The 144,179-nt window shown below is 39.9% G+C and overlaps 2 protein-coding genes and 1 pseudogene across 2 annotated transcripts in view; 2 read left to right on the top strand and 1 right to left on the bottom strand.

The window, feature by feature from the left end:
- The window catches only part of LOC137287745 (uncharacterized), an 8,465-nt gene extending 4,028 nt beyond the window's left edge, over positions 1–4,437 (top strand). The window contains exons 4-5 of the mRNA XM_067820165.1: positions 2,588–2,900; positions 3,921–4,437. Of these exons, the coding sequence (XP_067676266.1) occupies positions 2,588–2,900; positions 3,921–4,437 (830 nt within the window). The remainder of the gene's footprint in view (positions 1–2,587; positions 2,901–3,920) is intronic.
- A 27,455-nt stretch (positions 4,438–31,892) lies between these two features.
- Positions 31,893–140,845, top strand: LOC137287647 (uncharacterized). The gene is made up of 5 exons (XM_067820067.1): positions 31,893–31,950; positions 32,115–32,399; positions 54,000–54,296; positions 56,050–56,358; positions 140,406–140,845. Exons 1-5 carry the CDS (start codon positions 31,893–31,895, stop codon positions 140,843–140,845), a joined length of 1,389 nt encoding a protein of 462 aa, XP_067676168.1.
- Positions 64,145–105,485, bottom strand: LOC137257930 (uncharacterized; annotated as a pseudogene).
- Positions 140,846–144,179: the final 3,334 nt, after the last annotated feature.

Genomic DNA, 144,179 nt, shown 5'->3' with positions numbered 1-144,179 from the left:
AATTTGCTTGATAATCTTTCCATGACCATTGCTTTTAATCAACATGCCCTCTGATAGTTTATCTTTTAAAATGTCGATTTTTTGTACGGGCAGGCGAGGTTCACAAACGTTGGTAAATAGTTAAGGATTTCGAGGGTTTAAGGTGTATACAATTGGAAGGACAATTCATGATTCCTTAATGTTTAGCAGTTCACTTCTGTTCAGTTGTTTTGCTTTAGCAAGAGAATAGTTAACTACTTGCCTCGTTGTTTCTGTGTTAAATAAAACTTTTAATTCATTTAGCCTGAAGTCTACACGGTCTGGATTTGAAACCATGCTGCATTTTCTTCGCGCTAAAGAGTAAAGGACATTGTCTGTTGTGTGGCGTGGGTGACATCAGTTGTAGTCTAGATACTGTTTTGAATCTGATACTATATAATGTATATCCTTTTACAATGTTGTTTGATATTGAACCGTGCACATGTGAAGATGTCTCTCGTATAAGACAAACTTGGGTGTAAATTTTGTAGCATGTTGGAAATCAAATTCCAAATCTAAGTCATCTAAGAATCTCTTCATTGATGTTGAAATTAAATAGTTCGCCAAACGTCTCTTCTATTTTAGAATATAGTTCCTCCAAGTATCCTAGAACAAGGGTTGCATAGGTAGGAGCCATATTTGTGCATTACCATTAACTTGTGTATAATGGGAACCATCAAAACGAAAAGTGCTATTGCTCAGGATGAGCTTTATTCTTTCGGTAATGAATTGCTTAGGTATTCGATTTTGAATCACAGACAGACCTTTTTGTAGCCAGTAGCTCATAGCTTTTATTCCTAGATCATGTGGACTATTGGTGTAGAGATTAACAACAAAACGTACCAAGTTTGTACCCTCCTCTACTGATTTGGGGAGACTATTGAGGAAATCAGTATTACCCTGTAAATGGGTTTTGACGTGTTGGGTGAAAAAAGAAACGCACGGGTAATTTTTCAACCCACTTTAATCCCAGTCAGACTATAAAAATATTATGACACCAAATTATATTGAATACTAGTACATGTTTAAATGAGCAATCAGTCACCGAAACATATCACCTGGTAAAAACAGTAATCATAAACACGTAGGTTGACAGATTTGGATGGGGAAGTGCAACGGTGTAGGCGAATTTTTTTTCTTAAAACCGAAAGAACTGACTAAATGCTTATAGAGGGAAATCTTACCGCCATTCATTAAAGAGGTAAAATCTTTCCCGTTTACGAACAGATACAAAATTTTCAGCAGGATAACGGCACACCTCATACAGTACGCATCACAATGAACTTCTTCACCAGCCAGAATATAACCGTGCTTCCATGGCTCTCTGTATCCCCAGATTTTAAACCACTTGAACACCTTTGGGATTATCTTGATCGACGGCTTTAACGACGTCAGACGCTTCACAAACTACGGCAAGCATTGTAGGATGACTGGACTAGAAAACCCTGGATGCGGATCCGAACACTTATTCCGTCTATGCCCAGGAGATCCCAATCAGTGCTCCAAGCAAACGGAGGTCACAACCGGCACTGGCATTAAAGCCGGTTCCGGTGCAGCGCTGGGGTTGTCGTGACATAAACGTACCTTCATTTGGGGAAGCTTCCCATTGATCCTCATCATACAAAGCTTGATATCTGTGAGGGGTTTATTTACTGTGCTATTGTCATTCAAAATACAGATATTTTGTTCCCAGATGAACCTCTCGGAGAGGTTTTTGAGAGAGTGTATATCTTCAAAATTGCTTAACCTATGTGGTGGACATTGTGGCCCCGCAATAATAGGTCGTAATTTTAAATCATTCGCAGATTGGGTGATAGACTTTTACTGAACTTAATAACCGCACTTTTGTGAATTTGAGGAAGTCTGTAGAAGATAATTTCATTCGATTCGAAATTAATCAAGTAATCTTTTTCTTTTTACTGAAATAGGAGTCAAGTATATATTTTTTTAAGATTGAAGATTACTGTTTTTTCCGAGCTTTCTGGAAGCTTAATATATACCATGTGTAAGAATGTCTAGTGACAGCTGCAGATGATAGTTGGTGTCCATGAAAACTGTCACAGGCTCCGTCTTTATCGGACTTTTGATTCACAATGAATTCATTTTGGAGAACGAGTTTAAGGCTTTCTGTTTTTACCTGAAATGTTAGATTTATACCTTTATAAGAATGTTCTGTGAAAGCGAATTCCTTATATTGCTCAAGGACTTTATCAGGGGCTTTATTTTTACCAGCTTTAGGTGTGAAGTTACTTTCGTTTTTAGCGAGCATCACATCTTCAGTACCTATGTCATATTCATATATATATGTTGTGTTTTGGTACACACACACACACACACACACATACACACGCGCGCGCGCGCGCATGCATTACATGCATTACATACATACATACATACATAAATACATACTATATATGCATGCGTACATATATACATCTTGAATCTTTCAATTTATGGGTAGTAAATATCCATAAATATATGATTTTATGTTTCCATCCTTATAGCAACATGTACTGAACGTCAGTATTATACTATCGTGGCTTCTTAGTTTAGCCATTTCATTTATCAGCCCCAAAGAAACCGGAATGTAACATCACCAGTGACAACGACACAGACGCTCTAACCCTGCACGAGGAAGTGACATTGACCGTGGATGTTACTGCGTATTACGATATACGGGGCTCCTACTGTTCTGAAGATTCAAACTTCACACTGCAGACAGGTGACGTCTCGCAATTACTACATGCTGGTGACCAGGGTCTTTCACCAATAACATTCAATGTGACTGAAACACACTTGGGTGGGGTAAGGCTGGTATTCAACTGTCAAGTGCAGCACTGGAATCTCAGCTGCGGCGTTGTGACCCGACTCAACAACAATGAGTAATGTGTGTTTCTTAAGTGAGAGATCCTAAAATCACAAACATATGTCCCGTGCCAAAACACAATAATGCTTATATGTACCGATATCCTGCCATGGGTTACCATTATCCTGTCACTATTTGGTTTGTTCTTAATTGTATTCCATCTGAAGTGTATCCTTACATCATGCCCAGAATCTAAATGCTGAGTTTGCCATTCATGAATAATAAACTGGAGCTATCGATAGAACAACCTCTTGTAAAAATGTCATTCCGTAAAAAATAATTACGTAAATTTATTGTTTATCCAATAAACACTACTGTGTAAGTGTATTGGCATATTGTGAGTGGGCGAGTCTGAGCTTTACGTCGCGTGTAGCAAAATCACGGCGGAGGGCACCGGAGATGGGCTTCACACATTGTGTCCATTGTGCACCATGAACGTAATTGCATGATATTGAAAAATAATTTATTTATTCAAACCTACATGTCAATATTATCTTTGTGTGAATGATATAAACTATTTTCAATATCAAACGATGATTTTTACCTTGCACATACCAGAAGTATTTTAGGCTCAGAACTGTACGATGCCCACGTACTATAACTGTACTCATTGTGCATGAGTAACACAGTAATCTGATTCAACTTATCCTCGCAACCCTTGGACACGACGCTGCGTGTATTAATTAAAAAATCGTATTTCCATGGCGTGACTTTACTTACAACAATTCACTGTCACGTTTCATATCAGTCCTTGCCAATTTCCAAAACAATTCATATTTAATACGTTGCCCTCATCACAATTTCTTGCCTTCTTTCGATCGACTACACGGTCGCGTGTCCCAATTTCTGCATATGGCGGCGGCGGGTGGTTGTCGGGTGACAGCTGAGTGTAGCAGATGTTTATAATCCTTAACATTGCCACGGGTTGCTCTCGTCGTGTTGATCATATTTTCCACATTTCATCTCATATCACTTTTGGGTCTAACTGAAATTATATATCATGCTGTTGCTTAAACTTCCCCTATGTTACAGAAAGAAAACCACTGGACCAAGTAGCGACATCCTCAGTGCTAATCATTTCTGCTTCTGTAGTTGGCAGCCTGGTTCTAATCGTCGTCGTCGCCATCGTCATCGTGTTTGTCGTGAAGAGAAAGGTAAATCGAATAAAACAACGCTCGTCAGTTCAATCTTGTTCGCCTCCATACATAACTGTGGGGCAACCCACAAGTGCTGCTTATGCTGCCGTGGAAGTGAATAACTCCATACGACTACCATCTGGTCCAGGTCGATCCCACAAGGTAGATGTGATCGATGCAGGAGGTTATGCTAGTGTCGCAGATGTCGTCACTAACGGTGAACACACATCTCCTTGGCCACCAAGGGATGAATCTGATGAATTATCTGCACCATCTGCAGATAGGCCTAAAAAGGAGATAGGTGTCAATGTACAGAAGATTGTCCCAGAAGATGATCAAGCATGTGTTAATGAACTGTATGCCTCTGTAAACAAGCTGGATTATACGACAACAAAGAGTGATACTACATCAGTATGATAAGTCATCATTTTATTGCATCAACAGTATGATTTGTTCTGTTTCAAGTTTCGGAATTCAATTAAATTTCACTCTAGTTCATCTTTTTGCTACTGAATTGACGGGCGGTGAGATAGCCTAGTGGTTATAAGTTTTCTCGTCACGCCGAAGACCAGGGTTCGATTCCCCAAAATCTGAGAAGCCCATTTCTGATGTCGCCCGCCGTGGTATTGCTGGAATATTGCGAGGTTAGATAGGGACATGGTTTCATTACTCTGTAGGTATAGTCATGGAATGAAAAGCCACACCGTGTAAGATTGTAGGTACAGTGAAATACGTTGGGAATTCCTTATCATGTAAATAATGTCAGTTATTCTGGTTACCAATACTTGGCCATATACATGGGTCAGATTGTTTCTTCATTGTGCAGGTGTACATATGTAGGTGTAGATATATGTCATGTGTTGTCAGTATAGACTACACACTAACCAGAGACCCCAATGCTGTGATCAGGGGTGACGTCATGAATCGTGTGGTTAGGTTCGTTGATTGCCAGCCAAAGTAGCGGACAGCTGTTGAAATTACGAAAGTTGTTTTCGTAATATCAGTTAACTGGATAGATAACCGGTATCAGGGTCAAAAATGAACGAACGACCTGCTCTTTTGTAGTTTTATAGTCTGTGATTGTCCGTCACAGCACCTTGCACAACACCTGATATGGTAGTGAACACCAGTGAAGAAGATATAAGTGTCTGAAGTGGGATGGTCCTTAGCAATACATACAAACGTAAGAGTTGGGGATGCATCTGTGTAGGGTGTATAGTGGGGTGGGGGTGGATAGTGAGTCCTCACGCAAGACAGGACACGTTCTTGGAAGGAAACAATTTACGTTGTTTAAACAGTATACGTTTTGAGTCACTCGCGTCATACTTAGGGAATAGCTATTTCGTTACGAACTAAGAAAATATACTGACCCGTAAAAGAAACGCAAGTTCATTTTATTGCAAACATTCAGTTCAATACTTTTCTCGCAGTAAAGCATATTAACCTATTATCAAACCACGGTCACCACGATGACTTTAATGTTGTTTCCGTTTTTTCTTGGTGAAATTGCGCAAACGCGACCTTAGTGATGCAATTTTGCTTTTTGCATGACATTTTCGTGCTGCTCACAAAACATATGCTTTTCGTGCTTGATGGGCCCTTTATAAGGTACGCCATTCAGAAACATCGCACATTACCAAATGTAACGGGAGATAGCTGAGAAAAGATGCGAAGTCTAACTCAATAGCAAAGAGGGGTCGCCATTGGGATGTTGCAGGCCGGATCCACAGCAACTGCGGTCGCCAGGCACTTCCAATGTCACATTGCGACAATCACAAGGCTCTTGGCAAGGAATCAACAGACGGGAAATATTCAGGATCGACCAAGATCTGGACGGCCGAGAGTAACAACGCCAACTCAAGATGGCCACATCCGGGTTACTCACCTTCGTAACCGACAACAAAGAGCGACGCAGACGGCTTTAACCATCCAAGGACCACGTCACCACATCTCTGCAGACACCGTTCGTCGTCGACTGAGGGCAGCAGGCATCAGATGTCGACGTCCTTATGTAAGGCCGATTTTAGCGTCACCGCCAACAACGCTTGCAGTGGGCCAGACAACATCAACGATGGCGGCGTCAACAATTGCAGTGTCAACAATTGAGGAATCCAGGTTCAACATGTCTCACGCCGACGGCCGAGTACGTGTATGGAGACGACGCCAACGTAGCGTTGTGGAGGCTGACCGCTGGGCAGGAGGAAGTCTGATGGTCTGGGGAGGCTTCAGCTACCACCACAGAACACCACCTGTGTTTCGTCAACGTGTGACTGCTGTCGTTTACAGAGATCAAGTTCCCAACAACACGTTGTACCCCTTTTCCAAGCACAGCGTCCTCCCCAAATCTTCCAGCAAGACAATGCTCGTCCCCACACGGCACGGGTCTCCATGGACTTTCTGAGAGCTAACAGCATTCCTGTGCTGCCCTGACCCTCTCTGTCCCCCGATATGGCACCGATAGAACACGTGCGGGAAGAAATTGGAAGAAGAATGCACACAGCTGGTCCACCTCAAAACCTGAGGGATTCGGAAGCACGGTTGACAAGGGAATGGAATCAACTGCCACAAGCCTTCTTCCAGAGACTTGTTGACTCGATTAGACGTCGCTGTACTGCCTGTGTCGACAGCAGTGGCGGTCACACACGTTACTGATTACGAGACTCTGTTTTGTCATTTTTACTGTTTATGGGTGCTTATTTTTTTGTTACCAGAGATGAATTTTCCATCAGAAATCATGCACCATTTCATCAACAATCATGTGTCTGTTGTTTTTTCAATTAATTAAGGTTATGAGTACCCAAGATAGCAGTGTAAGATTTTTGAAAACCGACTTGTGTTTCTTTTGCGGTTCAGTATAGTTCCTATAAAGTGCCTGCAAGAATTACTAGAGCTTGTAGTATTCAACGACTAAAAGGATGGGGTGGCAGCCGTGACGGTTTTGCTGAGCGTGTATCTCAATGATATACATTAAGCGATGTCTACTTTTTCTCTTACGGACTGGGCAGACCAATACTTGAATATTGTGTTTTGGGGAGATTCCTGCAGTACTGCTTAACACTTTCCACTGTAAACGATTCTAGAAAGAGACGAAACCTCCAGAACAATGGATCTGGATGTCAAACACCTGCTCCTAACATCCTAACATAAGTATCACTCTTTCGTAATTACTGTCTTGCCTGTGCTTGAAAATCAACTTATTATATATTTGCAGAAATGCACAAGAGATGGGACATGATACTGCAATATGAAGCAATTTGGTAAAGCTCCACGTGTGTTTTTTAGCTCGGCATGTCATCTCTTTGTATGTATTGGAAGTATATGTAGTAGGTTTACATTTAGTGGTATATATACTGAGTTGATTAAGACGAAGGTTACTATGGGTGTCCATGCACGAAGCTTTAGACGTAACGTACTGTAGTGCTGACTCCTCTCTCCACACTTTACGAAACCCTTATCAACCTCTATATGTTTACTGTCGTCCATAAGGCAACTATACCCGGAACAGAATGGACCATGGCCCTCATAAATCTGGAGATTCGAAAAGACTTCATCAGTGTTGAACTTGTGAGCCAACCCACCCGACTAAATATATCCAGTGAATTATATCCGTTGAAGGTGTAAATTACTAAATGAATGACATTCTGTCATTATGTAATCCGAGTAGGAAACTTACGTATTTGTTTTGCAATGTACATAAATCATCATCAGTGGAACATGTTTGGATTTTTCTCCTCATGTTGGATTCCCTTCCTTTTAAGTGGCAGTCAAATGGATCCAGCGCTTTACCTGTTCGAGTAGATTGATATGTCTGTTATGAGAATAGCTGTACCTCTTCGTAATGATCAAAGTCTGTCTGCTTTGACATCACTAAACCCTTCAGGCGTGCTCTGTTTGTTTGGGTTAGGGTAGGTTTGCTTTTGTTGGTATTGTTGATGTTTGGTATTTTAGATGTTGTATTATGACCGTGTCTTAATACGTGCTTTAGCCGAGTAACCAGTAATGAGTCAAATGTATTGTTATAGATATAACACACGTGATTATGCGAGGCATAACATTATTTAACGGGGGAATGTACATGTGGGGAGGTCTGATGAATGAACATGTGCAATAATTTCCATTAAGAGAGGCTGGCATGGAACGAACATGATAATATGTAGCTAAAGTAATATGGTCACTAAAATATTATTTGGATTCTGGATTAGAGTTTTCGGTATCGCGGGGTTTAGCGGATCTATGCTGGTTGTTACATGCGTCGTAATGCAACTTTTGCCTGAAGCCATGAAATCCTTATAATAAAATCAATAACTGAATTACTTCGAGACTCAATTATCTGTTAACATGTTTTAACGTGAAGGGTCAAACGAAAACTCTGTATAAATAAAATCGAACGTTTCATGGAAACTAGTACACTGCACCTCACGTTTTCTGTTTTGGTAGAGTTTTCTTTTTCATTAATTTTTAACCCCTTATCATACTGCACTATATACTAAACCACATGAGACTGTCTTCGAACTCAATACATGACATTCTCTGCACATACCAAAGAAAGCATTGTGCAATGATTGCACAATTGGTTCTCTCCCAGAGTGCACAAATGAAAACGTCCATTAGGGTTATTGCTTCTTATTACCTTGCACTGTACTGAGTTGATGAAACGAGTACTTGTTGTTTTTGATACTGCTGAATTGTAGGTACATAAGTAGAAGAGGAAGAGTGTTTAGCGAGGATTTCACACAGTTTATTCGCAATATCTGATTTATTAGTAAGTAACTGATCGCCATGTTTAAGATGATGGACAGCAGATTTAGTACCCTTACCTTTAATTTTCTGGACCATGTCCCATACCTTGGACATGGGTGTCCGAGAATTTATTTAGGATACATAATTTTGCCAAGATTGGCGTTTGTTCTGTTTAAAAGTACGCCATGCTTTAGCATTTAAAATTTTAAATTTATTTAAATTATGCACCATAGGATGGCGACGGAAATAATGTTCTGCTTTTTTCCTTGCCTTCCTAGCTTGTTTGCACTCGTCGTTGAACCATGGTTTTCGAATATGTGGAACTGCAGAGGACTTTGGTATACACTCATCAGCTATGGAATTCAGTTCCTCAGAAAAAACATTTAATAGCATCAGGAACGGCAATAAAACGCTCGGGTTTAAGTTTTTTCAGCACACAGTGTTCATATAAAGCCCAGTTAGCCTTTGTAAAATTCCGCCTTGATGATGGTTGAACATCAGATGGAGTTACAGCTTTTAATATAGTAGGAAAATGGTCACTTCCACAGAGGTCATCGTGGACTGACCAATCGAATTCATTTAATAGTTCTGAATTTGTAAGTGACAAGTAGAGAGCAGAATAAGTCCCTGTCCCAGGGTGTGAATATGTGTTGGAACCATATATTTATATTTACACTACCCTAGAGTGGGTTGTGCCCATTTAAAACTCCCATTATAATACAGGGCTTCGGGAGTTGGTCATATAGAGCTTGAAGATCAGTTTTGACAAACGTTGAAGATGGCAAAATATAGAGGGAACATAGCGTAGCGTAGTTCTCACTGCAACAGCTTGCATATTAGTATTAAGTGAAACGGGGCTTTGAATAACGTTTTGTCTGACTAGAATGGATGATCCGCCAGTGGCCCTATCACCCGGAGGTGAAAAACAATGATACGCATTAAATTGACGAAGGTCAAATGTATCTGTTTGTTTTAAATATGTCTCTTGGAGACATAACGCTGAAGGTGTAAAATCTTGGACTAATAGCTGTAATTCATGTAAATTAGTCCTCAATCCTCTGCAGTTCCACTGTACAATATTATTGGAATAAACTATCTTTTTGGGGGGATTTATTGGGGATCTACCCCGCACCCTTTTGGAGGGCGACAAGCTATGTGCCCTAGAATGGACGTTTTCAGAAACGTCCATGTCTTCAAGAGATCCGTATTTATTGAACAATTGAATTTTGTTCTGTGATCCTTTAGGAGCTCTGCCACTTTGTTGTTTTGAAGCATCAGGCTTCGGCTTTGGTTTACTTTTCACCGTTTGTTGACTATCAGATGTCGATTGAGACTTTGAGTGTGACTGAGATGATGATTTGTGATCAGAAGACCTTGAGGTACTAGGAAGTGATTCCTCAGTCTGTGATGATATAGCAGTGTACAAATGCTGTGGAGAATCGCAATTTACCCAATTCAAGGTAGTTTGGCAGCCTGTGGTTGATGTTGTTTTAGAGCTAGAAGCTGATGATGTTTTTGCTACTGATGCATAACTTTCTATAAGATCAGATCTCTTTACCAGTTTTTTGGCCTCAGAAAAAGAGATATTTTGAGTACATTTTATTTTATTGATCTCCGTTTGCTCTTTCCAAATAGGACACTGTTTAGAAAATGATGAATGGTCGCCTGAGCAATTGGTGCATTTTTTTATAATCGCTGTCACGATCTTCTGTTGTGTGTGTCTTCTCACCACAGTGAGCACACACAACAGACAATGTGCAAGTATTTACACCGTGTCCATATTTCTGGCATTTAAAACTCCTTAGCGGGTTGGGGATGTACGTATCAACTTGTATGTTGCAGTAGCCTGCCTTCACTGATTTCGGAGCATTTGGACATGAGAAAGTAAACAGATACGTATTTGTTTTGACGGTTTCGTTGTTTCTGCGAGTTGAAAAGCGCTTGACATATAGTACACCTTGATCCTTCATTTCAGATCCTATATCAAGTTCCGACATGTCATCAAACAATCGATCTCTATCTCTCACGATACCTTCACTTGTATTCAAGATTTTGTGTGCAGAAACCGTGACGGGAATACCCACGAAAGATTTAATATTCATCAGATTTGTTGCTTGCTGCTTTTTCCCGCACTCGACTAGCAGAGCACCCGAACGTAAGCGTCTTATGTTCTTCACGTCCCCAGCAATGCCTTGAATACCTTTGGATACAGCAAAGGGGTTCAACTTCAAAGGTGTCTTCTCAGGAGTCTCAATCACAATTAAACGTGGCCAATACTCAATCGATGTAGACGGTCTATGGTCAGTATCAACAGGGTCAATATCAAGTGGACGTTTTGTTTTTTTGTTGGAGTTTCATAAGCCATGGTTAGTGTAATACGGTTCATCATCCGAGCTCCCCACCCACCACGGAGTATCACAAGGACAATGCTAAAGCAAGCGGGCCTCCAGCTTACAGCCCCAAGGATACCCGGATGATATACTCCAGCAGAAGAATTAGAAATAATTAATCTACCAGATTGGCCCATGAGCCACCGCCTTCTGGGCATAAGACTCTAGGCAAAAGTTCAGAACTTCAAAAATGCATCTTAAATTTCGAAAAGCTGAATGAACAAATAGGCCAAGACCGAAAGTAAAAATCCAAATAAAATTTGTGCAATGATATATATACTTCATGCACAGAGCTTGGCATGACCAGCCGATTGGTCGAACCGGGCCCATTCAACCACCCGTCTAGGTGAAGTCAGGGCCAAAGTGGTGTGTTGGGCAATGGAACACAGTTAAAAGCCCCAGTGCCCTCAACCACCAGGATCCCGTCCTCCACCGACACTGGACGCAACCCACGGCAAACGGGTTGGTGGACCAAATATCCCCCCGGGTCCACTACGGGGGTGTCGGCGAGCTCTTGGCGTTACCCAGCACCCACCACGAGGAGGTGGCTCGCCACGGGTGCCTAAACTGATTTGAACACGAGTCACTCTTCTTACCATCCTAATATGCTTTTGAGAGTGTGGGGTATGTCACAACACATGTGTGACTATGCATGCGAATGAGCGGTCACATGTTGTAAACCGGTAACATTTAATGAGGAAGGATATATCTCAAAATACCTAATGTTAACATGTCACTATGAGATATGAAACTAACTTTCCTCAGAAATATTGATCCTAATTTGAATGATAACGACTCTTTAGGATTGCTTTGTAATTACACGCTGAATATGTGACATGGGAATATATTCATAACCTGCACTTGCATGTGCTTACACTAAAATTGGCGCAAACCACAATTTTCGGTGCAGGTGTTAGGTGTGGGTGTATAAATTACTTGCCTTTTTGTAAATGACAACTGACGCTCACTGTTTATCCATATAATGGTATCACTTCATAAATGGGCATAAATTAGCAACCTCAGGAAGCTGAATGTTTCTATGTTTGTTTCTTGTTGGGTTAACAGGTATCTGAATTAACAGTACGCCCCCCCTTCTGGAGGAAGTGAGCAGCAACCTGTGCACAATGTTGCAGTCAACTCGGAAGGATCTGCCTCTGGTAATAGCCAATACGTCCATGCACTGCGTGTTCATTTTGGGTGCAAATCAGGTATTGTAGGTGTCACCTTGGAATCATATAACAGAATCATCACACGCGATAGGTCACAGAAATATATATGTTCAATCGGTCTGCAGACAAATCCCCTGTTGACAAAATCCCCCCAGGGAAAAACAACAACCTTGGACCCCCTTAGGACAAAAAACAACAACACGTAGAACAACCAAATCGAATTAATAATGAAGGAAAAAAACTATTTAGCCGGCATCACACTTACAATGAAAAATAGCAAAAATTGGATTTTTAATTCAATACGTATAGGAGACAGACAGACAGATGACAACCTTTACGTTATGGTATCAAGGAGTATGCCTCTCTAGTTCCAGGAATATCACAAAAGCCAGCTGTATTGTCACTAATAAAGGTGTATATCACACTGTAGTGTTCACATCACACTTGTTTCTACAAGTTTTTTTATCTGGCCTCATTGACTGATTATATACATACAGGGTTTCCAGTACATCTAATTATCACTTCACATGCTGTATATCACTCTTCTGTGTTCATATCTCAGTGTTTGGGGATTTTGCCCAAAGGTTCTTATTTATTTTAGGGGGATTTGTTTCCTATTTGGTTTTGCCTTGAGGGTTTTTTGTCCAAAATGGTTTTGTTCTACAATCGCTCCGTCGTTCTAGTACACCACACAATTCACATCAGCCATTTCGTTCTAGCTGAAATACATCGTAGATGGAAATATGAATCACATAATTTCAGCTTGGTTTTATCACTTCATTCATTTGTCTTGTCAAGTCACGATATGGCTGAAATATAGCCAATGTGGCCATATATTTTAACTCAGTCAGTCGTTCGTCTTGAGTCTATGTGCTAATATTAGATTTTCAGAAACAAATAGACTTTGCTAATTTCATCTAACTGTTTCAGGTGGTGATCACCTGCATCCTGAAGCTGGAGGAGAATATACGGCTCTGGATAGAAGTGCTGTCCAACCTTCAAACATATACGAACCTCTGGCAACATACGAACAGATATCCAATATGTGAAGCGTTAAAAGTCTACGAAGACACCATATACCGCAATTGGACTTTGCATATGAACACATTCTCACCTTTGTACGAAAAACATTACAAACATCTTGAAAAACATTGCGATTTAGACTTATTACCAAAATCAATAATAATTACAATGTTATATGTAAAACAAAGACCACACTGAAACCATATAATGTGCAGTAGAGAAGGGTGAAAACCTCCAGTATGTTACAACAGTACTTTGTTAGACAAATGTATATGAGATCACGTGACCACGTTATATTGTTGGAGAAGCATGCGTATTTGTATGGATCCCATTCAATACAGAAGTAAATACACATGAGTAATATACTCAGAGCGTTTCCCTGAAAAATTAAACGTGCGAAAAGTCGATATCTTAAGCTTTCCCTTGCTAGGTGTGTCGTGACATCGGTTTATTCCCAATATGACTAGTCCTAGTTTGACTACCCGGCCAATACACAGAGCCTCTTCAGTTTCTCTCCTTTGCTTGATATCATTCTTACATTCCAGTAGCAGGAAGAGCTGTGTCCATGCCCTAAAATACTGCATATTGACTGTGTATTTTCAAAATAGTCAAAATACGTTGTATAATGATAGTAGATGCACTGTGACGTTGTGACTGCTTTGAAATACCTATATTTAGAATATAGTTGATATTTTCTTGGAAATTTTGACCGACTTCTATCAACATGGTGGTTACCCAGCATTTCCTACATAAAACGGCGAAAATAAAACCTTCCCTTTGAAAACAACGCCTCACTTTTAAATCAGGTGTTTTTTAATAGTTAACATTCAAATTTGCAGCGCTTTATGAAGTAAGCAGTATATAATCTGACATTGCCAACTTCAGTAAGTGCCCGTGTGCTGGTATCTAACCATACCTGATAAAGATAAGTGTCCTACTACTGCCACTTTTATTTGCCATTATACACGCACAACAGAATTTCCAGTTTGGACCTACAGTGTGCATGATCTATACCGTGTGCCATTTGCCAACAGACATGCCATTTACAAGGCATCTTTAATATTAGATACTTGCCCTATATCCTATGTCTCTAGGTACCTTAGACCAACAAACAAAATATTACAATAATCTATTCGAAACAGAAATAGCACATGGAACATAGAGAGACCATGCAATTTTCTAAGGTGTGCATTAACTACTGAGGAACCGAATACCTCCGTGATTATGTATTTAAACAACGACAGTTTAAAGCACGAGTGGGCTTCATCCCACTGTTGTGAACACTTGGATCATTCTTTGATCACAATTCCAATGCCACGTACAAGAATATGCATACGTTATAAAAAGGAGACACAAAATTTTAAAATCGACCAACGACAATCGCGTCAAGTTAGCGAAATCCAAAGCAAACTGTGATGCTATTCATCACGTAAGCGCAAACCACAGTAGGGTCCTGAATTATCAAAATCAAGGTAGTTGAGAGCGCCAGATTCTCGTGTCTCATACACTACATGCAGTCCACTGGTAAAAGACGTTTCGAGTTCTAAGTGGGGAGTAATGATGACACAAAGGTTGATGATCACTTACTTGATAATATCATACGAGGCATATTTAAGTATCGTTTGCATAGGTGTAAGAATTATCCACGTGGTGTTACAAATATGTCAGGCTTTGGCACTAATTATACTAACACGATATTCCTGTAAAAGACGTATTTAGAAATCTGCAAAGCCTGATTCAGAATTTTTTGGAATATTAATATTTAACAACACATACAGTATGGTTCAAAATTATTGAGAATAGCTAAAGCATTTCATATTATTAAACGAGAACAAATCAGATAAAATTGAATGTATTGTGAAAGTGAACTGACCTTTTCATGTTGTGTAGGTAACAATTTAATATTTTATCAAGTCTCCTTGAGCTTCACGGCACAGTCTAAGACGGGTAGGCATACTTCCTATCAGAGAGGTTAGTGTCTCGTGAGTTATGCTGTCCCAGTATCGGACCACTTCTCTCTTCATGTCTTCAATTTTTGTCAACCCCTTTTGATTCACACATTCCTTCATCATCCCCCAAATGTTCTCAATGGGATTTAAGTCAGGACTATATGCAGGAAATGGTAATGCAGTCACATTTTTCTCCTGAAACCACTGCTTGGCATGTTTTGCGGTGTGTTTAGGATCATTATCTTGCTGCAAAATCCAGTCATTTCCATAAAACACATGTGCACTTGGAAGCAGAAAATTATCTAATATGTTAGTGTAGCGTTGACTTGTCAGATTTCCCTCAAACACACACAGTGGGGTCGTTCCTAATAAGGATATCCCTCCCCATACATGAAACTTTGGGCTGTATTTAGGTCGTCGATACAACGGTGCTGACGCAGACTTTGTCCATATTTTCACATTATTGGGATATACCCATATTGAGCTTTCATCAGTAAAAATCACATTTTCCCAGTCAAAGTTTTCATGTGCCAAACACCACTCAACACGCCTGTCTTTATGTTCTTGTTTCATGAGAGGAGAAGGAATTCCAGTCTTTTTCTCCCATCCAAGATCAATCAAATTTCTTCTAACTGTAGATTTTGATACAACTGTTAATCCCCTTTCTATCATTTCATACCTGATGTTGGAGATGCTTGCCCTTTGCTTTTTAGACGCTAAAATTCCCAGCCGGACGCGATCTGAGAAGTCCAATTTTCTGGGTCTCCCTGCTCCTTTCTGGTGCCCAAAATCCTTTCCCTCTTTAAAATTCTTCCTAATCCTATACACAGTAGAAAGAGGAGTTCCTGTTCTCTCTGCCAATGTATTTACATCATCAATTCCTTGATTACACAACTCAAAAATCAACCTTCTTTTATCTTCAGCAGACATTGTTGACAGTGCTGAGGAAAATGACGTCTGCTACAAATTCAGGGGAGGTAACTCTAATTGTACTATACTCAGTAGGCCAAGATGAGTTACCTCCCTTATACCATTACTTAGTTTTAAGTATCAGTGAATCAGTTGAGGTGTTAGGATAGCTCAAAGTAAGAAGAAAAATTCTCAATAATTATGAACCAGACTATATCTGCAGCTGAACTTGATCTCACTCTCAAGTGTCCTCAGACAACTCCTGTCTTCTCTAACTTCACTTTGAAACCCATCCTTTGGTATCCTAACAGGATTACGACTAATTGCGCTCAATCTATACTCAGAATTAAACGTTGATACACCTTAACGTATATTCATGGATATTCTTGTGAATAATTTTTCCCAACCAGAGCAAAAGTGTGTTAAGAAGCATTTGTGGTGGTGTATTGCAAACAATAAGGCCCTTGTTCATGGCTGACAAATTTAAACCATGGACATCTCTCCAGCCGTATCGACAGAACTTGAATTTATGTTAGGTGATGTTTCACCTTTGAAACACGCCGGGGATAATCGACAGTTCTGACGTTATCCAAATCCTGCAACAATGCCACAGGAATTCCACCAAATCCTTCCTCGGATATAGTGAGTGAGTGAGTGAGTTTAGTTTTACGTCGCACTTAGCAATATTCCAGCTATATGGCGACGGTCTGTAAATAATCGAGTCTGGAACAGACAATCCAGTGATCAACAACATGAGCATCGATCTGCGCAATTGGGAACCGATGACATGTGTCAACCAAGTCAGCTAGTCTGACCACCCGATCCCGTTAGTCGCCTCTTACGACAAGCATAGTCACCTTTTATGGCAAGCATGGGTTGCTGAAGGCCTATTCTACCCCGGGACCTTCACGGGTCTCCTTGGATATAGACTGATCTTAACGGGGCGAAGTGGTCTGGTCTGTTTCTATGCGCACGGTGCGCACACTGGCTGCTACCTACAATTATACTTTGTGTATAGGTTCTTCTTATGTATTAAGTTGTGTGTCACTTGCTTAATAACATTTTGCACCTACATCGGAATGTAGCATCTATTAAACACATGGATTATCGATAACAAGCAAAGTGGAAAACGACTAAAACCTAACCTGACATCAATGGCTTTCGTGAGATTTTGCCTAGGAATTATTAGCCTTCAATCAACACATAAACAGACTCATCATGTTCACAAAGGTCATATTTTAGTCATCAGTTAAAACACTGTGATATTGTGTTCCTAATGCTATTTGTCTTTCCGTGTCGGCTGCATTCAAAGTACCCCTTAATATTTCAGGAAATTTTTCTCCCCCAATATGATTGTTTTTTGTCATCGAAATGATTGCATGAGTTTCCTTATGTACGATAGTCACGCTTAGTTATATAACATAACTTTCGAATAACACAAGCCGCCTTTTCCCTAGTTTTAATGCCACTAAATCTCTCTCTCTCTCTCGCTCTTTTGTCAAACATCCTCTCTCTCTCTTCTCTTTGTCGTTGTCTCTCTCGTGGTCTCAACAAAGGTCATGCATAAATATGTATGTAAGAACATCTGGTATTGCGGAGTGCTATACACATCATGTTGACTTTAGTAAGGGAAGAAAAAACAATGTCATATCTCGTGTACAAATACACGTCAATATTGACTCATACCGGACAAGGAAATATGATATGGATACTAAGCGTGTTACTACTGTATAACACATCTGAGAATGATGAATGCATCTGCTCTGTGTCGATGCTTGCTGATACCCACTACATTTTCCCGAACACTGTGTCTCATTAAAGCGATTCATGAACACATACACTTTCATCGTATGACATGGTCACAATCCCATGCAAGTACAGGTGTTTAAGTGTTGTATGGAATAATACTTCACGGCATTCACTGAGAGAAACAACATCCAATGGTGGTATTAATTCATAGTCACTAAACGCCAAGAAGAAACGTTACCCTGAAAATAGGACAATTTAACACTTCTGAAAAAGGTGTACGTCACCATAATATGAATGTTTTTGAAATTGTTTTTTGATTTGCATAAAGCTGTATTGTTCAACTTATAACGTCTAAGATATATTTGATAGTTTTCAGAAATTCAATAGGGTAGGAGGCTAACGTTTCAGTTGACGTTTGGTATACATATGCATTAACACAGCAGATGTGGCGTGTTGCAGTCGGTTGCCGGATTTCTGTTGCCTTGACGGAAATCGCGCAATTACTTATTTGCGCATTCTGTAATCATGCAGCATTTACATGCCTCTTGTCAGCCAATGATGATGTTTTTGTATCACAATATAAACTTTTATTCTGGATACGTTTTTGTCACATTATGAGGATCGGTGTAACCAGATAAGTAATTTTATTTTGAAATCGAAAACTGAGAGTGCATCACGTTTTGCTCATAACGGATGCTGAAGCCTGTCAATAATTATACGTCTCCCATTATTGGTGTTAGTAGTTTCAGCTTGTGTTAGATTTTCTTAGTCCAGTGATATCTTCGTGGATAGCGTTTCCGGTAGTTAATTGCGCGTTTCTGGAAACTTCGCATGACTGTGAAGGGGGCAAGATGCCTCTGTGATCCACATTACACTACGGGCACCCGTGAACGGCTACCTCCTCGTGGTGGGTGCTGGGTCACGCCAAGAGCCGTTCAAAGCCCCGTGTGGACCCGGGTCAACTAGGTCCATAGCACCCCATTGCTGGTTGCAAGAAGCAACCGAATTGGGCAACCTGTTTGCCGTGGGTTGCGTCCCGTGTCGGTGGAGGACGGTAGTCTGGTGGTTGAGGGCAGCAGGAGCCTGAACCGTGTTCCTGTTGCCCAACACACCACTTCGGCCTTACTTCACCTAGACGGGTGGTAGAATCGGCCCGATTCTATCAATCGGCTGGTCACGCCAAGCCCTGTGTGTATGGACTAGACTTATTTGTCATCACACAATTTGGATTTGTTCATGTTAACCATTGGGTCTTGCTGAAATTGTTCATAACAGATGTTTAAACTTTTGAACAATGATGTTTTGCACTTTGCCTAGAGTCCTAAGCCAGAAGGCGGTGGCTCATGGGCCAATCTGGTGGATTTGTTATTTGTAACTCTTCTGCTGGAGTATATCATCCGAGTATCCTTGGTGCTGCAGGCTGGAGATCCGCTTGCTCTAGCATTGTCCCTGTGATACTCCATGGTGGGTGGGGAGCTCGGATGATGAAATGAAAAAACAATAACCATGGCGTATGAAACGCCCTACAAAAAAACAAAACGTCTCCTTGAAGATCATACTGATACTGACCTTAGACTGTCCAATCCTACTGAATACTGGCCACGTTTTCTAGTTGTTGAGACTGAAGATAGAACACCCTTGAAATTAAACCCTTTTGCTGTGTCGAAGGGTATCCAAGGCATTGCTGGGGACGTAAAAAATATCAGAAGATTACGTTCTGGTGCACTCTTGATTCAGTGTACCAAAAAGCAACAGTCAACAAACCTGTTGAACACTAAGACATATGTCGGCATTCCCGTCACAATCACGGCACACAAAACGCTCAACACGAGTAAGGGAATTGTACGGGACCGCGATAGATTACTCGCTGACATGTCAGAATTAGATATTGCCTCTGAAATGAAAGATCAGGGTGTTCTTTATGTGAAACGATTCTCAACTCGTAAAAATAATGAAACTGTCACAACCAACACTTATCTGTTTTCCTTTTCCCTACCTTCTGCTCCAAGATCACTCAAGGCCGGCTATTGCAATCTAAATTTTGACACGTACATTCCGAATCCTCTCAGATGCTTCAAATGCCAAAAATTCGGACATGGTGTAAATTCTTGTACATTATCCGTTGTGTGTGCTCGCTGTGGTGAAAAGACACACACAACAGAGGATTGTGACAGTTCTGTTACAAAATGCACCAACTGCTCAGGGAATCATCCGTTTTATTCTAAAGAGTGTCCTGTTTGGAAACAGCAAATGGCAATAAATAAATTAAAGTTTACACAAAACATCAGCTTTGCTGAAGCAAAGAGACAAGTATTAAGCTTAGAACAAACAGAGAGCTATGCTTCCATTGCCAGAAGAGCGCCAGAAACAGCAACTAGAGTACCTACAGTATCCACTAGCTGTCAGACAAACTTGACTTGGGTCAAAACGGATTCCCCAAACCTTTTCTCACCCGCTACATCTACTCAAACACGAGAATCACTTACTGGTACGTCCCAAATACAATTAGAAACATCCCCTGATCTAGAACCATCTTCTCTGTCATCGACAAAGTCTCAGCAAAGTCTCAGTAAAATTAAAGGTAAACAGCAAGATTCTTCAAAGAAACTGAGTGGGAGAGCCCCGAAAGGGTCACAAAATAAAATTCAGCTATTCAATAAATACGGATCGCTTATGGATATGGACGTGTGTGAAAACGTCCATTCTAGGGCTCACAGCTTGTCGCCCACCAAAAAAGTGCGGGGTAGATCCCCAATAAACCCCCCAAAAAGATAGGTTATCAGAATAATCTTTTACAGTGGAATTGTAGAGGTCTAAGGACTAATTTTAATGAGTTGCAGCTCTTAGTCCAGGATTTAACACCATCAGCTTTCTGTCTGCAGGAGACCTATTTAAAACAGACAGATACTTTTGACCTGCGTCATTACAAGGCATATCATTGTTTTTCACCTCCGGGTGACAGGGCCACGGGAGGGTCTTCCATCCTAGTCAAACAGAATATTATCCATAGCCCTGTTTCACTTACTACTGATCTTCAGGCCGTCGCAGTGCGACTAACTTTGCATGTTGCATTTACATTATGCTCTCTCTATATTTCTCCGTCATCAACGTTTCACAAAAACGATCTTCAAGTGCTGTATGATCAACTCCCGAAGCCCTGTATCATAATGGGAGATCTGAATGGACACAACCCACTCTGGGGTAGTGTAACTACAAACACTATAGGTAAATTGTTGGAGGACATTTGTTCTGACAATGATTTATGCATTTATAATGATGGTTCCAACACATATTTACACCCTGGGACAGGGACTTATTCTGCTCTCGATTTGTCACTTACAAATTCAGAACTACGAAATGAATTTGAATGGTCAGTCCACGATGACCTCTGTGGAAGTGACCATTTTCCTACTATATTAAAAGCTGTAACTCCATCTGATGTACCTCCATCATCAAGGAGGAATTTTAAAAAGGCTAACTGGACTTTATATGAAACACTGTGTGCTGAAAAACTTCAACCCGAACGTTTTATTGACGCTCCTGATGCTATTCAATGTTTTTCTGAGGAACTGAATTCCATAGCTGATGAGTGTATACCAAAGTCCTCTGCAGCTCCACATATTCGAAAACCATGGTTCAGCGATGACTGCAAACAAGCTAGGAAGGCAAGGAAAAAAGCAGAACATTATTTCCGTCGCCATCCTATGGTACATAATTTAAATAAATTTAAAATTTTAAATGCTAAAGCACGGCGTACTTTTAAACAGAACAAACGCCAATCTTGGCAAAATTATGTATCCAAAATAAATTCTCGGACACCCATGTCCAAGGTATGGAACATGGTCCAGAAAATTAAAGGTAAGGGTACTAAATCTACTGTCCATCATCTTAAACATGGATATCAATTACTTACTGATAAATCAGATATTGCTAATAAACTAGGTGAAACCCTCGCAAAACATTCTTCCTCTTCTAATTATGTACCAAAATTCCAGCAATATCAGAAGCAACAAGAAAAGAAAACTATTACTTTCAATTTAGATAATGGGGAAGATTATAATGAAACATTTTCTATTCATGAACTCCATACTGCTCTTGATCAAGCTCATGACACTGCTACAGGAGCTGATAACATACATTATCAACTCCTGAAGCACTTACCGGAATCCTGTTTAGAGACGCTCTTATATATTTTTGATGATATTTGGACTTCAGGTAAATTTCCTTCTTCATGGCGTGACGCTATAGTAGTGCCAATACCTAAACCTGGACGTGATCATACGGATCCATCTAATTATCGTCCGATTTCTTTAACTAGCTGTGTTTGCAAGACCATGGAACGCATGATAAATAATCGACTTGTTTGGTACTTGGAAACAAATAACCTTATAACTGATATACAGTGTGGTTTCCGGAAAAACAGAAGTACTGTCGATCACTTAGTGCGTTTAGAATCATTTGTTAAAAACGCAGTAATTAATAAACAACATGCTGTGTCTATCTTTTTTGATCTCGAAAAAGCATATGACACAACCTGGAAATATGGTATTTTACGAGACTTACATGACTTCGGCTTGCGAGGTCGTTTACCTCAATTTATAGCCAACTTTTTAAATGACAGACAGTTTCAAGTTCGAGTGGGTTCTACCCTGTCTGATCATTACAATCAGGATCAGGGTGTTCCACAAGGCAGTATTCTGTCTGTCACACTTTTTAGCATCAAGATAAATAGTTTATCAAAAGTTTTAAACGATTCAATTGATGGATCGTTATTTGTGGATGATTTTAATATTTCTTGTCGTGGTAAAAATATGCATACCATTGAACGGCAACTGCAGCTTTGTTTAAACAAAATAAATAAATGGTGTCTTGAAAACGGCTTTAAATTTTCTAAATCCAAAACAAGTTGTATACATTTTTGCAGAAAATATAAACCACATAAGGACCCTGAACTATCTCTAGATGGCACTCCCATCAAAGTTGTAAAGGAGGCCAAGTTCTTGGGACTTGTTTTTGATTCACATTTGACCTTTTTGCCACATATTAAATCCCTTAAAACCAAATGCTTGAAGGCACTCGATTTATTAAAGGTTGTTTCTAATTCAAAGTGGGGAGGGGATCAGACTACCCTCCTTCACTTGTATAGATCACTCATCCGCTCAAAACTTGATTATGGCTCAATCGTATATGGTGGAGCCTGTAAAAGCAACCTGAAACTATTAGATTCTGTCCATCACCAAGGTCTAAGACTTTGTCTTGGTTCCTTCAGAACTTCACCTATTGACAGTCTCTACGTTGAGGCTGATGAACCATCTCTTGAGCAGCGACGTATTAAGTTAGCTTTACAATACATTACTAAATTATACTCTAATGAATCTAACCCTGCCTATAACTGTGTTTTCAATCCCCTTTACGAGGATGTATACAATAAAAAATCTTCTGTTGTTCCACCTCTAGGACACAGAATTAAACCATTTTTTGCTGCTGCCGGCAATGAGCTGGAAAATATAGCTCCTTCCCGTCTTCTCTCTTCTCCTCCTTGGCAGTTGGTTAGGTCCCAAGTGGACCTAACACTGACCACATTTAAAAAATCAGAAACCAATGAATTACAATATAAACAAGAATATAATGAATTGAAACATAAATATAGCAGTTATAAATCCTTATTTACAGATGGGTCCAAGGACGGTGGCGCAGTAGCTTGTGCCACTGTCATTGGATCCAGAACAATATCTTCTAGATTACCAGACAACAGTTCTATTTTTACCGCTGAGGCTAACGCCATATTAACAGCTCTTAAATATATTCAAAGACGCCATAAACATAAACAATATATAATCTATTCCGACTCTCTTTCTTGCCTTCAGGCTATTAAAAATCTTTCTTGTAAACATCCACTTTTAATAGAAATTATTGAATTATATAATGATCTTGCTACTGGCCAATACGACATCGTCTTCTGTTGGTTACCCAGCCACGTAGGCATTTCCGGTAACGCAATGGCCGATCTTGCTGCTAAGGCAGCACTCAACAAATCTGTGACACCACTTCTTATTCCTTATTCTGACTACAAAGCTACCATTAGAGCTTACACTCGTGATCTGATGCAGAAGAAGTGGGACACCCAAGTAGGTATAAATAAACTACATGAAATAAAACCCTACATTGGTTATACATACTTGGGTTGTCAGTCCAGATTTGAAGAAGTCATTTTGCGACGATGTCGTATTGGCCATACAAGATACACTCATGTATACCTTTTAAAAGGTGAGGATCCTCCGTTTTGTATCCCTTGTGATGAGAGAGTCACGGTCAAGCATATTCTGCTTGACTGTGTTGAATTCTCCATCACAAGGGATAAATTTTTCAATGTCAAAACTATCAAGGACCTTTTTAGCACTGTTAGTTGTCATTTAATCATTGGTTTTTTAAAAGAAATTGATTTTTTGGTGGAATTTTGAAAATTATGTTGTGTAAATAGATGCATTTTAATGATTGGTAGTTTGAATTAGTAACTTGAATCGTTGGTGGCAGTACCCTCAAAGGGGGTTGAAGTATTGTAAAATTATTGTCCTCCTGAGAGGGTACGTAAGTCCACAAACATTCACAGTAAATTTAAGTCTACCAGGATTTTAATCGTAGCATTCATGTTCTTTTAATTTCGGCTAACTTTTCATACAATTGCCAGCAGCTGAGGGATGATGTAAATCCAGCTAGGGACCATGCAGGTAGCAGAGGTACTGTAAGTCCCCATGGCCCCTAGTATGGTGATCTACCCTCTGTTGTTGGCGATCTATGGCCTGTTTTTATATTGTACTGTCCAAATAGTGATACTATTATTTTTTAAGTTTCCACACTAGTTGTAATAATAACTGTGATAGTCTAGTGGTTTTACTGTCCTTCGTCGACAGGTCCTTCATAATATGGATATATATTCTTTTTGTCACGTATGTTCTCGTCACGATATGGCTGCAATATTGCCGATGTGACGTTAAATATTAACTCACTCACTCATTACACTACGACTGTATGCTACAAACGTGGCCACAGTAGCCATTTTCATTTGGGGCAAAGTAATCCGTAAGCATTATGTAATGTTATTGAAACGTTTCTTCTCAAGGGTGTTGTCAAGCAAGCCACAGAGACTATTTGTAAGGCTATGCGAAGAAATTCTAACTCATGCTATAGTAATAAATTCTGCATTGATTATAGGAGCAGATATCCACACTGTATTGCGTAGCGCCGGTTTTGGAGTGAAACGGTATTGTGTTTGGGCGTTTCATCGAGTGATACTTTGCAAACGAGTCGATCTTTCTCTGTTGTGTCCAATCCACCAATCTGGCTATTCATTTAGGTGAAGATTTGTTGGCAAGTTTAAGGGTGTACTTTGCACATGAGTCGACCGCAGGTGCACACACTCGCAACATTTGCTCTTCGTGCAAGGCATAAAATTGTATTGATACGTGAGACAAATCATGAGCATTACTGATTGATTCAGTTGATTGTATTCTGTACTTTAGAATCCGGTACCCCTTCAAAAAAATTTAAAAGTTGCTGTATTTCTGTAGCATGCTTTATTCTGAAGAGTTACCTCCCTTGGGCCATTATAAAATTCATGTTTGTGGCAACTCAGATGTGAGCATGACTTGAACAGGGAAGCAGTTGAATGTCTCTCGTCAATTGGGGACTCTGAGTAGACATCACGTGAGTCAAACCGAGAATTTCACCGTTTCACTGTTGTATTCAAAAGGGACTCGTCAGAATATGAGGCAAATTGTGAGGATGGCCACAAAACGAATAGTAATAGGAGAGGGTAAATAGGATGCAAGTTCCTTGGAAGTCATGACTCAGGTAAGCATATTATGTCAAATATCGTCTCCACCCATGGACGAATATCATGATCCTCATTTCTGAGTGAATATTGTATAACTCTCCAGTCAGCATTGATTAAGCACCTGTATGAAATAGAAGCGTGACCTTCTAAACATATGTTTGGCAACACGTAGACAATCTTCAATTCAGAAATGAAGTAACTATTTGGACAATTTTAGTCATATGATATAAGTGAAGTACAAGTACATTCATATTACCTTCAAAATGTTCTACTACTGTAATTGTGCACAGTGTAAAAATGTATATTTGAACAACGTCAAGAGTCATTAATTGTGGTTCAGTTGTGCACTTTGCATAAGATGTATGGCACCCGTGTATGGCACCCGTGGCGAGCCACCTCCTCTTGGTGGGTGCTGGGTAACGCCAAGAGCTCGCCGACACCCCCGTAGTGGACCCGGGGGGATATTTGGTACACCAACCCGTTTGCCGTGGGTTGCGTCCCGTGTCGATGAAGGACGGTAGTCTGGTGGTCGAGGGCAGCAGGAGCCTGGAACCGTGCTCCTATTGCTCAACACACCACTTCGCCCTTACTTCACCTAGACGGGTGGTAGAATCGGCCCGATTCTATCAATGGTCACGCCAAGCCCTGTGCATGGTGACTGTATTTTGCACATTTTAACTATTATTGGGTATTGGCCGTTTCTACTGTGTTGAGTATTCCATCACAAGGGATGAGTTTTTTAATTCACGAACTCTGAAGGGTCTTTTTAATAACACAAGCTCTCATTTAATCATTGCATTTTTAAAAGAATTAGATTTATTGACTGAATTGTAAATAAATATTTTATTATTGGAAGTTTAAATTCATAACTGTGCTTGTTAGTGGCTGTATCCTCAAAGAGGGTTGAAGTACTGTAAAACTATTGTCCCCCGAGAGGGTACGTAAGTCCACAAACATTCAAAGTAAATTCAAAGTTTCCACGTTTTTAATCGTAGCATAAGTGTCTTTTTATTTGCATGGCTAGATTTCCCAAATTGCTGACGGCTGAGGGTATGGTGTAAATCCAGCTAGGGTCCATGCAGGTAGCAAAAGTGTTGTAAGTCCCCATGGTCCCTAGTATGGTGATCTACCTTCAGTTGTGAGCAATCTATAACCCATTGTTATATTGTATTGTCCTCTATAGATAAATTATTTTAGGTGTAGTTACTAGTTTTACATTCATTTCTGTGATATTCTACTGTCCTTTGTTGACAGGTTTTTATAATGTATATATGATCTTTTTCATTGTTGAATGTTCTCGTCACGATATGGCTGAGATATTGCCGATGTGACGTTAAATATGAACTCACTCACTCACTCATTGGCCGTTTCTATGTCAAATATATACACTATTTATTTATTGAACTGCCTAGAGTCTTATGCCAGAAGGCGGTGGCTCATGGGCCAATCTGGCACTATTGACCTCCAGGTTCAAATTGTCATCAAATAAATGTAGGGTCTGAACCAAACTGACTTTTATTTTGTTTGGCAATATTTGCTACCTGTGTTCATATTGCATGAGTATAACATCCTTGTAGCCCTAGTGTTTGTCGTTGGGTTCCACTACAGCACTGTCCTCGTTGACACTCGATGGCGGGTGGGGAGCAGGGATGTCGAATGTTTTACCTTTCAACATGGCTTCCCCTCAAATCACTGGTTTTCGGTACACACCTAAGAGACGGCATATTGATATAGATACTATTTCGTCTTCTGACGATGAAAGCTTGGTCTTAAATGTAGAGTCATGGCCACGATTTCTGATTGTGGAAGTAATTCACAGTCCAGTTGCTCTAAACGCCCCTCTCCAAGCTGTTTCAGTACGTTTGACTCATAATATTGTTTTCACCTTGTGTTCTTTGTATATCCCACAGTCCTATTCTCTTCACCAGTCTGATCTTCAGGCTCTTTATGACCAACTTCCCAATCCCTGTGTAATAATGGATGATTTGAACGGTCATAACCCACTTTGGGGCGGTAATGACACTAATGGAAAAGGAAAATTACTTGAAGGTTTCTTCTCAAATAACAATTTATGCCTTTTTAACGATGGTACTAAAACCTATCTACACCCTGGAACTGGCTCGTATTCCTGCTTGGACCTATCAGCTGTTGATTCCAATTTACTAAATGAATTCGAATGGTCAGTTCATGATGACCTTTGTGGTAGCGATCCTACTGTATTCAAGTCAGTTACACCATCTGATGTTCCTCCGTCTTCGAGATGGAATTTTGCTAAAGCAGACTGGGCTCGCTATGAAACTCTTTGTGCAGAAAAGCTAACACCAGATGTTTTCATTGATGTTCCCGGCTCTATACAGCTCTTTTCCGATAGGCTTCACAAAATAGCTGATGAATCTATTCCGAAATCCTGTATTATTCCCCACATATGTAAACCTTGGTTTACTGCAGACTGCAAACAAGCTAGGAAGGCACGCAAAAAGGCTGAGCAATATTTCCGTCGTCATCCAATTTTCCATAATTTAAATAAATTTAAAATACTCAATGCAAAAACCCGGCGTACTTTCAAGCAAAACAAGCGTCAATCGTGGCGAAATTATGTTTCGAAGAAAAATTCACGAACGCCAGTGTGAAAGGTATGGAACATTATCCAGAAAATTAAAGGTAAGGGTAGCAAACCAAGCATACACCATCTCAAATGCGGAGATGAACTGCTGACGGATAAATCTGATATCGCAAATAAACTGGGTGAAACACTTGCGAAACATTCTTCCTCAGCTAACTACATTCCTCAATTTCAAACATACCAAAAACAGCAGGAAAAGACAATTCTCAATTTTCATTCAGATAATGGGGAAGATTGTAACGAAATCTTTTCTATTCATGAGCTTCATACTGCTCTTGAACAATCCCATAATACTGCAACAGGAACTGATGGTATACATTATTAGCTCCTAAAACACTTACCAGAGTCCTGTTTAGAGACACTATTGAATATTTTCGATGAAATTTGGACATCAGGTAAATTTCCTCCATCCTGGCGTGATGCCATAGTTATACCTATTCCCAAACCTGGACGTGACCATACCGATCCATCAAATTATAGGCCCATTTCATTGACTAGCTGTGTTTGCAAAACCATGGAACGCATGGTCAATAACAGATTAACTTGGTACCTGGAATCTAATAATTTCATCACAAATATCCAATGTCGTTTTCGTAAAACTCGCAGTACCGTTGACCATTTAGTTCGACTGGAGTCATTTGTCAAGAATGCCTTTATCAGCAAGCAACATGCAGTGTCGATCTTTTTCGATTTAGAAAACGCTTATGATACCACCTGGAAGCACGGCATCTTAATAGACTTACATGACTTTGGTTTACAGGGCCGTATGCCTCAGTTTATATCACACTTTTTAACTGACAGGCAGTTTCAAGTCCGAGTGGATTCTACCCTATCTGATCATTACCATCAGGATCAGGGTGTCCCACAAGGCAGTATTTTGTCAGTCACTTTATTTAGTATCAAGATCAATAGCTTAGCTAAAGTTTTAAATGATTCAGTTCATGGTTCACTTTTTGTGGATGATTTTAATATTTCTTGTCGTGGGAAAAATATGCATTGACCTCATTTAAAAAATCAGACACTAATGAACTACAATATAAACAAGAATGTAATCAATTACATACTAAATGTAAGGCACATAAATCCATATTTACAGATGGGTCCAAGGTCTAGACTGCCATATAACAGCTCTATTTTTACTGCTGAAGCTAACGCCATCTCAGTGGCCCTTAAGTATATTAAAAGACACTATAAACATAAACAGTATATAATCTATTCAGATTTTCTTTCTTGCCTTAAGGCTCTTCAAAATATTTGTTGCAAACATCCACTTTTAATTGAAATTATTGAATTGCATAATGATCTTGCTACTGGCCAATACGACATCGTCTTTTGTTGGTTACCCAGCCACGTGGGCATTTCTGGTAACGCAATGACCGATTTTGCAACCAAGGCAGCACTCAACAAACCTGTGACACCACTGCTTATTCCATACACTGATTATAAAGCTTCCATTAGATCTTATATCCATGATCTGATGCAGAAGAAGTGGGACACCCAAGTGGGTATTAATAAATTACATGCAATAAAAAATTATATTGGTTTTACCTATTTGGGTTGCCAGTCAAGATTTGAAGAGGTCATCATGCGGCGATGTCGTATACTCATGCGGCGATGTCGATATACTCATGAATATTTATAGAAAGGTAAGGATCCTCCATTGTGCATCCCTTGTGATGAAATAATCACACTCATGCATGTCTTGCTTGACTGTATCGAATATTCCATCACAAGGGATAAATATTTCAAATCACCAACTATGAGGGATCTTTTAGTAACATAAATTCTCGTTTAATTTTTGCATTTTTAAAAGAATTGGATTTGCTAACGGATTTGTAAATAGATAAATATTTATGGTTCGAGGTTTAAATTGATAGCAAAGTGGCTGTATCCTCGAGGGGGGTTCAAGTAGTGTAAAATTATTGTCCTCCTGAGAGGGTACGTAAGTCCACAAGCATTCAAACTCTCTGCTATTTTAATCGTAATATATGTGTCCTTTTAAATGCATGGCTAGACGTGCCTAAATTGCTAACAACCGAGGAGATGGTGTAAATCCAGGTAGGAACCATGCAGGTAGCAACAGTACTGTAAGTCCCCATGGTCCCTAGTGTGGTGATCTACCTTCAGTTGTTGGCAATCTATAGTCCATTTTTATATTGTATTGTCCTCTATGATTAAACTGTTTTATAACTACTTACTAGTCTTAGATGGATATCTGTGATATATACCAGTGCTTTTACTGTTCTTCGTCAACAGGGTTTTAGTTTCTTATATTCTTTCATTCCACAATGTCGTTCTTACTTGTTCCCGTCACGATATGGCTGCAATATTGCCGATGTGACGATAAAATTTAACTCACTCACTCACTCCTTGATATATGATCACATGGTAGAAAGTTTACTATGTAGTGTTAGGTGGTCTTTGTTATTAGTTATAAATACCCCCCGACAGACCCTTGTTTCGATTATGTTAGATTCTTGCCTTCACCATCCTTACTTAAGGCATTCCTTCTGGACTCCTGAATTATTTTTCTGCAATAGGACAGTTAATCAGATTTCCTGTACCTATGTCTATGCCCATTACAGTACTTGGATTTGTTTTCCTCTTATAATGTTTTCAGTGCTCTTAAATATCATTGTTGGTCTGCCAATGAACCGAATTGTATTTACCGGGAAGGCTGTCCACACGTCCGAACTCTGAATGTATATATTCATATAACATTGGAAACCACATGAATTGGAAAGATTTATGTATCCAAAATGTATACAGATCCCATCAACTGTTTGAGCATAAATTCACCCTCGAACTAACGGGATGCACTTTCGGAATGCTGTCTTGCAGCAATTGTTACTCCTTGCGCATGCGACAACCTTAGTTGGCTGTATTCCAGCTAAGGGTTAGCAAACTGTGCACTTTAGCCCAAGGTGCTCCATGTCTCTTCAAGTAGCCTGAGGAAAGTTCCGTATGTGCCGTTTGTACAACGTGGATTTGCTTGGCACAACGTACTTCATGTACACGGTCATATCTCCATTCTTTATGGATTGCGATAATCTGTGTATGATATTGGCGACGATCCATTGCACTTTTGTTACATTTTTGGGCGGGTGCACTAAACAATAATGCTGAGCAAATTTTAGCGATTGTCTGTTTGGGTTTACACGTTTGTAGAGTGTTGGTGACATTCTTTAGCACAGTAACGTTTGTAATTTTGTGGTAACGTCCAATATTTAATGGATACATTTCTTTGAGTGTCATTTACAAATAATTCTCATAAGACGAACTATATCACAAAGAATACACAGATCCGGAGAAAAATTATGCTCCGTCATCGGGCTCTTGTTCATTATCAGGTAATGAAGGAGTACCCCAAAACCTTTTTAGATGCTGACATCTTTTTTAGACTACGGCATCATCTACAACAGGTCTATATGTTACGTATTTAATAGTTCATTAGACTACTTTATGTGTCAATTTTCCATTCCTAGGATGACAACCAACACAGCAGTGCCCAAGACCTTCCTGTTGCTGACACAATCACTTTACGGTCAGTTCAGTACATTTGGGGAAATCATTTCAGTAAATGACATTTTAACGAGTCCCTTTAAATGAAAATCGATGCAAATGTTATTTTGTATTTACGATACTTGAGTAATACAAAAGGGCTTGACAAACAATCACTAATCCACACTTTTGAAATATTCTCCACAGTATCTGCGTTAATCACCTGCTCACATTCCAACTATCTCGGGTCTTTTGGACAGCTGATATGTGGAGGGGAAGGTCGTGCACACACGTATACTAATCCCAATGGAGATGTCGCTGCTGAATGTGGATTGAAAGATAGATCATGCGACACTCAGGACGTATCAGCGTCTGTCATCAATAACACTCTCTCAGCCCTCAATATATCTCGTGTAGAAACAACAGATGCTGGCGAATGGTCATGTACTGCAGGACTTCATGGTGGCGGCAAGTGTATTCTTACAGTTGTCAGTAAGTATATTGTTACGAGTGTGTATTTTTTGTATATTTTGTTATTAATTAGGTAATAATTATGATGGGTCACATTTTACATAATAGATAATCCGCATTTTTAGAATTCTCGCAGCAGGCTTGTCCGGTAATTATCTGCCCTTGATTTCCTGTTTGTTTACTTCCGGGAGATTGTTTCGAGGGCATTCTACGGCGTTGGCGATGGCCGTAGATGTCCGAACGTTCAGGTAATGACTGAATATATATAAGAAGGCTGGTTGCCGTTTTGCAACACGGACATTCACTGGAGTTTCAGATTTTGAAAAATGTGTTGAATCATTACATTGATGAGGGAGTTTTTGAAGATGATGTTTTGAAAATGGTGCCAGGGGAAGGTTGAAAAATCAACTGAAAATAAAGAAACTTGAAATTCAATTACAAATTCAAAAACAAGAAAATAGAAAACAAGAAGAACTGAAAAAGATGGAAATGAAAACGTTTGAGATGGAGAAGGACACGGAAAGAGAAAGGGAAGGGAAAGGGACAGAGTCACAAAGGAATTAGAATTGAAGGAATTGCAAATCGACAAAGGAATTGCAAATCAACAAAGAAACTGCTCTGAAAAAAACTTGAAAACCCTTCTCAACCCAGAGATTCTTCATCATTTGACATTGCAAGGCGTACTAGGCTTGTACCACATTTTAATGAGAACGAGGTAGACAAGTATTTTCTACATTTTGAGAAAGTTGCTGAAAATTTCCAGTGGCCTAGGGAGTAATGGACTATGTTATTGCAAACTGTTTTGAAGGGTAAAGCTCAGTATGCTTATTCAGCTTTGTCAATACAGCAAAGCTCAGATTTTGATCTTGTGAAGAGTACACTTTTGAAAGCTTAAGAGTTAGTACCTGAGGCTTATCGTCAGAAATTCAGAAGTGCTCACAAAAGGGATTTTCTATTCTATTTTCAATTCTACCTATTTTGATGGTTTGAGACAGTTAGTGCTGATGGAAGATTCCAAGCACAGTGTTCATGCTGACCTTAAGCCTTATTTGGATGAACAAAAGATTGATGACTTACATAAGGCAGCAATGTTGGCAGATAATTATTGTTTGACTCACAAGAGTTCTTTTAAGTTCTTGTAAGTAATACTAAGTTTTCTGGCCCAAAGGGCTTAAGACTTCAGGACATGCAGGTTACAGTGGTGGTAGAACAGGTTCAAATTCTAGTGGCAAGCAGTCACATACTTTTCAGTCTAAGCCTAAGACTACCAGTGGTTCTGATCCTGTTTGTGCGTATTGTAAGAAGCCAGGTTATTTGATGTCTGCATGTTACAAACTCCAGTTTAGAAATCAGGCTACAGGTTCCCCAAATGCTTTTGTGTCCATCGCACCTACGACTTTCTTTCCAGGTGGTTATGAGGAGAGTTTTGTCTGTGAGAGTATGTCTCCAGATTATGTAGTTCGGAAGGTGTTTTTGCATTTTGTGTATAAAGGTTCTGTGTCACTTATGGGAGATAATTCTACCATTTAGCCCATTATTATCTAGAGGGATACTGGAGCTCTTCAATCTCTGATTTTGAGGGATATTTTGCCTTTTTCTGATGAGTCTTCAGCTAGCTCGGATGTTTTGCTTCAGGGTATAGGTAGCATTTCTTCTGCTCCTCTCCATTTTGTGAATTTGACCTCAGAATTGATTTCAGCTGAGGTGAAAGTTGGTGTTCTTGACTCTCTCCCAGTTCCGGGTGTTGATTTGTTGAGCGGTAATGATCTTATGGGGTCAAAAGTTGGCGCTGATCCAATTGTCACTGTTTTGCCAGAGAGTTCAGTTAGTATTGAAAAGTTGGAGGATGAAATCTCAGGTTTCTTTCCTTGTGCAGTGACTCGTTCAATGTCGAAAGGCATTTCTTCCAAGACTTCTTTGGAGAATGATACCATTTATGATTTGTCAGGTACATTCATGGATCATTCCTTGTGTGAGGTGGAGACAGATGACTTCAAAGAGTAGTAGCTCGTCAGGACTTCTTGATAAGTCAGATAGTTTGTCAGGTGGTGAACACATTCTTTCCAGAGAGCAGTTTATTAGTGCTCAGCGTGAGGATGTTGAGGTGCAGACGTTGGCTGAGAAGGCTGTTTCTTTTGAGGAGGTTAGCAAGGTTCCAGTTTGTTACTACTACAAGGATGGTGTTCTTCGGAGGATGAATAGATTGTGCCATCAAATTGTGATACCAAAATTATTTCGAAAACACGTACTTTCATTATCACATGAAAGTCCCATGGCAGGTCATTTGGGTGTAAACAAAACTTGTGAGAAAAGTTTGGCACATTTCTTTTGGAGAAGTTTGAGACACGATGTGGCTGAATTTTGTAAGACCTGTCATGCATGCCAAAGTGTAGGAAAAAAAACATCAGAAAATTCCTTCTGCTCCCTTAAAACCCATACCGGCTTTTGAGGAACCTTTCCGTAGAGTTATTATTGATTGTGTTGGGTTCAGTACCTAAGACTAAATCTGGTAATCAGTATTTACTCACAATCATGTGTGCCTCTACCAGATTTCCTGAAGCAATTCCGCTTCGTAGGATTCTGCGAAACGTTCTTTTCCTGAAGAGGGAGAGTGTTACGAGTGTGTATTTTCTGTATATTTTGTTATTAATTAGGTAATAGTTATGATGGGTCACATTTCGTATAAAAGATGATCCGCATTTTTAGGATTCTCGCAGCAGGCTTGTCCTTGACTTCCTGTTAGTTTACTTCCGGGAGACTTTTTTGAGGGCATTCTATGGTTTTGTCGATGGCCGTAGGTGTCCCAACTTTCAGGAAATGACTGAATATATATATATATATAAAGGCTGATTGCCGTGTTGCAACACGGACATTCTCTGGATTTACATCATTGCCAACAATCCGCCAACACCTGAATCCTTGATAATGAAAGTTCACATTCTAAATTCATGTTATATATGTTTGCCTAGAGTCTGATGCCAGAAGGCGGTGGCTCATGGGCCAATCTGGAGATACTGACCTCTAAATTCTGAGCTTCTTAAGGGGAATGGCATGGGCCGGACCAGCCTGACATTTCGTCTTTTAGACATCTTAGCTAAATACGTCTGTATCTCTGGAGTTTAACATCTCTGTAGCTCTGATCGTGCAGTTTGTTTTCCACTGTAGGATCGTCCTTGTTGACACTCGATGGTGAGTGGAAAGAAAAGAAAAATATACGTAGACATCTTTCAACATCATCTGATGATGAAGTGTCTTCCGCAGAAGTGGATACTTGGCCATGAGTCTTGGTCTTTGAAGCAACAGATGGAAGTCCATTGAAACTGAATCCCTTTGCCATTTCTAAGGGCATCAAAGGTGTCTGTAATGAGGTGACAAACGTAACAAGGCTTCGTTCTGGTTCACTCCTTATTGAATGTGCCCGAAGGTGACAGTCTATCAACCTGTTAGGATTAAAACAATTCGCTAACACTCCAGTTGTTGTCTCTACACACAGATCATTGAATACTTGCAAAGGCATTGTCCAACACAGATCTCGTTGTCTGGATTATATGTCGGAGGAAGACATTGTTACAGAACTGAAACATCAAGGAGTGACGTCTGTACAGCGTTTTACGAGAGAAAAAAATGACTAACACAAATACCTACTTGTTTACGTTTGGACTGTCTACTATACCAAAAGCCGTTAAAGCAGGTTATGTCAACATCTACAGCATTTACAAGTACCGTCTACCCCATCTACGTCTGTAACGGATCATAATCCATTTGAACCTCTCGATATGGAGGTTACTCCTTCACAACCAGTACATGGGAGAAGTCGTACTCGATCCCCTGTTGAGCCGCCATTAATAGTACTACCAATTTAATACAATGGAATTGCAGGGGTCTTGGGAACAATTTTAACGATCTACGGTTATTATCTCAAGATTTTAAACCATCAGCTTTTAGTCTACAAGAGACATACCTGAGAAGTACTGATAGCTGAATCGCGTCAGTTCAATTCATATCATTCATTCTCACCCCCAGGAGATAACGCCACTGAAGGTGCCTCTGTTCTGGTGAGGCAGGGTGTTATTCATAGCCCTGTTCGTCTTAAAACCAATCTTCAGGCTGTTGCTGTCCGTCTTACTTTACAGATAACCTTTACACTTTGTTCTTTTATATTTCTCCTTCTTCGGTTATTCAGCAGTCCGATCTTCAGTATCTATGTGATCAGCTCCCAAAGCGCTGTCTCATCATGGGTGATCTTAATGACCATAACCCTCTGTGGGGAAAGTCTGCAACTAACCATAAAGGTAAACTCCTTGAGGATTTCATTTCAAATAATAACTTATGAATATGTATTGATGGATCAGCCACATACTTGCATCTTGGTACAGGAACATAATCTGCACTTGATCTGTCACTAACAGAACCAGATATTTATAACGAATTCGAATGGTCAGTCCACGATGACCTGGGTGGAAGTGACCATTTTCCCACAATACTTTCTGCTATAAACCCTAATGATGATCCTCCCCCAAGAAGGCGGAATTTTAGAAGGGCCAACTGGACTTTATTTCGGACTCTTTGTTCCGACCAATTGAAATATGAATGTTTTGACATTGTTATAGATCCTATTCAGTTGTTTTCGGACAAGTTAAATGAAATAGCTGATGAAACTATTCCTAAGTCCTCTGCAACACCACACGTGTTTTTAAACAGAATAAGTGTCATTCATGGCGAAACTGTGTTTCCCAAATAAATTCTCGTACACCTATTTCAAAGGGATGGAACATGATTCAAAGAATAAAAGGCAAAGGTTCCAAACCTACTTTTCATCATCTGAAAGATGGTGACAGTTTATTGACAGATACAGTTGACATTGCCAATAAGCTTGGGGAAACTCTTGCCAAACATTCGTCTTCGTTTAATTACAGTCCAGAATTTCAAGAATATCAGAAACAAGAGGAGAATAAGAGTTTGAATTTTAACTTCATTACATGAACTCCATACTGCACTTGAGCAAGCTCAAGATACAGCAACAGGGGCTGATGAGATCCACTATCAGCTCCTGAAGCATTTGCCCGAATCATGTTTGGGAACACTGCTACATATTTTTCATTCAAAATGGACTTCAGGGAATTTCCCAACTTCCTGGCGTAATGCCATTGTAGTCCCTATTCCAAAACCTGGCCGGGACCATACTGATCCTTCAAATTACAGACCAATCTCTTTAACGAGTTGTGGCTGTAAAACCATGGAACGAATGGTCAACAATAGATTAACTTGGTATCTTGAAACCAGTAACCTTATAACAAATATTCAATGTGGTTTCAGGAAAAATCGTAGTACCCTTGATCATTTGGTACGACTAGAATCGTTTCCTAAAAATGCCATAGTAAATAAACAACATGCGGTATCAATATTCTTTGATCTTGAGAAAGCGTATGATACCACCTGGAAGCATGGCATCTTGAAGGATCTACAAGATTTTGGTTTAAGAGGTCGTTTACGTTTTTTATATCACAGTTTTTAACTGACAGGCAATTTCAAAGTCGAGTGGGTTCTACCCTGTCTGACAATTATAATCAGGATTAGGGTGTCCCACAAGGGAGTATTTTGTCTGTTACTTTATTTAGCATTAAAATCAACAATTTATCAAAAATTTTAAATGATTCGATTGACGGATCACGTTTTGTGGATGATTTTAATATTTCTTGTCGTGGGAAAAATATGCATACTATTGAGAGGCAACTGCAGTTGTGTGTAAACAAAATTAATAAATGGTGTCTTGAGAATGGTTTCAAAGTTTCTAAATCCAAAACTAATTGCATACATTTCTGCTGCAAATATAAACCACATAAAGACCCAGAACTGTTTTGAAATGGCACTCCCATCAAAGTTGTCAAGGAGGCCAAGTTCTTAGGTCTGATTTTTGACTCACATTTAACGTTTCTGCCACATATCAAATCCCTAAAAACTAAATGCCTGAAAGCACTTGATTTATTGAAAGTGTCTAATTCAAAGTGGGGAGGTGATCAAGCGACTCTCCTACATTTATATAGATCACTTGTCCGTTCGAAGCTTGACTATGGCTCCATTGTATATGGTGGAGCCTGCAAAAGCAACATAAAGCTGTCCATCATCGAGGTATCATGCTTTGTCTTGGCTCCCTGAGAACTTCTCCTGTTGACAGCCTTTACGTTGAGGCCGATGAGCTTTCTCTCAAATCAACGCCGTATAAAACTATCTTTACAGTACATTACAAAATTATCCTGCATTTGATTGTGTCTTTCGTCCCCTTCGTCCCCTTTATCAGGATCTGTATAACAAAAAGTCTTCCCTTGTTCCGTCCCTTGGAGTCAGAATTAAACCATTCATTGCTGCTGCTGGCATTGACCCGGAAAATTTAGCTCCTTGTCGACTTTTTTCTTTTCCTCCTTGGCAGTTGGTTAGGCCACAAGTGGACCTAACATTAACTACGTTTATAAAATCAGAAACTAATGAATTACAATATAAACAAGAATATCATCAAGTAAAAAGTAAATATAGCAATTACAAAACCTTACAGATGGGTCCAAGGACGGTGGTGCAGTAGCTTGTGCCACTGTGATTGGATCCAGAACAATATCTTCTAGAATTCCTGATAACAGCTCTATTTTTACTGCAGAAGCAAACGCCATCTTAACAGCTCTTAAATATATTCAAAGACACCCTAAACATAAACAATATATAATCTTTTCTGACTCTCTTTCTTGCCTTCAGGCAATTAAAAACCTGTCATGTAAACATCCACTTTTAATAGAAATAATTGAATTGCATAATGATCTTGCTACTGGCCAATACGACATCGTCTTTTGTTGGTTACCAAGCCATGTAGGCATTTCTGGTAACACAATGGCCAAGGCAGCACTCAGCAAGTCTGTGACTCCACTTCTTATTCCTTACTCAGACTATAAAACTGTTATTAGATTTTATATCCGTGGTCTGATGCAGAAGAAGTGGGATACCCAGGTAGGTATAAATAAATTACATGCATTAAAACCTTATATCGGTTATACTTACTTGGGTTGTCAGTCTTGATTTGAGGTCATTATGCGACGATGTCGTATTGGCCATACGAGGTATACTCACGAATATTCATTAACAGATGAAGATCCTCCGTTTTGTATCCCTTGTGATGAAAGAATCACAATCAAGCATGTCCTGCTTGACTGTATTGAATATTTCATTAAAAGGGATAAATTTTTTAACTCACGAACTTTAATAATGTTACCTCTCATTTCATTTTTCACAGACTTAAATTTGCTAAATGAATTGTAAATAGATAAATATTTTATTCTTGGAAGTTTGAATTAGTAACTTAGAGTGTAGCAAATATAAAGTCCCCATGGTCCCTAGTATGGTGATCTACCTTCTGTCGATGGTGATATATAGTACGTGTTTTATATTGTGTTGTCCACATAGTAATATTAGTTTTAACTTTCCACTGTAGTGTTAAATTGTAACTGTGATATTCTAGTTTTTTTACTGTCCTTTGTTGACAGGTTTATTTATGAAATACATATTATCCATTTCCGTGTTAAATGTTCTCGTCACGATATGGCTGAAATATTGCCGATGTGACGTTAAATATTAACTCACTCACTCACTCGCTGTCAGACCGATCGCTGTGTTTACATTCTGCACATATTTGATTCTCTCTCGCAGTAAGACTTTGGCGAGTTTACTATATTGCATCTTGTGACCCATTACCTTAGATTTTGTCTCACTTGCACTGTAATTGAGATCAGTGTTGTGAAATTGACTTGTGACTTAGTATACCTTGCTCTCTTTGTTTATTAGTAATACAGAATTTGAATGTTCATGACTTGTCTTTTTCTGATTTGCTGGTTCCCGGTGGATTTCATACATTGTTTGTCATGGCAAATTCTTAATCGTAACAATATTTCAATTTCACATTTCCGACTGTTCAGAAAGAAGTGGTATACGTTCAAATGATGCCAACGGTTTTTATGGATCATGAATGTTTGCACCTGACATCCGCTGAATCAGAGCTGTGTGTTATGAGGCCAGGCACGTTATTATTAACACACAGTCATTCTCCTGTTGATCAATGTTAGCACTGTGTCAATTTATGAAATATTCTGTATTGGATTATTTATTGCGTTTGGTTACCAGAAAGGTTATGTGGAATTGGATATTTAGGTAACCCGTAAAATAACATTCAGTTTGCGGTTTCAAGGTCAGTATGATCATTTTGACACTTTCCGCGTAATTCCAAGCTATTGTAAATTCATACCCTTCCAAGACGAGTTAATATTAAAGATTGTTTCGATCGGTAGTGTCTCATTGTTGTATTATCCCCCATCAATAATGTAGCACGATCTGTTGTGATGCACAACAATTGCATTGTGTGATGTATTACGTACGTCCCATTGTAGCCAATTCACCAGTGGCGCATACGCGCAGGAACTGAATTGTTCTATACTTGTCGAATCAATGCTTGTATTTCCTCTTTTATCTCATGATGGCTCTTGGTGCAGTGGTGTGGCGCAATAACCATACGGTCATGTTTCCCCTTGTTAAAGAAGCAAATGGTAAGATAGCAAATGACAATTTGACAACACGACAGCTTTAAAAAAAAATAACATTGTCATGATTTCTTAAACCTAACTTGTATCCTATATAGTCTAAAAGGAGCAGGTCATCACATAAATTTATTCCTGCGATTGTTTGGTATACATTTTCCCTGAATTCGAAATGAATGAAAATTCTAACCGATATGCTCCCTCTTGCACCGGCGCTGAGTGGAATGAACGAGAACATTCCTCGTAGGCCTCTCTTGTCCATGCACGAGTGTTCCTCAGGCTGCCCTCCTTATAGGACTAGTCCCTAGTCCCAAGCTGATCATGCAGCATGCTCCCTTATCTACCCACGTGAGTACCTCAGAGTGATCAGTCTTCTTGTCGCACCACTGTGTTGACGAAATGAACTCAACTGCATGAACGTTAGGGTTTAAAACATACATGCACACGGTAAGTTCTCGGCAACATACATTCTTGTCTTAGAAGACAATCAACAGCACTGATTCGTTAAACTAGACGTACTCGATACTATCCGAATATGTCTTGATTGATGACGCTACTTGTGTAAATCACTGATCTATCTGTCCTAAACTAGAATTTAAATTTTTTTAAACACAAATGTTGTTGCCTGTGGCGTTCAAGACACAAACGAAGGTTGTAGCAAGGGTTTTGCTGAGCCCATGTGTAAATACTTCGGTGCATGCACAGTTCATATACTTCTGTGAGACATATCAATGAAAGATTTAATTTGTTTACTCTACTTTCATTTATTAAAGCGAGGGTATCATTCTAAAGTTGGTAACGCGTGGTCTACTACTCCGAGGTCGGTCGCCGGTCGATCCCAGCTGATTGTAGCGCCTCCATAAACGGGAAATGGTTGTATGATGAACGTTAAAGTTCCTTGCCATAGATGACTGTGATCCGCCAGTTTCTAGATGTCCGATAGCGATGTTCCTGTCAGCTGCACTTAATCTTGGCATTTTCAATTCGTCGCTGAATGTCGTTGCACGCTAACTGAAAAGTGTTCACTGCCTTCCTTATATATCCTACATTCTGGTGCATAAATACAGCACTTTTCACGTGCTTAGCGCAAAAGGTTTAATTTGCATGTGCACATCTCATGAATCATATTCATTTCAAACATCACTATTTCGTGAAAAGATGTGTGTAAGCGATTTTTCATGGACATTACCTAGGTTTGATTTAACAATACAATGCAGTGAATTTGAAGTACTATTATCACCTGTGCGTTTCTTTTTTGACAGAGTATATTTTCTTGTCTCAACAGACGACCAACCGAACCGATTCGTTAAACCTCCTCGTGGTGGGTGCTGGGTAACGCCAAGAGCTCGCCAACACCCCCGTAGTGGATCCGGGGGGGGGGGGGGGATATTTGGTCCACCAACCCGTTTGCCGTGGGTTGCGGCCCTGTGTCGGCGGAGGAGGGGATCCTGGTGGTTGAGGGCAATAGAGGCCTGCAATCGTGTTCCTGTTGCTCAATACACCACTTTGGCCCTGACTTCGCCTAGACGGGTGGTCGAATGGGCCCGGTTCGACCAATCGGCTGGTCATGCCAAGCCCTATGCATGGAGTATTGTTATATTTTTCAATGCACAAATATCATTTAGAATTGTTATAACTTTGGACTTGGCTATATTATCTAAAACATTTTTTATTCTGACATATGTTGTTCTGAAATTTGCCTAGAGTCCTATGCCAGAAGGCGGTGGCTCATGGGCCAATCTGGTGGAACTATTAATCTTTTAATTTTTCTGCTGGAGTATATCATCCGGGTATCCTTGGTGCTGCAAGCTGGAGATTCGCTTGTTTTTAGCATTGTCCTTGTGATACTCCGTGGTGGGTGGGGATCTCGGATGATGAAGTCTCAACCCTTAATATGGCTTATGAAATCCCCACAAAAAAAAACAAAACAAACGTCCTCTTGAAAATGATGTTGATGATAATGACCTTCGACCGTCCAGATCAATTGAGTTTTGGCCACGCTTTCTTGTGATCGAATCTGCTGATAAAACGCCTCTAAAATTGAACCCGTTCGCAGTTGCCAAAGGTATTCAAGGTATTGCCGGGAAAGTTAAGAACATTAAACGGTTACGTTCAGGTGAACTGGAGGTTGAGTGTGGGAAACGGCAGCAGTCAGTCAATTTGATGAGCATAGAATCGTTTGTTGGAATTCCGGTCACTGTATCTGCTCATAAGACGTTAAACACGAGCAAAGGGATCATCAGAGACCGTGAACGGTTGTTTTCTGACATGACAGAACTTGATATCATGACTGAAATGAAAGATCAAGGTGTGCTCGACGTCAAACCTTTTTCAGTCCGTAAAAACAATGAAAGTGTTCGAACCAATACTGTTCTCCTTTTCATCTCCGACAGCTCCAAAATCATTGAAGGCTGGTTACTGCAACATCAAGGTTGACGTGTACATTCCGAACCCGCTCAGATGTTTTAAATGTCAGAAGTACGGCCATGGTGTAAATACTTGTACATTGTCCGTTGTGTGTGCCCACTGTGACGAGAAGACACTCACAACAGAAGATTGTACCAGTGATTTTAAAAAATGCACCAACTGCTCAGGCGACCATTCCTCATTTTCGAAACAATGTCCTGTTTGGAAAGAACAAATGGAAATAAATAAAATTCACTCAAAATATCTCTTTTTCTGAGGCCAAAAATATAGTGAAAAGATCTGATCTTCCAGAAAGTTATGCTGCAGTAGCAAAAACAACACTGGAGTCACGCTCTAAAATAACAAAATCATCCACAGGCTGCCAAACTACCTTGACTTGGGTAAATTGCGATTCTCCACAGCTTTTGTACCCTGCTATATAATCACAGACTGAGGAATCACTCCCTAGTACCTCAAAGTCGACTTCTGATCACAAATCATCATCATCTCAGTCACATTCAAAGTCTCAATCAACATCGGCTAGTCAACAAACGGTGAAAAGTAAACCGAAGCCAAAGCCTGATGCTTCAAAACAACACAGTAGCAGAGCTCCTAAGGGGTCACAAAATAAAATTCAATTGTACAATAAATATGGGTCTCTTGAAGACATGGACGTTTCTGAAAACGTCCATTCTAGGGCACATAGCTTGTCGCCCTCCAAAAGAGTGCGGGGTAGATCCCCAATAAATCCCCCCAAAAGAAAAAAAAGTTTATTCCAATAATATTGTACAGTGGAACTGCAAAGGATTGAGGACAAATTTACATGAATTACAGCTATTAGTCCAAGATTTCACACCTTCAGCGTTATGTCTCCAGGAGACATATCTAAAACAAACAGATACATTTGACCTTCGTCAATTTAATGCATATCATTGTTTTTCACCTTCGGGTGATAGGGCCACTGGAGGATCATCCATTCTAGTCAAACAAAACGTTATTCAAAGCCCTGTTTCACTTAATACTAATATGCAGGCTGTTGCAGTGAGAATTACTTTACATGTAGCGTTTACGCTATGCTCTCTTTATATTTCACCATCTTCGGCTTTTGCCAAAACTGATCTTCAAGCTCTATATGATAAGCTCCCGAAGCCCTGTATTATAATGGGAGATTTAAATGGGCATAACCCACTCTGGGGTAGTGTAAATACAAACACGAGAGGTAAATTGCTGGAGGACGTTTGTTCTGACAATGACATGTATTTATAATGATGGTTCCAACACATATTTACACCCTGGTACAGGGACTTATTCTGCTCTCGACTTGTCATTGACAAATTCAGAACTATTAAATGAATTCGAATGGTCAGTCCACGAGGACCTGTGTGGAAGTGACCATTTTCCTACTATATTAAAAGCTGTAACTCCATCTGATGTTCCCCCATCATCAAGACGGATTTTTAAAAAGGCTAACTGGGCATTATATGAAACACTGTGTGCTGAAAAACTTAATCCCAAACGTTTTATAGACGTTCCTGATGCTATTAAATGTTTTTGTGAGGAACTGAATTCCATAGCTGATGAGTGTATACCAAATTCCTCTGTAGTTCCACACATAAGAAAACCATGGTTCAACGATGAGTGCAGACAAGCTAGGAAGGCAAGGAAAAAGGCAGAACATTATTTCCGTCGCCATCCTATGGTGCATAATTTAAATAAATTTAAAATTTTAAATGCTAATTGAGTGAGTTCACATTTAACGTCACATCTGCAATATTTCAGCCATATCGTGACGAGAACCATTCATGTCATACATAATAGAGAATGGTTAAAAAAAATCTGTCAACGAAGGACAATAAAGTAACTAGACTATCACAGAAAAATATTTAAAACTAGTAATGAAAGTTAAAACAATTCAACTATAGAGGACGATACAATATAAAAACAGGCTATAAACTGCCGACAACTGATGGTAGATCACCATACCAGGGTCCATGGGGTCTTACAGTACCTTTGCTACCTGCATGGACCCTATTTGGATTTACACCATCCCTTCAGCCGCTGGCGATTGTACGAATGTTTAGCCAACTTTAAAAAGAACAAATATACTACGTTTAAAATCGGGTAAGCGGAAATTAAACTGTGAAAGTTTTGGGACTTACGTATCCTCTCAGGAGGACAATAATTTTACGATACTTTAACCCCCTTTGAGGATACAGCCACTAACAATACTAGTTGCTAAATTACACTACCAATCATTAAAATATATCTATCTACAACAGTTATTAATCAAAATTCAATCATGAAATCAATTTCTTTCAAAAAAGCAATAAGTAAATGAGAACTAACACTATTAAAAAGATCCTTGATGGTTTTGACATTGAAATATTTCTGCCTTGTGATGGAGAATTCAACACAGTCAAGCAGGATATGCTTGACCGTGACTCTCTCATCACAAGGGATACAAAACGGAGGATCTTCACCTTTTAACAGGTATGCATGAGTATATCTGGTGTGGCCAATACGGCATCGTCGCAAAATGACCTCTTGAAATCTGGACTGACAGCCCAAGTAAGTGTAACCAATATAGGGTTTTATTTCATGTACTTTATTTTATTTATTTATACCTACTTGGGTGTCCCACCTCTTTTGGATAAGGTCACGGATGTAAGATCTAATACTAGCTTTGTAGTCAGAATAAGGAATGAGAAGTGGTGTCACAGATTTGTTGAGTGCTGCCTTGGCGGCACGATCGGCCATTGTGTTCCCAGAAATTCCTACATGGCTGGGTAACCAACAAAAGACAATGTCGTATTGGCTAGTAGCAAGATCATTATACTATTCAATTATTTCTATTAAAAGTGGATGTTTGCAAGAAATGATTTTAATCGCCTGAAGACAAGAAAGGGAGTCGGAATAGGTTATATATTGTTTATGTTTGGGGTGTCTTTCAATATATTTAAGAGCGGTTAATAGAGCGTTTGCTTCTGCTGTGAAAATAGAGCTGTCAGCCGGTAATCTGGAAGAGATTGTCTTAGACCCAATGACTGTGGCACAAGCCACTGCCCCACCATCCTTGGATCCATCTGTGAATGAGGCTTTATAGGTATTGTATTTACTTTTTAATTGATGGTATTCTTGTTTATATTGTGATTCATTAGTCTCTGATTTTTTAGATGTTGTCAGTGTAAGATCAACTTGTGGCCTAACCAATTGCCAAGGAAAAGAAGAAAGTAAACGAGAAGAAGCTATATTTTCTAGCTCAATGTCAGCAGCAGAAAGGAAAGGTTTCACTCTGATACCAAGAGGCGGAACAAGTGAAGACTTCCTGCTGTACAAATCCTCATACAAGGGATTAAATACACAGTTATATGCAGGGTTTGATTCGTTAGAATATGATTTTGTTACATACTGTAAAGTCAATTTGGCACGGCGTTGGGTAAGAGATGGCTCATCAGCCTCGACATAGAGGCTGTCGACAGGTGATGTTCGAAAGGAGCCAAGGCAAAGTCTGAGACCTTGGTGGTGAACAGAATCCAAAAGTGTTAGGTTGCTCCTACAGGCTCCACCATATACAATTGAACCGTAATCAAGTTTCGAACGGATCAATGATCGATAAAGTTGTAGGACGGTAGCTTGATCCCCTCCCCACTTACAATTTGAAACGACTTTCAACAGGTCAAGTGCCTTCAGGCATTTAGTTTTGATGGATTTGATATGGGGTAGAATCGTTAAATGTGAGTCAAAAATTAATCCCAAGAATTTGGCCTCCTTGACAACTTTTATGGGAGATCCACTTAGAAACAGTTCAGGATCTTTATGCGGTTTATATTTTCTACAAAAATGTATACAATTAGTCTTGGATTTAGAAAACCTAAAACCGTTTTCGAGACACCATTTATCAATTTTATTTAAACACAATTGTAGTTGCCGTTCAATAGTACGCATGTGTTTTCCACGACAAGAAATATTAAAATCATCCACAAAAAGAGATCCATCAAGTGAATCGTTTAAAACCTTTGACAAACTAATGATCTTAACACTAAACAATGTGACGGACAAAATACTGCCTTGTGGGACACCCTGATCCTGATTGTAATGATCAGACAGGGTAGACCCCACTCGAACTTGAAATTGTCTATCTTCTAAGAATTGTGAAAATTGATATGAAAAGGGGTAAACGACCCCTTTAACCAAAATCATGGAGATCTTTGAAAATGCCATACTTCCATGTAGTATCATATGCCTTTTCAAGATCGAAAATATTGATACAGTATGTTGTTTATTTAGCATGGAATGTTTGATGAAAGATTCTAAACGTACCAAATGATCGATCGTACTACGATTTTTCCGGAAACCACATTGAATGTCAGTGATGAGGTTGTTGGTTTCCAGGTACCACACTAGACGATTATTAACCATACGTTCCATTGTCTTGCAAACACAGCTAGTTAAAGAAATTGGTCTGTAATTAGATGGATCGGTATGATCCCGGCCAGGTTTAGGAATAAGAATGATTATGGGAAATTGCCAGATGTCCAGATACTGTCAAAGATATTCAATAATGTTTCTAAACACGATTCAGGTAGATGCTTAAGGAGCTGATAATGAATATTATCGGGTCCTGAAGCAGTGTCATGAGCTTGCCCAAGAGCAGCATTGAGCTCATGAATAGAAAATAGTTCATTATAATCTTCCCCATTATCTGAATTAAAATTAATATTCTTTTTTTCTTGATGGTTTTTAAATTTCTGAAAAGTAGGTGAATAATTGGATGAGGAGGAATGTTTAGCTAACGTTTCACCTAGTTTATTAGCAATATCAGCTTTTTCCGTTAAAAGAGTGTCACCCTCCTTAAGATGGTGCACGCTCCTTTTGGAACCTTTACCTTTCATCTTCTTCACCATATTCCATACCTTAGAAATAGGCGTTCGTGAGTTAATTTTAGAAACATAATCTCGCCATGACTGTCGTTTACTTTGTTTAAATGTACGACGACCCTTTGAAATTTTAAACTCATTTAAGTTGTGGACGGTGGGATGCCGACGGAAATATTTTTCTGCCTTTTTCCTAGCTCTTCTAGCTTGTTTGCAATCAATAGTAAACCATGGCTTCCGAACGTGTGGAACCATAGAGGACTTGGGAATACATTCATCAGCAATCATGTTTAATTCATCAGAAAACATCTGTATAGGATCAGACACATTGAGAACGAATTCTGGTTTTAATCTGCTTGTACATAAGGTCTCGAAAAAAGACCAATCTGCCTTGTTAAAGTTCCATCTAGACGACGGTGCAGCATCACTGGGGTTTATGGCTGAAAATATAGTGGGAAAATGGTCACTTCCACAAAGATCATCGTGGACTGACCATTCAAATTCATTGTATAAACAGGAATCAGCAACAGATAAATCAAGACTGGAGTATGAACCAGTCGCAGGATGCAGATATGTGTGAGAATCATCATTAAAAATACATAAATCAGCATTTGTGAAGAAATCCTCAAGAATCTTTCCTTTCCCGTTGGTGTTACTACTGCCCCAAAGTGGGTTATGACCATTGAAGTCTCCCATGATAATACAAGGTTTTGGGAGTTGGTCATAAAGCATCTGAAGATCAGATTGCTGTAGAGACGATGATGGCGGAACATATAAGGAACACAAGGTAACAACAATATGTAGAGTTACACGGACTGCAACTGCCTGAAGAGGGGTCTTGAGAGAAACATGACTGTTGATATGATATGGTTCACTAAAATTGAAGATCCTCCGGTAGCTTTATCTCCTGGAGGTGAGAAACAGTTGTAGGAATCATACTGTTTGATATCAACTATATCCGTTGATTTGAGATAGGTTTCTTGCAAACATAATGCTGTTGGTTTGAAATCTTGAATTAATAATTGTAAGTCGTTGAAATTGGTTCTAAGGCCTCTACAGTTCCACTGAAGAATATTGAAAGAACAGTTCATGGAGGTTGAACTGGAGATATTGGTACTGAGGAAGATCCTCTCCGTTGGATTAGTGGAGATGGACTGACTTCCATGTCTAAAGGTTCAAAGCTGTTATGAACCACTACAGGGAATGTTAAGGGGGAAGGCACCTCTATATGTTGGAGGGTCCTTCACTCTTTCTTCTTCAATTGTTTCCTTTCTTTGCTTGTCAGTTTTACAGTTTGTTGTGATACCTTTGCTGTATCAGTTTCAGATCCAAGCCCTGGTTTAGATGCAGTCTGATGTTCGCTATTAATGTCAGTCTGTGATACAGACGTGGTAGATTTGTTAACTTGTTTAGCAATTGGAGTCAGTGATCGTTTGTCTGTGACCCAGCAGATGTCAGTCTGACATGCTCTGTCCAAAGTGCATTTTGGAGAGGAAATGGCAGCAGAGTACGAGATTGTGGAGGGAGGAGTAGGAGTTTGCTGAGTCAATAGTTTATCTGCTTCAGAAAAAGAAATATTATTGGTATACTTGAGTCTGAGTATTTGTGATTGTTTCTGATAGACTGGACAGGATTTTGATGAAGAGAAGTGCTCACCGTGGCAGTTAGCACGCCTAATGGCATCTGTACAGGTAGTGCCTTCATGATCTTTACTGCAACGGGAGCAAGTTCGGGACTTAGTACACGACCTGGCCCCATGCCCAAACTTCTGACAATTATAACATCGGAGTGGATTTGGTACGTATACATCGACTCCGATGTTGAAACAACCAGTCTTAATTGATGATGGTACTGTGGGAAGTGCAAACGTGAGAAGATAAGTGGTCGTTGGAACAGTTCTGTCCTGATCTTTCCTGGTGAATCTTTTCACAGACGTGACTCCTTGAGATTTGAGCTCTGATGCTATCTCATCCTCGGACATATCAGAAAGACATCTGGCACGATCACGGATGACACCCCTACATGAATTTAGATATTTGTGAACAGTGACTGTGATTTCAGTAGTCCCAAAATGATCAGCTTTGAGGAGATTAATTGACTGTTGACGCCGTGAACATTCGACAAGCAGAGACCCATTTCTGAGACGCGTTACATTCTTGACATCTCCACAAATCCCTTCAACAGCCTTGGACACAACAAAAGGGTTAACCTTGAGAGGTGCTCCATCAACTCCATTAACCACCAGAAACCGTGGCCGTGAGTCGATATTACTTTGAGAGGCACTTTCATCTTCAGAAGAAATGTTATCTGTATCTAAATGTCTTCTTTTATTTTTCGATCTAGAACCAGTGGTGGGTAAGGTTGCCATGATAAGGAAAATCGTTCAACATCCCCGCTCCTCACCCACCATGGAGTGTCAACAAGGACAGTGCTGAAATGGAAGCCGACTACAAACACTAGGGTTACGGGGATGCTATACTCCAGCAAAAGAGACACAGGTAGCTGCCATAGTCAAACAAGAGTAAAAGAAAGGCTGGTTCTGCCCTAGACATTTACCCGAAGACAAAGAGAACCTGGAGGTCAATAATGCCAGATTGGCCCATAAGCCACCGCCTTCTGGCATAGGACTTTAGGCAGAATTAGTTCTAACATGATAGTGTATATTAGAACAGATCAAGAAATAACGTAATAGTCAATGGTAACAAAGTTAAATGCGTCCACGCTCAGGGCACGGCGTGCCCAGACGATTCATAGAATCGGGCCGATTCTACCACCCGTCTAGGTGAAGTAAGGGCCGAAGTGGTGTGTTGGGCATTAGGAACACGGTCACAGGCCCCTGGTACCCTCAACCACCTGGATCCCGTCCTCCACCGACACAGGGGCGCAACCCACGGCCAACAGGCTGGTGGACCAAATATTCCCCCGGGTCCACTAGGGGGGTGTTGGCGAGCTCTTAGCGTTATCCAGCACCCACCACGAGGAGGTGGCTCGCCACGGGTGCCTTTAAATGCTAAAGCACGACGTACTTTTAACAAAACAAACGCTAATCTTGGCAAAATTATGCATCCAAAATAAATTCTCGGACACCCATGTCCAAGGTATGGAACATGGTCCAGAAAATCAAAGGTAAAGGTACTAAATCTACTGTCCATCATCTTAAACATGGAGATCAATTGCTTACTGATAAATCAGATATTGCTAATAAACTAGGTGAAACCCTTGCTAAACACTCTTCCTCTTCTAATTATGTACCACAATTCCAGCAATGTCAAAAACAAGAAGAAAAGAAAACCATTAATTTCAATTCTGATAATGGGGAAGATTATATTGAAACGTTTTCTATTCATGAACTCCATACTGCTCTTGATCAAGCTCATGACACTGCTACAGGAGCTGATAACATACATTATCAACTCCTGAAACATTTACCAGAATCCTGTCTGGAAACTCTCCTAAATATTTTTGATGATATTTGGACATCAGGTAACTTTCCTTCATCATTGCCTGACGCTATAGTAGTACCAGTACCTAAACCTGGACGTGATCATACTGATCCATCCAATTATCGGCCGATTTCGTTAACTAGCTGTGTTTGCAAGACCATGGAACGCATGATAAATAATCGACTTGTTTAGTACTCGGAAACAAATAACCTTATAACTGATATACAGTGTGGTTTCCGTAAAAATAGAAGTACTGTCGATCACTTAGTGCGTTTAGAATCATTTGTTGAAAATGCACTAATTAATAAACAACATGCTGTGTCTATTTTTTTTGATCTCGAAAAAGCATATGACACAACCTGGAAATATGGTATTTTAAGAGACTTACATGACTTCGGCTTGCGAGGTCGTTTGCCTCAATTTATTGCCAACTTTTTAAATAACAGACAGTTTCAAGTTCGAGTGGGTTCTACCCTGTCTGATCATTACAATCAGGATCAGGGTGTTCCACAAGGCAGTATTTTGTCTGTCACACTTTTTAGTATAAAGATAAATCGTTTGTCAAATGTTTAAACGATTCAATTGAGGGATCGTTATTTGTGGACGATTTTAATATTTCTTGTCGTGGTAAAAATATGCATACTATTGAACGGCAAATGCAGTTTTGTTTAAACAAAATAAATAAATTGTGTCTTGAAAACGGCTTTAAATTTTCTAAATCCAAAACTAATTGTATACATTTTTGCAGAAAATATAAACCACATAAGGACCCTGAACTATCTCTAGATGGCACTCCAATCAAAGTTGTAAAGGAGGCCAATTTCTTGGGCCTAATCTTTGACTCCCATTTAACATTCCTGCCTCATTTCTGCCTGAAGGCTCTTGACTTGTTGAAAGTTGTTTCCAACTCAAAGTGGGGAGGGGATCAAGCAACCCTCTTACACCTATATCGATCACTCGTACGTTCGAAACTCGATTATGGCTCCATCGTATATGGTGGAGCCTGCAAAAGCAACCTTAAACTCCTTGATTCTGTCCACCATCAAGGCTTAAGACTTTGTCTTGGGTCTTTCAGAACTTCACCTATTGATAGTCTCTTCGTTGAGGCCGATGAACCATCTCTTAATCAACGTCGTATAAAAGTGTATTTACAATACATTACTAAATTATATTCTAATGAATCTAACCCAGCCTATAACTGTGTGTTCAATCCCCTTTATGAGGATTTGTATAACAAAAAGTCTTCTCTTGTTCCACCTCTTGGGCTCAGAATTAAACCATTTATTTCTTCTGCCGGTATTGAGTTGGAAAGTATATCGCCTTCCCGTCTTCTTTCTTCTCCTCCTTGGCAATTGGTTAGGCCACAAGTTGACCTAACATTAACATAATTTAAAAAATGGTAACACACTGGCTGAAGTTGCTGCTAAAGTAGCACTCAACAAATCTGTGACACCACTTCTTGTTCCTTATAGTGATTACAAAGCCACCATTAGATCTTATATCCGTGATCTGATGCAGAAGAAGTGGGTACCAAGTGGGTATAAATAAATTACGTGAGATAAAACCTTACATTGGTTATACCCACTTGGGTTGTCAGTCCAGATTTGAAGATGTTATTTTACGACGATGTCGTATTGGCCACACTAGATATACTCATGTGTACCTTTTGAAAGGGGAGGATCCTCCGTTTTGTATCCCTTGTGATGAGAGAGTCACGGTCAAGCATTTTCGTACAATCGCCAGCAGCTGAAGGGATGGTTTAAATCCAACTAGGGACCATGCAGGTAGCAAAGGTACTGTAAGTCCCCATGGTTCCTAGTGTGGTGATCTACCTTCCCATGCTAGTTTTAATTGAAATTGTGATATTCTAGTTATTTTACTGTCCTTCGTTGACGGGTTTTTACAATGTATATATGCTCTTTTTCATTGTTGAATGTTCTTGTCACGATATGGCTGAGATATTGCCGATGTGACGTTAAATATTAGCTCAGTCGTTAAACTCTGTGTCGTACCCGACACTATCCGACATATCTTGATTGATGACGCTACTTGTGTAAATCACTGACCTGTCTTTCCCAAACTAGAATCTAAAAGCTAGCTTTCTTTTAACATAAATACTGTTGTCTGTTGCATCGACGCAACTGAACAAGCGAAGGTTGGAGCATGGGTTTGCTAAGCATATGTTTAAACACTTCTGAATGCACATCTCCTATACATCGTCGGTGAGAAATGTCAATGAAAGATTTTATTTGTTTTCTCAACTTTCATTAATTCAAACTATGTTCTTCTTCCTTCTCTCCTCACATCGCTCTCTCACTGACTTTACAGAGACACCAACGTGTAGCATCACCAGTAAGCAGGACACAAACTCACTTGTCCAGTACCAGGATCTGTCCCTCACGGTGGACGTACGAGACTACTACTGCTCCACCGCCCACAGCATCTCCCTCCAGACCGGAAATGTGACTACCCTGCTGATGGAAGCTGACTCTGTACCAAGTGTCACGGATAACACCTCATTAGTAACACTAAATGTGACCGACTCATTTCTGGGCAAAGTAGCACTGGTGTTTAGATGTGACAGCAGTCAGTGGAGTATAGAGTGTGCTGGTGTGACTAAATTCGGTTAGTTTTCACGCATCCACATGAAGCAGATACAAAGAGTATATAATCTGTTGTTGATGTAGCTTCCAAATATGATATATAAAATAGAATATCGTTTTAAAATAATATGGCACTCATCAAAATTATAGACTTATTAGCCTCTTACTTCAGTCAACTGTTCTAAAGTAGATTGAAAAATATTTCTATTATGTTTAAAGGTATTGTTTAAACATGAACAGATGTATTGTAAAACAAATTCCGGATGTTGAAAAGATAACTGTGATGAGTTCAGTAAATGATGAAAATGAGTTAAAATTGGAAATTTTTCAATGCAACTTGACATCAAAGCGCAGCTTTTACATGCACGATATCTGCACATGCGTTTTAGACATTTGATGCATCGTCCTCATGCAGTTCATATTAATAAAGTTTGCAGTTGATTTCCCCAAATTAGTGGAGAAATTATATACACTCTGAAGATCCTTAGCACACACATAATTTAATCAAATTCGACCGGTTTCACACTGTTGATGTGATCATCATAAGAGTAACTTTAGAGACCACACTTTGTGTGTAACGATATTGCTAAACTATGACGTCACTGAGATATAAAGTCTCACTCCTGAACGCCGGGAATCTCCCGTCTGTCCAATGTAGCCCGATGAATAGGAAGGAGCCATATTTGTGCAGTACCTTTTACTTGTTTGTAATGGGAACCATCAAAATGAAGAGCGTTATTGCTCAGGATGAGCTTTCTGCTTTCGGTAATGAATTTTTTATGTATTCTATCTGGAATCACAGTCGCATATTTTCCTAGCCAATAGCTCATAGCTTATATTCCCAGATCATGTGGACTATAGAAGTAGAGATTAACAATAAAGCTTACAAAGTTTGTACCTTCTTGTACTGATTTGGGGAGACTTATTGAAAGAATCAGTAACTGAAAGGTTTCAGTAGTATACTCTCTCAAAAAGGAAACGCACGGGTAGATGGTAATTTTTCAACGCACTTTAATCCAAGTCAAACTATAAAAATATTATGACAACAAATTATATTGATTACATGTATAAATAAGTAATCAGTCACCAAAACACATCACTTGGTAAAGACAATAATCATAAATACGTAGGCTGACAGGTTTGGATGGAGAAGTGCATCGATGTGGGCGAACATTTCTTATAACCCACGAACTGACTAAGTCCATATAGAGGGGAATCTCACCGCTATTCATTACAGAAATGAAATTCGAGTTTTCGACCCCCAGATAAAAAATCTTCAGCCGGATAACGCCACACCCCATACAGTACGCATCACAATGAACTTCTTCACCAGTCAGAATATAACAGTGCTTCTATGATTCTCTGTATCCACAGATTTTAAACCCAATCAAACATCTGTGGGATTATCTCTATCGACGGCTTTAACGACGTCAGACGCTTCACAATGACGTGATTTTTGGAGAATGAGCTTTAGGTGTACTGTTACTTTTGTTCCTAGCGAGCGTCACATCTTCAGTACCTGTCATATTCAAAATGGTATTTATAAAAAATACTATATAAGAAGTAGTTTCCGAAATAATAACACAACTCGGATCTTCACCTACATGTTTCAATCGTGTATCTTAGAGAGAGCTCTAAGTGAGACTAATATTTTGATTGATGGGTTGTAAATTTCCATAATATTTGATTTAATGTTTACATCATTATAGCAACATATACTTTACGCCAATATTATACTACCCTGGCTTCTTAGTTTAGCCCTTTTCATTTAACAGCCCCCAAGAAAACAGAATGCAACATCACCAGTGACAAAGACACAGATATTCTAACCCTGCACGAGGAAGTGTCACTGACCGTGGACATTACTGCGTATTACGATATTCAAGGCTCCTACTGTTCAGCAGATTCAAACTTCACACTGCAGACAGGTGATGTCTCGCAATTACTACATGCTGGTGACCAGGGTCTTTCACCAATAACATTCAATGTCACTGAAACACACTTGGGTGGGGTAAGGCTGGTATTCAACTGTCAAGTGCAACACTGGGATCTCAGCTGCGGCGGTGTGACCCGACTCAACAACAGTGAGTAATGTGTGTTTCTTGAGAGAGTGAGTGAGTGAGTGAGTTAATATTTAACGTCACATCGGCAATATTGCAGCCATATTGTGACGTGAACATGTTACATATTGAAATGAAGACGTGCATATAGTAAAAACCTGTCAACGAAGGACAGTAAAATGACTAGATTATCACATTGAGAATATAAACCTAGCGTCGAAATCTAAAAAATAATAGAACAATAAAAACCAATTTGGACATCACAATGTAAAATTGGGCTATAGATTGCCAACAACTGAAGGTAGATCACCACACTAGGGACCATGGGGACTTACAGTACCTCAGCTTCCTGCATGGACCGTAGCTGGATTTACACCATCCCTTCAGCCATTAGCAATTTGGACAATGCTAGCCATACATTAAAATAACAAATATACTACGATTAAAAACTATTGGTAAATTTAAACTGACAATGAAAGTATCGGGACTTACGTACCTTCTCCGGGGGACAATAATTTTACACTACTTCAACCCCCTTCGAGGGTACAGCCACAAACAATCAAAGTTACTAACATAAACTACCAAGCATTAAAATACAACTATATACAGAACATATTAATCAAAATTCAACAAGAAAATCTATTTCTTTTAAAAAAACAATGATTAAAGGACAATTAACTGTGCTAAAAAGATCATGAAGTGTTTTCACATTGAAATATTTATCCCTTGTGATGGAGAATTCAACACAGTCAAGCAGGATATGCTTGACTGTAACTCTCTCATCACAAGGGATAGAAAACGGAGGATCCTCACCTTTCAACAGGTACACATGGGTATATCTTGTATGGCCAATACGACATCGTCGCATGATGGCCTCTTCAAATCTCGACTGACAACCCAAGTGGGTATATCCAATATACGGTTTTATGGCGTGTAATTTATTTCTTCCCACTTGGGTGTCCCACTTCTTCTGCATCAGATCACGGATGTAAGTTCTAATGCAAGCTTTGAAATCAGAGTAAGGGATAAGAAGAGGTGTAATAGATTTGTTGAGTGCTGCCTTGGCAGCAAGATCGGCCATTGTATTTCCAGAAATGCCCACGTGGCTGGGCAACCAACAAAAGACTATGTTGCATTGGCCAGTAGCAAGATCATTATACAATTCAATAATCTCAATTAAAAGTGGATGTTTACAAGACACATTTTTTATAGCCTGAAGGCAAGAAAGAGAATCAGAATAGATTATATACTGTTTATGTTTAGGATGTCGTTGAATATACTTAAGAGCCGTTAATATCGCGTTTGCTTCTGCAGTAAAAATAGAGCTTTTATCTGGTATTCTAGAAGATATTGTCCTGGAGCCAATGACAGTGGCACAAGCCACTGTGCCACCGTCCTTGGATCCATCTGTAAATATGAATTCGTAATTGGTATATTTTTTTTTAAGTTGATAATATTCTTGTTTATATTGTAAGCCATTGGTTTCTGATTTTTTAAATGAGGTCAATGTTAGGTCGACTTGTGGTCTCACCAACTGCCATGGAGGAGAAGAAAGAAGTCGGGAAGGAGCTATATTGTCCAGCTCAATACCAGCAGCAGCAATAAATGGCTTAATTCTGAGCCCAAGAGGCGGGACAAGAGAAGACTTTTTGTTATACAAATCCTCATAAAGAGGGTTAAAGACACAGTCAAATGCAGGATTTGACTCAGTAGAAAATAATTTGGTAATATATTGTAAAGAGAGCTTTATACGGCGGTGGTTAAGAGAAGGTTCATCGGCCTCAACGTACAGACTGTCAACAGGAGAAGTTCGAAAAGACCCAAGACAAAGTCTTAGGCCCTGGTGGTGGACGGAATCAAGTAATTTTAGGTTGCTCTGACAGGCTCCACCATAGACGATCGAGCCATAATCAAGTTTCGATCGTACCAACGATCTATATAAGTGAAGGAGGGTCGTTTGATCCCCTCCCCATTTTGAATTAGAAACAACCTTTAACAAGTCTAGTGCCTTCAGACATTTAGCTTTAAGGGATTTAATGTGTGGTAAGAACGTTAAATGAGAATCGAAAATTAAACCCAAAAACTTGGCCTCCGTTACAACTTTGATGGGAGTGCCATTTAAAAATAGTTCAGGGTCCTTGTGTGGGTTTTATTTTCTACAAAAGTGTATGCAATTAGGTTTGGATTTAGAAAATTTAAAGCCGTTTTCAAGACACCATTTATTTATTCTGTTGAGACATAACTGCAGTTGTCTCTCAATAGTGTGCATATTTTTCCCACGACAAGAAATATTAAAATCATCCACAAATAATGATCCATCAATGGAATCATTTAAAACACTGGATAAACTGTTGATCTTAATACTAAATAACGTAACAGACAAAATACTACCTTGAGGGACACCCTGATCCTGATTGTAATGATCAGACAGGGTTGAACCCACTCGGACTTGAAATTGCCGGTCTTTTAAAAACTGTGATATAAAAAGAGGCAAACGGCCTCTCAAACCCAAATCCTGTAAATCCTTTAAAATACCATGCTTCCAGGTCGTATCATAAGCTTTCTCGAGATCAAAGAAAATTGATACAGCATGTTGTTTATTGACGATAGCATTTTTGACAAAGGATTCTAAACGTACCAAATGATCAATGGTGCTTCGATTTTTCCTGAAACCACATTGAATATTTGTAATAAGATTGTTGGTTTCAAGATACCAAATTAAACGATTGTTTACCATTCGTTCCATGGTTTTACAGACACAGCTCGTTAAAGAAATGGGTCTGTAATTCGACGGATCAGAGTGATCCCGACCAGGTTTTGGTATAGGGATGACAATGGCATTACGCCACGAAGATGGGAAATTCCCCAAAGTCCATATAGTATCAAAAATGTGTAGAAGTGTTTCCAAACATGATTCCGGTAAATGCTTCAAGAGCTGATAGTGAATATTATCATCTCCTGTTGCTGTATCATGAGCTTGCTCAAGGGCAGTATGTAGCTCATGCAGTGAAAATAGTTCGTTGTAATCCTCAACATTGTCTGAGTTAAAATTAATTCTTTTCTTTTCTTGTTGTTTCTGGTATGTCTGAAACTCAGGGACATAGTTGGTTGAAGAGGAATGCTTAGATAGTGTTTCACCAAGTTTGTTGGCAATGTCAGCCGTTCCTGTCAATAAAGAGTCACCATCCTTGAGATGATGAACAGAAGATTTCGAGCCTTTACCCTTGATACGTTGAATCATATTCCACACTTTTGAAATCGGTGTACGAGAACTGATTTTGGAAACATAGTTGTGCCAAGACTGACGTTTATTTCGTTTGAATGCACATCGAGCCTTGGCATTTGAAAGTTTTACTTTGTCTAAATTATGGACTGTGGGATGTCGACGAAAGTATTTTTCAGCTTTCTTCCTACACTTTCTGGCTTGTTTACATTCATTGGTAAACCATGGTTTACGAATGTGAGGATTTGCAGAGGACTTAGGTATTGTGTGATCAGCTATGGCATTGAGCTTATCTGAAAATAACTGAATTGGATCTTCGGTATTATTAAAATGGTCAGGAGTTAGATTTGAATAACACAATACCTCATACAGGTGCCAGTTTGCATTTTTAAAATTCCACCTAGATGACGATGAAGCAGCATGTGGGCTGGTCGCTGTCAGAACAGTGGGAAAATGATCGCTGCCACAAAGGTCGTCATGAACGGACCATTCAAATTCAGTTAATAAGTTCGCATCTGTAAGAGAAACGTCCAGTGCTGAATACGTTCCAGTGGCAGGATGTAAGTACGTGTTTGAATCGTCATTAAATATGCACAGATTATTGTCATTTATGAATTCCTCGAGTATTCTCCCTTTGGTGTTTGTAGTTATACTTCCCCAAAGAGGGTTGTGTCCATTCAGGTCCCCCATGATAATACAGGGCCTAGGAAGCTGATCGTATAGCTGTTGAAGATCAGATTGTTGCAGTGTCGTAGATGGAGGGATATACAGTGAACACAGAGTAAATACAATGTGCATAGTCAGCCGTACAGCAACAGCTTGGAGATTTGTCTTAAGAGGAATGGAGCTGTTTATGGCATCCTGACGAATCAAAATAGAAGATCCTCCTGAAGCCTTATCTCCGGGTGGAGAGAAGGAATGGTAACAGTTGTATCTTCTTAAAGCAAAGTCGTCAGTAGATTTAAGATACGTCTCTTGGAGACAAACTGCTATGGGCTGAATATCTTGGACTAATAATTGTATCTCATTGAAATTTTTCCTGAGTCCTCTGCAATTCCACTGAATGAGACTTGAGCCACTCATGGGGGCTGAACTGGGGATCTAGGACATGTAGAAGGACCACTCCCAGGCACGATACAGTGCGAGGAAGTGATATCCATCTCAAGCGGTTCAAATGAGTTATGAACCGTCACAGGGGTTTCCAAAGTGGAAGGCAGCTCCAAATGCATTACCGTTTTACCCTTTTTCTTTGAATGTTTCTTTTTATTTCTTGATAGTTGACTTTTCTCATTTTCTTGGTCACTTGTAGAATGAAGCGTATGGACAGATAGCGGTTCAGGGAGATCGTCCGTCTGAGAGGCTGATGAAATTTCTGCAAAGTTGGAGATGAGATAAAGTTACCAAGGCTGATCTGCTTATCTGTCACCCAAGACAAATCTGTTTGACATGAGACTGATTGTCTTGTGACAACATGTGAAAATTGAGTTTGCTGAGTTAAAGAAACTGCAGCGGAGTAAGTAGAAGCAGTAGACTGTGTGACAGTGGAAACTAATTTTCTTGCTTCACTGAAAGAGATACTGTTTGTGTACTTAATTTTGAGGATTTTAGATTGGGTTTCAAATCTAGGACATGATTTGGATGATGCTAAGTGCTGTCCGTGACAGTTAGCACACTTGATTTCATTATTGCAGTCAGAGCTCTCATGCGCCCCGCTGCAACGGACACAGATAACCTTGTGATTGCAAGTCTTGGTACCATGACCAAATCTTTGGCATTTAAAACATCTCAGTGGTGTTGGTATATACACTTCCACAGCAATGTTATAATACCCGGCCTTTATAGATTTGGGCAAAGAGGACAAGGCAAAGGTAAGGAGGTAAGTGTGTGTTTTGACAATAGTGTTATCCTGTTTCCTAGTGAACCGTTTTACAGATGTAACACCTTGACTTTTTAAAGCAGCTGATATTTCATCTTCTGTCATGTCAGACAGACACTTTGCATAATCCCGCACTATTCCTCTACATGAATTGAGTGACTTGTGCACCGTGACAACAACCTTGGTGTTAACAAATTGCTGAAGGTTCAGCAAATTGACAGATTGTTGCCTCCGTGCACATTCAACAAGCAGTGAACCACTTCGGAGAACAGTGACATTTTTCACCTCTCCACATACACTTTGAATGCCTTTGGACACAGCGAAAGGATTAAGTTTCAGTGGGTTTCCGTCAAAAGAAGAGATAACAATGAACTTTGGCCAAGAATTAGCTACATCTGAAGAAACTTCTTCATCAGAGGATAAAGATTCTACGTGGCGACGTTTATTTGCCTTCAATGAACCAGGATTGGGGTTTTGAGACATGGCGTGTGAGTAATATTCAGCACCCTTGACCCCCACCCGCCATCGAGTGTCAACAAGGACGATGTTGCAGAGGCAACCATCTACAACACCAGGGCTTCAAGAGTGGTATACTCCAGCAAATACAACGTGAATAGCCATATTTGCCTACCAAAAAGCACAGTCAGGCTGGTTCAGCCCTAAACAGGTAATTGGAGGCATACAGAATTCAGAGGTTGACATTACCGGATTGGCCCGTGAGCCACCGCCTTCTGGCATAGGACTCTAGGCAATTTAAAATCAGGAATAATTTGAAAATATTTGGATAACAGATATCAAAGACACCAATATCCAATGGACTAACTGTGCAAAAAATAGTTCTACGCACAGGGCATGGCGTGACCAGCCGATTGGTTGAATCGGGCCCATTCAACCTCCCGTCTAGGTGAAGTAAGGGTCGAAGGGGTGTGTTGAGCAAAGGGAACGCGGTCACAGGCCCCCAGGGCCCTCAACCCCCAGACTCCCGTCCTCCACCGACACAGGGCCGCAACCCACGGCAAACGGGTTGGTGGACCAAATATCCCCCCGGGTCCACAACGGGGGTGTCGGCGAGCTCTTGGCGTTACCCAGCACCCACCACGAGGAGGTGGCTCGCCACGGGTGCCGTTTCTTGAGTGAGAGATCCTAAAACCACAAACATATGTCCCGTGGCAAAACACAATAATGCTTATATGTACCGATATCCTGTCATGGGTTGTCACTGTCCTGTCACTATTTGGTTTGTTCTTAATTGTATTCCATGTGAAGGATATCCTTACATCATGCCCAGAATCTAAATGCTGAGTTTGCCATTCATGAATAATAAACTGGAGCTATCGATAGAACAACATCTTGTAAAAATGTCATTCCGTAAAAAATAATTACGTAAATTTATTGTTTATCCAATAAACACTACTGTGTAAGTGTATTGGCATATTGTGAGTGGGCGAGTCTGAGCTTTACGTCGCGTGTAGCGATATCACGGCGGAGGGCACCGGAGATGGGCTTCACACATTGTGTCCATTGTGCGTTATGAACGTAATTGCATGATATTGAAAAATAATTTATTTATTCAAACCTACATGTCAATATTACCTTTGTGTGAATGATATAAACTATTTTCAATACCAAACGATGATTTTTACCTTGCACATACCAGAAGTATTGTAGGCTCAGAACTGTACGATGCCCACGTGCTATAACTGTACTCATTGTGCATGAGTAACACAGTAATCTGATTCAACTTATCCTCGCAACCCTTGGACACGACGCTGCGTGTATTAATTCAAAAATCGCATTTCCATGGTGTGACTTTACTTTCAACAATTCACTGTCACGTTTCATATCAGTCCTTGCCAATTTCCAAAACAATTCATATTTATTACGTTGCCCTCATCACAATTTCTTGCCTTCTTTCGATCGACTACACGGTCGCGTGTCCCAATTTCTGCATATGCATATGGAAATTTTGGAAATTGGCAAGGACTGATATGAAACGTGACAGTGAATTGTTGAAAGTAAAGTCACACCATGGAAATGCGATTTTTGAATTAATACACGCAGCGTCGTGTCCAAGGGTTGCGAGGATAAGTTGAATCAGATTACTGTGTTACTCATGCACAATGAGTACAGTTATAGTACGTGGGCATCGTACAGTTCTGAGCCTACAATACTTCTGCTATGTGCAAGGAAAAAATCATCGTTTGATATTGAAAATAGTTTCTATCATTCACACAAAGGTAATATTGACATGTAGGTTTGAATAAATAAATTATTTTTCAATATCGTGCAATTACGTTCATAATGCACAATGGACACAATGTGTGAAGCCCATCTCTGGTGCCCTCCGCCGTGATATCGATACACGCGACGTAAAGCTCAGACTCGCCCACTCACAATATGCCAATACACCTACACAGTAATGTTTATTGGATAAACAATAAATTTACGGAATTATTTTTTACGGAATGACATTTTTACAAGATGTTGTTCTATCGATAGCTCCAGTTTATTATTCATGAATGGCAAACTCAGCATTTAGATTCTGGGCATGATGTAAGGATATCCTTCACATGGAATACAATTAAGAACAAACCAAATAGTGACAGGACAGTGACAACCCATGACAGGATATCGGTACATATAAGCATTATTGTGTTTTGGCACGGGACATATGTTTGTGGTTTTAGGATCTCTCACTCAAGAAACACACATTACTCACTGTTGTTGAGTCGGGTCACACCGCCGCAGCTGAGATTCCAGTGCTGCACTTGACAGTTGAATAGCAGCCTTACCCCACCCAAGTGTGTTTCAGTCACATTGAATGTTATTGGTAAAAGACCCTGGTCACCAGCATGTAGTAATTGCGAGACGTCACCTGTCTGCAGTGTGAAGTTTGAATCTACAGAACAGTAGGAGCCCCGTATATCGTAATACGCAGTAACATCCACGGTCAATGTCACTTCCTCGTGCAGGGTTAGAACCTCTGTGTCTTTGTCACTGGTGATGTTACATTCCGGTCTCTTTGGGGCTGTTAAATGAAATGGCTAAACTAAGAAGCCACGATAGTATAATACTGACGTTCAGTACATGTTGCTATAAGGATGGAAACACAAAATCATATATCTATGGATATTTACTACTCATAAAATGAAAGATTCAAGATGTTTATATGCACGCATGCATATATAGTATGTATGTATGTATGTGTGTGTGTGCGTGCGTGCGTGCGTGTGTGCGTGTGTGTACCAAAACACAACATATATGTATACATATAGAGACCATTTTGAATATGACATAGGTACTGAAGATGTGACGCTCGCTAAAAACAAAAGTAACTTCACACCTAAAGCTGGTACAAATAAAGCCCCTGATAAAGTCCTTGAGCAATATAAGGAATTGCCTTTCACAGAACATTCTTATAAAGGTAGATCTAACATTTCGGGTAAAAACAGAACGCCTTAAACTCGTTCTCCAAAATGAATTCATTGTGAATAAAAAATCCGATAAAGACGGAGCCTGTGACAGTTTTCATGGACACCAACTATTATCTGCAGCTGTCACTAGACATTCTTACACATGGTATATATTAAGCTTCCAGAAAGCTCGGAAAACAGTAATCTTCAATCTTAAAAAAAATATATACTTGACTCCTATTCCAGTAAAAAAAAAGATCACTTGATTAATTTCGAATAAAATGAAAGTATCTTCTACAGACTTCCTCAAATTCACAGAAGGGCGGTTATTAAGTTCAGTAAAAGTCTATCACCCAATCTGCGAATGATTTAAAATTACGACCTATTATTGCGGGGCCACAATGTCCAACACGTAGGTTAAGCAATTTTGAAGATATACACTCTCTCAAAAACCTCTCCCAGAGGTTCATCTGGGAACAAAATATCTGTATTTTGAATGACAATAGCACAGTAAATAAACCCCTCACAGATATCAAGCTTTGTATGATGAGGGTCAATGGGAAGCTGCACCAAATGAAGGTACGTTTATGTCACGACAACCCCAGCGCTGCACCGGAACCGGCTTTAATGTCAGTGCCTACATCCTACAATGCTTGCCGTAGTTTGTGAAGCGTCTGATGTCGTTAAAGCCGTCGATCAAGATAATTCCAAAGGTGTTCAAGTGGTTTAAAATCTGGTGATACAGAGAGCCATGGAAGCACGGTTATATTTTGGCTGGTGAAGAAGTTCATTGTGATGCGTACTGTATGAGGTGTGCCCTTATCCTGCTGAAAATTTTGTATCTGTTCGTAAACGGGAAAGATTTTACCTCTTTAATGAATGGCGGTAAGATTACCCTCTATAAGCATTTAGTCAGTTCTTTCGATTTTAAGAAATTTTTTCGCCCACACCGTTGCACTTCCCCATCCAAATCTGTCAACCTACGTGTTTATGATTACTGTTTTTACCAGGTGATATGTTTTGGTGACTGATTAATCATTTAAACATGTACTAGTATTCAATATAATTTGGTGTCATAATATTTTTATAGTCTGACTGGGATTAAAGTGGGTTGAAAAATTAACCGTGCGTTTCTTTTTTCACCCAACACGTCAAAACCCATTTACAGGGTAATACTGATTTCCTCAATAGTCTCCCCAAATCAGTAGAGGGGGGTACAAACTTGGTACGTTTTGTTGTTAATCTCTACACCAATAGTCCACGTGATCTAGGAATATAAGCTATGAGCTACTGGCTACAAAAAGGTCTGTCTGTGATTCCAGATCGAATACCTAAGCAATTCATTACCGAAAGAATAAAGCTCATCCTGAGCAATAGCACTTTTCGTTTGGATGGTTCCCATTATAAACAAGTTAATGGTACTGCACAAATATGGCTCCTACCTATGCAACCTTTGTTCTAGGATACTTAGAGGAACTATATTCTAAAATAGAAGAGACGTTTGGCGAACTATTTAATTTCAACATCAATGAAGAGATTCTTAGATGACTGCTGTTTTATTCTCTGGAAACGAAGTGAAAGTGATTTGGAATTTGATTTCCAACATGCTACAAAATTTACACCCAAGTTTGTCTTTTACGAGCGAGATAAACAGTAAACATCTTCCTTTCCTTGATGTGCACGGTTCAATATCAAACAACATTGTAAAAGGATATACATTATATAGTATCAGATTCAAAATAGACTACTACTATCTAGACTACAATTGATGTCACCCACGTCACACAACAGACAGTGTTCTTTACTCTTTAGCGCGAAGAAAATGCAGCAGTTTCAAATCCAGACCGTGTAGACTTCAGGCTAAATGAATTAAAAGTTTTATTTAACACAGAAACAACGAGACAAGTAGTGAACTATTCTCTTGCTAAAGCAAAACAACTGAACAGAAGTGAACTGCTAAACATTAAGGAATCATGAATTGTCCTTCCAATTGTATACACCTTAAACCCTCGAAATCCTTAACTATTAACTAACGTTTGTGAACCTCGCCTGCCCCTACAAAAATCGACATTTTAAAAGATAAACTATCAGAGGGCAAGTTGATTAAAAGCAATGGTCATGGAAAGATTACCAAGCAAATTTTGAAGATGGCAAACTTTGTAAAAGCCTTGTTAAAAAACATAATCTGTAACAAAATGCGAGAGATCACATTGTGATACACGCCAATATCTAATAGAGGGAAATGTATACCAGTTCAAAACTGATCAAATCTTCGAAGTACATGAAAATATGACAGGCGCACCTCAGAATCTCATATATGTCATAAAGTGCACTGGATGCGGCGAGGGGTATATCGGACAGACGGGAGATAAACTGCGTTCAAGAGTGAGAGTTCACAAACAGTAAATTCTTGACCGACAACTAAACAGTACTTATAAACAGAATAGAATGTATTTCAAAAATCTAGTTTAGAACAGTTTACTGAAGTGAGAGGATAGTAAGTCAAAACGTTTGATGGTTACTACATTATTTTCCTATATTTAGAAGCTAGATCAACAACAGCTTATACACTTGGTTATATGTTTCATTTGGATGCGTTAAGACTAACCGAATTTAGTCACCCCAGCACACTCTATACTCCACTGACTGCTGTCACATCTAAACACCAGTCCTACTTTGCCCAGATGGGAGTCCGTCACATTTAGTGTTACTGGTGAGGTGTTGTCCGTGACACTTGGTACAGAGTCAGCTTCCGTCAGCAGGGTTGTCACATTTCCGGTCAGGAGGGATATGTTGTGGACGGTGGAGCAGTAGTAGTCTCGTACGTCCACCGTAAGGGACAGATCCTGGTACTGGACAAGTGAGTTAGTGTTCTGCTTACTGGTGATGCTACACGTTGGCGTCTCTGAAGCATTCAAACTTTAGAAATGATAACATAGTTTGAATAAATGAAAGTAGAGTAAACAAATTTAATAAATGTTTCATTGACATTTCTCACTGAAGTATATGAACTGACCATTCACAAACGTATTGAAACATGTACTTAGCAAACCCATTGCTACAGCCTTCGCGTGTTCATTTGTGTCTTGTGACACCAGAGGCAAACAGCATTTGTGTTAAATGAACGCGAATTTCGATTCTAGTTTGGAACAGACACGTCAGTTATTGGCACATGTGCCCTCATCAGTCAGGACATTTCGGGTAGTATCGAGTACGTAAGACAGTTTAACGAATGAGTAGGGTTGATCGTCTTTCAAGACAAGAACATATGTTGCTGAGGATTTAACGTGTACATAGATAGATGCATTAAACCAAACGTCAGTCAATTCAAATTCGTGTGTTTGAGTTCATTTCAAATTCAGTAAAAACTTATACCAAATAATAGGCGTCCGAACAAGAATATATGTTTGCGGGGAACTGCTCTTTTGACTACATAGGTTACTTAAAGAAATCCTGACAACGGTCCTTTTCTTAAAGCTTTGGTGTCGCATTGTCATCACTATTGTACCATTTGCTTCTCTCGAAAAGGGGAAGCATGATCCCTGACATGGTTATTGAGACGCATCACTGCGCTATGATCGACCACGCGACAATGAAACAATCTGTAATATGTAATTCACTTCAGAAAGGGTCTGACCTTAAAACCGCAAACTGAATGTCGTTTAAGGGTTACCTAAATATCCAGTTCTACAGATCCTTTTTTTTGAAAGTAGGTAAAACAACTAAAACATATACGCAAAATAGACACCCTTTTATAAATTGACACTATGCTAGCTTTGATTAACAGGACAGTTACTGTGAGTAAATAATAACGAGCCTGGCCTCATAACACAGAGGCACCCGTGAAGAGCCACCTCCTCTTGGTGATTGCTGGGTAACGCTAAGAGCTCTTCAAACCCCCCGTGTGGACCCGGGTCAACTAGGTCCATAGCACCCCATTGCTGGTCGCAAGGAGCGACCGAATTGGGCAACCTGTTTGCCGTGGGTTGTGTCCCGTGTCGGTGGAGGATGGGATCCTGGTGGTTGAGGGCAATGGGATTTTGAAACCATGTTCCTGTTGCTTAACACACCACTTTGGCCCTGACTTCACCTAGACGGGTGGTAGAACTGGCCCGGTTCTATCAATCGGCTGGTCACGCCAAGCCCTGTGCATGGTGAATATTTTTGCACATTTCATTGGGTTTTGGCAATTTTGACATCTACTGCATGCCTTATTGGTTATTGCACATTGTACTTATTATTCGGTATTGGCAATTTTGATATCTACTGCGTACCTTATTGGTTATATTATCCTGCCTAGAGTCCCATGCCAGAAGGCGGTGGCTCTTGGGCCAATCTGGTAAACCATTTTTATGATGGTTTTACTTGAGTATACTCCCCTGGTATCCCTGGTGTCGCCTGTTGGAGATCCGCAGGCGTAAGGCATCGTCCTTGTTGACACTCCGTGGTGGGTGGGGACCTAGGGGAATGAATCAAAATCACTACAACCATGGAACCCCCGATGAAAAAACGTTCACACGAATCTAATGATTTGTATGATACTGATGAACCGCGAACGCCTCCTGTGACTAATGAAAATTGGCCCAGATTTTTGGTTATCACTTCAGTAGATGGTAATCCATTGAAACTAAATCCTTTTGCTGTTGAAAAGGCAATTCAAGGAATCGCTGGCGATGTTGAAGATGCTAGAAGGTTGCGTAGTGGGTGTCTATTGATAAAATGTAGACGACACAAACAAGCCGTTAGTCTTCTTTCCATCAAGACCCTCGCAAATATTCCAGTGGTGGTTTCCCCGCATCGGACCCTGAACAGCTGCAAAGGGATAGTGCGTGATAATGGTCATCTCCTTGCTGACATGACAGAGGATGACATTTTGCAAGAACGAAAACCCAACATGTTGTAGCTGTGAAACGCTTTTCTTCAAAACGCCATGGTGAAATCTTTAAGACCAACACATATCTTTTCACGTTTGGTCTTCCGAAAATTCCTAGTTCGATTAAAGCAGGATATTGTAGTATCAAAGTGGATATTTACATTCCTAATCCACTGAGATGCTACAAGTGTCAACGTTTTGGCCATGGATCCAACACATGTACTAAACCAGCTGCTTGCCATTGCTGTGCTGGTAGTTGTGCAGACAGTAATGTGTGTACGAACGATCCTTCATGTGTTAACTGCGGCGGTGATCATATGTCGTCTTCAAAGGAATGCCCAACATGGAAGCGTGAGTCAAAAATACTTAAAATCAAATATGAACGGAATATCTCATTTCAAGATGCGAAGAAAATCGTTCTAGATGAAGAAGAATCCACACGCATTTCCTATTCTGCAGCCGTGTCACGACCAACTTCACAGTCTGCCCAGTACCCTGCTAGTCGGCATATTTCATGTAAAGATATTGGATGTCAAACAGTTTACACATGGACAACAACACAGTCTCCTCAACGAATGCCGTTCACTTCCGATTCAGTTGTTATCCTCGAATCTACCTCCTCCCAAACAACTTGTCATCTCAGTCATCTCAGTCAACGTCATCAGAAACAAATGGAAAACATGTTGTAAAAAACAAAACAAAACCCAGGACGGAATCGTCCCAAAAGTCACAGAGTGGCAGGCCATTTAAAGGATCTGACAACAAGATCCAGTTGTTTAACAAATGTGGCTCCCTTGAAGATGTCTGATAACATTCGGCACAGGGCACATAGCCTATCGCCCTCAAAGAAAGGGCGGGGTCGATCCCCAATTAATGCCCCCAAAAGGTGATTTCTTCGCACATATTACAGTGGAACTGTAGAGGATTACGAAACAACTTCACAGATTTAGAACTTTTGGTTCAGGATTTCAGACCATCTGCACTGTGTTTACAAGAGACGTATCTGAAATCCACAGATAACTTCGATTTAAAGAATTATGACTGTTATCATCGGTATTCTCCAGGTGGTGATAGGGCCACTGGAGGCTCTTCTATTTTGGTGAGTCGGGGTACGATTCATAGTCCTATTTCACTTGATACCCATCTTCAAGTTGTGGCTGTCCGCGTGACTCGACATGTTGTAATTACTCTGTGTTCACTTTATATCCCACCATCATCTTCCATACAGCAACGTGATATTCAGATGCTTTATGACCAGCTTCCAAAACCATGTATAATCATGGGCGATTTAAATGGTCATAACCCACTTTGGGGTAGTACCACCACAAATGCAAAAGGAAAGATACTTGAGGATTTCTTTTCCAATAATGAGTTGTGTATTTTCAGTGATGGTTCTCAAACATATCTTCACCCGGCAACTGGCTCTTACTCTTCTCTGGATCTCTCGGTTGCGGAGCCTACTTTATATAATGAATTTGAATGGTCAGTCCACGATGACCTTTGTGGAAGTGACCATTTCCCTACTATTCTCTCAGCCATAAACCCCAGTCATGCCCCACCTTCATCCAGTTGGAACTTTAAAAAAAGCTGACTGGTCTTTATTCAAGACCTTGTGTAATAAAAGATTAAAGCCCGAGATATTTCTGGACGTTTCTGATCCTATTCAAGTTTTTTCTGATGAACTGACTATGATTGCTGAAGATTGTATTCCCAAGTCCTCTATGGTTCCACATATTCGCAAACCATGGTTTAACTGTGACTGCAAGCAAGCTAGAAAGGCGAGGAAGAAGGCGGAAAGATACTTCCGACGACATCCAACAGTCCATAACTTAAATCAATTCAAGATTTCAAATGCCAAGGCTCGCCGCACATTTAAAAGAAATAAACGCAAAATTATGTTTCTAACATTAACTCACTAACACCTCTTTCAAAGGTATGGAATATGGTGCAGAGGATTAAAGGCAAAGGGTCTAAATGTTGTGTTCACCATATCAAGGAGGGTGATACTCTTCTTACAGATAAATCTGACATTGCTAATAAGATTGGTGAAACGTTAGGTAAGCATTCCTCTTCGTCCAATTATTTACCAGCCTTTCAGAAATTTAAGGATCAGCAGGAAAAAAAGATAATCAGTTTTAATTAAATTTTTTAAAGTTTAAATTAGCTTTACAATATATTACAAAACTATACTCTAACGAATCCGACCCTGCTTTTAACTGTGTTTTCGATCCTCTTTATGAGCACTTATACAACAAAAAGCCTTCTCTTGTTCCGCCTCTTGGGCACAGAATTAAACCATTCATTTCTGCTGCCGGCATTGAGCTGAAAAGTATAGCGCCTTCTCGTCTTCTTTCTTCTCCTCCTTGGCCATTAGTGAGGCCACAAGTTGACCTCACATTAACAAAGTTAAAAAATCAGACACAAACGAATTACAATATAAACAAGAGTTTATGCAATTAAAAAATAATTATAGTACATACAAGTCCTTATTTACAGATGGGTCCAAAGATGGTGGCACAGCTGATTGTGCCACTGTCATTGGATCCAGAACAATATCTTCTCGATTACCTGATAACAGCTCCATTTTCACTGCAGAAGCAAACGCAATATTAACGGCTCTTCAATATATTCAAAGACATCCTAATCACGTACGGTATATAATTTTTTTCCGACTCTCTTTCTTGCCTTCAGGCTATTAAAAATTTGTCTTGTAAACATCCACTTGTAATTGACATAATTGAATTGTATAATGATCTTGCAACTGGCCAGTGCGACATCGTCTTTTGTTGGTTACCCAGCCATGTAGGTATTTCTGGGAATGCAATGGCCGATCTTGCTGCTAAGGCAGCACTCAACAAATCTGTGACACCACTTCTTATTACATACAGTGACTACAAAGCTAGCATTAGAACTTACATTCGTGACCTGATGAAAAAAGAAGTGGGACACCCAAGTGGGAATAAATAAGTTACATGCCATAAAACCTTATATTGGTTACACTCACTTGGGCTGTCAGTCCAGATTTGAAGAGGTCATTATGCGTTACACCCACAGTTATTTACTAAAAGGCGATGATCCTCCATTTTGTATCCCTTGTGATGAGAGAACCACGGTCAAGCATATCCTGCTTGACTGTGTTGAATTCTCCATCATAAGGGATAACTATTTCAATGTCAAAACAATGAAGGATCTTTTTAGCACAGTTGGTACTCATTTAATTCATGGATTTTTAACTCATTAAGCCCTGGAGCCGCTCCACTGCCCAACACCTGGCACCCCTCGCTGACTGCCTGATTGCTGCGACGAGGCTAATTAGTGCTAATCATGCCTGATTTCCCTGGCAGGTCTCGGATATGACAGGAAACTGTCTAGTCTCACAAACAAGTACTGATTATTTAATTGTGTCGTAAAGATGTAAATGGGAAAGAGGCCGATGTGAATACATATATTACAGCATTTCATGTAATTTATTACCTGTGTCTCTCATACCCCTTTGCCAGTGTGTGCTGTATTTTTATCAACACCTACGCGGTCTTTGTACGTACGAGATGAACATATATACACATTCCTCCTGTCTCTCTCATCGTATGGACTGAATTCTAATATATTATTTATGATAGAGTTTAAAAAGAGGCGGACTTGCATTATAATCGTCTAGATTTTTTGCCAATACATTGCTCGTGCTTACTGACTATTTCAAGGAAAGTATCAATAGGTGTATAAGTAACATGGAACATATAGAGATTTATAGTTTGGCACTTTATTCATCTTAACTTGACGCTGCAAACATACATCACCATTCATACACATACATACTGCATGATACATTTATCATTACTCGATGCTAAACAAAGCTTCCCGTCATGTGAAGGGATAAAATATCCCGACTGTAACGCATTTTATCTCAGTTACTCATTATATTGGCTGATACTTTGACCAATCGTATCGTGAGAACCTGTCACATAGGAAGGGCAAGGTGATGGGGCGTGGCCTAAATTTCTGAAGAGCACGTTTGGACACTCAAAGTGATAGGGTAGAAATTGATTATTGACTTTATCGTTGACCAATGGCTATGTTGTGTTTCGGCTGTATCAACTATCATGCAACAATTTGTGTATTGTAAACATAACATCAGTTACTGTAATGATGTATGAAAGAAACACATAAGACGTATGGGAGTAGACTGACACTATGATGAGTGTATTCGTTCTCAGATGGTGAACACACATGTTCTTAGTATTTTGGACATGTAAAAGAATAACGACTGAAATGCAACAATTGAAGAGAATGTTTTAATTTACTTTTACAGCGATTTTAGCTATATTCCAGCAGTATCGCGCGGGCTTCACACATTGTGCCCAACAACTGACAAGAATGGTATACGGTACCATTTGTACAACACAACTAGTGCATAAAGCGTTATCGTCCTTGGAACAAGTCTATATGGTAGGCCTCAAAACAGTCAACACACAAAAACACATCACAGCTTGAACATCTGCATTTGATGTCTCGACGTTTGCCAGTCCGTTTCATTGTATGTAAGACATACTTAAACCAAATGATGTCCCTCTCATATCATTGTGAGAGATTAAATTGTTCAAAACATCTATGTCAATGGCAGTAAAGACGAATTTACGCACATGCATAATAATCTATGAAAGAAGCGTTTTTGCTGATACATTGCAAGTGTATACTGAATATTTAAAGGAAAGTACTAATAAGCTAGTCTGTGACTTACATATAACAGATTCAGTTTGTCGCTTTGGTTCATCTAGATTTAACGCAGAAAATGTACGAACATACATGCATACATATTGTATAATGCTATTCCTTGCACATACATAAGACAAAGGGTCATGGGATGGGCGTCATCAAAGTTCCCGAATAGGAAGTTTTGTATCTTAACTGTTCAATATAGTCCCTGATTTGTTATCTATGACCAATCGTATCATGAGATACCTGTCACATTGGAAATGACAGGTGATGGGGCGTGGGCTAAATTGCTGAAGAGTACGTTCGGTCACTAGACAGCTTGGATACAGATTGACTATTGGTTAGATCGTTGACCAATCGATATGCTAGATTTCGGCTTTATCAACTCTAGCTATCATGAAAAACTTTGTGTATCGTGAACATACATAATCGTAAGAATGCCTGAAATGTACACGTAGGACTAACAAGCACTTTGACAAGTTTATTTTTTTTCTAAGCGCTCAAAGCGGTACAATCCGATTATTTTTACCCCGGATAACCCAATCCAATCATTGAGTAGAGATAGTATTTATTTGCGTATACTTTTTGCGCACACTACTTGTACATCAAGCATAATGGCTTGCTGAACATTTCAATATAATCTGTACATTGTTATAAATAAATATCATAATTCAAGTACATGTATTATAGAATTAAAAAAAGTAACAGGATACTGATTTATTGTGATGTATACACTTGAAGTTGAATCTCCCCAAATATTTATGAAGATGGGCATTCTTATATTTGTTTTGAAAGCAAACGAAGTTCAGAAGATTGGCAATGGGCGTGACTCCACAAAACAGGATGTCCAATGATGTCACAGCGCATAAGTTTGTTTTACACTTGTCACAGGACAAAAGTTTACCTGGACATGCATTCGACCAGAGGCTGTTATTTTCAGGTTGAAAGAGGTGTTCATATATTTAGTGTTGTCTGATTGAATGATTATACGCATCAATTCCGTAACTGATATATTCTCCTCCTTTTATTGACGATGGATCTAATACACGTGATCATTACACAGGATAAGATAATTACAGAGATCAAATACAAACGTTTCTTACACAATGCTTATGTAAACTGCATTGAAAAATCACATTTCAAATAAGCATGAAACAGCTTGAACAAAATACCCCTGTTACCTTTGTATGATTTATGTGTACTATATATGTATATTATGAGTAGATGCAAGAGTTATCACTTCATATTCGATTATGTATTATTGTCAACGTTTAAAAATCAATAGTCGCAAATGAATTAGGTCTAAATCGGTAACTTGGTTTATTTCAAATCTACACGAACATGAGTGTAATACAGTAGTGCTATTTATGTCTACGATTCATTATATGAACTATTACAATGAGTGAATGAATGATTTAATTTAGAAGAAGGTTTCGAAACCTTGTCACCGTTAATTCAATCAATGTGCAAGCACAGTATCTTAGTATTCACTCCCAATGACGAGAAACAAACAAGTACCTCCTGTAACAACATCTCATAATCCCTTTTCTCGCAGACATGTGTTCATTTGCCTGTATAAGCCCCCGACATTGCAAGCAATTGTTATCAAAACACATTAATAGTTCTTCTGATTAACACAGAAAGTAATCTCTCTCGTAAGAAAGGTTAATCTTTGATCATTACTGCTAAATTGATTGAAATTATAGGTAATGTACGAATTTAAAATGTAAAACCCCCAATACGCGGCTCTCGCTGAATGAGAGGTGCTTTTCATAACCCCCAATATTAATTAATTTGCCGCATATATGCGGCTCTCGCCCTTAATGAGTTAAAAGAAATTGATTTTCTTATTGAATTGTAATTGATATGTTCTGTAGATAGTTGTATTTTAATGATTGGTAGTTTAAATTAGTAACTTAGATTGTTAGTGGCTGTACCCTCAACGGGGGTTGAAGTATTGTAAAATTATTGTCCTCCTGAGAGGGTACGTAAGTCCAATACTCTCATAGTCAATTTAAATCTACTACTAGTTTTTAATCGTAGAATATTTGTTGTTTTAAGCAATGGCTAAATTTCAGGATAATCGCCAATAGCTGAGGGGATGATGTAAATCCAGCTAGGGTTCATGCAGGTAGCAGAAGTAATGTAAGTCCCCATGGACCTTAGTATGGTGATCTACCTTCAGTTGTTGGCGATCTATAGCCCCGGTTTTATGTTGTATTGTCTTCTTTAATTCCAATATTTTAACTTTCAATGCTAGTTTTATGTTCTGTGATACTCTAGTGTTTTTACTGTCCTTCGCTGACAGGTTTTACTTTTTCTCTTTTCTCATCTTGATATTACTATAACTTATATTGTTCTCGTCACGATATGGCTGCAATATTGCCGATGTGACGTTAAATGTTAACTCACTCACTCATAACACAGAGCTCTGATTCAACGGATGTAAGGTCAAACATTCATGATCAATACAAACCTTTGGCATCTTTTGAAATTATACCTCTTCTGTCCGAACATTGGGAAAAATTAAATTGAAATATACTTACTGACAACAGTCAGAAACACTTGCCGCCACCATCAATTCCAGCAGTACATGACCATTCTCCAGCATCTGTTGTTTCTACACGAGAAATGTTGAGGACTGAGTGAGTGCTGTTGATGACAGAGGCCGATACGTTCTGAGTCTTACATGATCCATTTGACAATTCACATCCAGCAACGCGAGCTCCACTGGGGTTCTCATACACGTGTTCCCGATTTGCCCCTACACAGATCAGCTGTCCAGACGACCCCAGATAGTTGGAATGTGAGCAGATGAGTACAGCAAACTGTGGGGAATATTTCAGAAGTGTGGATTACTGATTGTTTGTTTCTCAACTCTTTTGGAATTTCTCAGGTATTACATTATCTAAATACAAAATAACCTTTGCATCGATTTTCATTTAAAATGACTCGTTAGTATGTCATTTACTGAACCGATTTCCCTAAATGTGTTGAACTGACCGCAAAGTGATTGTGTCAGCAACAGAAAGGTCTTGTGTACGGCTGTGTTGGCTGTCATCCTGGAAATGGAAAATTCAAAAACTGTTCAAATGAACTATTAAATAAGGAGGCGTATCAGATATACCCGTTGTGGATGTCAACATCTATAATCTAACGAACCTCACGTTTTGGTGAAAGTTCGTACTCCGCCATTACCTATTAAAGAAGGCACCCGTGGCGAGCCACCTCCTCGTGGTGGGTGCTGGGTAACGCCAAGAGCTCGCCGACACCCCCATAGTGGACCCGGGGGGGGGGATGTTTGGTCCACCAACCCGTTTACCGTGGGTTGCGTCCCTGTGTCGGCGGAGGAGGGGATCCTGGTGGTTGAGGGCAATAGGGACCTGTAACCGTGTTCCTGTTGCTCAATACACCACTTTGGCCCTGACTTCGCCTAGACGGGTGGTCGAATGGGCCCGGTTCGACCAATCGGCTGGTCATGCCAAGCCCTGTGCATGAAGTACTTTTTATATTTATCAATGCACACATGCCATTTGGAATTGTTGTAACTTTGGACTTGGTTTTTTGATCTAGAACATTTTTGATTTTGAAATATGTTGTTCTGCAATTTGCCTAGAGTCCTATGCCAGAAGGCGGTGGCTCATGGGCCAATCTGGTGGAATTATTAATCTTTTAACTCTTCTGCTGGAGTATATCATCCGGGTATCCTTGGTGCTGCAAGCTGGAGGCCCGCTTGTTTTTAGCATTGTCCTTGTGATACTCCGTGGTGGGTGGGGAGCTCGGATGATGAACCAAAATAAACTAACCATGGCTTATGAAAATCCAACAAAAAAAAAACAAAACGTCCACTTGATATTGACCCTGTTGATACAGACCATAGACCGTCTGCATCGATTGAGTATGGGCCACGTTTCATCGTAATTGAGACTCCAGACAAGACACCTTTGAAGTTGAACCCCTCTGCTGTATCCAAGGGTATTCAGGGTATTGCAGGGGACGTGAAGAACATAAGACGCTTACGTTCAGGAGGCCTACTAGTAGAGTGCGGGAAAAAGCAACAAGCAACTAATTTGCTTAACATCAAATCTTTCTTGGACATTCCGGTCACGGTCTCTGCACACAAAACCTTGAACTCCAGCAAAGGTATCGTTAGAGATCGCGACCGATTGTTTGATGATATGTGGGAACTTGATATAGGATCTGAAATGAAGGATCAATGTGTACTCTACGTCAAGTGCTTTTCAACTCGCAGAAACAACGAAACCATCAAAACGAACACGTATCTGTTTACCTTTTCATGTCCTAATGCTCCCAAATCAGTGAAGGCAGGCTACTGTAATATTCCAGTTGATACCTACATCCCCAACCCGTTAAGATGTTTTAAATGTCAGAAATATGGACACGGTGTGAATACTTGCACATCGTCTGTTGTGTGTGCTCACTGTGGTGAGAAGACACACACAACAGAAGATTGTGACAGTGATTATACAAAATGCACCAATTGCTCAGGCGATCATTCTTCCTTTTCTAAACAGTGTCCAATTTGGAAAGACCAAATGGAGATCAATAAAATAAAATTCACACACAATATCTCTTTTTCTGAGGCCAAAAAACTGGTAAAGAGATCTGATCTTAAAGAAAGTTATGCTACAATAGCAAAAAACATCATCGGGTTCTAGCTCTAAAACAACATCAACCACAGGCTGCCAAACTACCTTGACTTGGGTAAACTGTGATTCTCCACAGCCTTTGTACCCTGCTATATCATCACAGACTGAGGAATCACTTCCTAGAACCTCAAAGTCGTCTTCTGATCACAAATCATCATCGTCTCAGTCACATTCAAAGACTCAATCAACAGCTGATACTCAACAAACGGTGAAAAGTAAACCGAAGCCAAAGCCTGATGCTTCAAAACAACAAAGTGGCAGACCTCCTAAATGGTCACAAAATAAAGTTCAATTGTTTAATAAATATGGGTCTCTTGAAGACATAGACGTTTCTGAAAACGTCCATTCTAGGGCACATAGCTTGTCCCCCTCCAAAAGAGTGCGGGGTAGATCCCAAATAAATCCCCCCAAAAGATAGTTTATTCCAATAATATTGTACAGTGGAACTGCAGAGGATTAAGGACTAATGTACATGAATTACAGCTATTAGTCCAAGATTTCACACCTTCAGCGATATGTCTCTTGGAGACATATTTAAAACAAACAGATACATTTGACCTTCGTCATTTTAATGCATATCATTCTTTTTCACCTCCAGGTGATAGGGCCACTGGCGGATCATCCATTCTAGTCAGACAAAACGTTATTCAAAGCACTGTTCCACTTAATACTAATATGCAGGCTGTTGCTGTGAGAATTACTTTACATGTAGCATTTACACTATGCTCTCTTTATATTTCATAGTCTTCGACGTTTGCCAAAACCGATCTTCAAGCTCTATATGACCAACTCCCGAAGCCTTGTATTATAATGGGAGATTTAAATGGGCACAACCCACTTTGGGGTAGTGTAACTACAAACACTAAAGGTAAGTTGTTGGAGGACTTTTGTTCGGACAATGATTTATGTATTTATAATGATGGTTCCAACACATATTTACACCCCGGGACAGGGACCTATTCTGCTCTTGACTTGTCATTGACAAATTCAGAACTACTAAATGAAATTGAATGGTCAGTCCACGATGACCTGTGTGGAAGTGACCATTTTCCTACTGTATTAAAAGCTGTAACTCCATCCGATGTTTCTCCATCATCAAGACGAAATTTTAAAAAGGCTAACTGGGCTTTATATGAAACACTGTGTACGGAGAAACTTACACCGGAACGTTTTATTGACGTTCCTAATGCTATTAAATCTTTTTCTGATCAACTGAATTCATAGCTGATGAGTGTATACCAAAGTCCTCTGTAGTTCCACACATAAGAAAACCATGGTTCAACGATGAGTGCAAACAAGCTAGGAAGACAAGGATAAAAGCAGAACATTATTTCCGTCGCCATCCTATGGTGCATAATTTCAATAAATTTTAGATTTTAAATGCTAAAGCACGGCGTACTTTTAAACAGAACAAACGCCAATCTTGGCAAAATTATGTATCTAAAATAAATTCTCGGACACCCATGTCCAAATTGTGGAACATGGTCCAGAAAATAAAAGGTAAAGGTACTAAATCTACCGTCCATCATCTTAAACATGGAGATCAATTACTTACTGATAAATCAGATATTGCGAATAAACTGGGCGAAACTCTTGCTAAACACTCTTCCTCTTCTAATTATATACCTAAGTTTCAGCAATATCAAAAACAAGAAGAAAAGAAAACTATTAATTTCAATTCTGATAATGGGGAAGATTATAATGAAACATTTTCTATTCATGAGCTCCATACTGCTCTTGATCAAGCTCATGATACTGCTACTGGAGCTGATAACATACATTATCAACTCCTGAAGCACTTACCAGAATCCTGTTTAGAGACGCTCTTATCAATATTTGATGATATTTGGACTTCCGGGAAATTTCCTTCTTCATGGCGTGATGCCATAATAGTACCAATACCTAAACCTGGACGTGATCATACGGATCCATCCCATTATCGTCCGATTTCATTAACTAGCTGTGTTTGCAAGACCATGGAACGCATGATAAATAATCGACTTGTTTGGTACTTGGAAACTAATAATCTTATCACAGATATACAGATATACAGAAGTACTGTCGATCACTTAGTGGGTTTAGAATCATTTGTGAAAAACGCACTGATTAATAAACAACATGCTGTGTCTATCTTTTTTGATCTTGAGAAGGCATATGACACAACCTGGAAATATGGCATACTGAGAGATTTACATGATTTCGGTTTGCGAGGTCGTTTTCCTGAATTCATTGCTAAATTTTTAAATAACAGGCAATTTCAAGTCCGTGTGGGTTCTACCCTGACTGATCATTATAATCAGGATCAGGGTGTTCCACAAGGCAGTATTTTGTCTGTCACTCTTTTTAGCGTCAAGATCAACAGTTTATCTAAAGTTTTAAACGATTTAATCGATGGATATTTATTTGTGGATGATTTTAATATTTCTTGCCGCGGTTAGAATAGGTATACTATTGAACGGCAACTGCAGCTGTGTTTAAACAAAATTGATAAATGGTGTCTTGAAAACGGCTTTAAATTTTCTAAATCAAAAACTAATTGTATACACTTCTGTCGTAAATACCAACCCCATAAAGAACTAGAACTATTTCTCAGTGGTGCCCCAGTCAAAGTCGTCAAGGAGGCCAAGTTCTTGGGACTTATTTTCGACTCACATTTGACCTTTTTGCCGCATATTAAATCCCTTAAAGCCAAATGTCTGAAGGCACTCGATTTATTAAAGGAAGTTTCAAATTCAAAATGGGGAGGGGATCAATCTACCCTTCTCCACTTATATAGATCACTGATCCGATCTAAACTTGATTACGGCTCCATCGTCCAGGTGGCGCTTGTCAAAGCAACCTAAAACTACTTGATCCTGTGCACCACCAAGGCCTAAGACTTAGTCTTGGTTCCTTTAGAACCTCTCCTATCGACAGTATATATGTCGAAGCTGATGAGCCTTCTCTCAACTTACGTCGTATCAAACTACATTTACAATACATTACAAAATTAGCTTTTGATGAGTCTAACCCCGCATTTAATTGTGTTTTTAATCCTCCCTATGGAGATTTGTATAACAAAAAGTCTTCCCTTCTTCAGCCTCTTGGGGTCAGAATTAAGCCATTTCTTGCTGCTTCTAGCATTGAGCTGGACCATATCGCTCCTTCCCGCCTTCTTTCTTCTCCTCCTTGGCAGTTGGTTAGGCCACAAGTTGACCTAACATTAACATCACTCAAAAAATCAGAAACGAATGAATTACAGTATAAACAAGAATATAATCAACTGAAACATAAATATAGCAATTATAAATCCTTATTTACAGATGGGTCCAAGGACGGTGGCGCAGTAGCTTGTGCCACTGTCATTGGATCCAAAACAATGTCTGGCACCCGTGGCGAGCCACCTCCTCGTGGTGGGTGCTGGGTAACGCCAAGAGCTCGCCGACACCCCCGTAGTGGACCCGGGGGGATATTTGGTCCACCAACCCGTTTGCCGTGGGTTGCGGCCCTGTGTCGGTGGAGGAAGGGATCCTGGTGGTTGAGAGCATGGGAGCAGGACTATTGCTCCTATTGCTGAACACACCACTTTGGCCCTGACTTCACCTAGACGGGTGGTTGAATGGGCCCGCTTCAACCAATCGGCTGGTCATGCTAAGCCCTGTACATGTAAATGTTGTTCACAAATTTGAGAAAATATGTAATTTTTTGTCTTGGCTTCATGATGATTCATTTGTATTTCGACTGTACAATTCAAATTTCGTAACTTGCCTAGAGTCCTATGTCCAGAAGGCAGTGGCTCATGGGCCAATCAAGTGGAATAAATACTTTTGTGTTATTCTGCTTGAGTGTACCATCCGGGTATCCTTGGTGCTGCAGGCAGGAAACCCGCCTGCTTTTAGCATTGTCCTTGTGATACTCCGTGGCGGGTGGGGAGCTCGGATGATGAAACAATATAAACTTACCATGGCTTACGAAACTCCCCTCAAAAAAACAAAACGTCCTCTTGATACTACTGATCCTGATGTTGAAGACCAAGGACTGTCCACATCCATTGACTACTGGCCACGGTTTATTGTAATTGAGACCACTGACAACACTCCGTTAAAGCTGAACCCTTTTGCGGTATCAAAAGGCATACAGGGTATTGCAGGTGATGTTAGAAACGTTAGACGTATACGAACAGGTTCTTTGCTTGTTGAGTGTAATAGGAGGCAACAGGCAACCAATCTCCTTTCAACAAAATCATTTGTAGGCATTCCAGTGTCAGTCTCTCCTCACCGTACTCTTAACACTAGTAAGGGTATTGTGAGAGACCGTGATAGACTATTTGCGGATATGCTGGAAATTGACATCGCTGCAGAGATGAAGGACCAAGGTGTGTTATTTGTGAAACGTTTCACAACCCGAAGAAACAACCAGATCCAACAAACCAACACCTATTTATTTTCATTTTCCACTCCAACGGCTCCAAAATCAATAAAGGCCGGCTACTGTCACATCAAAGTGGAAACGTTTATTCCTAATCCACTCAGATGTTTCAAGTGTCAAAAGTATGGTCACGGTGTAAATTCCTGCACATTGTCTGTTGTGTGTGCTCACTGCGGTGAGAAGACCCACACAACAGAAGATTGTGACAGTAATTACAAGAAATGCACCCATTGTTCAGGAGACCATTCGTTTTTCTCAAAAGAGTGTCCGATTTGGAAGTACCAGATGGAAATAAACAAACTAAAATTTACTCAAAATATCAGCTTTGCCGAAGCGAAACAACTTGTTCAAAGATGCGATCCACAAGAAACATATGCTTCTAAAACAAAACCATCATCGGAACCATCCTCTAAGGCTTCTACGTCTTCTTCAGCTGCTCAAACAAACTTGACTTGGGTGCACACTGATTCCCCAGAGGTTTTTTCACCCGCTATTTCCACTCAGACCGCTGAGCTACTTCCTCGCATGTCGCAAAGTCAATCAGGGCCAGCTTCGGATTCATCATCACAGCCACCTGCAAGGTCTCAATCTTTGTCAAATGTCCAACAAATTCCTAAAGGAAAAACTAAACCTATGCCTGATTCTTCAAAAAAGCAAAGTGGCAGAGCCCCAAAAGGGTCTGAAAACAGAATTAAGCTTTATAATAAATACGGATCACTTGAGGACATGGACGTGTCCGAAAACGTCCAATCAAGGGCACACAGCTTGTCGCCCTCAAAAAAAGTACGGGGTAGATCCCCAATCAACCCGCCCAAACCATAATCAATTGCAAAAATATTGTACAGTGGAACTGTAGAGGCCTAAGGACCAATTTCAACGAGTTACAGCTACTTGTCCAGGATTTTGCACCATCCGCTTTCTGTCTCCAGGAAACCTATCTGAAGGAGACAGACGCTTTTGATCTACGTCAGTTCACTTCATATAATTGTTTTTCACCTCCAGGTGATAGGGCCACTGGAGGGTCTTCAATTCTTGTAAAACAGGATGGTATCCATAGTCCTGTAACACTCACAACTAGTCTCCAAGCTGTTGCAGTGAGACTAACTCTTCACGTTACCTTTACACTATGCTCTTTATATATTTCACCTTCTTCAGCACTCCAGCAGTCTGATCTTCAAGCTCTCTATGACCAACTTCCTAAACCTTGTATTTTAATGGGTGATCTCAATGGACATAACCCGATTTGGGGTGGTACAAACACAAACTCTAAAGGTAAAATACTGGAAGATTTTATAGCCAATAATGACTTGTGTATATACAATGATGATTCAAGCACTTATCTGCACCCTGCAACTGGCACCTACTCTTCTCTGGATCTGTCTCTTGCAGACCCGTCTCTACTAAATGAATTTGAGTGGTCAGTCCACAATGACCTCTGTGGAAGTGACCACTTTCCAACTATCTTAACAGCACCTAATCCATCTGATTCTCCATCTTATACAAGATGGAATTTTTCCAAGGCAGACTGGTCGTTATTTAAAACGTTATGCACATCTAAACTACGGCCGCAGTGTTTCAGTGAAGTAACTGATCCTATTCGGCTTTTTTCTGACACTTTAAATGAAATAACTGATGAGTGTATACCAAGGTCTTCTACTGCTCCACATGTACGGAAACCATGGTTCAATTCCGATTGTAGGCAAGCCAGAAAAGCGAGGAAAAAGGCGGAAAATTATTTCCGCTATCATCCAACTGTCCACAACTTGAATAAGTTTAAAATCCTCAATGCGAAAGCCCGTCGTACCTTCAAACACAACAAACGGCAATCTTGGAGGAACTACGTTTCCAGGATTAATTCGCGCACGCCAATGTCCAAGGTATGGAACATGGTTCAAAGAATTAAAGGTAAAGGTTCTAAATCTTCAGTTCACCATCTCAAAGATGGTGATAATTTAATTACTGACAAGTCTCATATTGCAAATAAAATTGGCGAAACACTTGCCAAAAATTCTTCATCGGCAAATTATGTCCCTGAGTTTCAGAGATATCAGAAACAACAGGAAAAGAAAAAACTTAATTTCGAATCAAATAATGGTGAAAATTATAATGAAGTTTTCTCATTACATGAGTTATATACAGCTCTTGACCAAGCTCATGACACTGCAGCAGGTGATGACAATATTCATTATCAGCTACTGAAACATTTGCCTGAACCATGTCTGGTCGCACTTTTAGATATATTTGACAAAATATGAACGTCTGGAGCATTTCCTCCTTCATGGCGTAATGCCACTGTAGTCGCAATACCAAAACCTGGCAGGGATCATACAGATCCTTCCAATTACAGACCGATATCTCTCACTAGCTGTGTCTGTAAAACCATGGAACGTATGGTGAATAATAGATTAGTTTGGTATCTTGAAACCAATAATCAGGATTTCAGGAAAAATCGCAGTACCATTGATCATTTGGTACGCTTAGAATCCTTCGTGAAAAATGCAATCGTAAATAAACAACATGCTGTATCAATTTTCTTTGATCTTGAGAAAGCTTATGATAGGACCTAGAAGCATGGTATTTTGAGGGATTTACATGAATTTGGATTGAGAGGTCGTTTGCCTCTTTTTATATCAGAGTTTTTAAAAGACAGGCAATTTCAAGTCCAAGTAGGTTCTACCCTGTCTGATCATTATAATCAGGATCAGGGTGTCCCTCAAGGTAGTATTTTGTCTGTCACTTTGTTTAGTATTAAGATCAACAGTTTATCCAAGGTTTTAAATGATTCAATTGATGGATCATTATTTGTGGATGATTTTAATATTTCTTGTCGTGGTAAAAATATGCACACTATTGAAAGACAACTGCAGTTATGTTTGAACAAAATAAATAAATAGTGTCTTGAAAATGGCTTCAAATTTTCTAAATCCAAAACTAATTGCATACATTTTTGTAGAAAATATAAGCCGCATAAGGACCCTGAACTATCTTTAAATGGCACTCCCATCAAGGTTGTAAAGGAGGCCAAGTTCCTGGGTTTAATTTTCGATTCTCATTTAACCTTCTTGCCACACATTAAATCCCTTAAAGCTAAATGTCTGAAGGCACTAGATTTGTTAAAGGTTGTTTCAAATTCAAAGTGGGGAGGGGATCAAGTTACCCTCCTTCACTTATACATATCATTGGTACGATCTAAACTTGATTATGGCTCCATTGTGTATGGTGGAGCCTGTAAAAGCAACCTCAAACTATTAGATTCTGTCCATCACCAAGGTCTAAGACTTTGTCTTGGATCTTTTAGAACCTCACCTGTTGCCAGTCTCTATGTTGAGGCTGATGAATCATCTCTTTCACAACGCCGTATAAAATTGTCTTTACAATACATTCCTAAACTATACATATGGAAATTAATTAAGCAACACCAAATTCAAAGACACATAAAAACTTAACAAAGTTTAACGAAGTAATTTTGATGATTGATTATTCAATTTTGATGTATTGACATACAGCATGAGCTTTTCATGGGTTGATATGACGCGCGTGAAGCTTGCACAGCGCACGTGCATTGCTTTAACCTCAACTTTCGAAAAATGCACTTTTTCCCTGGGGTGTTTACAAGCGCAGGTTGTCGATTGCATTCGGTTTTTCATTCATTTCAATGTCATGGCACGTAGGAAATTATCAGAGGCCACTCGTTGGCAAATAATCGGCATGAGGAATGCTGGTATGTCTCTAAGACAAATCGGGACTCAAATCGGACGACATCATTCCATAATTTCAAAACTTTTGAAAAAATACCGGGCCACTAATGAAGTTAAAGACCTGCCGAGACCAGGAAGACCCAGGAAGACCACAGTCCGGGAGGACAGGGCTTTACTGAGACTTGTACGGCGCAGGTCCTTCGACTCGAGCTCTCGGTTGAGACAGGAGTGGCTTCCAGGGAGACCCATCTCGAACAGGACTGTTCGGAATCGTCTGAAAGCTGCAGGATACCGGGCAAGGAGGCCAATCAAGCGACCCAGACTGTCTCCAGCAGCCCGACTGGCCTGGTGTAATGACCGTTTGCACTGGAACATTGTCTCTTGGAGGAAGGTCCATTTCTCAGATGAGAGCCGGTTCTTGCTGCACATGGTGGACGGTCGTACTCGGGTCTGGAGGCAGAGGAACACAGCAATGGCTCCACGGAACATCCAGGAGACTGTGGCCTTTGGGGGAGGTTCCGTTATGGTATGGGGGTGCATTTCCATGAACTGCAAGTTGGATATCATTACCATCCGTGGCAACCTTAACGGTGTTCGTTACCAACAGGAGGTTCTTGACAGGGCTGTGGTACCTCATTTTGAGAACCATCCTCTGGCAACGAGACCCATATTTATGGACGACAATGCTAGACCTCACAGGGCGCATGCTGTAAATGATTTTTTGCGGCAAAATGCAATTGACAGAATTCCATGGCCTGCCATGAGCCCTGACCTCAACCCCATTGAACATTTGTGGGACTTTATTGGCCATCGTGTGAGGCAGAGAGACCCACCAGTCCATAATCTCAACGAATTGACGGCTGCCCTGCATGAGGAGTGGAACAGGATCCCCCAGAATCAGATCCGGAGACTCATCCAAGGAATGAGGAGGCGTCTGGAATCGGTGGTGCGTGCGCAGGGAGGACACACTAGATATTGATGAAAGTCGGTGTGCAGACTCTCAGATGACTGTTCTTTCTTTCCATGTGACATTTGTGTTAATACACCTGACAACAACGTCTGTGGATGAATAGTAAATTGTGTCCATTTTTTCATGAATTTAAGACAGTTTTAAGAATTTGGATTTCGTTGCAATAAAGCAAAGTCTTGATACTTTTTCCCTTTAAGTTGTTTGTCAGAGATCGTCTGTTGAATAAAAAAGTGTCAAACTATATCAACCCGGCATATTTTGATTGTCAGAACACTTCAAAGTTGCTCCAATAGAAAAAATTGGGGTGTTGCTTGATTAATTTCCAGGTGTATATATTCTAATAAATCTAATCCAGCCTATGACTGTGTGTTCAATCCGCTTTACGAAAATGTGTATGACAAGAGGTCTTCTCTTGTTCCACCTCTAGGACACAGAATTAAACTCTTTCTTTCTTCGGCCAGAATTGAGTTGGAAAACTTAGCTCCCTCCCGTCTCCTTTCTTCTCCTCCTTGGCAGTTGGTTAGGCCACAAGTTGACCTAACATTAACTTCATTTAAAAAATCAGAAACTAATGAATTACAATATAAACAAGAATATAATCAATTAAAACATAAATATAGCAATTACAAACCCTTATTTACAGATGGATCCAAGGACGGTGGTGCAGTAGCTTGTGCCACTGTCATTGGATCGAGAACAATATCTTCTAGACTTCCCGATAACAGCTCTATTTTTACTGCAGAAGCAAACGCCATATTAACTGCTCTTCAATATATTCAAAGACACCCTAAACATAAACAGTATATAATCTATTCAGACTCTCTCTCTTGCCTTCAGGCTATTAAAAATATTTCTTGTAAACATCCACTTTTGATAGAAATTATTGAATTGTACAATAATCTTGCTACTGGCCAGTGCGACATTGTTCTTTGTTGGTTACCTAGTCACGTTGGCATTTCTGGTAACACAATAGCCGATCTTGCTGCTAAAGCAGCACTCAGCAAATCTGTGACACCACTTCTTATTCCATACTCAGATTATAAAGCTGCAATAAGATCTTATATCCGTGATCTGATGCAGAAGAAGTGGGACACCCAAGTGGGTATAAATAAATTACATGAAATAAAACCTTATATCGGTTATACTTACTTGGGTTGTCAGTCCAGATTTGAGGAGGTCATTATGCGACGATGTCGCATTGGCCATACGAGGTATACTCACGAGTATTTATTAAAAGGTGAAGATCCTCCGTTTTGTATCCCTTGTGATGAAAGAATCACAGTCAAGCATGTCCTGCTTGACTGTGTTGAATACTCCATCACAAGGGATAAATATTTTAATTCACGAACTTTGAAGGATCTTTTTAATTATGTTAGCTCTCATTTAATTATTGCATTTTTAAAAGAATTAGATTTGCTAAATGAATTGTAAATAGATGAATATTTTATGCTTGGAAGTTTGAATTAGTAACTTAGAGTGTTAGTGGCTGTATCCTCGAGGGGGGTTAAAGCACTGTAAAATTATTGTCCTCCTGAGAGGATACGTAAGTCCCAAAACATTTGAAGTCAAATTTGATCTTCCATTTTGTCTTAGCCGTAGAATATGTGTCATTCTAATTTGTGGCTAATCTTGCTTACAATCACCATCAACTGAGGGGATGATGTAAATCCAGCTAGGGATCATGCAGGGAGCAGAAGTACTGTAAGTCCCCATGGCCCCTAGTATGGTGATCTACCTTCAGTTGTTGGTGATCTATATAGCCTGTTTTTATATTGTATTGTCAGAATAGGAATATTAGTTTTAACTTTTCACGCTAGTTTTATTTCTTATTGTGATATTTTAGTTGTTTTACTGTCCTTCGTCGACAGGTTTTTATCATATACATAGATTCCTTTTTTAAGAATGCTCTCGTCACGATATGGGTGCAATACTGCCGATGTGACGTTAAATGTTAACTCACTCACTCACTATTGTTCAAATATATATTTTAGACATAGTGCACAGTTAAAATAGTTGGAAATGTTGAAAGTAACATGAATGTACTTGTACTTCACTTATATTATATGACTAAAATTGTCCAAATAGTTACTTCACGCCGCCGTCTTTACCGGAATGTGTCATTGGTGCTATTGTGGCCTAGGTTATTTAATCCTCATACATTTGTAATATCTGACAAGATGGTGGGTAGGATATTACATGAGAGGTAAGTTCGAGTAAATAAGACCATTCGTGTTACATTCTCTTCACAACACATTCTATTGGGATGTCGAGGAGACCGAAAAGGTATTGTTGGGTCACTTTAACTTCATTTCTGAATTGCCGATTGTCTTCATGCTGTCAGACATATGTTTAGAAGGCCACGCTTCTATTTCACACAGGAGCTTAATCAATGCTGATTGGAGAGTTATACAATATCCACTCAGAAATGAGGATCATGATATTCGTCCATGGGTGGAGACGAAATTTGAAAAATATAATATGCTTACCTGAGTCATGACTTCCATGGAACGTGGATCCTATTTACTCTCTCCTATTACTATTCGTTCAGTGGCTATCCTCACAATTTGCCTCATATTCTGACGTATCCCTTTTAAATAAAACAGTGAAACGGTGAAATCCTCTGTTTGCCTCACGTGATGTCTAACCAGTGTATGCGTACCCAACCGACGTCTTTCGAGAGACCCTACCAACGTTGCGAGATGGTGTCAAATGTAAAACATTGAACTCCTTCCCTGTTCAAGTCATGAACATAATGGCGGAAGGGAGGTAACTCTTCGGAATAGAGCATGTTACAGAAATACAGCGATTTTTTGAAGGGGTAACGGATTCTAAAGTACAGAATACAATCAACTGAATCAATCAGTACCGCTCATGATTTGTCTCACATATCAATACAATTTTATGCCTTGCACGAAGAGCACCTGTGTGCACCTGCAGTCTTGTGCAAAGTACACCCTTGAACTTGCCACCAAGTCATCACCTAAATGAATAGCCAGATTGGTGGATTGGACACGACAGAGAAAGTTTGCAAATTATCCCTCAATGAAACGCCCAAACACAATAACGTTTCACTCCGAAACCGGCACTTCGCAATAAAGTGTGGATATCTGCTCCTATAATCAATGCAGAATTTATTACTATAGCATGAGTTAGAATTTCTTCGCATAGCCTTACAAACAGTCTCTGTGGCTTGCTTTACAACACCCTTGAGAAGAAACGTTTCAACAACATTACATAATGCTTATGGATTACTTTGCCCCAAATGAAAATGGCTACTGTGGCCACGTTTGTAGCATACAGTCGTAGTGTAATGTGGATCACAGAGACATCTTGTCCCCCTCACAGTCATGCGAAGTTTCCAGAAACGCGCAATTAACTACCGGAAACGCTATCCACGAAGATATCACTGGACTAATAAAATCTAACACAAGCTGAAACTACTAACACCAATAATGGGAGACGTATAATTATTGACAGGCTTCAGCATCCGTTATGAGCAAAACGTGATGTACTCTCAGTTTTCGATTTCAAAATAAAATTACTTATCTGGTTACACCTATCCTCATAATGTGACAAAAACGGATCCGGAATAAAAGGTTATGTTGTGATACAAAAAAATCATCATTGGCTGACAAGAGGCATGTAAATGCTGCATGATTACAGAATGCGCAAATAAGTAATAGCGCGATTTCCGTCAAGGCAACAGAAATTCGGCAACCGACTGCAACACGCCACATCTGCTGTGTTAATGCATATGTATACCAAACGCCAACTGAAACGTTAGCCTCCTACGCTTTTGAATTTCTGAAAAATGTCAAATATACCTTAGACATTATAAGTTGAACAATACAGCTTTATGCAAATCAAAAAACAATTTCAAAAACATTCATATTAAGGTGACGTACACCTTTTTCAGAAGTGTTAAATTGTCCTATTTTCAGGGTAATCTTTCTTCTTGGCGTTTAGTGACTATGAATTAATACCACGATTGAATGTTGTTTCTCTCAGTGAATGCCGTGAAGTATTATTTCGTACAACACTTAAACAACTGTACTTGCATGGGATTGTGACCATGTCATACGATGAAAGTGTATGTGTTCATGAATCGCTATAATGAGACACAGTGTTCGGGAAAATGTAGTGGGTATCAGCAAGCATCAACACAGAGCAGATGCATTCATCATTCTCAGATGTGTTATACAGTCGTAACACGCTTAGTATCCATATCACATTTCCTTGTCCGGTATGAGTCAATATTGACGTGTATTTGTACACGAGATATGACATTGTTCTTTCTTCCCTTACTAAAGTCAACATGATGTGTATAGCACTTCGCTATACCAAATGTTCTTACATACATATGTATGCATGACCTTTGTTGTGACCACGAGAGAGCCAACGACAAAGAGAAGAGAGAGAGGATGTTTGACAGAAAGAGCGAAAGAGAGAGAGAGATTTAGTGGCATTAAAACTAGGGAAAAGGCGGCTTGTGTTGTTCGAAAGTTATGTCATGTAACTAAGCGTGACTATCGTACATAAGGAAAGTCATGCAATCATTTCGATGAGAAATAACAATCATATCGGGGAGAAAAATTTCCTGTGAAATATTAAGGGGTACTTTGAATGCTGCCGACACGGAAAGACGAAATATCATTAGCAACACAATATCACAGTGTTTTAGCTGTTGGCTAAAATATGACCTTTATGAACATGATGAGTCTGTTTATATGTTGATTGAAGGTTAATAATTCCTAGGCAAAATCTCACGAAAGCCATTGATGTCAGGTTAGGTTTTAGTCGTTTTCCACTTTGCTTGTTATCGATAATCCATGTGTAGAATAGATGCTACATTCCGATGTAGGTGCAAAATGTTATTAAGCAAGTGACACGCAACTTTATACATAAGAAGAACCTATACACAAAGTATAATTGTAGGTAGAAGCCAGTGTGCGCATAGAAACAGACCAGACTTCTTCGCCCCGTTAAGATCATTCTATATCCGAGGAAGGATTTGGTGGAATTCCTGTGGCTTTGTTGCAGGATTTGGATAACGTCTGAAATATCGATAATCCCCGACGTGTTTCATAGGTGAAACATCACCTTACATAAATTCAAGTTCTGTCGATACGGGCTGTAGTGTACTGGCTGGGCAGATGTCCATGGTTTTAATTTGTCAGCCATGAACTAGGGCCTTATTGTTTGCAATACACCACCACAAATGCCTCTTAAGATACTTTTGCTCTGGTTGGGAAAAATTATTCACAAGAATATCCATGAATATACGCTAAGGCGTATCAACGTTTACTTCTGAGTATAGATTGAGCGCAATTAGTCATAATCCTGTTAGGATACCAAAGGATGGGTTTCAAAGTGAAGCTAGAGAAGACAGGAGCTGTCTGAGGACACTTGACAGTGAGATCAAGTTCAGCTGCAGATATGTGTTGTTAAATATTAATATTCCATAAAATTCTGAATCAGGCTTTGCAGATTTCTAAACACGTTTTTTACAGGAATATTGTGTCAGTATAATTAGTGCCAAAGCCTGACATATTTGTAACACCACGTGGATAATTCTTACACTTATGCAAACGATACTTAAATATGCCTCGTATGATATTATCAAGTAAGTGATCATCAACCTTTGTGTCATCATTACTCCCCACTTAGAACTCGAAACGTCTTTTACCAGTGGACTGCAGGTAGTGTATGAGACACGAGAATCTGGCGCTCTCAACTACCTTGATTTTGATAATTCAGGACCTACTGTGGTTTGTGCTTACGTGATGAATAGCATCACAGTTTGCTTTGGATTTCGCTAACTTGACGCGATTGTCGTTGGTCGATTTTAAAATTTTGTGTCTCCTTTTTATAACGTATGCATATTCTTGCACGTGGCATTGGAATTGGGATCAAAGAATGATCCAAGTGTTCACAACAGTGGGATGAAGCCCACTCGTGCTTTAAACTGTCGTTGTTTAAATACATAATCACGGAGGTATTCGGTTCCTCAGTAGTTAATGCACACCTTAGAAAATTGCATGGTCTCTCTATGTTCCATGTGCTATTTCTGTTTCGAATAGATTATTGTAATATTTTGTTTGTTGGTCTAAGGTACCTAGAGACATAGGATATAGGGCAAGTACCTAATGTAAAAGATGCCTGGTAAATGGCATGTCTGTTGGCAAATAGCACACGGTATAGATCATGCACACTGTAGGTCCAAACTGGAAATTCTGTTGTGCGTGTATAATGGCAAATAAAAGTGGCAGTAGTAGGACACTTATCTTTATCAGGTATGGTTAGATACCAGCACACGGGCACTTACTGAAGTTGGCAATGTCAGATTATATACTTCTTACTTCATAAAGCGCAGCAAATTTGAATGTTAACTAAAAAAAAACACCAGATTTAAAAGTGAGGCGTCGTTTTCAAAGGGAAGGCTTTATTTTCGCCGTTTTATGTAGGAAATGCTGCGTAACCACCATGTTGTTAGAAGTCGGTCAAAATTTCCAAGAAAATATCACCTATATTCTAAATATAGGTATTTCAAAGCAGTCACAACGTAACAGTGCATCTACTATCAGTATATAACGTATTTTGACTATTTTGAAAATACACAGTCAATATGCAGTATTTTAGGGCATGGACACAGCTCTTCCTGCTACTGGAATGTGAGAATGATATCAAGCAAAGGAGAGAAACTGAAGAGGCTCTGGATTGACAGAATCACAAACGAAACTGCATTGCAAATATACTTTCGGAGTACAGCAGGGTTGAACCGATGATTGTGGTTTCTGTTCGATTTACCTAAACAGTGCATACTATGCTGATTCTGAGAAAGAGGACAGAAAGCGCCTCGTACATAGTAATGGGCAGTGTGTCTACTTTGAGGATCATTTCGACATGCAGTGTAAGCGTCCCTCTGTCCTTGACACTGGTGACATCGCATGTAGGGATTCTTCGAACTGCAGAGAACTTTTCCACGTTAATATTTCTCTCAAATCAAACAAGAACTTTTAAAGTTTTTTGAGAGCAAGTAATTAAAACAACACTCGACAGAGACAAGTTGTGTATTGGCCGGGTATTCATATTACTAGGAGTAGTCATATTGGGAATAAACCGGTGTCACGACACACCTAGCAGGGAAAAGTTTAAGAGATCGACTTTTCGCACATTTAATTTTTCAGGGAAACGCTCTGAGTATATTACTCATGTGTATTTACTTCTATATAGAATGGGATTCATACACATACGCATGCTTGTCCAACAATATAATGTGGTCACGTGATCGATATACATTTGTCTATCAACATACTGGAGGTTTTCACCCTTGTCTACTGCACATTATATCGTTTCAGTATGGTCTTTGTTTTACATATTATATTGTAATTATTATTGAGTTTGGTAATAAGTCTAAATCGCAATGTTTTTCAAGATGTTTGTAATGTTTTTCGTACAAAGGTGAGAATGTGTTCATATGCAAAGTCAAATTGCGGTATATGGTGTCTTCGTAGACTTTTAACGCTTCACATATTGGATATCTGTTCGTATGTTGTCAGAGGTTCGTATATGTTTGAAGGTTGGACAGCACTTCTATCCAGAGCCGTATATTCTCCTCCAGCTTCAGGATGCAGGTGATCACCACCTGAAACAGTTAGATGAAATTAGCAAAGTCTATTTGTTTCTGAAAATCTAATATTAGCACATAGACTCAAGACGAACGACTGACTGAGTTAAAATATACGGTCACATTGGCAATATTTCAGCCATATCGTGACTTGACAAGACAAACAAATGGAGTGATAAAACCAAGCTGAAATTATGTGATTCATATTTCCATCTACGATGTGTTTCAGCTAGAACGAAATGGCTGATACGAATTGTGTGGTGTACTAGAACGACGGAGCGATTGTAGAACAAAACCAATTAGGAAACAAATCCCCCTAAAATAAATAAGAACCTTTGGGCAAAATCCCCAAACACTGAGATATGAACACAGAAGAGTGATATACAGCATGTGAAGTGATAATTAGATTTACTGAAAACCCTGTATGTATATAATCAGTCAATGAGGCCAGATAAAAAAAACTTGTAAAAACAAGTATGATGTGAACACAACAGTGTGATATACACCTTTATTACTGACAATATAGGTGGCTTTTGTGATATTATAGGAACTAGAGAGGCATTCTCCTTGATACCATAACGTAAAGGTTGTCATCTGTCTGTCTGTCTCGTATATGTATTGAATTAAAAATCCAATTTTTGCTATTTTTCATTGTAAGTGTGATGCCGGCTAAATAGTTTTTTTCCTTCATTATTAATTCGGTTTTCTTGTTCTACGTGTTGTTGTTTTTTTGTCCTAAGGGGGTCCAAGGTTGTTGTTTTTCCCTGGGGGGATTTTGTCAACAGGGGATTTGGCTGCAGACCGATTGAACATATATATTTCTGTGACCTATCGCGTGTGATGATTCTGTTATATGATTAATAGGTGACACCTACAATACCTGATTTGCACCCAAAATGAACATGCAGTGCATGGACGTATTGGCTATTACCAGAGGCAGATCCTCCAGAGTTGACTGCAACATTGTGCACAGGTTGCTGCCCACTTCCTCCAGAAGGGGGGCGTACTGTTAATTCAGATACCTGTTAACCCAACAAGAAAGAAACATAGAAACATTCAGCTTCCTGAGGTTGCTAATTTATGCACATTTAAGGAGTGATGCCATTATATGGATAAACAGTGAGCGTCAGTTGTCATTTACAAAGCAAGAAATTTCTACACCCACACCTGCACCGAAAATTGTGGCTTGCAAGTGCAGGTTTTGAATATATTCCCATGTCACATATTCAGCGTGTAATTACAAAGCAATCCTAAAGAGTCGTTATCATTCAAATTTGGATCAATATTTGTGAGGAAAGTTAGTTTCGTATCTCATAGTGACATGTTAACATTAGGTATTTTGAGATATATCCTCACTCATTAAATGTTACCGGTTTACAACATGTGACCGCTCATTCGCTTGCATAGTGACACATGTGTTGTGACATACCCCACACTCTCAAAAGTATATTAGGATGATAAGAAGAGTGACTCGTGTTCAAATCAGTTTATCTTTCTTTTGACGACAAGGAAAATGATGATGGCGAGGACGATGAGACACAATGCGGCACCGACAACTCCAGCAATAATAACTATAGTTGAGCTTGTGGCTATTTGTCCAATTGCTTTATCTTCTGCAAACGGAGTATTCAGACAAGGTCAGACAATACGTCAGAAAACAGACATATGTTGGTTTACTTTGAATAAAACAATCAGAACGAAGACTCAGCTGCAATGCAGTGTGGAACGTCAGTGTAAAAGAAAACTCAATACTGATCCAGACTGCACGCAGTCTAAAAGGCGTAATAGGGTGAAAAACATGCCCTGCATTATAGGTGGTACTGCTACGTATTACGGATCGCAATCAAAGAAGTACTTGTGATAACATACTCCTCGTTAGCATTTGAGTTTTAATGTAACTCACTGTTGTTGAGTCGGGTCACACCGCCGCAGCTGAGATTCCAGTGTTGGACTTGACAGTTGAATACCAGCCTTACCTCACCCAAGTGTGTTTCAGTCATATTGAATGTTATTGGTGAAAGACCTTGGTCACCAACATGTAGTAATTGCGAGACGTCACCTGTCTGCAGAGTGAAGTTTGAATCTACTGAACAGTGGGAGCCCCGGATATCGTAATACGCAGTAATGTCCACGGTCAGTGTCACCGCTTCATGCAGGGTTAGAATCTCTGTGTCCTTGTCACTGGTGATGTTGCATGCTGGTGTCCTGGGAACTGAAAGGACTGCATTTATTTTATTTATTTATATATTTTTTGCCAGAAGTGTGTCAGTATTTTCGAAATTGTTTAAGTGTACTCACACTGATGTCAAGTTTAGAAATGCATATACATCTAATCGTTAATCGATAATCTGTTTAACTTTCGTTACATAACGCAATTTAGGGTTAGTATCAGAATTCAAGCATTCTCAGTTGTAAAAATACGAACAAAGCATTAGGGCTGAAATATAAGCTTACCACAACATATGAATGACCGTGCGTGTTTTCATGCCTAACCTCACCTCAAAGAATATATCACATACGTATAACATTGTTGACGGGTTTATATAAATTCCCAATTTTGACAGTGAAATTTCACATGTCTTTAATTAGTCTAGTCAATTCAAACAATGAGCTAAATGGTCGTCCCAATTTTGAAAGTCCACGGCTCGTACATGATAATTAGTCCTACTATCTACGGGAAAAATTGTGCCTTTCTCAGTGGATTACATTACCAGTCTCCCTAGCTTTGATTGTAATCATTTTACAACCACGTCAAATAATCACTAGACCCTTATTTTATCATCCCAAGCGTTATTAGTGTTAAAAAATGCTACTTGTCCTGTATTTCTCTCAACTGATTTCATTCACCTCATTACTCTAAATTACTACAACTAGTTTCTGTTAGTCCCAGTATTGACAGCGAAACTTCATAAAGTAACGGATTCGACACATGAGCCTTGTGTGAGTTTATTGTGAACACAGAACTCTTGGTTAATGTGGAAAATTCGAATCTAAATAACGCAAAGTATATAGTTTTACGTACTTAGCAAACACTTTTAATAATGAAAATACAAAAACTAAAAGATCAATTCCTAATAACAGTAGATATATGCGATGACTAGAAAACAAGACTAGATAGGAGACGTGTTAATTTTCAAGAAATCTTGACAAAGCTGCTTTTTTTTTAAAGCTGTGTGTCATGTTGTCGCATTATCATCCCTATGTTACCACTTGCTTCTTAGAGAGGGGGGCCAAGCGTGATCGTATGGTTACTGCGCTACATACGTGCACCAAGACTCATCATGAGATAAAAGAGGAAATACACGTAGTGATTTGACAGGTATAGAACAATTCACTCCCTATGCGTGTGCGCCATTGCGTCTTGGTTTGAGAGTGACAAACAGTTATATTGAATGTTACACGATGAGAGGTCAATGTTGGACTTAGGAAGAGGAAGTATACATATGCAGATAGGCCGAATGATGACAACTCAAGTAAATCCCTGTGTGTCCGTGTGTGTGTCGTCAACACAGTAACTATATGCCAGCCACTTAAACTGTACACTGTAACAATATTATCCCAGTTGATAAGTAGGGTAACTATGTCAAAAGTACATATAAACTTTAATGGAGGGATCATGAGACCATAACAAGTATAGAGAATTTCAATTGAAAAGTCAATCATAACTAGTCCACAAATGAGAAAGGGGTCAAACGACCATGTCACATGCTCAATAATGCCTCCATCGGCATTGAGAACAGCAGTGCATCGACGACGTATAGAGCATATCAAACGTACAAGGAAGGCTTTGCGGGATGTCACGCCAAACTATGCTAAATTCTGTTGCAAGGCCAAGGACGTTATCTGAGGAAGACCACGTAGACGTCGATCCATCTCATCTCATGCTCTATCGGGGAGGGATCCGGTGAATTTGCAGGGCACGACAGTAGGTCAACGTTATGGTGTTGCAAGAAATACATGCAAACCCTTGCTGTATGAGGGAGGATGAAGAAGACGGTGTAGACGTCAATCTGTCTCGTCCCAAACATGCTGGGCAACGTCAACGTTGTGGTGTTGTAAGAAATCCATAGCAACCTTTACCGTATGAGGGTGGGCATTGTCCTGTTGGAATGTTAACCCACGGCCATGACGTTGCAGAAAAGGAATTGCCACAGGTCAAGTAATCTGATCCCTTTAGCCCACACCGATTACGTTGCCCTGAAAAATCACAAAAGGGGTTCTTTGACATGTTGTTATTCCACCCCAAATCATCATGGAATCATCGCCAACGCGATTAATATCCAAGACACAGGCTTGTGCATTACGTTCGCGCACCCTTCTACAGGCACGTTGACGTCCATCAACGGTAATGTTAAACCTGAACTCATCTGTAAAAACGACACTTCCCCACCAAATTACAGTTGCAGACATGATTTAGACACCACAATCGGCGAGCTTGTCGACGACGTTCTGTCAGGATAGTTCTGACGTAACATATTTACAACCTGGAAGGTGCCTCAGGACAAACATTGTCTTTGCCTTTAACGTCTCTGATAAAAAAAATGAACCCTGGCAAGGTTAAACTCCATTCCATAAGTCTTTGATTCTTAATGAAGAAAAGTCAATGGATTGTGGTCTGTAAACGCTGCAGTTGATAATGCAGTGGTACCTAGATACACTTCAAAATACTGTAGAACTATGAAAAGGCCTAATGTCTCTTTCTCAATGGAAGAATAATTCCTTTGCTGCTTGTCAAATGTCTTGGAAAAGTTTTTAAAAATGACGTTCAATTCCTGCATCTTCCTCTTGAATCAGGACAGCACTTGCACCTACATCACTGGCATAAACTATCTCCAATTTTGGTGCCTGCAATATTGCTAAATTCATGGGCATGGCTTTGACATTTTCAAGAGCAGACTGACAACTGATATCCCTCTGGAATTTTACCTTTACCTCTAAAAGGTTTGTAAGTGGCGATACAACATCTGAGAAATTTTATGTTAAGTTATGTTTCGTCTTAGTTTCTATTTTTTCACTTTTTATGTGTTACCTAGATCTGGTTCGTGGCCACAGTTTAAGAAAATTTGGTTTCAGGTTTTGTATTTGATAAAAAGAAACACGTCGTGAAAACGTTGTTACTAAAGTAATGATTGGACGAGATTTTTGGTGTGCATTTCATGAAAATGACAATGCACTTGCATCACGAGATGTCATCCCTATAAGTAGAGTCACCGAACATACACCGACTCATTCACGTTTCGACAGTAGCAACCTCCACCATTATCAAGGGAGCAGAGAGACCAAACTTGAATACTGAATGCTGACCAGACTGAAAGACATGTTGGATATCATAGTTCTGTTCATGTTCGAACAATATACCGCCTGCAGCAACGAGTCCAATCCACTGAATGCACAGCCGACCGTCCTCGCAGTGGAAGACCGCCCGTGACAATGCTGAGGCAAAACCAGCAGATTATATATCCTCACCTGCAAAATGGTTCTACTAGGTTTATGGAAACTGCACAGACAAGCACTGGAAATCACCATAGGCCAATCACCACCGACACAGTGCGGAGGCGTTTGAGGCAGAGAAACGTCAGATGTGACAGGCCTTACCTGGGTCCGATCCTTACTGTTCGACATTGCCTCAAGCGACTCGCACATCACTGGAATTTTTCGTCCCCGGGATTGGTGAACTGTAATCTTCTCCGCCGGAAGCCGGTATTGCTTCTCGACGGCTGATAGCAGAGTGAGGGTGTAGTGATGACGCGGGAGCGTTTTGCAGATGATTGTGTCCTGGAAAGAGACTCGTGGTGAGGTCTGAACACAATTGTGTGGGATGCTATTGCTCTCAGTCCCAAACTAGGCCCTTTTGTGCTCCAGAATATTAGTCCCGGTAGGGGAAATGGAAATGGAACACCTGCACCCTATATTGTTCAAGCACTGAGATCTTCCTCGTGCCATAATTTGGTGACCCGTGAAGGTCACGGGGTAGAATAGGCCTTCAGCAACCCATGCTTGCCATAAAAGGTGACTGTGCTTGTTGTAAGAGGCGACTAACGGGATCGTGTGGTCAGGCTTGCTGACTTGGTTGACACATGTCATCGGCTCCCAATTGCACAGATCGATGCTCATGTTGTTGGTCACTGAATTGTCTGGTCCAGACTCGATTATTTACAGACTGGCACCATACGGCTGGAATATTGCTGAGTGCTGCGTAAAACTAAACTCACTCACTCACTCCCCCATACTTTGGTCGTCGTTGAAACCATGTCTTCCAGCAGGAAAACTCGCGTCCCCATACTGCCAGAGCAACTTTCTGAGGCAACAGAGCATACAGAGTCTTCAATTGCCTACCCTCAGTGCAGGCTTAAACCCGATAGAACACACGTGGAACGAGATCCAGAGGAGACTCAGAGATGTGCGGCCAAGGTCGACAACTTGCACTGAACACTCTCAGGCGTACCACCAAGTCTGGGCCCGATGTTCCTGTGGTCCTGTTAACGCCAAGAGCTCGCCAACACCCCCGTAGTGGACCCGGGGGAATATTTGGTCCACCAACCCGTTTGCCGTGGGTTGCGGCCCTGTGTCGGTGGAGGACGCGAGTCTGGGTTTGAGGGCACTGGGGGCTTCCCTTTGCTCAACACACCCCTTCGATCCTTACATCACCTAGACGAGAGGTTGAATGGGCCCGGTTTAACCAATCTGGTCACGCCAAGCCCTGTGCAATGTACGTTGGTTTGCACACATTTGATTTATATAAATGGGTATTTTCTGGACTTGGTTAAAATTGAATTCAATTTCATCACTTGTTTACTGTAAGCAAATACAAAATTACTTGCCTAGAGTTTAATTTGCCAGAAGGCGGTGGCTCATGGGCCAATCTGGTAGAAAATCTTCTTGATGATTCTACTTGAGTATACCCTCCTGGTATCCCTGGTGTCACCTAAAGAAACGTTCTTATGAATCCGATGATTCGTTTTATTCGGAGGATGAGACTCCTGAAATTGTCACTAACCCGGATAACTGGCCTCGTTTCCTTGTTATGTCAGCACCAGATGGTGGAGTTCTTAAGCTCAATCCTTTTGCTGTGGCCAAAGGCATCGAAGGTTTAGCAGGTGATGTCAAAGAAATAAAAAACTAAGATCTGGTTCACTGCTCATTGAATGTCGAAAGCTGACCCAATCGCAGATTCTGCAATCATCTGAAGTCTTCGCGAATGTTCCTGTTGTGGTGTCCCCTCACAGGACATTGAATAGCAGTAAAGGCATCGTCCGTGACGTTGGACGTTGCCTTTCAGACATGAGCGAACATGAGATTGTGACAGAATTGCACTCACAAGGCGTTACCCATGTCAAACGCTTCACTGCCAAAGAGAACAACGAAACATTCCAAACAAACATGTAATTGTTCACCTTTTGTCTGCCTAAACACCCACAATCACTAAAAGCGGGGTACTGCAATTTGAAAGTTGACACATTTATTCCAAATCCTTTGAGGTGTTATACCTGCCAAAAATATGGTCATGGTTCAAAGTCTTGCCACAATCAAGCTGTATGTCACAGATGTCCTGGAAAGTGTGAAGATGGTACCCTTTCTGACAAAACTCCTTCTTGTGTTAACTGTTCTGGCCACCATCCATCTTCCTCCAAAGAGTGTCTTACTTGGAAGCTTCAGTATAAAATTTCACAAATAAAGCATCAGTAAAACGTGTCATTTTCAGAGGCAAAACAACTTGTTCTTTCACAAGAACAATCAGGCTCAACGTACTCTAACGCAGTTGTTGCATCTATTCAGACCTCTAAGCAAAAACCTATTACATATAATTCTGTAGGTTGCCAGGCAGACTACACATGGGCAAGGACTTCTGCTCTAACCTTGCTATCTGCTAATGTCCAGTCAAGGTCTTCACAAGTGACCTGTAGTTCACAAACCATTGACTCATCCAAAGACATTCTTAAATCGCAGATATCAGCTGACATCTCAGAAACGATCACGTAACCCAGAACCAAATGTTCAACCAGCCTCAAAACACAAGTCAAAACAAAATAGTGACATTTTGAAAAAGACTCAAAGTGGAAGAACCTCGAAAGGGGCGAATAATCATATCCAAATTTGTAGCAAGTTTGGATCTGTTGATGACATGGATGTGTCCGAGCAAAGCCATGGCAGGACTCACAGCTTGTCACCATCACGAAAGGAGAGGGGTAGATCTCCTGTTTATCCTCCGAAGAAGTAATGTCTTCGCCTGTACTACAGTGGAACTGTAGAGGACTTAAGAACAACTTAAATGATTTACAATTATTAATCCAAGATTATAAACCTGGTGCTCTCTCCATACAAGAAACCTATCTGAAACAGACAGATAATTTTGACGTACGTCAATTCAATGCATATCACTATTTTTCTCCGCCTGGTGATAGAGCTACTGGTGGTGCTTCAATCCTGGTGCGACAAAATGTTATCCATAGCCCAGTTAGACTCACAACAAATCTCCAAGCCGTTGCAGTGCGACTTACGTTGCACGTTGCATTCACATTGTGCTCTTTATACATTTCTCCATCATCAGCTGTTCAACTGAGCGATCGGCAGGCTCTTTATGATGAACTACCTAAACCGTGTTTAATCATGGGCGATTTAAATGGCCACAATCCACTCTGGGGTGGCATAAATACAAACACTAAAGGTAAATTGCTGGAGGAATTTATTTCAAACAACGATATATGCATTTATAACGACGGTTCAAACACGTATCTTCATCCTGGCACAGGAAGTTATTCAGCTCTTGATTTGTCACTTACAGACTCTAACTTATTGAATGAACTTGAATGGTCTGTCCACGATGACCTCTGTGGAAGTGATCATTTCCCAACATTGCTAAAACCTGTGAATCCATCTGATGTTCCTCCATCGTCACGATGGAATTTTAATAAGGCTAACTGGACTTTATATGAACATCTCTGTCGTGAGAACCTTAAAACTGAACGTTTTCATAATATTCCCGATGCCATAATATGTTTTTCAGATAAACAAAATAATATAACTGACGAATGTATTCCTAAGTCCTCTATTCCTCATATGGTTAAACCATGGTTTAACGATAATTGCAAACAGGCTAGAAAGGCAAGGAAGAAAGCTGAGCACTATTTTCGTCGCCATCCTATGGTCCACAACTTAAACAAATGTAAAATTTTAAATGCGAAAGCAAGGCGTACTTTCAAGCAAAGTAAACGCCACTCGTGGCGAAATTATGCATCAAAAATTAATTCGCGTACGCCAATATCAAAAGTATGGAATATGATACAGAAAATCAAAGGTAAGGGTTCTAGATCTAGCATCCACCATCTAAAAGATGGAAACTAGTTACTAAGTGATAAAGAAGATATTGCAAATAAACTTGGTGATACGTTGGTCAAACATTCTTCCTCATCTAATTATGTTCCAGAATTTCAAAAATATCGAAAACAGCAAGAAAAGAAATCAATTAATTTAATTCAGATAATGGGGAAGACTACATTGAAACCTTTTCGATCCATGAGCTTCATACTCCTCTAGATCAGGCTCTTGGGCTGTTAACATACCTTATCAACTACTGAGGCACTTACCTGAGTCCTGTTTGGAGACACTCATGCATATTTTTGATGATATTTGGACGTCTGACAACGTTCCTTCATCCTGGCGTGATGCTATAATTGTTCCCATCCCGAAACCTGGACGTGATCATACAGACCCTTCCAATTATAGGCCCATTTCACTAACTAGCTGTGTTTGCAAGACCATGGAACGCATGATCAATAATCGACTTGTTTGGTACTTGGAAAGCAATAACCTTATAACGGATATACAATGTGGTTTCCGTTAAAACAGAAGTACAGTCGATCGTTTAGTGCGTTTAGAATCTTTTGTGAAGAATGCTATGATTAATAAAACATGGAAACATGGAATTTTAAAAGATTTACGTGACTTTGGATTACGAGGCCGTTTGCCGCAATTTATATCCAACTTTTTAAATGACAGGAAATTTCAGGTCCGAGTGGGTTCTACCCTGTCTGATCATTACAATCAAGATCAGGGTGTCCCGCAAGGCAGCATTTTGTCTGTCACATTGTTCAGTATCAAGATCAACAGTTTATCAAAGGTTGTAAGCGATTCAATTGATGGATCACTTTTTGTGCACGATTTTAATATTTCTTGTCGTTGTAAGAATATGCATACCATTGAACGCCATCTGCAGTAGTGTTTAAACAAAATACATAAATGGTGTCTTGAAAACGGCTTTAAATTTTCTAAATCCAAAACTAATTGTATACATTTCTGCCGTAAATACAAACCCCATAAAGACCCTGAACTATCTCTAAATGGTACACCCATCAAGGTTGTAAAGGAGGCCAAGTTCTTAGGTGTTATTTTCGACTCACATTAAACTTTTTCTGCCACATATCAAATCCCTTAAAGCTAAATGCCTGAAGGCACTTGATCTGTTAAAAGTTGTTTCCAACACAAAGTGGGGAGGGGACCAAACTACACTCTTGCACTTATACCGGTCACTAATCCGTTAGTGAAACTTGATTATGGCTCCATTGTATATGGTGGGGCTTGCAAAAGCAACGTACAGTTATTAGATTCTGTCCACCATCAAGGTCTAAGACTTTGTCTTGGGTCTTTCAGAACTTCTGTTGACAGTCTCTACGTCGAGGCAGATGAACCATCTCTTACACAATGACGAACAAAGTTAGCATTACAATATATTACAAAACTATACTCGAACGAATCTAACCTTGCACATAACTGTGTCTTCAATCCTCTCTATGAGGATCTGTGCAACAAAAAGGGTTCTCTTGTTCCGCCTCTAGGGCTCAGAACTAAGCCATTTATATCTGCTGCAGGCATTGACCTGGAAAATATAGCACCTTCACGACTCCTTTCTTCTCCTCCTTGGCAATTGGTTAGGCTCCATGATGACCTAACATTAACTACTTTTAAAACAACAGAAACGAATGACTTACAATATAAACAAAAATATAATCAATTAAAAAAAAAATATAGCAATTACAAATCCTTATTTACAGATGGGTCCAAGGACGGTGGTGCAGTGGCATGTGTCACTGTCATTCGATCCAGAATAATATCGTCTAGATTACCAGATAACAGTTCTATTTTTACAGCTGAAGCTAACGCCATACTAACAGCTCTTAAATATATTGAAAAACAACATAAACATAAACAGTATATAATCTTTTCAGACTCTCTTTCTTGCTTCAGGCTATTAAAAATGTTTCTTGAAAACATCCACTTTTAATTGAAAATATTGAATTGTATAATGATCTTGCCACTGGCCAATAGGACATCGTCTATTGGTTACCCAGCCACGTAGGCATTTCTGAGAATACGATGACCGATCTTGCTGCCAAGGCAGCACTAAACAAATCTGTGACACCATTTCATATTCCATACTCAGATTTTAAACCTACTATTAGATCTTATATACGTGATCTGATGCAGAAGAAGTGGGACACCCAATTAGGTGTAAATGAATTACATGCAATAAAACCCTACATTGGTTACACCTACTTGGGTTGTCAGTCCAGACTTGAAGAGGTCATTATGCGACGATGTCGTATTGGCCACACCAGATATACACATGAACACCTGTTGAAAGGTGAGGATCCTCCGTTTTGTATCCCCTGTGAGGAAAGAATCACAGTCAAGCACATTTTGCTTGACTGTGTTGAATATTCCATCACAAGGGATACCTATTTTCAATCACGAACTTTGAAGGATCTTTTTAATAACACTTCTTCTGCATCAGATCACGGATATACGTTCTAATGCAAGCTTTGTAATCTGAATATGGAAGAAGAAGTGGTGTCACAGATTTGTTTAGTGCTGCCTTGGCAGCAAGATCGGCCATCACATTCCCAGAAATACCTACGTGACTGGGTAACCAACAGAAGACGATGTCGTATTGGCCAGTAGCAAGAGTATTATACAGTTCAATAATTTCAATTAAAAGTGGATGTTTTCAAGAAATATTTTTAATAGCCTGAAGGCAAGAAAGAGAGTCGGAATATAATATATACTGTTTACGTTTCGGGTGTCTTTGAATATATTTGAGAGCTGTTAATATGGCGTTAGCTTCAGCTGTAAAACTAGAACTATTATATGGTAATCTAGAAGATAATGTTCTGGATCCAATGACAGTAGCACAAGCAACTGCACCACCGTCCTTGGACCCATCTGTAAATAAGGATTTGTAATTGTTATATGTATGTTTCAATTGATTATATTCTTGTATATACTGTAATTCATTCGTTTCTGATTTTTCAAATGTCGTTAATGTTAGGTCAACCTGTGGCCTAACCAACTGCCAAGGGGGAGAGGAAAGAAGACGGAAAGGAGCTATATATTCCAGCTTAATACCAGCAGCAGCAATGAACGGCTTTATTTTGAGCCCAAGAGGTGGAAAAAGAGAAGACGTTTTGCTATACAAATCCTCATAAAGAGGATTGAAGACACAGTTATATGCAGGGTTAGATTCGATAGAGTATAGTTTTGTGACATATTGTAGAGATAATTTGATACGGCGTTGTGCAAGAGATGGTTCATCGGCCTCAACGCAATTGGTGAAGTTCTGAAGGACCCAAGACAAAGTCTTAGACCTTGGTGATGGACAGGATCAAGAAGTTTAAGGTTGCTTTTGCAGGCTCCACCATATACGATGGAGCCATAATCAAGTTTAGAACGTACGAGTGATCGATATAGATGGAGAAGGGTAGCTTGATCCCCTCCCCATTTAGAATTTGACACCACTTTCAATAAGTCAAGTGCCTTCAGGCATTTAGTTTTAAGTGATTTAATATGCGGTAAAAACGTTAAGTGTGAATCAATGATTAGACCCAAGAACTTGGCTCCCTTCACAACTTTAATCGGCGTGCCATCTAGAGACAGTTCAGGGTCTTTATGTGGTTTGTATTTACGACAAAAATTTATGCAGTTAGTTTTCGATTTGGAAAATTTTAGCCGTTTTCAAGACACCATTTATTAATCTTGTTTAAACACAACTGTAATTGCCGTTCAATGCTATGCATATTTTTACCAAGAAATATTAAAATCATCCACAAATAACGATCCATCAATTGAATCGTTTAAAACTTTTGATAAACTGTTGATCTTGATGCTAAAAAGAGTGACGGACAAAATACTGCCTTGTGGAACACCCTGATCCTGATCGTAATGATCAGACAGGGTAGACCCCTCACGGACATGGAATTGTCTGTCATTTAAAAAGTTGGCAATGAATTCAGGCAAATGACCTTGCAAACCGAAGTCATGTAAATCTCTCAGAATGCCAAATTTCTATGTTGTACCATATGCCTTCTCAAGATCGAAAAAGACAAATACAGCGTGTTGTTTATTGATCAGTGCATTTTTAACAAATGATTCTAAACGCACTAAGTGATCGACTGTACTTCTGTTTTTTACGGAAACCACATTGTATATCTGTAATGAGGTTATTTGTTTCCAAGTACCAAGCAAGTCGATTATTTATCATGCGTTCCATGGTCTTGCAAACACAGCTCGTTAGTGATATAGGCCGATAGTTCGAAGGGTCCGTATGATCACGTCCAGGTGTAGGGATAGGGATAACTATAGCATCATGCCATGAAGAAGGAAACTTTCCAGATGTCCAGATATCATCACATATATGTAAAAAGGTCTCTAAACATGATTCCGGTAAATGTTTCAGAAGTTGATAATGGGTGTTATCAGCTCCTGTAGCAGTATCATGGGCCTGGTCAAGAGCTGTATGGAGTTCACGAATCAAAAATACCTCGTTGTAATCTTCCCCATTATCTGAAGTAAAATTAATAGCTTTCTTTTCTTGCTGTTTTTTGATACTTTTGGAATTGAGGTAGATAACTCGAGGAAGAAGTATGTTGCGCCAGTGTTTCTCCAAGTTTATTGGCTATATCTGCTTTATTATTTAATAACTGGTTTCCATCTTTGAGATGGTGAACACTAGATCTAGAGCCGTACCTTTGATTTTCTGGATCAATTCCATACCTTAGATATAGGCGTGTGGGAACTGATATTAGATACATAGTTTTGTCACGAGTGGCGTTTACTTTGCTTGAAAGTACGCCTTGCTTTCGCATTTAAAATTTTACATTTGTTTAAGTTGTGGACCATAGGATGGCGACGAAAATAATGCTCAGCTACGTTTACTTTGCTTGAAAGTACGGCGAGTTATAGCATTTTGGATTTTAAATTTGTTCAAATTATGAACCATAGGGTGATGACGAAAATAATGTTCGGCCTTTTTCCGTGCCTTCCTAGCTTGTTTGCAATCAGAGTTAAACCATGGTTTCCTTATGTGTGAAATTGTAGAGGACTTTGGGATACACTCATCAGCAATGGTGTTTAGTATGTCAGAGAAATCTTTTATAGCATCGGGAACATTAAGAAAACAGCCAGGTCTAAGTTTGTCAGCACACAGGGTTTCATATAAAGCCCAGTTGGCCTTTCTAAAATTCCATAGTAATGATGGCAGAGCATCAGATGGGTTGACAGGTTTTAATATTGTTGGGAAGTGGTCACTTCCACAGAGGTCATCATGGACTGACCACTCAAATTCACTAAATCGGGTGGAATCAGTCATTGATAAATCGAGAGCTGAATATGTTCCCGTGCCAGGATGTAAATATGTCTTTGAACCATCATTATAAATGCAAAGATCATTATTTGAGATGAAATCCTCCAGTAATTTACCTTTAGTGTTTGTATTAGTACCACCCCAGAGATCACCCATGATCAAACAGGGTTTAGGTAGTTGATCATAAAGAGCTTGCAAATCACGTAACTGAACAGCAGAGGATGGTGGAAGATACAATGAACAAAGGGTAAATGCAACTTGTAATGTAAGTCGCACTGCCACGGCTTGGAGATTTGTTTTGAGCATGACTTGACTATGAATAACATTATTCCTCACCAGGATAGATGATCCACCAGTAGCCCTGTCGCCTGGGGGAGCAAAAATAATGGTATGCATTAAAATGACGTAGATCAAAATTATCCGTCTGCTTTAGATAGGTTTCTTGAATGCAGAATATTGACGGATTATGATCCTGGATTAACAGTTGTAAGTCATTAAAATTAGTTCTGAGTCCTCTACAATTCTACTGAATTACAGATGAAGACATTATTTCATCCGAGGAGGATGTACAGGAGATCTACCCTTCACCTTCCTTGACAGTGACAAGCTATGTGTCCTACCATTGCCATGGTCGGACACATACATGTCCTCAAGGGATCCAAACTTATTATACAGCTGAATCTCATCTGTTGAACCTTTAGCCAGCCTTTCACTTTGATTGATTCTGTTTAACTTTTGATTTCCTTTTGACAGTTTGTTTAGCCAGAGTTTCATTTACTTTTTTGTGTTTCGAAGAAGCATTTTCACTGTTAGTGTTTGTTTTATCCGATTGAGTCATAAGGCATGTAGAGCCGTTTGGTAAAGAAGACACAGACCGAGATTGAGATCAGTGTAACGAGTCAGTCTGTGTAGCCAATTCTCCGCGTTGTGCAAGGTCTTCATTTGGAACCAGTGTCAGTTCTGTCTGACATTCAACAGAGGCTGTAGTAGGATTTGGTCGTTTGGTAACTGAAGCATAAGAAGCACTTTGATCAAAGGATGGAACGAGTTTCTTCGCTTCAGCATAGCTAATGTTTTGAATGTGCTTTAATTTATTCACCTCCATTTCCCTCTTCCACACTGGGCACTCTTTTGACGAATGTTTCCCAGAACAGTTGACGCATTTTTTATAGTTGCTTTCACAATCTTCTGTCACGTGGGATTGCCCTCCGCAATGACCGCAAGTTATAGGATTTCAACAAGAATTTACCCCGTGACCAAATTTTTGACATTTAAAGCATCTCAGTGGGTTTGGGATGTACTGTTCTACTTGCAGATAACAATACCCTGCTTTGATAGATTTTGGTGCAGTTGGAGATACAAATGAGAACAGGTACGTATGCGTTGGAATTACTGTTGAGTTCTGAATCACGTCGAGTGAATCGTTTCATGTACGTGACACCTTGATCTCTAAGTTCGCACATGATGTCAAGGTCTGTCATGTCCTCCAAAAGATGATGCCTATCCCTAACAATACCCTACTTGAATTGAGGGTCCGGTGGATAGACACTTTAACAGGAGATCCAGCTAAACTATCTGTTGAAAGCAGGTTGTTTGCTTGTTGTCGTTTGCTGCACTCTATGAGCAACGATCCAGATCTCAGTCTTTTGATGTTTTTGACATCTCCAGCAATACCATAAACTGCTTTAGAAACAATAAACGGGTTCAATTTGATTGGTTGTTTGTCCGGAGATTCAATAACCAGAAATCGTGGCCAGTAGTCTATTTGTTTGGATTTCCTGCAACTTTCAGTTGTACTTTGATCATTATCGAGTTGACGTTTCTTTTTTAAAGGGGTTTCAAGGTCCATGTTGTAGTGTATAGTTTCATCCGAGCTCCCCAACCGCCATGGAGTATCACAAAGACAATGCTAAAGCAAGCGGATCTCCAGCTTGCAACACCAAGCATACTCGGATGATATACTCAAGTAGAATAATCACAAAGTAATTACTCTACCAGATTGGCCCATGAGCCACCGCCTTCTGGGCATAAGACTCTAGGCAAATTACAACACAAAATTGAAGTGACTCATTTGAAATTCAAATATATAAAGATTTAGCCAAGACATTTGAGAAACTTTAAAAGGTTTTGGAAATTTATGCATTAGAATATACATACTCAGGGCTTGGCACGACCAGCCTATTGGTCGAACCGGGCCCATTCGACCACCCGTCTAGGCGAAGTCAGGGCCAAAGTGGTGTATTGAGCAACAGGCACACGATTGCAGGCCTCTATTGCCCTCAACCACAAGGATCCGCTCCTCCGCCGACACAGGGCCAACCCACGGCAAACGGGTTGGTGGACCAAATATCCCCCCGGGTCCACTGCGGGGGTGTCAGCGAGCTCTCAGCGTTACCCAGCACCCACCACGAGGAGGTGGCTCGCCACGGGTGCCATATCATCAAAAATATTGAGAAGAGTTTCTAGGCAGGATTCTGGTAAGTGCTTCAGGAGCTGATAATGTATATTATCAGCTCCTGTAGCAGTGTCGTGAGCTTGATCAAGAGCAGTATGGAGTTCATGAATAGAAAGCGTTTCATTATAATCTTCCCCATTATCAGAATTGAAATTAATAGTTTTCTTTTCTTATTGTTTTTGATATTGCTGGAATTTTGGTACATAATTTGAAGAGGAAGAGTGTTTAGCAAGGGTTTCACCTAGTTTATAAGCAATATCTGATTTATCAGTAAGCAATTGATCTCCATGTCTAAGATGATGGACACTAGATTTAGTACCTTTACCTTTGTTTTTCTGGACCATGTTCCATACCTTGGACATAGGTGTCCTAGAATTTATTTTGGACACATAATTTTGCCAAGATTGGCGTTTATTCTGTTTAAAAGTACGCCGTGCTTTAGCATTTAAAATTTTAAATTTATTTAAATTATGTACCATAGGATGGCGACGGAAATACTGTTCTGCCTTTTCCCTTGCCTTCCTAGCTTGCTTGCACTCATCGTTGAACCATGGTTTTCTTATGTGTGGAACTGAAGAGGACTTTGGTATACACTCATCAGCTATGGAATTCAGTTCATCAGAAAAACATTTAATAGCATCAGGAACGTCAATAAAACGTTCAGGTTTAAGCTTTTCAGAACACAGTGTTTCATATAAAGTCCAGTTAGCCTTTTTAAAATTCCGTCTTGATGATGGAGGAACATCAGATGGAGTTACAGCTTTTAATATAGTAGGAAAATGGTCACTTCCACACAGGTCATTGTGGACTGACCATTCGAATTCATTTAATAGTTCTGAATTTGTAAGTGACAAGTCGAGAGCAGAATAAGTCCCTGTACCAGGGTGTAAATATGTGTTGGAATCATCATTATAAATACATAAATCATTGTCAGAACAAAAGCCCTCCAACAATTTACCTTTAGTGTTTGTAGTTACACTACCCCAGAGAGGGTTGTGCCCATTTAAATCTCCCATTATAATACAGGGCTTCGGGAGCTGATCATATAGAGCTTGAAGATCGGTTTTGGCAAACATCAAAGATGGTGAACTATAGAGAGAGCATAGCGTCAACGCTACATGTAAAGTAATTCTCACTGCAACAGCCTGCATATTAGTATTAAGTAAAACAGGGCTTTGAATAACGTTTTGTCTGACTAGAATGGATGATCCGCCAGTGGCTCTATCACCCGGAGGTGAAAAAGAATGATATGCATTAAAATGACGAAGGTCAAATGTATCTGTTTGTTTTAAATATGTCTCTTGGAGACATAACGCTGAAGGTGTGAAATCTTTGACTAATAGCTGTAATTCATGTAAATTAGTCCTCGAATCTCTGCATTTCCACTGTACAATATTATTGGAATAAACTATCTTTTGGGGGGATTTATTGGGGATCTACCCCGCACTCTTTTGGAGGGCGACAGACTATGTGCCCTAGAATGGACGTTTTCAGAAACGTCCATGTCTTCAAGACACCCGTATTTATTGAACAATTGAACTTTATTTTGTGACCCTTTAGAAGGTCTGCCACTTTGTTGTTTTGAAGCATCAGACTTAGGTTTGGGTTTAGTTTTAACAATTTGTTGTCTATCAGCTGTCAAAGGGCATTCAAGGTATTGCAGGAGATGTTAAGAACATTAGTTCGGGTGCCTTACTAATTGAGTACAGCAAGAAACAACAAGCAACCAACTTGATGAGTATTGAATCTTTTGTGGGTATTCCGGTCACGGTCTCTGCTCACAAGACCTTGAACACGAGTAAAGGTATCATCAGAGATCAGGATCGATTGTGTGCTGACATGTCCGAACTTGATATAGCATGTGAAATGAAAGATCAAGGTGTGCTGTATGTGAAGCGTTTTTCAACCCGAAAAAACAATGAGACAATCCAAACGAATACCTATCTGTTTTCTTTTTCATATCCAAATGCTCCCAAATCAGTGAAGGCAGGTTACTGCAATATCCAAGTTGAAACCTACATCCCCAACCCGCTCAGATGTTTTAAATGCCAGAAATATGAACACGGTGTAAATACCTGCACATTGTCTGTTGTGTGTGCTCACTGTGGTGAGAAGACACACACAACAGAAGATTGTGACAGTGACTTTAAAAAATGCACTAACTGCTCAGGTGACCATTCTTCTTCTTCGAAACAGTGTCCAATCTGGAAAGAGCAAACGGCAATAACGTTTACCCAAAACATCTCTTTTTCTGAGGCCAAAAAAACCTGGTGAAGAGATCTGACCTTACAGAAAGTTATGCTACAGTAGCAAACACATCGTCTGTGCGCAGCCCTAAAATAACAAAATCATCTACAAGCTGCCAAACTACCTTGACTTGGGTCAACAGCGACTCTCCACAACTCCCTGTGTCAGTGGAGGACGGGAGTCTGGGGGTTGAGGGCACTGGGGACCTGTGACTGCGTTCCCTTTGCTCAACACACCCCTTCGACCCTTACTTCACCTAGACGGGAGGTTGAATGGGCCCGTTTCAACCAATCGGCTGGTCATGCCAAGCCCTGTGCATAGATTATAAATATATCATTGCACAAATATGATTTGAAATTGAAATTTTGGTCTTGGATTTATTGGCCTCTGAAACATCTTTGATTTTGAATTATGTTGTTTTGTAATTTGCCTAGAGTCGTATGCCCAGAAGGCGATGGCTCATGGGCCAATCTGGTAGAGTAATTACTTTATGATTATTCTACTTGAGTATATCATCCGAGTATGCTTGGTGTTGCAAGCTGGAGGCCCGCTTGCTTTAGCATTGTCCTTTGTGATACTCCGTGGTGGGTGGGGAGCTCGCATGAGAAACCAATTTACATTACCCATGGCTTATGAAATCCCCCCCAAGAAATCAAAACGTCAACTTGAAATTGATCCTGTTGATACTGACCATAGATCGTCTTTATCGATTGAGTACTGGCCACGTTTCCTTGTAATTGAAACTCCTGACAAGACACCATTAAAATTGAACCCTTTTGCAGTATCTAAGGGTATTCAAGGTATTGCTGGAGATGTGAAGAATCTTAGACGCTTACGTTCGGGTGCCCTGCTCGTTGAGTGTGGGAAAAAGCAGCAAGCAACCGATCTGATGGGTACTGATTCTGTTGTGGGCATTCCGGTCACGGTCTCTGCTCACAAGAACCTGAACACAAGTAAAGGTATTGTCAGAGATCGTTGCTTGCTCATATGTCAGAACTTGATATAGCATCCGAAATGAAAGATCAGGGTGTGCTGTATGTAAAGCGTTTTTCAACCCGAAAAAACAATGAGACAATCCAAACGAATACCTATCTGTTTTCCTTTTCTTCTCCCAATGCTCCCAAGTCAGTGAAGGCAGGTTACTGTAACATCCAAGTTGAGAACTACATCCCCAACCGTCTAAGGTGTTTTAAATGCCAGAAATATATACACGGTGTATCTACATGTACATTGTCTGTTGTGTGTGCTCACTGTGGTGAGAAGACACACACAACAGAAGATTGTGACAGTGACTTTGAAAAATGCACTAACTGCTCAGGCGACCATTCATCTCCATCGAAACAGTGTCCAATCTAGAGAGAGCAAATGGAAATAAACAGAATAAAGTATACACAAAATATCTCTTTTTCTGAAGCAAAAAAAAACTGGTGAAGAGATCTGACCTTACAGAAAGTTATGCTACAGTAGCAAACGCATCTGTGCGTAGCCCTAAAATAACAAAATCATCTACAAGCTGCCAAACGACCTTGACTTGGGTCAACAGCGACTCTCCACAACTTCTATACCCAGCTATGTCATCCCAGACTGAGGAATCACTTCCTGGAACTTCAAAGTCTCCTTCTGATCATTAATCATCTTCGCAGTCACGCACTGAATCTCAATGGACAGCCGATAGACAACAAACTGCTAAAGGTAAATCTAAGCCTAAACCAGATGCTTCCAAACAACAAAGTGGCAGAGCTCCTAAAGGGTCACAAAATAAAATTCAATTGCTTAATAAATATGGGTCTTTTGAAGACATGGACGTTTCTGAAAACGTCCATTCTAGGGCACATAGCTTGTCGCCCTCCAAAAGAGTGCGGGGTAGATCCCCAATAAATCCCCCCAAACATAGTTTATTCCAATAATATTGTACAGTGGAACTGCAGATGATTGAGGACTAATTTACATAAATTACAGCTATTAGACCAAGAGTTTACACCTTCAGCGATATGTCTCCAAGAGACATATTTAAAACAAACAGATACATTTGACCTTCGTCATTTTAATGCATATCATTGTTTTTCACCTCCGGGTGATAGAGCCACTGGCGGGTCATCCGTTCTAGTCAGACAAAACGTTATTCAAATCCCTGTATGACTTAATACTAATATGCAGGCTGTTGCAGTGAGAATTACTCTACATGTAGCGTTTACGCTATGCTCGCTGTTTTATTGACGTTCCTGATGCTATTAAATGTTTTTCTGATGAATTGAACTCCATAGCTGATGAGTGTATACCAAAGTCCTCTGTAGTTTCACACATAAGTAAACCATGGTTCAACGATGAGTGCAAACAAGCTAGGAAGGCAAGGAAAAAGCAGAACATTATTTCCGTCGCCATCCCATGGTGCATAATTTGAATAAATTTAAAATATTAAATGCTAAAGCACGGCGTACTTTATGCGATAATTAAGCGATGATTAACATTACTAAAAAGATCCTTCATGGTTCGTGTTTTAAAATACTTATCTCTTGTGATGGAATATTCAACACAGTCAAGCAAGACATGCTTGACTGTGATTCTTTCATCACAAGGGATACAGAACGGAGGATCCTCATCTTTCAATAGATATTCATGAGTATATCTAGTGTGGCCAATACGACATCGCCTTATGATGACCTCATCAAATCTAGACTGACAACCCAAGTAGGTGTAACCAATGTGGGGTTTAATTTCATGTAATTTATTTATACCTGCCTGGGTGTCCCACTTTTTCTGCATAAGATCCCGAATGTAAGATCGGATGACATCTTTATAATCAGAGTATGGAATAAGAAGTGATGTCATAGTTTTGGTGAGTGCTGCTTTGGCAGCAAGATCGGCAAGTGTGTTCCCAGAAATGCCAACGTGGCTGGGTAACCAACAAAAGACGACGTCGTATTGGCCAGTAGCAAGATCATTGTACAATTCAATAATCTCTACTAAAAGTGGATGTTTGGTAGAAAGACCCTTAATAGCTTGAAGGCACGAAAGAGAGTCTGAAAAGATTATATACTGCTTATATTTGGAATGCTTATTGATATATTTTAAGGCTGTTAGTATAGCGTTTGCTTCAGCTGTGAAAATTGAGGTATGATCTGGCAGTCGAGAAGATACTGTTTTGGATCCAACGACAGTGGCACAAGCCACTGCCCCACCATACTTGGACCCATCTGTAAATATGGATTTATATGTATTATACTTACTTTGTAATTGATTATATTCTTGTTTATATTGTAACTCATTCGTTTCTGATTTCTTAAACATAGTCAAGGTTAGGTCGACTTGTGGCCTAACCAATTGCCAAGGAGGTGAAGACAGCAGACGAGAAGGAGAAATATTTTCTAGGTCAATGCCAGCAGCAGAAAGGAAAGGTTTAATCCTTATCCCTAGAGGTGGAACAAGAGAAGACTTTTTGTTGTACAGATCCTCATTGAGGGGATGGAATACACAGTTATATGCAGGGTTCGTCTGATTCGAATATAGTTTAGTAGTGTACTGCAAAGATAATTTAATACGTCTTTGGGTTAAAGAAGGCTCATCAGCTTCAACATAAATGCTGTCAATAGGAGAAGTGCGGAAAGATCCAAGTCAAAGTCTTAAACCCTGGTGATGGATAGAATCAAGCAGTTTCAAGTTGCTTCGACAGGCCCCGCCATGCACGATGGAACCATAATCAAGTTTTGATCGGATGAGTGATCTGTACAAATGAAGGAGGGTAGTTTGATCCCCTCCCCACTTTAAATTGGACACCACTTTTAGGAGATCTAATGTTTTCAGGCATTTGGGCTTCAAATACTTAATATGTGGTAAAAAGGTTCAATGTTTGTCGAAAATCAGTCCAAGAAACTTGGCTTCCTTTACAACGGTAATTGGAGAGCCATCTAAAAACAGTTCAGGATCTTTATGAGGCTTATATTTCCGACAAAAATGTATACATTTGGTTTTTATCTGTGAAAACTTAAATCCATTCTCAAGTGACCATTTATGAATTTTATTTAAACACATCTGTAATTGTCTCTCAATGGTATGCATATTTTTACCACGGCATGAAACATTAAAATCATCCACAAACAATGACCCATCTATTGAGTCATGTAATGCTTTCGAGAGACTATTGATTTTTATGCTAAACAAGGTAACAGACAAAATACTGCCTTGTGGAACCCCATGATCCTGATTATAATGGTCAGACAGGGATGATCCGACACGAACTTGAAATTGTCTGCCTGCTAAAAATTGTGATATAAAATGAGGCAAACGGCCTCTCAAACCAAAATCATGTAAATCTCTTAAGATACCATATTTCCATGTTGTATCATAAGCTTTTTCAAGGTCGAAAAAGATTGATACAGCATGCTGGTTATGGACAATGGAATTTTTAACAAATGATTCTAGTCGAACCAAATGGTCAATAGTGCTTCTATTTTTGCGAAAACCACATTGGATGTTAGTAATAAGATTATTGGATTCGAAAAACCACACTAATCTATTATTGACCATGCGTTCCATGGTCTTGCAAACACAGCTAGTTAGTGAAATAGGTCTGTAGTTTGATGGATCTGTATGATCCCGACCAGGCTTAGGTATAGGTACAACAATGGCTTGACGCCACGACGGAGGAAAATGGCCTGTTGTCCAAATATGATCAAAAATGTTCAGAAGAGTTTCAAGACATGTATTAGGTAAATGTTTCAGGAGCTGATAGTGGATATTATCAGCACCTGTTGCCGTATCGTGAGCTTGCGATAGGGCAGTATTCAGCTTATGTAGTGAAAAGAGTTCATTATAATCTTCACCATTATCAGAATGAAAGTTAATATTACGTTTTTCTTGTTGATCTTTATATTTTTGAAACTTTGTGTTATAGTTTGAGGAAGAAGAATGCCTCGCTAAAGTTTCACCCAACTTGTTTGCAATGTCAATTTTATCTGTTAAAACCTCGGGTCCATCTTTTAGATGATAAACACTAGAATTTCTGCCTTTACCCTTGATTCTCTGTACCATGTTCCACACCTTTGTCATTGGTGTACGTGAATTAATATTTGATACAAAGGTCTTCCAAGACTGGCGTTTACTTTGTTTAAAAGTACGTCGAGCCTTAGCATTATTTACTTTGAAATGATTAAAATTGTGAACAGTAGGATGGCGGCGAAAGTATTTCTCTGCCTTTTTCCTACACTTTCTAGCTTGTTTGCAATCATCAGTAAACCACGGTTTGTGAATATGTGGTTTAGCAGAAGCCTTAGGAATAGTTTCATCGGCGATATTCTTCAGTTTTTCAGAGAACAACTGAATCGGATCTGGGGCATTGAGAAAAGAGTCAGGGTGTAAGTTGTCAGCACACAGTGTCTGGAATAATGGCCAGTTAGCTTTATCAAAATTCCACCTTGTTGCAGGGGGTTCATCATTCGGATTTATAGCTGAAAGTATTGTGGGAAAATGGTCACTTCCACAAAGATCGTCGTGGACAGACCATTCGAATTCGTTATATATGTTTGCATCTGTGAGCGACAGATCGAGTGCAGAATAGGTTCCAAAACCAGGGTGTAAATATGTGACAGATCCATCATTAAATATGCACAAATTATTATTTGCAATGAAATCTTCAAGAATTTTACCTTTATTGTTGGTATCGGCACTTCCCCACAAAGGGTTATGGGCATTAAGATCACCCATGATTATGCATGGTTTAGGAAGCTGGTCGAATAGATCCTGAAGATCGGACTGCTGAAGAGCTGAAGAAGGAGAGATGTACAAAGAACAAAGCGTAAAGGTTATCTGCAAAGTAAGCCGGACCGCAACAGCCTGAAGGTTACTTTTAAGGGGAACTGAGCTATGGATTACATCATGCCTCACAAGAATAGAAGCACCGCCAGTGGCTTTATCACCTTCAGGTGAGAATGAATGAAATGAATTATACTGGCGCAATTCAAATTTATCAGTACTTTTCAGATAAGTCTCTTGTAAACAAAACGCCGATGGTGTATAATCTTGTGATAATAATTGTAGGTCGTTAAAATTGTTCCTAAGGCCTCTGCAATTCCATTGTACTAATGTCATAAAAATATCTAGGGAGGTTCAACTGGAGACCGTGCGTGTTTGGTAGCGCCACTCCTGCACCCTGTTTGTGAAGGAGTGATCTCCATGTCAAGCGCTTCAAACTGATTTTGAACCGTCACTGATGGTGACTCTTCTAAATGTTGAAGAGCTCTGGTCTTTTTCCTCATTTTTTTCTTTTCTTTGCTAGATATATGATCAACGCCTTTTGTCGCCTGTGTTGAATTCATGGCTTCTGGCTGAGATTCTGTCTGGGACGATGAGGAGCGTTGAGACTCATGTGATAGTGGAGGATTGTCATCCAAGGTTATCTGAGTTGCATTCACCCTAGATATTAATGTCTGACAGGATGTTGAAACTGATTTCTTACCAGATTTTGGAGCAGACGAAGAAACTGTAGCTGAATATGTTTGACCAGTAGAAGATTTAGATGGAGTATTTACTAATTTCTTTGCCTCAAAATAAGAGATGTTATTTGTGTATTTGATGTTTAGAACTTGGCTTTCATATTCAAACATTGGGCAAGATTTAGACGAAGCCAGATGTTCACCACTGCAGTTGGCGCACTTGATGGTATCAGTGCAATCAGTACTCTCATGAGGTCCACTGCAACGTGAGCATACAGACTGGCCTGTGCAAGATCTTGCACCGTGTCCAAACTTTTGGCATTTGTAATACCGGAGTGGATTTGGTACATAGACTTCCACTCCGATATTACAGTATCCTGCTTTAACAGATTTAGGGAGTACTGTCATACAAAAAGTGAAAAGGTAGGTGTTAGTTTTGACCACATTTGAATCCTGTTTCCTGATGAAACGCTTCACACCTTGGTCTTTCAACTCGGCCACAATTTCTTCTTCCGACATGTCTGACAAACAATGAGACCTGTCTCTAACAATTCCTCTACAAGTATTCAGTGTCTTATGAACGGAGACAACAACCTGTTTGTTAACAAAATGCTGCAAGCCCAGCAGATTGACAGATTGTTGTCGTCGTATACATTCTACCAAGAGCGAACCATTTCTGAGGCGAGTGACATTCTTTACCTCTCCGCAGACACCCTGGATGCCCTTGGAAACAGCAAAAGGGTTTATATTAAGTGGACTCCCATCATCAGTTGCAATAACCAAAAACCTTGGCCAAGAATCATTCACTGAAGGGGATACCTCCTCATCGGATGACGAAGAAAGATGTCTCCGCTTGTACGTCTTTGATGAACCAGAATGCATATTTAGAGCCATGGTATTAGAATATTATTCGACAGCCCTGCTCCCCACCCGCCATCGAGTGTCAACATGGACGATGCTGCAGCGGAAACCAGACTGCAGCACCAAGGTTACAGGGATGTTATACTCCAGAAATAAGGACATAAATAGCTAAGAAATCTAAAAGATGAAATGCCAGGCTGGTTCGGCCCATGACATAAGTCCTCAGAAACTCAGAACTTAGAGGTCCATACCACCAGATTGGCCCATGAGCCACCGCCCTCTGGCATTAGACTCTAGGCAATTAAATGTAACAAAAGATTTTTATATTGAAATTGATAATCACAAGAACCAATACCCAATATGTTGAATGTGCAAAAAGTGAGCTATGAACAGGGCTTGGCATGACCAGCCGATTAATAGAACCAGGCCCATTCTACCACCCGTCTAGGTGAAGTCAGGGCCAAAGTGGTATGTTAGGCAATAGGAACACGGTTCCAGGCCCCTATTGCCCTCAACCACCAGGATCCCCTCTTCCACCGACACAGCGCCGCAACCCACGGCTAACAGGTTGGTGGACCAAATATACCCCCGAGTCCACAACGGGGGTGTTGGCGAGCTCTTGGCATTACCCAGCACCCACCACGAGGAGTTGGCTGGCCACGGGTGCCCATTACAATCAGGATCAGGGTGTTCCACAAGGCAGTATTCTGTCAGTCACACTTTTTAGCATCAAGATAAATAGTTTATCAAAAGTTTTAAACGATTCAATTGATGGATCGTTATTTGTGGATAATTTTAACATTTCTTGTCGTGGTAAAAATATGCATACTATTGAACGGCAACTGCAGCTGTGCTTAAATAAAATAAATAAATGGTGTCTTGAAAACGGCTTTAAATTTTCTAAATCCAAAACTAATTGTATACACTTTTGTAGAAAATATAAACCGCATAAAGATCCTGAACTGTTTCTAAATGGATCTCCCATAAAAGTTGTAAAGGAGGCCAAGTTCTTGGGAATAATTTTTGACTCGCATTTAACCTTTCTACCACATATCAAATCCTTCAAAACTAAATGCCTGAGGGCACTTGACTTGTTGAAAGTGGTTTCAAATTCTAGGTGGGGAGGGGATCAAGCTACCCCCCTGCAGCTCTATCGATCACTGATCCGGTCAAAACTTGATTATGGCTCCATTGTATATGGTGGAGCCTGTGAAAGCAACCTAAAACTTTTAGATTCTGTTCATCACCAAGGTCTAAGACTTTGTCTTGGCTCATTTCGAACTTCACCTGTTGACAGTCTGTACGTTGAGGCTGATGAGCCATCTCTTGAGCAGCGACGTGTAAAACTAGCTTTACAGTATGTAACAAAATTATATTCTAGTGAGTCAAACCCTGCATATAACTGTGTTTTCAGTTCTCTGTATGAGGATGTATAGAAAAAGAAATCTTCTCTTGTTTCGCCTCTTGGTTTAAGAATTAAACCCTTTCTTTCTTCAGCCGGCATTGAGCTGGAATATATAGCTCCTTCCCGTCTTCTTTCTTCTCCTCCTTGGCAATTGGTTCGACCAAAGGTTGACCTAACATTAACCACATTTAAAAAATCAGAAACGAATGAATTACAGTATAAACAAGAATATAATCAATTGAAACATACATATAACAACTATAAATCCTTATTTACAGATGGGTCCAAGGACGGTGGCGCAGTTGCTTGTGCTACTGTCATTGGATCCAGAACAATATCTTCTAGATTACCAGATAACAGTTCTTTTTTTACAGCAGAAGCTAACGCCATATTAACAGCTCTTAAATATATTCAAAGGCACCCTAAACGTAAACAATATATAATTTATTCAGACTCTCTTTCTTGTCTTCAGGCGATTAAAAATCTATCATGTAAACATCCACTTGTAATTGACATTATTGAATTGCATAATAATCTTGCTACTGGCCAATGCGACATAGTCTTCTGTTGGTTACCCAGCCATGTAGGCATTTCAGGGAACACAATGGCCGATCTTGCTGCCAAGGCAGCACTCAACAAATCTGTGACATCCCTTCTTATCCCATACTCAGATTACAAAGCGAATATTAGAACTTATATACGTGATGTGATGCAAAAGAAGTGGGACACCCAAGTAGGTATAAATAAATTACTAAATAAAACAGTATATTGGTTACACCTACTGGAGCTGTCAGTCCAGATTTGAAGAGGTCGTTATGCGACGATGTAGTATTGGTCACACCAGATATACGCATAAATACCTTTTGAAAGGTGAGGATCCTCCATTTTGTATCCCTTGTGATGAAAGAATCACGGTCAAGCATGTCTTGCTTGACTGCGTGGAATATTCCATCACAAGGGATACCTATTTTAAATCACATAGTATGAAGGACCTTTTTACTAATATCAGTTCTCATTTAATTATTGGATTTTTAAAAGAATTGGCACCCGTGGCGAGCCACCTCCTCGTGGTGGGTGCTGGGTAACGCCAAGAGCTCGCCGACACCCCCGTAGTGGACCCGGGGGGGATATTTGGTCCACCAACCCGTTTGCCGTGGGTTGCGGCCCTGTGTCGGTGGAGGAAGGGATCCTGGTGGTTGAGAGCATGGGAGCAGGACTATTGCTCCTATTGCTCAACACACCACTTTGGCCCTGACTTCACCTAGACGGGTGGTTGAATGGGCCCGCTTCAACCAATCGGCTGGTCATGCTAAGCCCTGTACATGTAAATGTTGTTCACAAATTTGAGAAAATATTTAATTTTTTGTCTTGGCTTCATGATGATTCATTTGTATTTCGATTGTACAATTCAAATTTCGTAACTTGCCTAGAGTCCTATGTCCAGAAGGCAGTGGCTCATGGGCCAATCAAGTGGAATAAATACTTTTGTGTTATTCTGCTTGAGTATATCATCCGGGTATCCTTGGTGCTGCAGGCAGGAAACCCGCCTGCTTTTAGCATTGTCCTTGTGATACTCCGTGGCGGGTGGGGAGCTCGGATGATGAAACAATATAAACTAACAATGGCTTACGAAACTCCCCTAAAAAAAAAAAAACGTCCTCTTGATACTACTGATCCTGATGTTGAAGACCAAGGACTGTCCACATCCATTGACTACTGGCCACGGTTTATTGTAATTGAGACCACTGACAACACTCCGTTAAAGCTGAACCCTTTTGTGGTATCAAAAGGCATACAGGGCATTGCAGGTGATGTTAGAAACGTTAGACGTCTACGAACAGGTTCTTTGCTTGTTGAGTGTAATAGGAGGCAACAGGCAACCAATCTCCTTTCAACAAAATCATTTGTAGGCATTCCAGTGTCAGTCTCTCCTCACCGTACTCTTAACACTAGTAAGGGTATTGTGAGAGACCTTGATAGACTATTTGCTGATATGCTGGAAATTGACATTGCTGCAGAGATGAAGGACCAAGGTGTGTTATTTGTCAAACGTTTCACAACCCGAAGAAACAACCAGATACAACAAACCAACACCTATTTATTTTCATTTTCCACTCAAACGGCTCCAAACTCAATAAAGGCCGGATACTGTCACATCAAAGTTGAAACGTCTATTCCTAATCCACTCAGATGTTTCAAGTGTCAAAAGTATGGTCACGGTGTAAATTCCTGCACATTGTCTGTTGTGTGTGCTCACTGCGGTGAGAAGACCCACACAACAGAATATTGTGATAGTAATTAGAAGAAATGCACCAATTGTTCAGGAGACCATTCGTCTTTCTCAAAAGAGTGTCCGATTTGGAAGTACCAGATGGAAATAAACAACCTAAAATTTACTCAAAATATCAGCTTTGCCGAAGCGAAACAACTTGTTCAAAGATGCGATCCACAAGAAACATATGCTTCTAAAACAAAACCATCATCTGAATTACACGATGCCATTTAGAAAGTGGTCAAATGCAAAATATGTCATATTTGGGATTTCACTTTCTTAGTAAAGTACAAATTCTAGTACTTTTTTCGGTTGAGGCCCATCCGGGATTCGAACCCGCACCCTCAGAGTCAGGCACCTAATCGCCAGCACACAAAGTCAGCCGCCTAGCCCGCTCAGCCACCGCGACTTCCACAAAAATGAAAGTCGGACAACTGGTAGTCTAGACTGCGTACCTTGTGTACCCCTCTGATGAGTGTAAATTGGCACGGCTCCCACGGCCGAAAGCTATGATTACACGATGCCATTTAGAAAGTGGTCAAATGCAACATATGTCATATTTGGGATTTCACTTTCTTAGTAAAGTACAAATTCTAGTACTTTTTTCGGTTGAGGCCCATCCGGGATTCGAACCCGCACCCTCAGAGTCTAAGAAAGTGAAATCCCAAATATGACATATGTTGCATTTGACCACTTTCTAAATGGCATCGTGTAATCATAGCTTTTGGCCGTGGGAGCCGTGCCAATTTACACTCATCAGAGGGGTACACAAGGTACGCAGTCTAGACTACCAGTTGTCCGACTTTCATTTTTGTGAAAGTCGCGGTGGCTGAGCGGGCTAGGCGGCTGACTTTGTGTGCTGGCGATTAGGTGCCTGACTCTGAGGGTGCGGGTTCGAATCCCGGATAAGCCTCAACCGAAAAAAGTACTAGAATTTGTACTTTACTAAGAAAGTGAAATCCCAAATATGACATATGTTGCATCATCTGAAGCATCCTCTAAGGCTTCTAAGTCTTCTTCAGCTGCTCAAACAAACTTGACTTGGGTCCACACTGATTCCCCAGAGGTTTTTTCACCCGCTATTTCCACTCAGACCGCTGAGCTACTTCCTCGCATGTCGCAAAGTCAATCAGGGCCAGCTTCGGATTCATCATCACAGCCACCTGTAAGGTCTCAATCTTTGTCAAATGTCCAACAAATTCCTAAAGGAAAAACTAAACCTATGCCTGATTCTTCAACAAAGCAAAGTGGCAGAGCCCCAAAAGGGTCTGAAAACAGAATTAAGCTTTATAATAAATACGGATCACTTGAGGACATGGACGTGTCCAAAAACGTCCAATCAAGGGCACACAGCTTGTCGCCCTCAAAAAAAGTACGGGGTAGAACCCCAATCAACCCGCCCAAACGATAATCCATTGCAAAACTATTGTACAGTGGAACTGTAGAGGCCTAAGGACCAATTTCAACGAGTTACAGCTACTTGTCCAGGATTTTGCACCATCCGCTTTCTGTCTCCAGGAAACCTATCTGAAGGAGACAGACGCTTTTGATCTACATCAGTTCACTTCATATAATTGTTTTTCACCTCCAGGTGATAGGGCCACTGGAGGGTCTTCAATTCTTGTAAAACAGAATGTTATCCATAGTCCCGTAACACTCACAACTAGTCTCCAAGCTGTTGCAGTGAGACTAACTCTTCACGTTACCTTTACACTATGCTCTTTATATACTTCACCTTCTTCAGCACTCCAGCAGTCTGATCTTCAAGCTCTCTATGACCAACTTCCTAAACCTTGTATTTTAATGGGTGATCTCAATGGACATAACCAAATTTGGGGTGGTACAAACACAAACTCTAAAGGTAAAATACTGGAAGATTTTATAGCCAATAATGACTTGTGTATATACAATGATGATTCAAGCACTTATCTGCACCCTGCAACTGGCACCTACTCTTCTCTGGATCTGTCTCTTGCAGACCCTTCTCTACTTAATGAATTTGAGTGGTCAGTCCACAATGACCTCTGTGGAAGTGACCACTTTCCAACTATCTTAACAGCAACTAATCCATCTGATTCTCCATCTTATACAAGATGGAATTTTCCCAAGGCAGACTGGTCGTTATTTAAAACGTTATGCACATCTAAACTACGGCCGCAGTGTTTCAGTGAAGTAACTGATCCTATTCGGCTTTTTTCTGACACTTTAAATAAAATAGCTGATGAGTGTATACCAAGGTCTTCTACTGCTCCACATGTACGGAAACCATGGTTCAATTCCGATTGTAGGCAAGCCAGAAAAGCGAGGAAAAAGGCGGAAAATTATTTCCGCTATCATCCAACTGTCCACAACTTGAATAAGTTTAAAATCCTCAATGCGAAAGCCCGTCGTACCTTCAAACAAAACAAACGGCAATCTTGGAGGAACTACGTTTCCAGGATTAATTCGCGCACGCCAATGTCCAAGGTATGGAACATGGTTCAAAGAATTAAAGGTAAAGGTTCTAAATCTTCAGTTCACCATGGTGATAATTTAATTACTGACAAGTCTCATATTGCAAATAAAATTGGCGATACACTTGCCAAAGATTCTTCATCGGCAAATTATGTCCCTGAGTTTCAGAGATATCAGAAACAACAGGATAAGAAAAAGCTTAATTTCGAATCAAATAATAGTGAAGATTATAATGAAGTTTTCTCATTACATGAGTTATATACAGCTCTTGACCAAGCTCATGACACTGCAGCAGGTGATGACAATATTCATTATCAGCTACTGAAACATTTGCCTGAACCATGTCTGGTCACACTTTTAGATATATTTGACAAAATATGGACGTCTGGAGCATTTCCTCCTTCGTGGCGTAATGCCATTGTAGTCCCTATACCAAAACCTGGCAGGGATCATACAGATCTGTCGAATTACAGACCGATATCTCTCACTAGCTGTGTCTGTAAAACCATGGAACGTATGGTGAATAATAGATTAGTTTGGTATCTTGAAACCAATAATCTCATTACAAATATTCAGTGTGGTTTCAGGAAAAATCGCAGTACCATTGATCATTTGGTACGCTTAGAATCCTTCGTGAAAAATGCAATCGTAAATAAACAACATGCTGTATCAATTTTCTTTGATCTTGAGAAAGCTTATGATACGACCTGGAAGCATGGTATTTTGAGGGATTTACATGAATTTGGATTGAGAGGTCGTTTGCCTCTTTTTATATCAGAGTTTTTAAAAGACAGGCAATTTCAAGTCCGAGTAGGTTCTACCCTGTCTGATCATTACAATCAGGATCAGGGTGTCCCTCAAGGTAGTGTTTTGTCTGTCACTTTGTTTAGTATTAAGATCAACAGTTTATCCAAGGTTTTAAATGATTCAATTGATGGATCATTATTTGGGGATGATTTTAATATTTCTTGTTGTGGTAAAAATATGCACAGTATTGAAAGACAACTGCAGTTATGTTTGAACAAAATAAATAAATGGTGTCTTGAAAATGGCTTCAAATTTTCTAAATCCAAAACTAATTGCAAACATTTTTGTAGAAAATATAAGCCGCATAAGGACGCTGAACTATCTTTAAATGACACTCCCATCAAGGTTGTAAAGGAGGCCAAGTTCCTGGGTTTAATTTTCGATTCTCATTTAACCTTCTTGCCACACATTAAATCCCTTAAAGCTAAATGTCTGAAGGCACTAGATTTGTTAAAGGTTGTTTCAAATTCAAAGTGGGGAGGGGATCAAGTTACCCTCCTTCACTTATACAGATCATTGGTACGATCTAAACTTGATTATGGCTCCATTTTGTATGGTGGAGCCTGTAAAAGCAACCTCAAACTATTAGATTCTGTCCATCACCAAGGTCTAAGACTTTGTCTTGGATCTTTTAGAACCTCACCTGTTGACAGTCTCTATGTTGAGGCTGATGAATCATCTCTTTCACAACACTGTATAAAACTGTCTTTACAATACATTACTAAATTATATTCTAATAAATCTAACCCAGCTTATGACTGTGTGTTCAATCCGGTTTATGAAAATTTGTATGACAAGAGGTCTTCTCTTGTTCCACCTCTAGGACACAGAATTAAACCCTTTCTTTCTTCGGCCAGAATTGAGCTGGAAAATATAGCTCCTTCCCGTCTCCTTTCTTCTCCTCCTTGGCAGTTGGTTAGGCCACAAGTTGACCTAACATTAACTTCATTTAAAAAATCAGAAACTAATGAATTACAATATAAACAAGAATATAATCAATTAAAACATAAATATAGCAATCACAAACCCTTATTTACAGATGGATCCAAGGACGGTGGTGCAGTAGCTTGTGCCACTGTCATTGGATTGAGAACAATATCTCCTTATTCCATACTCAGATTATAAAGCTGCAATAAGATCTTATATCCGTGATCTAATGCAGAAGAAGTGGGACACTCAAGTAGGTATCAATAAATTACATGAAATAAAACCTTATATCGGTTATACTTACTTGGGTTGTCAGTCCAGATTTGAAGAGGTCATTATGCGACGATGTCGCATTGGCCATACGAGGTATACTCACGAGTATCTATTAAAAGGTGAAGATCCTCCGTTTTGTATCCCTTGTGATGAAAGAATCACAGTCAAGCATGTCCTGCTTGACTGTGTTGAATATTCCATCACAAGGAATAAATATTTTAATTCACGAACTTTGAAGGATATTTTTATTTCTGTTACCTCTCATTTAATTTTTGGGCACCCGTGAACGGCCACCTCCTCGTGGTGGGTGCTGGGTCACGCCAAGAGCCGTTCAAAGCCCCGTGTGGACCCGGGTCAACTAGGTCCATAGCACCCCATTGCTGGTTGCAAGGAGCAACCGAATTGGGCAACCTGTTTGCCGTGGGTTGCGTCCCGTGTCGGTGGAAGACGGTAGTCTGGTGGTTGAGGGCAGCAGGAGCCTGAACCGTGTTCCTGTTGCCCAACACACCACTTCGGCCCTTACTTCACCTAGACGGGTGGTAGAATCGGCCCGATTCTATCAATCGGCTGGTCACGCCAAGCCCTGTGTGTATGGACTATACTTATTTGTCATCACACAATTTGGATTTGTTCATGTTAACCATTGGGTCTTGTTGAAATTGTTCATAACAGATGTTTAAACTTTTGAACAATGATGTTTTGCACTTTGCCTAGAGTCCTAAGCCAGAAGGCGGTGGCTCATGGGCCAATCTGGTGGATTTGTTATTTGTAACTCTTCTGCTGGAGTATATCATCCGAGTATCCTTGGTGCTGCAAGCTGGAGATCCGCTTGCTCTAGCATTGTCCCTGTGATACTCCATGGTGGGTGGGGAGCTCGGATGATGAAATGAAAAAACAATAACCATGGCGTATGAAACCCCCTACAAAAAAAACAAAACGTCTCCTTGAAGAAGATCATACTGATACTGACCTTAGACTGTCCAATCCTACTGAATACTGGCCACGTTTTCTAGTTGTTGAGACTGAAGATAGAACACCCTTGAAATTAAACCCTTTTGCTGTGTCGAAGGGTATCCAAGGCATTGCTGGGGACGTAAAAAATATCAGAAGATTACGTTCTGGTGCACTCTTGATTGAGTGTACCAAAAAGCAACAGTCAACAAACCTGTTAAACACTAAGACATTTGTCGGCATTCCCGTCACAATCACGGCACACAAAACGCTCAACACGAGTAAGGGAATTGTACGGGACCGCGATAGATTACTCGCTGACATGTCAGAATTAGATATTGCCTCTGAAATGAAAGATCAGGGTGTTCTTTATGTGAAACGATTCTCAACTCGTAAAAATAATGAAACTGTCACAACCAACACTTATCTGTTTTCCTTTTCCCTACCTTCTGCTCCAAGATCACTCAAGGCCGGCTATTGCAATCTAAATGTTGACACGTACATTCCGAATCCTCTCAGATGCTTCAAATGCCAAAAATTCGGACATGGTGTAAATTATTGTACATTATCCGTTGTGTGTGCTCGCTGTGGTGAAAAGACACACACAACAGAGGACTGTGACAGTTCTGTTACAAAATGCACCAACTGCTCAGGGAATCATCCGTCTTATTCTAAAGAGTGTCCTGTTTGGAAACAGCAAATGGCAATAAATAAATTAAAGTTTACACAAAACATCAGCTTTGCTGAAGCAAAGAGACAAGTATTAAGCTTAGAACAAACAGAAAGCTATGCTTCCATTGCCAGAAGAGCGCCAGAAACAGCAACTAGAGTACCTACAGTATCAACTAGCTGTCAGACAAACTTGACTTGGGTCAAAACGGATTCCCCAAACCTTTTCTCACCCGCTACATCTACTCAAACACGAGAATCACTTACTGGTACGTCCCAAATACAATTAGAAACATCCCCTGATCTAGAACCATCTTCTCTGTCATCGACAAAGTCTCAGCAAAATCTCAGTAAAATTAAAGGTAAACAGCAAGATTCTTCAAAGAAACTGAGTGGGAGAGCCCCGAAAGGGTCACAAAATAAAATTCAGTTATTCAATAAATACGGATCGCTTGAGGATATGGACGTGTGTGAAAACGTCCATTCTAGGGCTCACAGCTTGTCGCCCACCAAACAAGTGCGGGGTAGATCCCCAATAAACCCCCCAAAAAGATAGGTTATCAGAATAATCTTTTACAGTGGAATTGTAGAGGTCTAAGGACTAATTTTAATGAGTTGCAGCTCTTAGTCCAGGATTTAACACCATCAGCTTTCTGTCTGGAGGAGACCTATTTAAAACAGACAGATACTTTTGACCTGCGTCATTACAAGGCATATCATTGTTTTTCACCTCCTGGTGACAGGGCCACGGGAGGGTCTTCCATCCTAGTCAAACAGAATATTATCCATAGCCCTGTTTCACTTACTACTGATCTTCAGGCCGTCGCAGTGCGACTAACTTTGCATGTTGCGTTTACATTATGCTCTCTCTATATTTCTCCGTCATCAACGTTTCACAAAACCGATCTTCAAGTGCTGTATGATCAACTCCCGAAGCCCTGTATCATAATGGGAGATCTGAATGGACACAACCCACTCTGGGGTAGTGTAACTACAAACACTAAAGGTAAATTGTTGGAGGACTTTTGTTCTGACAATGATTTATGCATTTATAATGATGGTTCAAACACATATTTACACCCTGGGACAGGAACTTATTCTGCTCTCGATTTGTCACTTACAAATTCAGAACTACTAAATGAATTTGAATGGTCGGTCCACGATGACCTCTGTGGAAGTGACCATTTTCCTACTATATTAAAAGCTGTAACTCCATCTGATGTACCTCCATCATCAAGGAGGAATTTTAAAAAGGCTAACTGGGCTTTATATGAAACATTGTGTGCTGAAAAACTTCAACCCGAACGTTTTATTGACGCTCCTGATGCTATTCAATGTTTTTCTGAGGAACTGAATTCCATAGCTGATGAGTGTATACCAAAGTCCTCTGCAGCTCCACATATTCGAAAACCATGGTTCAGCGATGACTGCAAACAAGCTAGGAAGGCAAGGAAAAAAGCAGAACATTATTTCCGTCGCCATCCTATGGTACATAATTTAAATAAATTTAAAATTTTAAATGCTAAAGCACGGCGTACTTTTAAACAGAACAAACGCCAATCTTGGCAAAATTATGTATCCAAAATAAATTCTCGGACACCCATGTCCAAGGTATGGAACATGGTCCAGAAAATTAAAGGTAAAGGTACTAAATCTACTGTCCATCATCTTAAACATGGAGATCAATTACTTACTGATAAATCAGATATTGCTAATAAACTGGGTGAAACCCTCGCAAAACATTCTTCCTCTTCTAATTATGTACCAAAATTCCAGCAATATCAGAAGCAACAAGAAAAGAAAACTATTACTTTCAATTCAGATAATGGGGAAGATTACAATGAAACATTTTCTATTCATGAACTCCATACTGCTCTTGATCAAGCTCATGACACTGCTACAGGAGCTGATAACATACATTATCAACTCCTTAAACACTTACCGGAGTCCTGTTTAGAGACGCTCTTATATATTTTTGATGATATTTGGACTTCAGGTAAATTTCCTTCTTCATGGCGTGACGCTATAGTAGTACCAATACCTAAACCTGGACGTGATCATACGGATCCATCTAATTATCGTCCGATTTCTTTAACTAGCTGTGTTTTCAAGACCATGGAACGCATGATAAATAATCGACTTGTTTGGTACTTGGAAACAAATAACCTTATAACTGATATACAGTGTGGTTTCCGGAAAAACAGAAATACTGTCGATCACTTAGTGCGTTTAGAATCATTTGTTAAAAACGCACTAATTAATAAACAACATGCTGTGTCTATCTTTTTTGATCTTGAAAAAGCATATGACACAACCTGGAAATATGGTATTTTACGAGACTTACATGACTTCGGCTTGCGAGGTCGAATACCTCAATTTATAGCCAACTTTTTAAATGACAGACAGTTTCAAGTTCGAGTGGGTTCTACCCTGTCTGATCATTACAATCAGGATCAGGGTGTTCCACAAGGCAGTATTCTGTCTGTCACACTTTTTAGCATCAAGATAAATAGTTTATCAAAAGTTTTAGACGATTCAATTGATGGATCGTTATTTGTGGATGATTTTAATATTTCTTGTCGTGGGAAAAATATGCATACCATTGAACGGCAACTGCAGCTTTGTTTAAACAAAATAAATAAATGGTGTCTTGAAAACGGCTTTAAATTTTCTAAATTCAAAACAAGTTGTATACATTTTTGCAGAAAATATAAACCACATAAGGACCCTGAACTATCACTAGATGGCACTCCCATCAAAGTTGTAAAGGAGGCCAAGTTCTTGGGACTTGTTTTTGATTCACATTTGACCTTTTTGCTCCATATTAAATCCCTTAAAACCAAATGCTTGAAGGCTCTCGATTTATTAAAGGTTGTTTCTAATTCAAAGTGGGGAGGGGATCAGACTACCTTCCTTCACTTGTATAGATCACTCATCCGCTCAAAACTTGATTATGGCTCAATCGTTTATGGTGGAGCCTGTAAAAGCAACCTGAAACTATTAGATTCTGTCCATCACCAAGGTCTAAGACTTTGTCTTGGTTCCTTCAGAACTTCACCTATTGACAGTCTCTACGTTGAGGCCGATGAACTATCTCTTGAGCAGCGCCGTATTAAGTTAGCTTTACAATACATTACTAAATTATACTCTAATGAATCTAACCCTGCATATAACTGTGTTTTCAATCCCCTTTACGAGGATTTATACAATAAAAAACCTTCTGTTGTTCCACCTCTAGGACACAGAATTAAACCATTTCTTGCTGCTGTCGGCATTGAGCTGGAAAATATAGCTCCTTCCCGTCTTCTCTCTTCTCCTCCTTGGCAGTTGGTTAGGCCCCAAGTGGACCTAACACTGACCACATTTAAAAAATCAGAAACGAATGAATTACAGTATAAACAAGAATATAATGAATTGAAACATAAATATAGCAGTTATAAATCCTTATTTACAGATGGGTCCAAGGACGGTGGCGCAGTAGCTTGTGCCACTGTCATTGGATCCAGAACAATATCTTCTAGATTACCAGACAACAGTTCTATTTTTACCGCTGGGGCTAACGCCATATTAACAGCTCTTAAATATATTCAAAGACGCCATAAACATAAACAATATATAATCTATTCCGACTCTCTTTCTTGCCTTCAGGCTATTAAAAATCTTTCTTGTAAACATCCACTTTTAATAGAAATTATTGAATTATATAATGATCTTGCTACTGGCCAATACGATATCGTCTTCTGTTGGTTACCCAGCCACGTGGGCATTTCCGGTAACGCAATGGCCGATCTTGCTGCTAAGGCAGCACTCAACAAATCTGTGACACCACTTCTTATTCCTTATTCTGACTACAAAGCTAGCATTAGAGCTTACACTCGTGATCTGATGCAGAAGAAGTGGGACACCCAAGTAGGTATAAATAAACTACATGAAATAAAACCGTATATTGGTTATACATACTTGGGTTGTCAGTCCAGATTTGAAGAAGTCATTTTGCGACGATGTCGTATTGGCCATACAAGATACACTCATGTATACCTTTTAAAAGGTGAGGATCCTCCGTTTTGTATCCCTTGTGATGAGAGAGTCACGGTCAAGCATATTCTGCTTGACTGTGTTGAATTCTCCATCACAAGGGATAAATTTTTCAATGTCAAAACTATCAAGGACCTTTTTAGCACTGTTAGTTGTAATTTAATCATTGTTTTTTTAAAAGAAATTGATTTTTTGGTGGAATTTTGAAAAGTATGTTCTGTAAATAGATCCATTTTAATGATTGGTAGTTTGAATTAGTAACTTGAATCGTTGGTGGCAGTACCCTCAAAGGGGGTTGAAGAATTGTAAAATTATTGTCCTCCTGAGAGGGTACGTAAGTCCACAAACATTCACAGTAAATTTAAGTCTACCAGGATTTTAATCGTAGCATTCATGTTCTTTTAATTTCGGCTAACTTTTCATACAATCGCCAGCAGCTGAGGGATGGTGTAAATCCAGCTAGGGACCATGCAGGTAGCAGAGGTACTGTAAGTCCCCATGGCCCTTCGTTGTTGGCGATCTATGGCCTGTTTTTATATTGTACTGTCCAAATAGTGATACTATTATTTTTTTAAGTTTCCACACTAGTTGTAAAAATAACTGTGATAGTCTAGTGGTTTTACTGTCCTTCGTCGACAGGTCCTTCATAATATGGATATATATTCTTTTTGTCACGTATGTTCTCGTCACGATATGGCTGCAATATTGCCGATGTGACGTTAAATTTTAACTCACTCACTCATTTAATTTTTGCATTTTTAAAAGAATTAGATTTGCTAAATGAATTGTAAATAGATAAATATGTTATGCTTGGAAGTTTGAATTAGTAACTGAGATTGTTAGTGGCTGTATCCTCCAGGGGGGTTGAAGTACCGTGAAAGTATTATCCTCCTGAGAGGGTACGTAAGTCCCAAAACATTTGAAGTCAAATTTGATCTTCCATTTTGTCTTAGCCGTAGAATATGTGTCACTTGAATTTGTGGCTAATCTTGCATACAATCACCAGCAGCTGAGGGGATGATGTAAATCCAGCTAGGGTCCATGCAGGTAGCAGAAGTATTGTAAGTCCCCATGGCCCCTAGTATGGTGATCTACCTTCAGTTGTTGGTGATCTATATAGCCTGTTTTTATATTGTATTGTCTGGATATTAGTTTTAACTTTTCACGCTAGTTTTATTTCTTATTATGGTATTCTAGTTGTTTTACTGTCCGTCGTCGACAGGTTTTTATCATATACATAGATTCCTTTTTTAAGAATGCTCTCGTCACGATATGGGTGCAATACTGCCGATGTGACGTTAAATGTTAACTCACTCACTCACTCACTCCTGTATATCACTTTGTATGATTTATGACAATAAATATTCTGATTTCTGATTCCTGACAGAGGGGATAAATCCCTTGACCGCCTGACATGGTGGAAATATAATCAAACTGAGCAATGTCACGATAACCTAGAGCAGCAGAACAACTGGCGTAGCACGGTGGTGATCACAATGCATTAGCTCTTTTCTGATATATCTTTGCCGCGGTAGCAGCTGGTACATTTCACTCTGCTTCTCCTCGTGTCATAGAGAATGTCTCGGTTCACCTCTCATCCCGCAGACTCAAGTCACCCAATCCACTTCCTCGGCATACATACAAGTATGTGGTTGGACATGAACAAGCTGTCACCTAGGACTGACTTCAATCACTGTTCATCCAGCGTCTTGATGTCTCAGCGCCATGCCCGTGTCCGTTGGCTGCAGTAAAGTATTAAACGCCTTAGTCCTGTGCCAGTTTGGATGTTTCTCTCCCAGTAAAATTTACAATTTCTACAATTTTATTGCCAAAATATGGTTTTGTGACAGTGCACAATTTATCTTTGTAGTCTTCATATTTCTATGTATATTTTTTTCTGTATGCATGTATTTTGAATAGATATGCCTGAATGCTGACATTATTTTGAAGAGTCGCTAATATTGAAATGTCACCACTTTAATTAGCCTTCATGTCATGGCTATAGCTAATGTAATCCGGTCATCAACTGTAATAAATCCAAGATAAATAGTCCCAACTACTTATTATGGCCAGGTGACATTAGCTGTAGGAAGAAAATTGATATCCAGACTGAAGTTGTAAAATAAACCGTAATTAAGCTGGTGTAATAATCCCGTAACGGTTTAACTTTTCTCTTTTGTACTGAGACAGTATTTTATACTGAGATGCTAGTTTTGTGTACTGAGACACTAGTTTTGTACTGAGACACTTTTTGTGTTCTGAGACATTATTTTTGGACGGCAAAGTAAAGATAAAAATACCTACCTGCTATGTATGGAATCTCACTCGCCTGTCTTTTGATATCAAATATATCACCACGTTCATGAAGTTACAAATATCTGTTTATCATAAACATGAATCATCAGAATATGACATATTCCTCCACCCACCCACACACACACACCCTCCACCCACACCACCCCACACCCCCACCCCCGGCACCCACATATATTTTTCGAAATGACAAATCATCTGACAGTTTTTTATGTTTTTCTAGACTAAGTTTGAATCGTTTCTGTGGAAAGCATGAAAAATATAAATGCCATATATCTGTAAACAGCCGAAGGCACCGCTTGAGGGTCTGCCTCACATACCTGTCAAGTTTTACGGGAAAATATTAAGAGGTTTTTTAGTTCTGCTCTGGAAAAGAAGCCCAACCCTCCATTTTGAGACTACGTCCGAAACGTTTCCCTGGTAACCCAGAAAATAATAAATTACAAAAACCTGTAAATAGAAAACGGCACCACTTTAGGTTCTGACTGAGATATCTACCAAGTTTTGAAAAAAAAATATTGAACGGATTTTGGCTTATGCTCCGGAAGTGAAACCCGCCGTCCATTAGACTAACACCAAAATGATCCATGGAAAAATTAAAAAAACAAACAAGATGCAAAAAACCTGTAAATAGAAAAAGGCACTAATGGAATATCTACCAAGTTTTTTTGCAGAAAAATAGTGAATAGTTTTTTAGCTATGCTTCCGAAACGAAGCCCACCCCAACATTAGACTAAGACCACAAGGTTCCATGAAAAAACAAAAAAAAAAAAACAAGTGATAATGCCAAAACTATGTACATAGCAAAAAGCACAGTCATATGTTCAGATTATTATATCTATCAATTTTGGTCCAAAAATATTGAACAGTTTTTGAGTCATGCTCTGGAAACAAAGTGATTACGAACGGCCGACGGACCGACGGACCGACGGACGGACAGACAGAAAGACGAGGCGTCGACTATATCCCCCCGCATTACATACCTGGTGATAAAAAGTAACCCTTCATTAGTTTTCAATGGAAAAATGTACATCTCTGACCACGGTGTTGCCATTAGACTTGCAGTGTAGCGATGTCATTGCAATGTGACTTTATCAGGCTTTTGACATCAAAGCATTGTTATGTCATATAAATGAGGATGTCAGGTCAACGTTTTCTACTTTTGGTCAAAACGATGTCAAACAGGAAATATCGATTGATCTCACAAAAAGAAATATCGCCTATGGAACACATGTTTGGATAATAAAATGACATAGAGGTGCAATGTTAAACCAACACCAGAGAGAGAGAGAGAGAGAGAGAGAGAGAGATACATAATATATACATTATCATTCGTTTACAAACTAGCATGGGCAATAAAAAACACACATGTACAAATAACGTGTTGCATATAAATCATAACAAAAAACAGAGCTCGAGGTTGTCTGATGGAATACACAAACGATGTCACTCTAGGTTTACGTCTCTATACAGCTGTCGCCTTTTCAATACACATACAGAACTGGTCTTGGTGTTAATGTCTCTGAGATCCCGATAGCAACGGTGGGATGTAATGGGAGTCTTCCACTTTAATCATTTTAGCTGATCTATTTTCATTTGGATATTGCAACAAAATGTTCATCCACGTCCTCTTCTTCATGAACACATTTATTCGTCCCCGCGGCCGCGCGGCGGCGGCGGGTGGTTCTCGGCTGACGGCTGAGTGTAGCAGATGTTTATACTCCTTAACATTGCCACGGGTTGTCCTCGTCGTGTTGACCATATTTTGATGTGATGTGAACCACAACCTCTTCCACATTTCATCTCATATCACTTTTGGGTGTAATTGAAATTATATATCATGCTCTTGCTTACACTTCCCCTATGTTACAGAAAGAAAACCACTGGACCAAGTAGCGACATCCTCAGTGCTAATCATTTCTGCTTCTGTAGTTGGCAGTCTGGTTCTAATCGTCGTCGTCGTCATCGTCATCGTGTTTGTCGTGAAGGGAAAGGTAAATCGAATTAAACAACGCTCGTCAGTTCAATCTTGTCCAGGTCCAGGTCGATCCCACAAGGCAGATGTGATCGATGCAGGAGGTTATGCAAGTGTCGCAGATGTCGTCACTAACGGTGAACACACATGTCCTTGGCCACCTAGGGATGAATCTGATGAATTATCTCCACCATCTGCAGATAGGCCTAAGAAGGAGATAGGTGTCATTGTACAGAAGATTGTCCCAGAATATGATCAAACATCTGTTAATGAACTGTACGCCTCTGTGAAAAAGCTTGAGTATACGACAACAAAGAGTGATACTACATCAGTATGATAAATCATCATTTTATTGCATCAACAGTATGATTTGTTCTGTTTCAAGTTTCGGAATTCAATTAAATTTCACTGTAGTTCATCTTTTTGCTACTGAATTGATGGGCGGTGAGGTAGCCTAGTGGTTAGAAGTTTTTTCGTCACGCCGAAGACCAGGGTTCGATTCCCCCAAATCTGAGAAGCCCATTTCTGGTGTCGCCCGCAGTGATATTGCTGGAATATTGCGAGGTTAGATAGGGACATGGTTTCATTACTCTGTAGGTATAGTCATGGAATGAAAAGCCACACCGTGTAAGATTGTAGGTACAGTGAAATACGTTGGGAATTCCTTATGAAGTAAATAATGTCAGTTATTCTGGTTACCAATACTTGGCCATATACATGGGTCAGATTGTTTCTTCATTGTGCAGGTGTACATATGTAGGTGTAGATATATGTCATGTGTTGTCAGTATAGACTACACACTAACCAGAGACCCCAATGCTGTGATCAGGGGTGACTTCATGAATCGTGTGGTTAGGTTCGTTGATTGCCAGCCAAAGTAGCGGACAGCTGTTGAAATTACGAAAGTTGTTTTCGTAATATCAGTTAACTGGATAGATAACCAGTGTCAGGGTCAAAAATGAACGCACGACCTCCTCTTTTGTAGTTTTATAGTCTGTGATTGTCCGTCACAGCACCTTGCACAACATCTGATATTGTAATGAACACCAGTGAAGAAGATATAAGTGTCTGAAGTGGGATGGTCCTAAGCAATACATACAAACGTAAGAGTTGGGGATGCATCTGTGTTGGGTGTATAGTGGGGTGGGGGTGGATAGTGAGTCTTCACGCAAGACAGGACACGTTCTTGGAAGGAAACAATTTACGTTGTTTAAACAGTATACGTTTTGAGTCACTCGCGTCATACTTAGGGAATAGCTATTTCGTTACGAACTACGAAAATATACTGAACCGCAAAAGAAACGCAAGTTCATTTTATTGCAAATATTCAGCTCAATACTTTTCTCGCAGTAAAGCATATTAAACTATTATCAATCCACGGTCGCCACAATGACTTTAATGTTGTTTCCGTTTTTTCTTGGTGAAATTGCGCAAACGCGACCTTAGTGATGCATTTTTGCTTTTTGCATGACGTTTTCATGCTGCTCACAAAACATGTGCTTTTCGTGCTTGATGGGCCCTTTATAAGGTACGCCATTCAGAAACATCGCACATTACCAAATGCAACGAGAGATAGCTGAGAAAAGATGCCAAGTCTAACTCAGCAGCAAAGAGGGATCGCCATTGGGATGCTGTAGGCCGGATCCACAGCAACTGCTGTCGCCAGGCACTTCCAGTGTCACATTGAGACAATCACAAGGCTCTCGGTAAGCCATCAACAGACGGGAAATGTTCAGGATCGACCAAGATCTGGACGGCCGAGAATAACAACGCCAGCTCAAGATTGCCACATCCGGGTTACTCACCTTCGTAACCGACAACAAAAAGCGACGCAGACGGCTTCAACCATCCAAGGACCACGTCACCACATCTCTGCAGACACCGTTCGTCGTCGACTGAGGGCAGCAGGCATCATATGTCGACGTCCTTACGCCGATTTTAGTGTCACCACCAGCAACGCTTGCAGTGGGCCAGACAACATCAACGATGGCGGCATCAACAATGGCAGCAAGTGTTGTTTTCTGACGAATCCAGGTTCAACATGTCTCACGCCTACGGCCGAGTACGTTTATGGAGACGACGTAATGAACGTTAGGCCAACTGCTGCGTTGTGAAGGCTGACCGCTAGGGAGGAGGAAGTCTGATGGTCTGGGGAGGCTTCAGCTACCACCACGGAACACCACCTGTGTTTCGTCAACGTGTGACTGCTGTCGTTTACAGAGATCAAGTTCCCCAACAACACGTTGTACCCCTTTTCCAAGCACAGCGTCCTCCCCAAATCTTCCAGCAAGACAATGCTCATTCCTCACACGGCACGGGTCTCCATGGACTTTCTGAGAGCAAACAACATTCATGTGCTGCCCTGGCATTCTCTATCCCCCGATATGGCACCGATAGAACACGTGCGGGAAGAAATTGGAAGAAGAATGCACACAGCTGGTCCACCTCAAAACCTGAGGGATTCGGAAGCACGGTTGACAAGGGAATGGAATCAACTGCCACAAGCCTTCTTCCAGAGACTTGTTGACTCGATTAGACGTCGCTGTACTGCCTGTGTCGACAGCAATGGCGGTCACACGCGTTACTGATTACGAGACTCTGTTTTGTCATTTTTACTGTTCATGGGTGCTGAATGTTTTGTTAACAGAGATGAATTTTCCATCAGAAATCATGCACCATTTCATCAACAATCATGTGTCTGTTGTTGTTTTTCAATTAATTAAGTTTATGAGTACCCAAGATAGCAGTGTAAGATTTTTGAAAACCGACTTGCGTTTCTTTTGCGGTTTAGTATAGTTCCTATAAAGTGCCTGCAACAATTACTAGAGCTTGTAGTATTCAACGACTAAAAGGATGGGGTGGCAGCTGTGACGGTTTTGCTGAGCGTGTATCTCAGTGATATACATTAAGCGATGTCTACTTTTTTCTTACGGACTGGGCAGACCAATACTTGAATATTGTGTGTTGGGGAGATTCCTGCAGTACTGCTTAACACTTTCCACTGTAAACGATTTGATTCCAGGAAGAGACGAAATCTCCAGAACAATGGATCTGGATGTCAAACACCTGCTCCTAACATCCTAACATAAGTATCACTCTTTCGTAATTACTGTCTTGCCTGTGCTTCAAAATCAACTTATTATATATTTGCAGAAATGCACGAGAGATGGGACATGATACTGCAATATGAAGCAATTTGGTAAAGCTCCACGTGTGTGTGTTAGCTCGGCATGTCATCTCTTTGTATGTGTTAGAAGTATATGTAGTAGGTTTACATTTAGTGGTATATATACTGAGTTGATTCCGACGAAGGTCACTATGGGTGTCCATGTGCGAAGCTTTAGACGTAGCGTACTGTAGTGCTGACTCCTCTCTCCACACTTTACGAAACCCTTATCAACCTCTATATGTTTACTGTCGTCCATAAGGCAACTATACCTGGAACAGAATGGATCATGGCCCTCTTAAATCTGGAGATTCGAAACGACTTCATCAGTGTTGAAACTTGTGAGCCAACCCACCCGACTAAATATATCCAGTGAATTATATCCGTTGAAGGTGTAAATTACTAAATGAATGACATTCTGCCATTATGCAATCCGAGTAGGAAACGTACGTATTTGTTTTGCAATCTACATTAATCATCATCAGTGGAACATGTTTGGATTTTT

The sequence above is a fragment of the Haliotis asinina genome, chromosome 1 (genome assembly GCF_037392515.1).
Source record: "Haliotis asinina isolate JCU_RB_2024 chromosome 1, JCU_Hal_asi_v2, whole genome shotgun sequence".
NCBI lineage: Eukaryota > Metazoa > Mollusca > Gastropoda > Lepetellida > Haliotidae > Haliotis > Haliotis asinina.
Note: the sequence above shows the minus strand (reverse complement) of the source record. Positions and strands in the feature narration are given on the sequence as shown.

Coding starts and splice junctions, on each gene's coding strand:
- LOC137287647 (XM_067820067.1), top strand. CDS start 31,893: ATGACAACCAACACAGCAGTGCCCAAGACCTTCCTGTTGCTGACACAA. Junction 31,951..32,114: donor GCTGACACAATCACTTTACG/GTCAGTTCAGTA, acceptor TATTCTCCACAG/TATCTGCGTTAATCACCTGC. Junction 32,400..53,999: donor GTGTATTCTTACAGTTGTCA/GTAAGTATATTG, acceptor CTGACTTTACAG/AGACACCAACGTGTAGCATC.